Source organism: Pollachius pollachius (assembly GCF_949987615.1).
Source record: "Pollachius pollachius genome assembly, chromosome: 2".
NCBI lineage: Eukaryota > Metazoa > Chordata > Actinopteri > Gadiformes > Gadidae > Pollachius > Pollachius pollachius.
In genome coordinates, this window is record NC_136935.1 from 44,947,080 (window position 1) to 45,086,523 (window position 139,444).

The 139,444-nt window shown below is 48.1% G+C and overlaps 11 protein-coding genes across 21 annotated transcripts in view; 5 read left to right on the forward strand and 6 right to left on the reverse strand.

The window, feature by feature from the left end:
• Positions 1–5,739: 5,739 nt before the first annotated feature.
• Positions 5,740–28,457, forward strand: LOC307071760 (CSC1-like protein 2; the record flags this gene model as incomplete). 6 transcript variants are annotated; one of them, XM_079730833.1, is made up of 24 exons in its annotated part: positions 5,740–5,774; positions 12,236–12,457; positions 13,211–13,290; positions 14,363–14,401; positions 15,854–15,944; positions 16,377–16,414; positions 16,908–17,050; positions 19,231–19,282; positions 19,536–19,644; positions 19,996–20,066; positions 21,541–21,621; positions 21,958–22,081; positions 22,604–22,737; positions 23,900–24,037; positions 24,279–24,432; positions 25,249–25,355; positions 25,441–25,527; positions 25,811–25,876; positions 26,330–26,492; positions 26,712–26,817; positions 27,016–27,183; positions 27,574–27,689; positions 27,789–27,872; positions 28,290–28,457. In XM_079730833.1, exons 1-24 carry the CDS (start codon positions 5,763–5,765, stop codon positions 28,455–28,457), a joined length of 2,553 nt encoding a protein of 850 aa, XP_079586959.1. In that variant the 5' UTR covers positions 5,740–5,762. The 6 variants fall into 6 exon arrangements, with proteins under 6 accessions (XP_079586959.1, XP_079586960.1, XP_079586961.1 ...); XM_079730834.1 differs by having other exon boundaries at positions 28,293–28,457; XM_079730836.1 differs by lacking the exon at positions 5,740–5,774 and adding an exon at positions 9,966–10,213.
• A 4,261-nt stretch (positions 28,458–32,718) lies between these two features.
• rrbp1b (ribosome binding protein 1b) lies at positions 32,719–46,853 on the reverse strand. Of its 2 annotated transcripts, none has more exons than XM_079729457.1 (25): positions 46,779–46,853; positions 44,194–44,970; positions 43,735–43,844; positions 43,227–43,358; positions 42,373–42,483; positions 41,776–41,894; positions 41,265–41,427; positions 40,734–40,872; positions 40,493–40,560; positions 40,365–40,402; positions 39,969–40,055; positions 39,152–39,203; positions 38,747–38,857; positions 38,629–38,669; positions 38,363–38,450; positions 37,551–37,643; positions 37,008–37,100; positions 36,642–36,707; positions 36,443–36,511; positions 36,202–36,294; positions 35,970–36,038; positions 35,684–35,776; positions 35,356–35,439; positions 34,139–34,324; positions 32,719–33,067 (listed from the first exon to the last, which is right to left on the reverse strand). In XM_079729457.1, the coding sequence occupies exons 2-25, from the start codon at positions 44,879–44,881 to the stop codon at positions 33,029–33,031; spliced, it is 2,832 nt and encodes a 943-aa protein (XP_079585583.1). In that variant the 5' UTR covers positions 44,882–44,970; positions 46,779–46,853; the 3' UTR covers positions 32,719–33,028. The 2 variants fall into 2 exon arrangements, with proteins under 2 accessions (XP_079585583.1, XP_079585582.1); XM_079729456.1 differs by having other exon boundaries at positions 34,139–34,327.
• A 1,283-nt stretch (positions 46,854–48,136) lies between these two features.
• kat14 (lysine acetyltransferase 14) lies at positions 48,137–54,011 on the forward strand. 2 transcript variants are annotated; one of them, XM_079728819.1, is made up of 11 exons: positions 48,137–48,266; positions 48,619–48,889; positions 49,050–49,171; positions 49,305–49,426; positions 49,839–50,011; positions 50,475–50,891; positions 51,578–52,155; positions 52,458–52,591; positions 52,747–52,922; positions 53,031–53,221; positions 53,566–54,011. In XM_079728819.1, the coding sequence occupies exons 2-11, from the start codon at positions 48,634–48,636 to the stop codon at positions 53,737–53,739; spliced, it is 2,343 nt and encodes a 780-aa protein (XP_079584945.1). In that variant the 5' UTR covers positions 48,137–48,266; positions 48,619–48,633; the 3' UTR covers positions 53,740–54,011. The 2 variants fall into 2 exon arrangements, with proteins under 2 accessions (XP_079584945.1, XP_079584946.1); XM_079728820.1 differs by having other exon boundaries at positions 48,168–48,266; positions 48,598–48,889.
• An 891-nt stretch (positions 54,012–54,902) lies between these two features.
• On the reverse strand, positions 54,903–64,407 carry dzank1 (double zinc ribbon and ankyrin repeat domains 1; the record flags this gene model as incomplete). Its single annotated transcript, XM_079730359.1, has 20 exons — positions 54,903–55,095; positions 55,412–55,486; positions 56,105–56,232; positions 56,587–56,661; positions 56,749–56,807; positions 57,158–57,257; positions 57,340–57,429; positions 57,521–57,624; positions 57,785–58,028; positions 58,138–58,287; positions 58,861–58,968; positions 59,345–59,440; positions 59,768–59,881; positions 60,062–60,179; positions 60,748–60,815; positions 61,453–61,556; positions 62,037–62,127; positions 62,246–62,336; positions 62,791–62,944; positions 64,299–64,407. The coding sequence occupies 20 exons, from the start codon at positions 64,405–64,407 to the stop codon at positions 54,903–54,905; spliced, it is 2,271 nt and encodes a 756-aa protein (XP_079586485.1).
• Positions 64,408–65,460: 1,053 nt separating this feature from the next.
• Positions 65,461–71,259, forward strand: polr3f (polymerase (RNA) III (DNA directed) polypeptide F). The gene is made up of 9 exons (XM_079729931.1): positions 65,461–65,601; positions 65,951–66,068; positions 66,232–66,299; positions 66,977–67,044; positions 67,812–67,924; positions 69,016–69,159; positions 69,746–69,853; positions 70,805–70,996; positions 71,127–71,259. The coding sequence occupies exons 1-9, from the start codon at positions 65,540–65,542 to the stop codon at positions 71,202–71,204; spliced, it is 951 nt and encodes a 316-aa protein (XP_079586057.1). The 5' UTR covers positions 65,461–65,539; the 3' UTR covers positions 71,205–71,259.
• A 219-nt stretch (positions 71,260–71,478) lies between these two features.
• rbbp9 (retinoblastoma binding protein 9) lies at positions 71,479–73,676 on the reverse strand. The gene is made up of 5 exons (XM_079730759.1): positions 73,530–73,676; positions 73,214–73,256; positions 72,992–73,094; positions 72,307–72,392; positions 71,479–71,721 (listed from the first exon to the last, which is right to left on the reverse strand). The coding sequence occupies exons 1-5, from the start codon at positions 73,623–73,625 to the stop codon at positions 71,498–71,500; spliced, it is 552 nt and encodes a 183-aa protein (XP_079586885.1). The 5' UTR covers positions 73,626–73,676; the 3' UTR covers positions 71,479–71,497.
• A 12,836-nt stretch (positions 73,677–86,512) lies between these two features.
• LOC307070496 (signal-induced proliferation-associated 1-like protein 2) lies at positions 86,513–115,642 on the forward strand. 4 transcript variants are annotated; one of them, XR_013811564.1, is made up of 22 exons: positions 86,513–86,737; positions 89,903–91,248; positions 94,782–94,909; positions 95,646–95,834; positions 96,001–96,157; positions 96,389–96,492; positions 98,414–98,553; positions 98,644–99,193; positions 100,131–100,405; positions 101,046–101,267; positions 103,444–103,587; positions 105,022–105,107; positions 105,356–105,462; positions 106,148–106,503; positions 106,691–106,855; positions 110,709–110,802; positions 110,992–111,301; positions 111,752–111,853; positions 112,167–112,248; positions 112,666–112,747; positions 113,774–115,365; positions 115,449–115,642. XR_013811564.1 is itself a non-coding variant. In XM_079728996.1 (21 exons), the coding sequence occupies exons 2-21, from the start codon at positions 90,129–90,131 to the stop codon at positions 113,921–113,923; spliced, it is 4,563 nt and encodes a 1,520-aa protein (XP_079585122.1). In that variant the 5' UTR covers positions 86,513–86,747; positions 89,903–90,128; the 3' UTR covers positions 113,924–115,642. The 4 variants fall into 4 exon arrangements, 3 of the variants coding, with proteins under 3 accessions (XP_079585122.1, XP_079585121.1, XP_079585123.1); XM_079728996.1 differs by having other exon boundaries at positions 86,513–86,747; positions 113,774–115,642; XM_079728995.1 differs by having other exon boundaries at positions 113,774–115,642.
• Positions 115,643–121,628: 5,986 nt separating this feature from the next.
• Positions 121,629–126,506, reverse strand: opn6a (opsin 6, group member a; the record flags this gene model as incomplete). Its single annotated transcript, XM_079730638.1, has 6 exons — positions 121,629–122,069; positions 122,802–123,025; positions 123,833–123,937; positions 124,269–124,368; positions 124,450–124,655; positions 126,377–126,506. The coding sequence occupies 6 exons, from the start codon at positions 126,504–126,506 to the stop codon at positions 121,629–121,631; spliced, it is 1,206 nt and encodes a 401-aa protein (XP_079586764.1).
• A 1,240-nt stretch (positions 126,507–127,746) lies between these two features.
• On the reverse strand, positions 127,747–135,746 carry LOC307070636 (spastin-like). The gene is made up of 17 exons (XM_079729201.1): positions 135,196–135,746; positions 134,277–134,363; positions 133,543–133,626; positions 133,049–133,135; positions 132,259–132,434; positions 131,853–131,977; positions 131,639–131,732; positions 131,234–131,308; positions 131,039–131,110; positions 130,536–130,611; positions 130,320–130,411; positions 130,106–130,185; positions 129,531–129,573; positions 129,363–129,442; positions 129,194–129,264; positions 128,899–128,939; positions 127,747–128,580 (listed from the first exon to the last, which is right to left on the reverse strand). Exons 1-17 carry the CDS (start codon positions 135,554–135,556, stop codon positions 128,455–128,457), a joined length of 1,770 nt encoding a protein of 589 aa, XP_079585327.1. The 5' UTR covers positions 135,557–135,746; the 3' UTR covers positions 127,747–128,454.
• A 230-nt stretch (positions 135,747–135,976) lies between these two features.
• dpy30 (dpy-30 histone methyltransferase complex regulatory subunit) lies at positions 135,977–138,478 on the forward strand. Its single transcript, XM_079729879.1, has 5 exons — positions 135,977–135,991; positions 136,639–136,679; positions 136,852–136,899; positions 138,107–138,252; positions 138,329–138,478. The coding sequence occupies exons 1-5, from the start codon at positions 135,982–135,984 to the stop codon at positions 138,399–138,401; spliced, it is 318 nt and encodes a 105-aa protein (XP_079586005.1). The 5' UTR covers positions 135,977–135,981; the 3' UTR covers positions 138,402–138,478.
• A 371-nt stretch (positions 138,479–138,849) lies between these two features.
• The window catches only part of psen2 (presenilin 2), a 5,207-nt gene continuing 4,612 nt past the window's right edge, over positions 138,850–139,444 (reverse strand). Inside the window, exon 10 of the mRNA XM_079730047.1 lies at positions 138,850–139,444. This exon is cut by the window's right edge and continues 85 nt beyond it. Within this exon, the coding sequence (XP_079586173.1) occupies positions 139,374–139,444 (71 nt within the window). The 3' untranslated portion in view covers positions 138,850–139,373.

The window sequence follows — 139,444 nt, forward strand, 5'->3', positions numbered from 1 at the left end:
GCACCCTAACCTCCAGACCTGTCTGTCTATCAGCACCCTATACTCCAGACCTGTCTGTCTGTCATCACCAGAACCACCACACCTTTCTGTTTGTCATCGCCCTAACATCCAGACCTGTCTCTTTGTCATCATCACCCTAACCTCCAGACCTGTCTGTCTGTCATCACCCTAACCTCCAGACCTGTCTGTCTGTCATCACCCTAACCATCCAACCTGTCTGTCTGTCATAACCCTAACCTCCAGACCTGTCTGTTTGTCATCACCCTAACCTCCAGACCTGTCTTTCTGTCATAACCCTAACCTCCAGACCTGTCTGTCTGTCAGCACCCTAACCTCCAGACCTGTCTGTCTGTCAGCACCCTAACCTCCAGACCTGTCTGTCTATCAGCACCCTAACCTCCAGAACTGTCTGTCTGTCATCGCCCGTACAATCAGCCCTGTAGTAAGATTTAAGATCTGTTATTTGTACAATCACAGTCTGCAACACTTTGGGGTATCAGAGAGGGAGGGGTCGTTGTTTTGGTTGGTTTCAAAATCTTCCTCTCTTCTGCTCTCCTTTTATAACTCCATTTTCTTTTTTACAGCAGCTTTTAAACTCATTTAAAACAGAATGCAAACTACTTGAACATTAACGTTGTTGTAAACAGTGTTCACAGTGTTAACCACCACATCGTATTTGAAGTGGGGTCAGGGCATCATGTCAGTGTCGTCACTAGGGGCGACGAGGGATGAGTAATTGAATCTGAGCGCTGCTCCACCTAAATCTCCCTCAGCTTCTGGTGGCAAATGTCCAATTTTCTGCTTGCTTGGAGTTTGTAATTTAATTAAAAGCACAGGGAGATGCTCAGTCTCTTGTCATCCGATGAGCACAGTTGTCCATGTAGTGTTGTGGGATTACTTTAGTACTGTATTACTGTGGTGGTCATGTGGTAGGACTGTGGTACTGTGGCATTACTGAGGTAGTACTGTAGTACTGTGGTATTACTGGGGTAGTGTTGTGGGATTACTTTAGTACTGTATTACTGTGGTAGTCATGTGGTAGTACTGTAGTACTGTGGCATTACTGAGGTAGTACTGTGGTATTACTGGGGTAGTGTTGTGGGATTACTTTAGTACTGTATTACTGTGGTAGTCATGTGGTAGTACTGTAGTACTGTGGCATTACTGAGGTAGTACTGTAGTACTGTGGTATTACTGGGGTAGTGTTGTGGGATTACTTTAGTACTGTATTACTGTGGTAGTCATGTGGTAGTACTGTAGTACTGTGGCATTACTGAGGTAGTACTGTAGTATTACTGTGGTAGTGTTGTGGGATTACTTTAGTACAGTATTACTGTGATAGTTGTGTGGTAGTACTGTGGCATTACTGTGGTAGTACTGTGGTATTACTATAGTAGTACTGTGGTATCACTTTGGTAGTACTGTGGTAGTACTGTGGTATTACTTTAGTATTGCTGTTGTACTGTGGTATTACAGTGGAACTACCGTGGTATTACTATGGTAGTACTGTGGTAGTACTGTGTTTCTGTATTACTGTAGTACCTTGGTACTATGATACTTTGGTAACCTCTCTGTGTGGGTGAGTGTGTTTTTTGTGTGTGTGTGTGTGTGTGTGTGTGTGTGTGTGTGTGTGTGTGTGTGTGTGTGTGTGTGCCTAACCTAATGTTCTAACTGAATGGATTAGAACCCAATCTTATGTTGAACTGAATGGATTAGAACCTTAACTTTTAATGTTTAACAGAATAGGTTTTAACCAAACCTAATGTTCTTACTAAATGGGTTAGATAATGTTCTAAAAAGGTTAGAACCTAACCTAATGTTCTAACTAAACGGGTTACAACCTAACCTAATGTTCTAACTAAATGGGTTAGAACCTAACCTAATGTTCTAACTAAATGGGTTAGAACTAGTGCTGTCAAGCGATTAAAATATTTAATCGCGATTAATCGTATTAATGTCATAGTTAACTTGCGATTAATCATGATTAATCGCACATTTTTTTCTAGATCAGAGAGTGTTGAGAAGGACAGTAATAAAATATATTTGGTAAGATGGGTATAAGAAGAGAGACCCGCAGTGAATTCAACCCGGTCCACTCGACATCGGGTAGGTGCATGACAGTGGTAGGCCTACCGTAAAACTTCAATAGCCCAGGCTTTTCATTTGTTTCAATCACTGAACTTTCGAACAAAACTCTTGCTCAGCAAAGATGGGAAATACTATAACATTTATTATTTAAACCAGTAAGAATATTCCTACCGTACGTAGGCCTATACACATTACCAGGCTATCAATAACACCTACACACACACACACACGCACGCACGCACGCACACACACACACACACACACACACACACACACACACACACACACACACACACACACACACGGTGGCGGAGCGGTCATCGGGAGAGTCGGGAGAATTCCCGGTGGGCCGTTAACGGTTCGGGGCTGTCGGGCTGATTACTGCGGGATAACAATATTGCGTTTATAAAAGTTCCTTGCAGCGCCGTCCGGCAGCCTGAGCTGTGCGTCCGCATGACTCTCACAAACTGTCAACGTCGCAACCAAGTCAATTTTGTATAGAGGGGAGTAACTGAGCGGCTCCTCCCGAAGTGGTAAAGGCCAGGTGGGCCTTGAACTGCGATTGGTCAGAAAGACGTAACAGCTAATGACAACATTGAACTCTCGTGCAGGCTCGAACAGAGTGACACATAAACACACACACTTTTAAGGAGTTTTTCACCCGCTCCTATCCTTGCTTGCCCCAACAAGTTTGTGCGGCGTGCTTGTTGTTTTGTTTCTGGTGTAGCTAGATCCGGTATGATGTTGTAGTTTTTCTAACAACGTTTGCCAAGCCAAAAGCAAAAATTAACGGCGTTAAAATTGGTTTGCGTTAACGCCGTTAATAAAGCGTTAAACTGACAGCACTAGTTAGAACGTAACCTTATGTTGAACCAAATGTTCAGCCTAATCTTATGTTGAACCGCTGCTTGTTGTGTGATTAATGAACATATGTTCTAATGTCGTTGGTAATATTACGATGTAGAATGTTGGGGTAATGTAAAGAATGTGAGACTCAAGGGGGCAATTGCTCTGTCGCTAGTTTAGCCACTTTTTAGAGTTTAACATGGTTTTAAACTCAAGAAGTCACATGACGTCTTAAACTCCATTGCTGTGTCATATGCACTTGTGGTTTAACCTGCAGCTGCGTTTTACCTTGATCTCAATTGCTGTGTCTTCAGAGAAATTCACATCAGACACTAGAGGGCGTATTTTGTGCGTGTTAGTCTAACCTCGAAACTGACGTGGTTTTAGAGGAGACTAAACCAGTTTGCAGGATGAAACAAGGCTCCATCATAACCGACACACACACAGAATTAGTTTTATGAATTATTATTAGGTATGATACATTTACACTATTACACCAGATAGGCCTTCAGTACAATACAGGCTACAATATAGGAGTTGCTTAAAGTGCCCAACTAAAACTCTACAAAGAACAGATTATTTGTATTTAAAAAAATAAATGAACGAACAGAGGACCGTACCATTCAACGAAACATAAAAAGGTCAATGCTTAACTAAAATGGTTAGCAACAATGGCTTGGCGAAATGCACTTCCTGCTATATCAGCAGTATCGGGCCCAGCAGAGGTATTAAAGTCTGCAAGTTCAAGGCCTGTTGGCTGAGAGAAACAGGGCTCATCCCAGTCGATTGCTAAGTTGTGGAGGACTGCACAGGCGACTATTATGTTGCTTGCCCTTTGTGGTGTGGTCCGTAGGCCAAAGGACAGGCGACTCTTCCGCACGCCAAATGTTCTCTCAAGGCAGCAACGAGTCTTTTTGTGGCTTTCATCGAACCGGGCCTCTGCACGGGTCGCTGGCCTGCAAATGGGTGTGAGGAGGTACTGCCGCAGAGGATAGCCCCGATCTCCAAGAAGGACTCCACCGTAAACCCCCTCTTCAAATTGATCCTTGAGGTGGCTGCTGCTGAAAATGCGTGCATCATGCACACTGCCGGCCCATCTAGCTACAACATTGCGAATGTGCATGTTGTTATCGCAAACCATTTGTGTGTTTATCGAGCTGTATCTGCAATATCAGAAAGGGTGCACTTATTAGTATTACTGCAAAACGTCTACACCACTATCTGACATTAATATGCATTTCACTCAATTAAGCAGACCAAATATCAGGGGATGTTTGTTTCCTTACCCACGTCTATTCGTGTAGGCTGGATCGCGCATGGTGCCATGGAAAACGACTGGAATGTGGGTGCAGTCCACTATTCCAATCACCCCAGGAATACCGGCACGAACGTAAAACGCTGTGGAGATGTCTCTGCTCATCCTTATTTGCCATGGCTATATAGTTTGAGTGAAGGGCGGCGATGGCACACGCCACCCTATGCACCACACGGCAAACTGTGCTCTCATGGACATTTGTCATGTCACCACCGCAGCGGAGAAACGTCCCCGTGGCAAAGTACCATAGAGCCAGGAGAACTTTGTGCGCTACTGGCACGGGCATGTTCCCTCTACCTCTGGACCCAAGTTGATCTGCCAACAAGGCAATAAGGCGCCTCACCGCTCTTTTGGACAGACGGTACCGACGTCGGAATTGTTCAGCGTTGTATTTTCGAAAAGGGTCACGAAGTAGCCTGTAGCGTCTGCTTATAATGCGTGCTGCTTGCACTCTGCGCACCACCATCACAGTGTTGTTTAGGGCATCCATGACTGAGAGACTAGCACAATGACCACACCATTTAAAGGCCACACCCAAGGTGTTTGCAATCATCAGTCGGCCCAGAATTAATGGCAAGTGAAGTGATTTCAAACACAATTCTGCAAATTGGTGACCTCATTGATTGAATGGTCAATTACGACCAAAATTGGTAAAATGCATACTAGTGCGATAAAGTGAGACTGTTTTTAAGATGTAGGCTTGTTAGAGAGATAAGCATCAAGATTAAAAACCCCAGTTGACCATCTAGTGCTCTTACGCGTCAATTTCGTTTGATATTGTTCTTCAGCCTATATACGAATACAAGTTTGAATTATCCATATTGTCATATATTTGGTGCAGAAAATCAAGTCACTTCGTCATGGTATAGGACAGGGTTATAGTGTTAGGCTACACATCTCGCAGGCTAGCTTTTTACAGAGAAAAAGGAAGCTTTTTGCACACCTTTTTTGCGGCAGGTGCGTTGGAGATGACCAAAGGTCGTAAATTAGGAACTAAGAAGGAATCCCGCACACTGCCATTACGCAAGCAAATATTTATTAAAAATAATTACAACGTTTCGGTCATGGACCTTCAAGTAAATAAAAAGCACACACACACACACACAATCAATTGTCGCTAGAACTTGTGCTGCTGGTCAGTGGTTGTGAATCGCCATGCTGACGTAATTTAGCTCTATAATAGCGCATTTTTGCGCAATACGCTTTCTTCTTTGCTCGTAGAGCTCTCTTTCGTTCACCGTGCAGCTCCTCATCACGGCGTGCTTGGGCCCTGATAAGCTCCATCTTCAGCTCATGTTCCTCCCGGCTCATGTCAAGCATACGCTGCTCAAAGCGGGGCAATGCGCGTTGGCGCACAGCTCGGGCCATTCTCTCCGGAGCCGGCTGGCCTGCGTTGCTTCCCGAACTTTCCCCATACTCAGGCTCCCCAGTTGGTGGTGGTGTGGCCTGGGCTTCAGAACTTCATGCGCTGGTGGGTGACCGGTTTTGGTCTGGCTGAGCATCGGAAGCAGTGATGGTGCTGGAGGTAGGTGGGGGAGCTTGCCTGTGGATCTGGGTGGGAACACTGCTGGAGGACGCAGGTCTTGGTGGCCGCTCGCTTTGTCTTACCGAGAGACAAAGAGGCTCTAGAGATGGTGAGAGTGGAGTTGACTGACGCCCTGGAATTAAAAAAGAAAGATATCCGATATGCCATATCAGTAACCTAGCCTGCGCACTCACAGACCAAATAAGAGAAATTATAACAACTTACCTGATGGGTGTACCCGATGGACACTATCACTGTCGTGTACACCCTCTATTGCACTCATTATATTTGGCATGAGCAGTGATATTCCACGGCTCACGGGGCCCAGGTCTTGGTCGCGCTGCTCAGCTATAGCTTTACGCGCTTCTACTTTCAAGCGCTTCCATAGATTTTTGTGTGCCGGGCTGCTCGGTCTTCTGCTGGGAAATCTACAGTTGAATGTGTTTGACAGATTATCCCAAACAGCCTTTCTTCGGAGCTTGGTGGTGGTGTCTTTCCTTGGATTTTCCACCGTGTCCACAACACCTCGAATGCAGTGCAGCAAATATAATTTTTGCTCCTTGTTGTAGTTCTCTATCCGCGACATGTTCATCGACATGATCCTAACTCTCCTTCTCCGAGAATTGAAAGGCGTGACATTACCCTAATTACTCGCATAGGCCTATTAGTTCGTCTTCAATTAATTAAGTAATCACGTTTGCATACACACACACCAAGAGAAAACAATGACAAGTAATTGATTGACGTAGGTGAGGGCAGATTCCAGACTCAGATTTCGACAAAAAGTAGCCTAGATTATTTCATAACATATGTCAACATTATTAGCGTTTTTATTCATTATAGTTTTATTATATTAAAGTTCACTTTACATTCCCATTAAGTTTTTGTTGGTAATTATAGCACAAAATGCATCCACCATTAAGTTAAGACTGCATCTGCTGGGGTATACTAGAAATCAGAGTACTTCCGGTTTCCAAGCAGTTTAAACGAGTCAGCTAGGAATCAGCTGATCCTGTACGAGTCGTTACACAACAATCACGTTCAACCTCGTGCGCAGCTGCGTGTTAAACTCCAAAACCTCAGTTTTAAGGAGTACGGTTTTAAAGCGCAGCATTGCTAACTGACAGAGCAATTGGCCCAAGTTGTTTCAGGGTGTTTTGGTGAACTACAAAATAGTAGGGAGGGATAGTTATGTGAATAAAATTGATACAGAGCCACCAGTGGCATCACTGTAATTTGAAAGCTGGTGGGCAGCATGTCTTTGAAATGGACAACAAGGGCAGAAGGAAAGGATGCAAAGCCGATTAGTCAAATCAGGCCTACTCTTGATTTGTAAAAGTAAATAAAAGAATCTGGGCCTATTTTTGCCCTCAATGACTGAAGTTATTGGTTGTAATTTAGCTATGTTTATTTTCAGTTACAATTGTTTTAAGAAAAGACTCAAGACCAAAAGTGATGCCATTTAAAATGCATCATGCTCTGAATCATTCACCCTTTCCACAATATCAAACAGAACGGTCAGAGTAACAAACTAGTAAAAGAACGAGAACATTATTTGATCAAACAACCTGATCTATAGGCATGGTGCCTAGCAAGGAAAGTCGCATAGCAGCACCAACGTGAACTTGCCACTTGTCATGGCGTTTGGTTGCCCTATCAAGATTTTTCACATCAGTAAAACCATAAACAGCCCACATTGGAGATTTGCCATTATTCATTAGCAAACAGGGCCAGCAATACAGTCGATTGCTAGTAATGCTACCAGTAAGCCATGAGTACCTAGCAAACCATGTAGCACCCACAACACTGACGTTGCCATTACTTTTGGTGATCTCGATTTTGCGAAGTGGTCTACCTTTTTCTTTGGTCGCTAACTTAGCACTGTAACTCTGGAATGGAATGCTTTGTGTAATTAAACATGAACAATGTCCTCTGATTCCATTGTACACTTTATTCGCAAATGTTATAATCTCGTTATCCTTCAGATGATTTCACCTGCTTTGCGTCTCTTAGATTGACCGGCAATGCAGGCAGAGCGGATTTTTTATCGACGGCGTTGCCAGATTGGGCAGATTTCCCGCCCAATGATAATTTTTCCAGCTCAGATAATTTTTCCTCTCTCCCATTGAACCCCATGCTATTCACCGGCCGCCAGTACTTCGGGGAAATGAATGGGAGTCAACGGAGGCTGAGGAAGTAATTGTCAATAGGCGATAGGGGGTGCTAATGTCCCTTTACCCAGGGAAACGAACATTATATAATCAAAGGCATTATAGTAATCATATTGTGGCGACCACGGGTGTGGGCGCCATGTTCCGGGGCCGCGGGGATTCTGGGAATTGGGGTTGTCAGTTGACAAAAGGGGTTCTGTTAATTTATTCTGTTAGGTTAAGTGGGGTTAACGGGTTTGGGGTCTTTATTGGTTGTGTGTTAATTGTGTGTTGTTCCATTGTTGTGTGATCGGGACCATTAGTGAGAGTGTTGTGTGTGTTGGTCAGGTGTCCCGTGTTTCTCTTATGTTCGATGTTAATAAAGGCAGTCCGTAGTCGTGCGGTGTATGGGGCACGGAACTGCATAATTGTTCAACCTGGGCTCCCGTCTCGTCCTTCCCGTGCTGCTCGCCACAATATGTATCAGTGGAGGCTCCTCCACTATATATATATATATATATATATATATATATGCGTGTGTGTGTGTCTTTAAGAGAGTAGCGAGCCGGTGCGTCATTAAAAGTAGCTCAATAGAGTGGGGAAAAACCGCCCAATCTGGCAACGCTGCCTGAACGTCGTCCAAAAGCAAGTAGCGTCGTCCAATTATGTTTCGCGCGTCGGTCGTTGGAGAAAAACATGGACGTCACCGGGAAAGCTGTTGTCGCGGTAGCATTGGCAGAGTACCAGGCGCTCCAAAATAAGTATAGGCCATAGGCAGAGATACGGACGCAGTAAGGTATTGCAGTAATACGAGTGATTGAAATTGCCATTTAAACCACCAAAGAGGTCCAAACACAATGAAAACAGTTCATACTTACAAGTCACACCGGGCGCAGCCATCTTGAATTCTGTCTCGGAATCCTTGCTCGGTCTCCTCTGAGTTCAACCGAGGAAGCAAGTTCGCCGTCCGAGGAAAAGGGGCGTGTTCATCCGTGTCGCTAGGCAACGTCCTCGGACCTCCGAGACGGATGGATAATAAAACGCACCATATTCTCTAATGGCTGGTTCAGACTACACGATTCTCAGACATTCCTCCACGATTTCACATGTGCGATCGAGGGTGCGATGCTCTCTACTTTGTATCATTCATGTTTGCAAGATATTTAGAAAATCTAAAGTTTAGAACTAACATCAATGCTTTTTACATTTTTGTCATAAAGGTTCCAGTAGTTTTTATATCTGCTCAATGCAGCAATTCCTCACAGTAGTTGCGTTGCGCGTGACATGAACGATACAAATTAGACGCAACAACGTAGCCTAGCAACAAAGCGTCAACAATGGATCCCGAGTACCTAGCAATAGGCATTATGCTGGCGGTCCCCTGCACAGAAACGGAACAACGGTCGTCGCCGACCTTTCAAAATTGTGTACGATTCGCAAATTTGTCTGCCACGAAAGAATCGGGGCAAAATCGGGCTGAAATCGTGTAGTCTGAACCAGCCATTAAAGACACACACACACACACACACACACACACACACACACACACACACACACACACACACACACACACACACACACACACACACACACACACACACACAGTGCAGGGCAATACATTTGATGTTTCACTTCAGTTCAATTTATTTTACATTTCTGCATTTTTAGCAATGCGTTCTCATTCAGCAGTCGCTTTATTTGTTTCCAACCATTTACTTTTTTTTAAATGGTGTGCATGTTTACATTGTTTACTCCATTAAGACTTTTGAACTTTTGTTCAAATCCCTTCACTTGATTTAAGCCATTTAACGTTTCTTTATGTCTTAATCTATGTGGCTTTATTAAAAAATATTTTCAACCTCACTTTGTACTACAGCACTCACCGCATTTTCTGCAGGAAATGCATTTTCTAGTTAGGACTATTACTGTGAAAATCTTACGGAAGTGTCTCTGTGCGGCCCCCTAGCGGAGCTCCGGGGAAATACAGCACTATGGGCTTCAGCAGCCGAGCACCGGCCAGTCTATTCCCGGAGCGCTTTCCTCCATTTTCCCATTACCGCTAATTCACACACACCAAGGCGGACGCAGTAATCGGTTAATTCTCGGCAGGCTGTTCAGTCTCTCTAACCCCCTTTTTGACGAGCGCATGAATTGCTTTTGTCCGAAGCGTCCGATGGATTGGCATCCAGACTTTACCGGGGCGGTGGATTTGTGAGGATTTATCTATTTTGTGGATATTTCCTTTGCGGCAAGTGAAGACGAGAAGGGGAGATCCATAAGGGTTTTTAGGTAAATAGGGTACCGTGTGGGGTGTTGTGTAGCGGCGTGGATGCGTGTTCATGTTCCGCAGCGGGACGCAGGAGAAGCCGTATTGACACGGGCCTGTCACGCCTTGAGCTCCGCGCCTCCTAGCTCCGCCTAGCTCCTCCGAGCACCCTGCTCTCCATCCGCTGGCCTTCACCTTCACCAGCCAAATGCCCCAAACCCAACTCGTCTATATGGGCGCTGATCACTGGATGTTGTGATGATTGTAATGTGCAGTGAGTGTTCATCCTGAACGCAGCTGTTCACACATACAGCTTTGTTCATCCCAGCGGACCTCCTGGAGCACACTGGTGGTTAGTCCATCACCGGCCTCAGCCTTAATATTCTTCATGTTAATACGTTTTATGACTGGGTCTGCTCCTTATCCTTAATAATGATATGCCGGGCCCTCTCCGTAGCTTAAATAATATTAACGGAGTATGAATCATATTTCATTGGATTGGTGGGGCCTTGATGTTAGTCTGAAGAGTTTTGTAGAAACGATCACGTGACTGTTCTGGTCCTCGATAGATTCTCTAGACCTCTACCAGGTCCTCTATTTCTGTATCCATGATACAGGTCCTCTAGTCCTCTACGAGGTCCTCTAGTCCTCTGTAGATGACACAGGTCCTCCAGTCCTCTACCAGGTTCTCTACTCCACTGTAGATGACCATACAGGTCCTCTAGGTCCATCAATGCATAACTCTTCGCCTTTTCAGAACATTGTGATGAGGGATGTTGTTTTGGTCCATCCAAACCACCTACTAACTAACCCTGACCCAAGCGACACCTTCTATCACACATGGTCAGAGTTGACCACTTGTGGAGATAGACGGTTAAATGTTTCAATTCATTGAATGCAAGGCAGCAGAGATGTAGTCAGCTGTAGCCTGGATTTGAACAAAGGCCTGCCACAGTTTTTAGACATGTGACCACATTTTTTGTTTATAAAGACCAAAACATCTTATCTGTACTGAGTATCCCCTACCTGCTCCTTAATGACCTGTCTTTGTACTGTCTAACTCCTACCTGCTCCTTAATGACCTGTTTCTTTACTGTCTAACCCCTACCTGCTCCAAATGACCTTTCTATGTACTGTCTTACCACTACCTGTACATGTTCCTGTATTCACTGTCAAAGGCCTACCTGCTATTGACCAGACTTTGATAAAGTATAGATTATATACTCAGATTTGACACAAAAAGCGGCATGTTGACTGATCTCTGGGGTTGTTTGTAGTTGAAGATATGATGTTGTGTTGTTGGTATCTCTTCATTAGCATCTGGTTGCAAGAGATAAGAGCTAGTTGTGTTCTGATAGCCTGCTACTGGGAACCAGCCTATAGCAGGATGACACACTGCTTGAGAAAGTTCTGTATCTGCGGACAACACCCAACTGGCATTAGCCGTAGATAGCTTGAGTTAGCTCTAGTTATCTAATGACAACTAGTGTCAGCTTCGTTAGCCCAGACGTATCAATGTTCTATTTATTATCTCAGGATCTAACCATGTTTCTCCTTTCTTGTCGTATTGGCGACTTAGGGTTGTTTTGAGTTAAATAGCAGAGCACAGCACTGCCAGGGTGAGGGGTACAATTTCCCCTAGAGGAGCAAGGCATTAACAATGCCAGGGTGAGGGGTACAAATTCCACTAGAAGAGCAAGGCATTAACAAGGTCTGTGTAACCTGGCATAGCCTAGCATACACTTCATAACGTTGTTATAGCTTAGTTTACATTATGTAGTCCGTCCGCCCGTTTCAGCAGGTGGACAAAGATGAAGAGAGTAATGATGGAGGAAGTAAAGAGCTACATAGTTGGGGATGGAGGAAGGTGACTGGTTAGTTGGTAGAGGCTGTTGACAATCCTTATATGTAGTGGCTATGTACTATTGGCTGAGGAAACCATGGATTTGATTGGTTTAGGACGACTTCATGGTCTCCATCAGCAGATGGAAGAGATGTTTGCAATGTTTCGTTGACCTTCTCCTTACTCATCCTCCTCCATGCAGATCTTCCAGGAGGATGCGGATCTGAGGATGCTCAGAGTGCTGATCGTAACCATGGTGATGTTTGGGGCGGGGCAGGCGTGCAAGGCGGGTCAGGAAAACTGTTCTGTGAACAACGATGCCAAGGACTACTGTTACTCAGCCCGTATCCGCAGCACGGTCCTGCAGGGCCTGCCCTTCGGGGGCGTTCCCACCGTCCTGGCGCTGGACTTCATGTGCTTCCTGGTGAGTCCTCATTGGCTGGAGACAGAGATGGGTCCTCTCTCATTACTCACCAACTACTAATAACCTAACCACCATCACATGTCTGAGTCTAAAACGATATAACTACTATAACCTAACCACCACCACATGTCTGAGTCTAAAACTATATAACTACTATGACCTAACCACTATCACATGTCTGAGTCTAAAACTACTATTACTACTATAACCTACCTACCATTACATGTCTTATTCTACAACTATATAACTATTGAACTATAACCGCCATCACATTTCTGAGTCTAGAATATAACTATTATCACTATGGTGTTATAACAACTACACACTAACCATCTGACCTTCAAACAAATTAATTATGGTACTTTAACTACATTCCTCTACTTTATCACAGTTACAGTCTGTCCATCACAGCTACAGTCTGTCCTTCATCACAGCTACAGTCTGTCCTTCAACACAGCTACAGTCTGTCCATCACAGCTACAGTCTGTCCTTCATCACAGCTACAGTCTGTCCTTCATCACAGCTACAGTCTGTCCTTCATCACAGTCTGTAGGAGGTGGCTTGTGGGACTGTAGTTCCATCCCCTGTAGGTCAAACGGAGGCTGTTGTATGTAGTGGTTTGTAGTAAAGCTTAGGAAGGAGAGATCCATACAGGACACTTTCTGCACTAGTAAAAACTCCTTCTAGTTTAATTCCTTGCCTATGGGCAAGGCAGCTAGTGGTTTAAACCAGTGTTTATGTCTGTGTGTCCAGGTTCTCCTATTTGTCTTCTCCATCCTGCGGAAGGTTGCCTGGGACTATGGACGGCTGGCCCTGGTCACCGACGCAGACAGGTACACGCTAGGCTACGCTACGCTGCCCTAGGCGACATACGCTAGGCTACGTGGAACTATAATATAAATGCATCATATATGTTTTTAGCAGCTGTAATTGTTTGTTTATTTTTAGTTCAGGCCTCAGTTATACTGCGTGTGTGTGTGTGTGTATGCGTGTGTGTGTGTGTGCGCGTGTGTGTGCGCGTGCGGGGCTAGTCTCTCCCTGACGGTTGGCGTTAGCTAGCTGTTTCCGAGTGAACCACAGAGCTCACACCTCTGAGCCCAGCGCTGGCACTCCCCGGTGACAGCCAATGCCTTGCTGTTGCCAAGCAACCAAGAACATCCCATGAAAATGGCCTTATGGGGCTCATGCTAATGGATCTGTGCTGGTTCTGTGTGTTAGCTTGTAAACTGGAAACTGTGTAGCATCGGACAGGTGATTGGTTCAGTGTGTTAGCATCATACAGATACCTGGGTATGTGTGTTAGCATAGCACAGTTAGGTGGTTCTGTTTTTAGCATAAAAGAGCTAGATTGCTCTGTGTGTTAGCGTAATACAGCTAGCTGGTTCTGTGGGATACCGTCAGACTGCTAGGTGTGACTGTGTGTTACTGTAGCAATGCTAGCTGTTTCTGTGTTGTTGTAGCAACGCTAGCTGGTATTGCTGTCAGTATTACCTCAACTCAGTCGTCAGTACAGGACTCAGCCTGTCGACACAAAGCCTGGGAGCATTGAGACAAACCTGTTTTACACCATACAGTATTATACACTAGAGCAGTGGTTCTCACACAGTAGCGTATTTTGTATAGTATATGTTCATACAGGAAGGTATGCGTTTATACAGTAGAGTATGTGTTTTGTTCAGTAAAGTATGTGTTTTATACAGTATTGTATGTGTTTATACAGTAGTCTACGCAAGGTCTGTTAGCTTTAATCCGATTATTCTGTTGTTTGTATTTAATCATATATGAATTCGTCAATGTTTGTATTTATTAAATAATTAATGAATGAATGGGATTATTAATGGGTGAGTCTGTGTATTAATGAATGAATGTATTATTAATGAGTGAATTCATGTATTTATGTTGAAGATGGAAGAAGCGTTTCAGCGAACTACAAGATCAGGGCTAGTATGTCAGCTTTTATTTTGATTTCTGCTTCTAACAGACCTGCTGCAACTAACGCCGGCATCAAACCTGCGCATCAAATGCGTGTATGCATGGGTGTGTGTGCGGGCGCGCTTGTGTGTGGGTCTTGTGTGTTCTAATTCGGGCCGCTGGTTGCAGCGTTTGGTTTTGAAAGCTGGGTTTGTTTTTATGGCCTTGGTTTGGTTGTTAAACCTGTTGACCTGGTGAACCGCACAACTAACCGTCTCTGCTGAGTTCTTCCTCTGGTGACTAATGCTGCTGTAACTCTGTCCTTCCTCTGTGTATATATCTATATAGATATATAGATATATACCTATACATTTTTATTGTGTATATTATGTGATATTGAACATTCATCCTCATTCCAAACCCAGCCGGAGGAGAGACAGAGATGACTATGAGCCGGTGAAGAGGTAACGTGTGTCTAGCTGTGCAGCCCCTGGTGGTGATGTAAGGGGACCAAAAACATATTAGAGCAGCTTTTTCAGCCTGCGGCTCTACAGGGCAACAATAAACAAACTAACGATATCATAGGCATGTTTGGACGAAGTTAAGAACCCATGAGTAAGAAAAGCATGAAGGACGGAAGTGGAGAGATAGCTCTAAGTTTTAGCTTAGATGCAGTTAGCTTGGAGGGTTAGCTTGCAGAGAGCTAGCTTTGAAGGGATACACTGATATATCTGTGAATTGGAAAGATTCAGACGAGTAGTTTTATTCCAAAGTCAAATATCGACAGATATGTCGGTGTGACCTTTAAGTCTTAGCTTGATGAGGAGTGTGATTTTAACTTGAAGAGAATTCGCTTTGAGATAGTTTGTTTGGAGAGAGCTAGCTTCAATTATAAGCATTGACAGAGCTATCTTGGAAAGAGGTAGTTCCAAATAGAACCATGGACAAAGTTAGCTTGGAGAGAGCTAGCTTCAATTATAAGCATGGACAGAGTTAGCTTTTAGAGAGCTAGCTACAAATAGAACCATGGACAGTTAGCTTGGAGAGAGCTAGCTTGGAGAAAGCTAGCTACAAATAGAACCATGGACAGAGTTAGCTTGGAGAGAGCTATTTTCAATAAGAACAATGGACAGAGTTAGCTTGGAGGGAGCTAGCTGGGATTAGAGTTAGCCTTAAGTGTTCCCCTGTGTTGTGTCCTTGTCGTTAGTTAACACAGTGGAAGTGTGCCGTGACGTAGAACAACCTAGAGTATGTTTCGTGTTCGTGTTGTTAGACATTGATAACCACACGCCGCAACCAACGTCTGCTGCTGAGGATCCTGGGAAATGAAGTTTACAGGAAGTTGCTGGCATTTACCCTGAAATACATGTAGTCGTCTTTTACAGAACACACGCACGCACACACACACACACCCACACTCACTGCACACAGTACTAAAGGATGATTGGTCCTGATGCTGCGTGCCTCTCGTCTCATCCTCTCCAGTGTTGCCTCGGCGATGCACTCGGAGACACCGGACCGCTACGAACGGCTCACCTCCGTCTCCAGCTCAGTAGACTTCGACCAGCGAGACAATGTAATACACACGCGCACACACACACACACACACACACACACACACACACACACACACACACACACACACACACACACACACACACACACACACACACACACACACACACACACACACACTAATCCTATGCTAGTTTAGCCCCCTTGACCGAACCCCTCATCCTGTTAAACCCTTCTTCACTCCCCTCCCCCTGCACTATGTTACAGACAAAACATGTTACGGACATCACATGTTATAGACTTCACATGTGAACATGCTAGAAATAACGAGTAACAGACAACAAAATTTATCACACTGATATGTTACAGGCTCAAAATTTAACAGAATCAATATGTGACATAACATGTATCGGGCACAACATGTTACAAACCAATCATGTAACAGACAAAACATGTAACAGACACAACACGTAACAGTCATTATTTTTCACAGGGCTTCTGCTCCTGGCTGACGGCCATCTTCAGAATAAAGTAAGTTTGTCTCATCTTTAGGCACCCTGTACAACTCTGGAAAGTTTCATGAAAAGCGACAGCGGTTTTAGCTGTTTATGTGTTTTTTGCGAAATAATATTCTTAACACAACTAACTAACAAGAGGTTGCCTTGCACCTTGGCCCCCTAATAAAGCCATTAGTAGCGTTTGTCGGGGGCCAAGCCTAAAACCGACCATTCAGACCTTTTTTGTTTGTATATGGTTGACAACGCTGGAGTAGCCTCAGCTTGGGTCTGGTGATGTTGGTAAAAACTTAAGCGCTTCACTAGTTCAGGCCACTGTAGCGTCTCCTACGGTGGCCTGTACCGGCCCCTTACAGGCCTCCGTAGTGGTTCCTACTCCAGGTGCGTGGAGGGGAGGGGCCAGAGGTGTGTGAGGCCTGCTGACTGGATGATGGTTTTAAAAGGGCAGAGTTTGAGGTGCAACAACTTCCGGTACTCTTAAGTCATGTGTGATGTCACTTCCTGTGCAGGGACGAGGAGATCAGGGAGAAGTGTGGGGAGGACGCTGTGCACTACCTGTCCTTCCAGCGCCACATCATCGGCCTGCTGGTGGTGGTGGGAGTGCTGTCGGTGGGAATAGTACTACCAGTCAACTTCTCTGGAGACCTTTTGGGTGAGTCTGACCAGTAGAGACCGGTAAAGACCTGCTGGGTGAGTCTGACCAGTAGAGACCAGTAAAGACCTGCTGGGTGAGTCTGACCAGTAGAGACCAGTAAAGACCTGCTGGGTGAGTCTGACCAGTAGAGACCAATAAAGACCTGCTGGGTGAGTCTGACCAGTAGAGATCGGTAAAGACCTGCTAGGTAAGTCTTACCAATAGAGACCAGTAAAGACCTGCTGGGTGAGTCTGACCAGTAGAGACCTGCTGGGTGAGTCTACCAGTAGGGACCAGTAGAGACCTGCTGGGTGAGTCTTACCAATAGAGACCAGTAAAGACCTGCTGGGTGAGTCTGACCAGTAGAGACCTGCTGGGTGAGTCTACCAGTAGGGACCAGTAGAGACCTGCTGGGTGAGTCTGACCAGTAGGGGCCAGTTTAAGACAGAAGAGTGGAGATATCAGAGACTAGTAAAGCTCAGTAGAGACGAGTAGAGGCAGGTACTACTGTGTGGAGGAACAATTATGTCACAGGGCTCTTCCTTTCTCCCATTGGTCCTCTGTGTTCAGTCAGAATTATCACTAAAGAAGGATTCCTAATCGGAGGGGCGCCAAAAGCCCCGTCCAAGGAAGGTAACCAGACTAGACTAGAGCCCCTGTGTCTGTCTGTGTTTGACGGTAGCACCAGACTGTGGAGACCCACATTGAGGTTAGTGTTTACTGGTGTGTGTATACCCGACACCATCGACCGTGTATACACAGCCACTAAACTCAATGTGTTCAGGTCTCCTGTTTGGTGTGACGTGCTCCCTGTCACCAGATGTGTTGCCTTCCTAGTTTTAGTGAAGATCACCCAACCTGCTCTGGTTCATGGATTTGGTGACTCTGACCAGTAAAGACCTGCTGGGTGAGTCTGACCAGTAAAGACCAGTAGAGACCTGCTGGGTGAATCTGACCAGTAGAGACCAGTAAAGACCTGCTGGGTGAGTCTAACCAGTAAAGACCAGTAGAGACCTGCTGGGTGAGTCTGACCCGTAGAGACCAGTAAAGACCTGCTGGGTGAGTCTGACCCATAGAGACCAGTAAAGACCTGCTGGGTGAGTCTGACCCATAGAGACCAGTAAAGACCTGCTGGGTGAGTCTGACCACTAAAGACCAGTAGAGACCTGCTGGGTGATTCTGACCAGTAGAGACCAGTAGAGACCTGCTGGGTGAGTCTGACCAGTAGAGACCAGTAAAGACCTACTGGGTGAGTCTGACCAATAGAGACCAGTAAAGACCTGCTGGGTGAGTCTGACCAGTAAAGAACTGCCGGGTGAGTCTGACCAGTAGAGACCTGCTGGGTGAGTCTGACCAGTAGAGACCAGTAAAGACAGGCTGGGTGAGTCTGACCAGTAGAGACCTGCTGGGTGAGTCGGACCAGTGGGGGCCAGTAGAAGACAGAAGAGTGGAGATATTAGAGCTCAGTAGGTACAGACCAGAAAAGGACAGTAGAAATCGAGAGTCCAGAAGAGGTCGCTTCAGACCAGTGGATGTAAAAGGGACCAGTAGAGGCCAGTAGAGGTCATTAGAGACCATAAGTCGTCAGTACAGTAGAGGTAGCAGCCACCAGTGAAGGTCAGTTAAGGGAGGTGTAATGCTAGCTACACCCTCCATGTGTACCTAATGTATCCTAGGAGATGGTTAGAGGCTGGATCCTACGAAACGCCTTCCCGTCCTCTCCGGTGATGATCAGGGAAATCGTGTGTTGTGATTGGCTGTCCAGCCCGACTGTGTTGAGAAACAATGATGTCATAGGGCTCTTCCTTTCTCCCATTGGTCCTCTGTGTTCAGTCAGAATTATCACTAAAGAAGGATTCCTAATCGGAGGGGCGCCAAAAGCCCCGTCCAAGGAAGGTAACCAGACTAGACTAGAGCCCCTGTGTCTGTCTGTGTTTGACGGTAGCACCAGACTGTGGAGGCCCTAGGTTAGTGTTTACTGGTGTGTGTATACCCGACACCATCGACCGTGTATACACAGCCACTAAACTCAATGTGTTCAGGTCTCGTGTTTGGTGTGACGTGCTCCCTGTCACCAGATGTGTTGCCTTCCTAGTTTAAGTGAAGATCAGCCACCCTGCTCTGGTTCATGATGTGCTGAGGCAGCTTGTGTCCTGTTGATACCTTCTCCCCATTCATTCCCATTTGACTTCCAACAGAAAACAACGCCTACAGCTTTGGAAGGACCACGATCGCCAACCTGAAGTCTGGGTAAGCGCCTAAATATATATCTCTGTCTATTCTTCTCTATCGATCCATCTACCAGAACTTGCTGGTTTAGTAGTCTAATTCCTATCTGAAACACCAACCTTATAACAAGTTACTAGTTACTAACTAGTGCTTGATGTCTCCTTGGGACCAACCTTATTACTAGTTACTAGTTACTAAGTAGTGCTTGATGTCTCCTTAGGGCTGACCTTATTCCTAGTTACTAGTGACTAACTAGTGCTTGATGTCTCCTAAGGACTAACCTGCTGTGGCTCCACACGTCATTCGCCTTCATGTATCTGCTGCTGACCGTCTACAGCATGAGGAGACACACGTCCAAGATGCACTACAAAGAGGATGACCTGGTGGGTACTACTACAGTACCACAGTAGAGTACTACAGTACTCTAGAGACAGTACAGCAGAATACACAGAGCTACTAGTCAGCACACCGTACTAAAATAGATATGAATGTTAACTAGATATGAATGGGAACTGGATATGAATATGAACTGGGTATGAATATGAGCTGGATATAATTATGAACTGGAAATTAATATGAATATGAACTAGGATATGAATATGAACAAGATATGAATATGAACTCGATATGAATATATTAACCAGATGCATATTAACAGAACAGGCAGATATGATTATTAACTGGATATGATGAAATTCATGATTCATGATGACGTCATCTGATGTATCTTGCAGGTGAAACGCACTTTATTTATCAATGGGATATCCAAGTATGCAGAGGAGAGCCAGATCAAGCAGCACTTTGAGTGAGTGGGAATCTTCTGGAGGAGAAGTGTGGAACCAGGTCTTCTGAACTCTCTGTTGCTCATTTAGTTACATAATATACTTTAGAAAGGAACAATACACACCCAATATGCTAATACATATTATACAGTAATAACTAGTACAGAATTAGTAAGTAATACTACAGTCCTAAATGTTCAAAAGTTAAAGGGGACATATTATGAAAACAACACTTTTCCTGGGATTTGGGGCGTTGTTTTGGGTCTCTGGTGCTCCCACACGCATACAAACTTTGTAAAAAGTCTGTACATGATTTTTTTGAGTGAGATATGCATTTCTGAAAGTACCCTGCCTACAGTTACCAAACGAGCGAGTCAGTTTCGGCGCCCCCTCCTACGTAGGAAGGGGGCACAGTTGAATATTACCTCCCACTTCCCCACTCCCCTCCAATCAGAGCATAGCTAAGATTTTGTGGACCAGCGGTCGAGCAGCTCCGGCGGGAACTCGGCGCTAGCCCTGCAGCTAAGCTCCGGGGGTACAATCCCTTTCTCTGCCGGACTGCCGCCGAAGCTTCGGCGGCAGTCCGGAGAAGGAGACATGGGGGAGAAAGGGATTGTACTCCCGGAGCTGAGCTGCCGGACTACTGCCGTCGAAGCTGTCCAGCCGCCGCCGAAGCTTTGGCGGCAGGCCGGCAGCTCCGGCGGTGTACTCCGGGAGCTGAACTGCGGCCGAAACTGGCAGGTCCGGCAGGGACAGGTCTCGGCGGCAGTCCGGCAGCTCCGGCGCGGGGAGCTCGGCGGCAAGTCCGGCAGCTCGGCTGCTGGAGTACAATCCCTTTCTCCTCCATGTCGCGGTTCATGGACTCAGAGAGTCAAGGCCAAAGTTCCTTTCCCCCAATTCTTCTCAACCATGGCCGAGATATCCCCCACTACGAGTCTTTACTTGTTGTGGAAGTGCCAGAGACGTCAGACGCAGTCTTTATGATTCATAATATCATCCGAGGCGCACATAGCTTTTGGCCGTGATATTAGATATAATATTATATAAATACCCAAATATAATATTATCATTATATTATATTATATGATATAAATATAGAGCTCAGTCCGCAAACGGCAACAATCCCTTCTCCTCCATGCTGTGGTTCAGTCTGACAGCTCATTGGTCAATGGGCAGCAGCTCATTTGCATTAAAGCTACAGACACCAGAAACAGCATTCTGAAGGGACTGAAACAGAGGGGAATAGCAGTAGGCAAGATTTTTTTTTCCTAAAAGCTATTTCCAGCAAACAGCTTAAAAATCATGCTTTCTGGAACACAAATACTATGTTTACTTGTTGGGAAAACACCATAATATGTCTCCTTTAAACACTTTCTGAACCTGAAGTTTACCCAATCAACATATTTGCTATCTCCACGTAGAGTAGTGTTATTGTGTTGAGTAGTACGGTAGTAGTACCGCTGTCCCCAGGCTGACCCAGGTTCTGTTGGTTTCCAGACAAGCGTATGAGAACTGCACGGTTCTTGAGGCCCGGATCTGCTACAACGTGGCCAAACTCATGTCTCTCAATGCTGAACGGTACTACAACTCCCATCATGCATCTGGTCTTCAGCCATCACACGCATAGAGTCTGGGTACAGAGATGGATGATGGATGGATGATATATGATGTCGGGACAGATGATGGAGGATGGATGGATGGATGATATATGATGTTGGGTCAGATGATGGAGGAAGGATGGAGGATGGATGGATGAACACAGTAATTATAATTGATGAATGAAGAATGCATGCTCAAAGTGCCTGTGTAGTGGGTTGTTCAATGTGTGCGCTTGTGTCTGCGTGGTTGCGTGTCTGTGTGTGTGTGTGTGTGTGTGTGTGTGTGTGTGTGTGCGTGTGCGCGTGTGGTGTGTAGGAAGAAGACGGAGAGAAGTAAGAAGTTCTTCACAGACCTGATGGCCAAGGAGCACATGCCCACCATGATCAACCCCAAGCCCTGTGGACACCTGTGCTGCTGCGCCATCACGGGCTGTGAGGAGGTACACACACACACACACACGCCCATATATACACACACACACATTTTTACAGAAGAACACACATATATATACACACGCCCATATACACACACACACACACACACACACACACACACACACACACACACACACACACACACACACACACACACACACACACACTCACACACACACATTTTTACAGAAGAACACACATATACACGCTTACAAACACACCAATCAGGTGGGAGAGGGAAGGGAGGAGGGGGGAGTGTGTGTGTGTGTGTCCGTCAGGAGGAGGTATAAGTGTGTGTGTGTGTCCGTCAGGAGGAGGTATAAGTGTGTGTGTGTGTGTGTGTCCGTCAGGAGGAGGTATAAGTGTGTGTGTGTGTGTGTGTCCGTCAGGAGGAGGTATAAGTGTGTGTGTGTGTGTGTGTGCGTCAGGAGGAGGTATAAGTGTGTGTGTGCGTCAGGAGGAGGTATAAGTGTGTGTGTGTGTCCGTCAGGAGGAGGTATAAGTGTGTGTGTGTGTGTGTGCGTCAGGAGGAGGCGGTGAGCTACTACACCAAGAGGGAGTCTAAGCTGAAGGAGGAATACAGGAAGGAGAAGGAGAAGGTCAACACCAAGCCTCTGGGCATGGCCTTCGTCACGTTCCAGAACGAAGCCATGACCGCCATGTGAGTACCTGCTGTAACATGACATAACATGACCATAACATGACCCTAACATGACCATAACATGACCATAACATGACCGCCATGTGAGTACCCGCTATGACATGACCATAACATGACAGCCATGTGAGCACCTGCTATAATATGAACATAACATGACCATAACATGACCGCCATGTGAGTACCCGCTATAACATGACCATAACTTGACAGCCATGTGAGCACCTGCTATAATATGAACATAACATGACCATAACATGACCCCCATGTGAGTACCCGCTATTACATGACCATAACATGACCCCCATGTGAGTACCCGCTATAACATGACCATAAAATGACCCCCATGTGAGTACCCGCTATAACATGACCATAACATGACCCCCATGTGAGTACCCGCTATAACATGACCGCCATGTGAGTACCCACTATAACATGACCATAACGTGACCATAACATGACAGCCATGTGAGTACCTGCTATAATATGATCATAACATGACCCCCATGTGAGTACCCGCTATAACATGACCATAACATGACCGCCACGTGAGTACCCGCTATAATATGACCATAACATGACCGCCATGTGAGTACCCGCTATAACATGACCATAACATGACTGCCATGTGAGTACCCGCTATAACTTGACCATAACATGACTGCCATGTGAGTACCCGCTATAACATGACCATAACATGACCGCCACGTGAGTACCCGCTATAATATGACCATAACATGACCGCCATGTGAGTACCCGCTATAACATGACCATAACATGACTGCCATGTGAGTACCCGCTATAACTTGACCATATCATGACAACCATGTGAGTACCCGCTAGAACATGACCATAACATGACAATAACATGACCGCCATGTGAGTACCCACCATAACATGACCTCCATGTTAGTACTCCCCATAAATTGACCCCCATGTTAGTACTCCCAATAACCTTACCTCCATGTTAATACTCACCATAACCTGACCTCACTATCACCTGACCCCCATCTGAGTACTCACTATCACCTGACCCCCATGTTAGTCCTCACTATCACCTGACCCCCATGTTAGTCCTCAATATCACCTGACCCCCATGTTAGTCCTCAGTATCACCTGACCCCCATGTAGTCGTCACTATAACATGAGGGCCGTGTGTGTGCAGCATCCTGAAGGACTTCAACGCATGTCAGGTGCAGGGCTGTCACTGCCGCCAGGAGCCGCGCTCCTCCACCTCCAGCGAGAGCCTCCACGTGTACAACTGGAGCGTCAGCTACGCCCCGGACCCCCAGAACGTCCGCTGGTACGGCCCCCTCAGAATCACGTTATCAGTTCCTGGTTAATACTGTGTTCTACTGGTTAATACTGTGTTCTACTGGTTAACACTGTGTTCTACTGGTTAACACTGTGTTCTACTGGTTAATTCTTTGTTCCACCGGTTAATACTGTGTTCTACTGGTTAATTCTGTGTTCCACCGGTTAATACTGTGTTCTACTGGTTAATTCTTTGTTCCACCGGTTAATACTGTGTATGTGGTTTCCAGGGAACATCTGTCTCTAGGGGGGATCTCTTGGTGGATCCGCTGCTTCATCATAAACTGCATCCTCTTCCTCCTCCTCTTCTTCCTCACCACCCCCGCAATAATTATCTCCACCATGGACAAGTTCAACGTCACAAAACCAGTCGAGTACCTCAACGTAAGCTCCCCTCTAGCTGTCTAGCCCCTCGCCCTATAACCCCAGCCCTATAACCTAGCCCTACAACCCCAGCCCTATAACCTAGCCCAACAACCCTAGCTCTATAACCTAGCCTTACAACCCCAGCTCTATAACCTAGCCCTATAATCTAGCCCTATTGCCATAGCCATATAACCCTAGACCTATGACCTTTAGCCATATTGCCCTATAACCCTAGACCTATAGCATAGCCCTAGCCATATAACCCTAGACCTATAACCCTGGCCCTATAACCCTAGCCCTATGACCTCTAGCCATATAACCTTAGCCCTATAACCCTAGCCCTACAACCACAGCCCGATAACCCCATCCCTATAACCCTAGCCCTATGACCCCTATATTCATGTTATTATAATATTATTGGATGTAATGACTGTATTATTGTCATGGTATTCATGTTGTTATATTATTTTTGTTATTATAACAGTATAAGTGTCATGTTATTATCATGATATCCATGTTATTATAATATTGTTGGATGTTATAACATTATTAGTGTCATGTCATAATCATGATGTCCATGTTATAATATTGTTGGATGTTCCAACAGTGTTAGTGTGATGTTGTTATCCTGTTATTCATGTTATAATATTGTTGGATGTTCCAACAGTGTTATTGTAATGTTGTTATCCTGTTATTCATGTTATCATATTGTTGGATGTTCCAACAGTATTAGTGTAAATTTGTTATCCTGTTATTCATGTTATAATATTGTTGGATGTTCCAACAGTGTTAGTGTAATGTTATTCTCATGTTCTTCACGTTGTTCTGTTCCAGAACCCCATCGTGACCCAGTTCTTCCCCACCTTGCTCCTCTGGGCGTTCTCCGCCCTGCTCCCCACCATCGTCTACTACTCCGCCTTCTTCGAAGCCCATTGGACCAGGTACGGGCCAATCAGCTGCCAGACAGCCAGCAGGGGGCGGGTGCCCGGCGGTGACCCCAGAGTGACCCTGTGTTTCCTTCCTCAGGTCGGGGGAGAACAGAACCACCATGCACAAGTGTTACACCTTCCTCATCTTCATGGTCCTTCTACTGCCCTCCCTAGGGCTCAGCAGGTAGATGTTCTTCTATCCTCTCTCCTCCTCTCCTCTCTCCCTCTCTCCTTCTCTCCTCTCTCCTCCTCTTCTCTCCTCCCTTCTCTTCCTCTCTCCCCTCTCCTCCCCTCTCCTAACAATGTGTGTGTTCTCTCTCTTCACCATGTGTGTGTGTGCGTGTGTGTGTGTGTGTGTGTGTGTGTGTTTGTGTGTTCTATTCCTCTCCTCACCATGTGTGTTTGTGTGTTCTATCCTATCTGTGTGTGTGTGTGTGTGTGTGTGTGTTGTTCTCCTCTCTCCTCAGCCTGGATGTGTTTTTCCGCTGGCTGTTTGATAAGAAGTTCCTGGCCGATGCCACCGTCAGGTTTGAGTAAGTTCTGGAAACTCTTCACCTCAGACCATCATTACCAGACCCCACCTGCTGGGTCAGGACGACCCGTACCTAACGGTGACGTGTGTGTAGGGGTGTTGTGTGAAGTGTGTATCGATGTGTTGCCTGACGCGTGACGCGTGTGTTGCCTAACGCTTGACTTGTGTGTAGGTGTGTTGCCTGACATGTGACGCGTGTGTAGGGGTGTTGAATGACGTGTGTGTTGCCGGATATGTGACGTGTGTGTAGAGGGTGTTGAATGACATGTGTGTTGCCTGACATGTGACGTGCGTGTAGGGGTGTTGCCTGACATGTGACGTGTGTGTTGCCTAACGCTTGACCTTTGTGTTGGTGTGTTGGTATGTTGCCTGAAGCGGGACGTGTGTGTAAGTGTGTTGCCTGACGTGTGACACGTGTGTAGGTGTGTGGCCTAACGTGTGACGTGTTGTGTAGGTGTGTGTTCCTGCCTGACAACGGGGCGTTCTTCGTGAACTACGTGATTGCGTCTGCGTTCATCGGTAACGCCATGGACCTGCTGCGCATCCCGGGCCTCCTGATGTACATGATCCGCCTGCTGATGGCCCGCTCGGCCGCGGACCGCCGCAACGTCAAGAGAGTAGGGGGCTTGCTCTCTCTCTCCGTCTCCCTCTATCCCTTTCTCTCTCTTTCTCTTTCTACGTCTCTCTCTCTTTCTTTCTCTCTCTCCGTCTCTCTTTCTCTTTCTCCGCCTCTCTCTCTTTTGCTCCGCCTCTCTCTCTTCCGCTGTCTCTCTACTAATTCTCTATGTCTCTCTCTCACTCGCTCTCTGACCACCTCTCTATGTCTCTCTCCCCAGCACCAGGCCTATGAGTTTCAGTTTGGGGCAGCGTACGCCTGGATGATGAACGTCTTCACCGTGGTGATGGCCTACAGCATCACCTGCCCCATCATAGTCCCCTTCGGTAAGAGAGTACCTGTCACAGGACATATAACATGACGCATAACATGACATGGCAGTATAATACAGCAGTACTACAGTAAACAACAGTAGTGCAGCATTGCTATTCAGTAGTACTGTAGCAGAATAAAGCATTACTATAGTAGAACACAGCAGTACCACAGTATAATACAGTATACTACAGCAGTACTGCGTCCCTCAGGTCTCATGTACATGCTGCTGAAGCACCTGGTGGACCGCTACAACATGTACTACGCCTACCTGCCCTCCAAGCTGGACAAGAAGATCCACTCCAGCGCCGTCACCCAGGTGGTGGCCGCGCCCATCCTCTGCCTCTTCTGGCTGCTCTTCTTCTCCACCGTCCGCACAGGTAGGTCCTCCAGCTCTAGAGGTAGGTCCTACAGCTCTAGAGGTACGTCCTCCAGGTCTAGACGTCCTACTGGTCTAGAGGTAGGTCCTCCAGGTCTAGAGGTCCTCCAGGTCTAGAGGTAGGTCCTACAGGTGTAGAGGTAGGTCCTCAAGGGATCCAGGTTTAGAGGTAGGTCCTCCAGGTCTAGAGGTAGGCCCAGGGCCCTGGGTTTAGAGGTAGGTCCCCCAGGGCTCCAGGTCAAGAGGTAGGGCCCCCAGGGCTCCAGGTGCCTGGGTTTGGAGGTATACCCCGGGCCCTGGGTTTAGAGTCAGTCACCCGACACGATGTGAGGTTAGTTTTGAACTGCTGTATCGCCGTGGTCACACGCTAAGCTGCCGCTAACCTCTGCAGGTTTCGTGACGCCCACCTCCATGTTCACCCTGGTGGTCCTGATCGTCACCATCGTGGTCTGTCTGTCCCACGTCTGCTTCGGGCACTTCAAGTACCTCAGTGCCCACAACTACAAGGTAGCCCCCTGAGCGGCGCTGCACACACCGGCCTCCGTCAGTAAATGAATGAGAACAGGGGTCTAACTCTGCCTCTCCTCCCCCCCACCACCACCTCAGATCGACACGAAGGAGAGTGAAGTGGACGTGGTGGAGAACGGCCGTCCAGCGAGACCCACCTCGTCTCCATCCAGTAAAGCTCAGGTGAGGAACCGCCTCTGCCTGCACCCGGTCCACCTGTCCTCCCGCATTAACCAGGTCGCCTTGGAGGAGACCGGGTGAATCAGGAAGGACATGTCTCACCTGGTTTAACCCGGTCTTCCAAGTCTCACCTGCTCTCAACTGATCTCACCTGGTTTCACCTGATCTACCCGGTCTCACCTGGTCTCACCTGGTTGGCCTGGTGCCACCTGATCTACCAGGTCTCACCTGGTTGGCCTGGTGTCACCTGGTCTACCAAGTCTCACCTGGTCTTAGTCCTTCAAGTCCTGGTCTTTGGGTATTATTTAGAAAGGTTTCTAAAAGGTTGTCTGTTCTGCAAGTTGTCGTCCGACATCTCCGCATTTTGAGCTTAAACCCCTGGATGTGTGCGTGTGTGTGTGTGTGTTTGTGTGTGTGCAGCAGCAGATGTACATCGCCCACGTGCTGCAGGAGGAGGGAGGCGTGGGAGTAGCCGAGGAGGACCGCAGCTCCTCCCAGGATGAGGAGCTGATGAACGGGGGGAACATCAACGAGGCCGACTTCCTGTCCGGGGAGGACAGCCTCATCGCCAACGAGGTCCGCCAATAGCAGCAGCCACTGAGGACGAGGGGGCGGGGCCACCGGGAGAGAGAGAGGGGGGGGGGGGGGGGGAGAGAGAGAGAGAGAGAGGGGGGGGGGGGGGGGGAGAGAGAGAGAGAGACAGAGGGGGGAGTGAGAGAGGGGACGTGAAGCTCACTCTCTCATCTCTACATGACCTCCTCCGCGCTCCGTCGCCGTATCACAAACATTATATAGACACTACAGCACTGGTACACACACACACACTTTTACACACACACACACACACACACACACACACACACACACACACACACACACACACACACACACACCAAACACATACTTTCACACACACACACTCCTACACACACACTCTTACACACACACTTTTACACTCACACACACAGAAACACACACACACACACACACTTTTACCCGAATACACCCTTACACATCACAGACACACACTGTACATACACACACGCACACTCTTTTACTTACTGACACACACACACTATGCTACTTACCACACAAACACACTCTGTTACAGTCTCCCTCCAGTGCCCCACAGAACACACCCCTCTTCGGAAGCATTGTAACTCATTAGCATGATAGGCCCCTCCCCCTCAACACTGTACATAACCACGAGCCAGAGATTGTTTTGTTTGTTTTGCCCGGGGGTCGGAGGTCAGGGGTCAGGCTTGTTGCTTCATGCGTTGCCGGGTAAACGGAGGTCAGAACTTGTGATCCTAGAAGAGACTAAAACAAGCCCCTCCTCCTCCAGACACTTGCCCCTCCCACATCTCCCAGAAGGCATTGCATCCCATTGCATCCCGATTTGCTTCTTGGTCTCAAAAAGCCCCGCCCACACGCTTCCTGCTGAAGTCACTGTGGTTCAGTGGCCAATCAACCGGCTCCTCTCTGAGAGAGAGAGAGAGAGAGAGAGAGAGAGAGAGAGAGGGAAGGGAGAGCGAGAGAGATACCTCTTTGATCCTGGAGATGCTGTCCTGTGATTGGAGGAGCCCAGCCAATCCCATGTGTCTCTGTTCTCCGTGTGAAGGATCAACATGTCTTATATCGTTCACATTGACCTGTTAGAGCTCAAGACCTGTTGTTAGATGAACCAACCACTACACAGGGAATAAGTTCATTTATAAAAGGCTCACAACCTCTGAGAATCCTTAATCCTTAATCCACTCACTTCAGGCAACAACCGATCTGTCTGAAACTCCCCAGACCTCCAATTGGGAAACAAAGCTGGGAGGTGAGGTTAGCACGCTCCCACAGGAAGAATGTGACTACAGGACCTGGTCATGGCGGCCTTCATTCATTCACCCGGCGGCCATCTTGGTTCAAAGTGCTCTGGTAGTCCTCTGGGAATGAGACCCACAGGGTTTTAGTTCTCCTAGTAGAATCATAACACCTCTGGTTACACCTTGTTTGCACTCTTATTGTTTGAAAATGCTTACTCGAGTATAGAAAAGCCTTTTTTAGAAGGGCTATGTTCCACGTGTCCTCCCCTATAACTGCAGAGCAGAGAGCAGAACTCTGTTGGCAGGAATACTAAGAGCTGGGGCTTACCCTCTCTCTAAACTAGTCTTTAACACCTGGATCCACTTCTACACAAGATCCATCTTCATCTGAAGGTTTAAAAATCCAGAAGTTTGATCCTCTGGAGGTTTAGAGGTGAACCTCCAGATGTTTAGAGAACAACCTCTGGATGTTAAGAGGTGGACCTCCAGATGATTAGAGAGAAGAACCTCTGGATGTGAAGAGGTGGGACTCCAGCTGTTTAGAGATGAATCTCCAGATATTTAGAGGTTAACTTCCAGATGTTTAGAGGTTAACCTCCAGATGTTTAGAGGTGAACCACCAGATGTTTAGAGGTGAACCTCCAGATGTTTAGAGGTGAACCACCAGATGTTTAGAGGTGAACCTCCAGATGTTTAGAGGTGAACCTCCAGATGTTCAGAGGTGAACCTCCAGATGTTTAGAGGTGAACCTCCAGATGTATAAAGGTGAACTTCCAGATGTTCAGAGGTGAACCTCCAGATGTTTAGAGGTGAACCTCCAGATGTATAAAGGTGAACTTCCAGATGGTGAAACCCTTAATGTTTTGAGGAGAAACGCTGGGTCTGGGTGAACCAATGACATTGGTTCGGTGTAGTGATGTAGTGATGGTCGGTCATGGATGGGGGAGTGGTGTTGTTGGGTGGGGTCATGTAAATGAGCGGGGTGGGTTGTGAGCTGATCTTGGGTTTGCCATGGTAACTGCGTTCCTTAGTTTGAGCCCTTTCTTGGCTTCTCCTGCTGTAGTTACCATGGTAACACCTTTCTCCTCCTGAATGACTTGGCTACAGACGTAGTGGGGATGGGAGCCCGGGTGGGGTTATGTAAATTAGTGACTTACACTGAACAATGCAGATGAGATGCTAAATGTGAACGGCTGGTTTTTCAGATCATTGCAATAAAAACGCTTCTAGCAACTCATTCTCTTAGAGCAGCCGCCCCAGTCAGTCTCAGGTGTGTTTACATCACTTTGTTCTCAAGTCCGTCTGTAGCGTTTTGTCTTACGTGTGGCTGTTTGATACGGAGCTAGACTATGAAAGCTGTAGCCACGGCCCCACCACGGTCCAATATGTGTAATAGGGTGAAACTACGTTGGGGAGCGCTGGGAAACTGCTTCTGAGAAGCTTCCCTCCCGCAGAGCGTGGCTACACGCTGGAGAACGGAGCGTTCCTGTGTCAAACCTTTTCTATTCCACGTCGTCTGAAACCGCCTTGGCACACCGGTGCTGGTCTGGACCGGTCTAGTCTAGTTGCTGGGTGGTTGGTTAGAGGGTGTGGTCTAACTACTGGGCGGGCGGTACTATATATATTGGTGGGTTGCCCCCTGGAGGCGTAACGCAGTACTGCGTGAAGGGGCGTGGACATATTTTGTAAAGCTATGTTTGAACAGTGTTTGATACCGAACATGTGTTGATGAAATGTTGATAGCTGTTGTAACATGTAATATACTGACCGGTTTCTCTTAGTCCTTAACTTTTTTTTATTGTTGCTTAAGATATTTAATTTATGAACAGAATGTGAACTTAAAGATGAATTAGTGTGAAACATAATGGGATAGGGAACTATTGGCTTAAAGCTTGGGTTTGGATGTGAATAAAACACCATGTATATACAGCCATCAGACTGCACTGTTGCTCATACTAACATGTCCTAGAGATGTAGTCCATGTCTCCAACACTGGGGGCGCTGTGTATGAATATAGCGCCACCATAACCCTTTTGGCTTTCTACTCTACAGTCTGAGACTAACCCTTACCCTGACCCTAACCCTGATCCCACCCCAACCCTGATCCTAACCCTGACCCTGACCCCTGACCCCACCCCAACCCTGATCCTAACCCTGACCTACCCTGATCCCTGACCCCACCCCAACCCTGATCCTAACCCTGACCCCACCCCAACCCTGATCCTAACCCTGACCCTACCCTGAACCATGTCCCAAACCCCAACCCTGATCCTAACCCTGAACCCACCCCAACCCCAACCCTGAGCCTTACCCTGACCCCTGACCTAACCCTGACGCTGAACCCTGACTTCAACCCTGAACCATGACCCAAACCCTGACCCCTGACACCGACCCTGAACCCTGACCTAAATCTACATCCTGTTCATTATTGACTTGATCCTTTAGGGAGCACAGCGACACATCGTCAACATTTTCTTGATCAATAAAGTTGGCACTCATCCTTCAAAATGTTATTGAGTGTTTTGTTGGATCACAACTCAATGCTGTAAATCTGTAAGGATATTATATTAATATTAGATTACTATATGAGAAATCTATTCTCAACTAGATCACATCACTGTATAGCTATAACTACATAATATATTTACCTTTACCTATATTTACCTTATTCTACATCATGTATAAACCTTATTCTATAATATCACTACTCTATAAACCTTATAATATAATATGTAATGTATAAACCTTATTCTATCATTTATATATAAACCTTATTCTATATTATAATTAATGTATACATCTTATTCTATAATACAACTAATGTATAAACCTTATTCTATGATTCATAATGTATTCCACTTATTTTATAATAGTACTACATAACCTAAAAACCTAATTCCAGGATATAACTACATAACGTATAGACCTTATTCTATAAAATAACTAACTATTAAACGTGTAAACATTCTATAATAGGCCTATCAATATTTAAAGCATGACGGGCCGATGTGATTCTCAGAAACGAGGCAGAAAAGTGATGTTTTTACAAATTTTAATGTTTGAAATGTTCCTCCAAAGAGGCAGCAGACCTGTCCGGTTGCCACGGCGGGTTATCCCAGTTCCCCTTCCCTTTAACACTGAAGCAGAGAGTGTTCACCACAACGGCAGCGCGGGAACACCATCCAAAACCCAGACCCCTGGAGAGTGTGCCTGCTTCTACAGACAACAGACGTTCTGGTCCAGATGTTCTGGTCCAGACATTCTGGTGTCCAGACCTTCTGGTCCAGGGGACGGGTGTCCTGGAGAGACGAGGGCGGAGCGATGCCGTCGGGTGGGTGGTGTCGATCACACGGAGGTCCCGTCGTTGGAATAGCCGGCTTGCTCCTGAACAACGAGACGATAACGGGTTAATGGGAGGTCAGGGAGCAGACGCCTCACCCACAGCTCCTTCTACATGTCATTAAAGGTGACATAGTATACCCTCTTCTGACATCACAAGTGGGCGTGTCCACCTAGATGTATGACGGATAGATGAGCAACGTTTGCTACAGTCCACTGGGTAGACACTGGCTGGTAGACTGATCTATCCAGCACACATCTAGGTGGAGACACCCAGTTGTGATGCCAGAAGAGGCGATTTCCAAAACGGCTTGGTATACTATGTCACCTTTAAGGAACTCCCTCACCGCAAGACTCTCTTAAGGCCGATTCATACCTCCGGATCCGGACGAAACTCGTTCGTCCGTACCAAACGTTGTCTCCGGGACTACCCTTCATACCTCTGTCCGGTTTCAGCGTTAATATGGATGTTACGCAATACATCCTCTAGGGCAGTGACTGTCGTGTCACAAATTACCAGCATCGACAATCGCAAACATGGCATCTGTAGAGGAGATGATTTTGCTTTGTGTCACCCGAAATCGGCAAAAATAGGGGCAAAAAGTTTAGGCATACGTGGCGGTGGCATGTGACACCCCTCACCAACCCGCAGATTCTCCTCAAAATGTTGCGCCATTTTTAAATGACCAGTTATAACTCATTGCCAAAGCAGGTAAACAATAAAATAAAAAGGTCAGGTATATAGTTTAATATAAGTATAAAACGTTAAATACAATATATATACATCTCAGATATTATACTACACTCTATTTTCGCGAATGGTTGTACTTCTGACTCTATACTGCCGCCTCGATTTCCGTTGGTATTGCTCCAGTTCTCCCGGAGCACTCCGGATTCGTAAGCTCAGAGGCGACGGATCCGCTGACGGTCGAAACGACCTCTGGGACCAGACGAAAGGGTTCCTATCCGTATTTACCGTAGGGTGTGAATGGGCCTTTACACCCCGCCGGACCTGAAGCTCCATCCTAAACCACACCCACTAGAAGGCCCTTTCTCCATCACCTCCCCATCCCCACCACTGTGTGTCTGATAGAGGCCATGTACTAAGAGGCCTACCTCAGTGAGGAGCTGCTCCACGGGGGTCTGGGAGATCTGCTCCTGCTCCTGCGTCGCCTCCTCTTCCTGCTTCTCCTCCTCTTGTTGCGCCTTCTCCTGCTGCTCCTCCACCTCCTCCTGCTTCTCCACCTCCTGCACCTCCACCTCCTTCTGCTCCTCCTGCTTCTCCTCCTCCTCCTCCTGCTCCTCCTACACCAACACCACACCAGAATTAACAAGATGCTCCAAAACACAGGATAGACTAGTGTTAGACTGGTGTTAGACTGAGACTAGTGTTAGACTGGTGTTAGACTGAGACTAGTGTTAGACTGGTGTTAGACTGAGACTAGTGTTAGACTGGTGTTAGACTGAGACTAGTGTTAGACTGGTGTTAGACTGAGACTAGTGTTAGACTGGTGTTAGACTGAGACTAGTGTTAGACTGGTGTTAGACTGAGACTAGTGTTAGACTGGTGTTAGACTGAGACTAGTGTTAGACTGGTGTTAGACTGAGACTAGTGTTAGACTGGTGTTAGATTGAGACTAGTGTTAGACTGGGGTTAGACTGAGACTAGTGTTAGACTGGTGTTAGACTGAGACTAGTGTTAGACTGGGGTTAGACTGAGACTAGTGTTAGACTGGGGTTAGACTGAGACTAGTGTTAGACTGGTGTTAGACTGAGACTAGTGTTAGACTGGTGTTAGACTGAGACTAGTGTTAGACTGGGGTTAGACTGAGACTAGTGTTAGACCGGTGTTAGACTGAGACTAGTGTTAGAATGAGACTAGTGTTAGACTAGTGTTAGAATGAGACTAGTGTTAGACTGGGGTTAGACTGAGACTAGTGTTAGACTGAGACTAGTGTTAGAATGAGACTAGTGTTGGATTGAGACTAGTGTTAGAATGAGACTAGTGTTGGATTGAGACTAGTGTTAGAATGAGACTAGTGTGGGACTGAGACTAATGTTAGACTGGTGTAGGCAGTAGAAGGGAGCTAGCTGAGGGTTAGCAGGGAGCTAGCTGAGGGTTAGCAGGGAGCTGGCCGAGGGTTAGCAGGGAGTTGGCCGAGGGTTAGCAGGGAGTTGGCCGAGGGTTAGCAGGGAGTTGGCCGAGGGTTAGCAGGGGGCTAGCTGAGGGTTAGCAGGGAGCTGGCCGAGGGTTAGCAGGGAGCTGGCCGAGGGTTAGCAGGGGGCTAGCTGAGGGTTAGCAGGGAGCTGTCTGGGAACGAGCAAGAACATACCGTAGTGAGCTCCTCTGTCTGTGGCTGGGCTTCTGTCTGGGCAATCTCCAGCGGTCTATCAGACTCAGACGGGAACGACTGGAGCTACAACATACACCAAAGTTAGCCTTCTCCTCGCCTCCCCTTCCTGATATGCACCGCCTCCTGCTCCTCACTTCCTCCCAATTATAAAGACCTCATCCTGTTCCCGTTCATCACCTCCTTTTGCTTCTCAACTCCAACTCCTCTACCTTACTCCATATTAAGGGGTACCCCAGCCATCTCCTCTAACTCCTCCAAAGTAAGAGTACCCTAGCCACCTCCTCTAACTCCTCCACAGTAAGAGTACCTCGGCCACCTCCTGGGTGGAGGTCTCGGTGATGTAAGACGACTCCAGCTGCTTCTCTAACTGGGCCTCCAGCAACATCAGCTGTTCCCTGAGCTGACAGACAAGAGTTAGGAGTTAGACAAGAGTTAGGACAGACAAAAGACAAGAGTTAGGACAGACAGGCACACAAGAGTTAGGACAGACAGACTTGGGTAGCGACAGAGAGACACACAGACATACAGACTGAAACACAAGTGTTAGGCCAGACAGAGAGACATGTGTAGGGACAGACAGGCTGGTTCTCTACCTGTTTATTTTCACTTCCAGAGTTGACCAACTCCAGAGATTCTTCCAGAGCCGTGACCCTATCCAGAGCCTGAAGACATGACACACTCATGAACCATTGTCTCCTATTGGCTACCAGGTTACCATAAATACCACCAGGTCGTAGCCATAGTGAACAGTATGTCAGCATAGTGACCAGTAGGTGACCATAGTAACCAGTAAGTAACCATAGAGACCCGGAGCAGCCGTCCTACCTCCTGCCGTTGCTGGTCTGCCAGGGCCAGGCGATCCGTCCAGATCCTCTCCTGTTCTTCTGCTCTGCTCTGCACACTCAGCAGCTCCCCCTCCTGGAGGAAAACCACATCACAGCCTCAGACAACCAGCAGAACCCTGCCGCTGCATGGAGCTCCACGTGTATCAGCCTCTCACATAGTCAAGGTAAGGGTTTTAAAGATGGAGGCTGTTATCCGGAAGGGGAGAAGGGGATTGTCTCACCGCTTGGGCCAGAACGTTGCGGTTCATTTCACACTCCTTTTCCTTCTCCTGCAGTTTGGTTAGAACATCCTGGAGATCCAGAACATGGATTAGAGTGGTATGTTTACTCGATTGAACCACTGATGCATTCACAGGTAGTGTATGTATGTATGCTTGTGTGTGTGCGTGTGTGTGTGTGTGTGTGTGTGTGTGTGTGTACCTGAGATGTTTTTGTGTCTTGTTGAGTTTCCAGAGCTTTCTGTGTGATCAGCTCCAACCAATTACCCTGAAAAACGAGAATGGCAACCGGTCCAACACACAGATAAACATTAACACTTAATCATCCAACAGGTAAAATGAAGGAGGCCCCAGCTCTATACCTCCTTTATCTCTGACCCTATCCTATCAACAGACCGTTCCCACAATAAAGACTAACAGACTGGTTCTGAGGCTGTGGTACCAGACTACAGACTGGTTCTGAGGCTGTGGTACCAGACTACAGGCTAACAGACTGGTTCTGAGGCTGTGGTACCAGACTACAGGCTAACAGACATGAAAGGTGAGACATGCTGGTGTCCAGACCTACCTGCTGCAGTTCTACAGAAACTTCTGGAAACAGAACGTGAAGACACTTCTGGACCTCAGTCTGCAGATGGGAGGCAGAGTCCTCTGCTACCACCTTAACAAACATAAGACACACATGTAGATCAGATACAAAGAACACACACAAAGAACACATGTAGAAGACACACATAGAACAGACATGTAGAACACACGTAGAACAGACATGTAGAACACACACATAGAACACACATGTAGAATACAAGTGTTTACAACTTTGTTGTATACAGGGAATGGGTTAACCTAGTGATTGATATCACTCTGCACTTGGTTCTAGGAACATCCTTACTGTACCGACAGCGATTTATGGTTTCACCTGCTTCTGACAAATGTACTTATTCTAAGTCACTTTGGATAAAAGCGTCTGCCAAATGCCCTCAATATAAATGTAAAAGTGTTTCCCCTCACTCGTCTCTTAGATGTGCTACACTGCGCCATACTCAGGTGTTCATGATAGAAGTGCTGTCAGACTAAGTGACGGGTGTTGCGTTGTTGCAGAGCTACAGACCAGAGCTTGCTGGGCCTCAGTCAGTCTCTGGAGGTTCATGGTCTCTGCGGCCGACAGCGACTCCATGGCCGTCCTGTTCTGCTCCTCGAGCTCCTGAGAGGGGACCACAGTACTCAGTATAACCAGTATAGCTAGTACTTCCAATAAACCTGTTGAATCAGCAACAGCTCCCAGTATGACCAGTACTCAGCACCCGGCATAGGCAGTACTCCCAGTTTAACCAGTATAACTAGTACTCATAATACCACCAGTATAATCAAGACTGCCAGTATATCTAGTACTCCCAGTATAACCAGTAGTCCCAGTATAACAAATTATCCTAGTATAACCAGTAATACATTATAAAAGTTTAACCAGTACTCCAAGTAAAACCAGTACTCTCTGTATAACCAGTTCTCCCAGTATAACAAATACAACCAATAATCCAAATTTAACCAATTCAACCAGACCTCCCAGTAAACCCAGGATAACTTATACCTAGTACTCCCATTAGAACAAGAATAACCAGTAAAACCAGTACAACCAGTATAACCAACATAGCTACTACTCCAAATATAACCAGTGTGAACAGTATTGCCCATACTCCCAGTGTAACCTGGTTTACCAGATTTACCAGTACTCCCAGTATAACCTATTATCTCAGTATACCCAGTACTCACAGTATAACCAGTATTCCAAGTATAACTCGATTTACCAGTACAACTATTACTCCTAGTATAACCTGTATTCTCAGTATAACCTGTACTCCCAGTATAACCAGTATTACCTATACTCTCAGTATACCCAGTACTCCAAGTAAAACCATTGCTCACATTGTTTTTGTGTTTTGTCTGCACCAGGTCTTCTCTTGTGGCCACTAGTTCCTCCTCCAGAGCCAGCATCTGAGAGTCCTTCTCCAGGCTACAGCAATGATATCAATCATACATCAATATGTACTATATATAGGAAATACACCATACATACATTTCATACTATATAAACAACATGTACCATAATATACATCATCACAAGATAATGCCCACCTCCGAGTGGAGGTGGGCTGCAGAGGATTCTACTTTAATGTGAATCATGTTCTCACCTTTCAAAAGGCTGCTCTGATTCGGTCTCACTTCCTGAATCCTGCAAGACATCAGCATCATCACCATCCCATAATAACAACTGGAACAATGATGATTGTTTTGGATGTGGAGATTTACCTGGACTTTGCTTCTCAGAGTCTCCATCTCCTCCTTAAGCTTGTCCAGGTCCGTTTCCAACGTTACCACTCGCCTCTCTCTCTCCTCTAGAACGGCCTCCATCTCCGTCACCTGGAATATAGTACTGGAGCGTCAGTACATTGGTACTACTGTAGTACACCATGAGTACTACAATATCATAGAGAGTACCTTAGTACTGCTGCATTAGTACTACGGTACCACAGACAGTACCATAGTACTGCTACATTAATACTACCGTAATACACTTTATGTTTTTGTGATGATGTATAATGTGTGTGTGTGTGTGTGTGTGTGTAGTTTGGTGTGGTGTGTGTGTGTGTGTGTGTGTATAGTGTGTGCGTGTGTGTGTGTGTGTGTGTGTGTGTGTGTGTGTGTGTCTCTTACTCTTGTGTCTTCCTGTGTTTGGGAATTTGTTGTCTTTTCTCCAGACTTCATACTGGAAAATAACAATGAAAACAACCCTGGTTAGTGCTGTAAAGCTATTGTTGACTAGTATTGTCTAGTGTTAGATTGCTCGAGCTAGTATGAGTTAATCTCAGAAAGTGGTAGTTTTGGCATGTTTCATTAAAGGGGACATATTATGAAAACAACACTTTTCTTTTTGGACAAGGCCAAGTTCCTTTCCCCCAATTCTTCTCAACCATGGCCGAGATATCCCCAACTATAAGTCTATACTTGAAAGTGCCAGAGACGTCAGACGCAGTCTTTGTGATTCATAATATCATCCGAGGCGCACATAGCTTTTGGCCGTGATATTAGATATAATATTATATAAATACCCACATATAATATTAGTATTATTATATTACATTATATTATATTATATAGAGCTCCAGGGGACGGCAAACGGCAACAATCCCTTCTCCTCCATGCTGTGGTTCAGTCTGACAGCTCATTGGTCAATGTGCAGCAGCTCATTTGCATTAAAGCTACAGACACCAGAAACAGCGCATTCTGAAGGGACTGAAACAGAGGGGAATAGCGGTAGGCAAGATTTTTTTTCCTAAAAGCTATTTCCAGCAAACAGCTTCAAAAACATGTTTCCTGGAACTCAAATACTATGCTTACTTGTTGCGAAAACGCCATAATATGTCTCCTTTAAATGTACACTAGTGTAAGCCAGTGTTAGCTTGTTTTAGCTAGGGTTGGTTATTGTTAGCTAGCTTCAGCTAGTGTTAGTAGGGAACACGGGAGGGCGTACCCATTTGAAGTGATGGTCTCCAGGCTCTTCTTCAGATTCTGCACCTCCTCCTCCAAGGAGGTCACCTGCTGCTCCTTCTCCTGCAGACTGACAAACCAACAGACCAGAGGTTAGACGTTGGAGGTTATCGCTTAGAAGATAACAGGTGTTAGATGTAAGGGTTTAGAGGTCAGATGTTTAGGGCTCAGATGTTTAGAGGTCGTGCTTAGAGGACAGGTTCAATATGTTTAGAGGTTTGATTTTGAGAGGTTAGGGGCATAGAGGTTAGACGTTGATAGGTTTGATATTTAGAGGTTAGAGGTTAGATGTGTGGAGGTTAATGTTTAGAGGTTAGATGTTTGGAGGTTAATGTTTAGAGGTTACAGGTTAGAAGTCAGATGTTGGACAGGATCCTACCGAGTATTTAGCTCCTCCATCTTGGATGAGTCATCAACCTGTTGAGGGGGAAGATAATGACATCACTGTTACATATAACTATGAAAACCCTCGTCCACCCAGAGGTCATGTCCTGAGCGTGGTCATACCTGTGGTGGTGGGCAGGCCTTGAGAACCTGCAGCTCCTCCTGAGCAGAACCCAAGGTACCACGGAGCTCTGGAACACAAACCAGGTAGCAATTAGCATGCTAACATTTCACAAACACAGCTAGCGCTTAGCACAATGTCATGCTAACATGCTAGCACTTAGCACTATGTCATGCTAACATGCTAGCACTTAGGGTTCAGAAGCTCATTGGCTTGAGGTCTTGTGGGCGGAGCTTGACTGACCGGCAATCGTGACCTCATGCTGCTGGGCCTGAGTCAGGCGCTCCTGCAGGCTGGCAATGACATCACTGCACCTCCTCAGCTCCTCCTGCATCTCCTCCTGTCGCTGCTGATGGCCACGCTCCTTCGCCACATGGGTAAGCTGTTCCAAGGGCGGAGGAGAGAGAGAGATAGGGAGAGATAGAGGGAAAAGAAGAAAGAGAGAGGGGAGAGAGAGAGAGGGAAGAGAAGGCGGATATAGTGGGTACAGAGGTGAGAGAGAGAGAGAAAGGAGACGGGAGGAGACAGAGAGGAGACCGAAGGAAAAGGAGAAAGAAGGGAAAGTAGAGTTAAACGACTTTAGACAATAAAGTCAAAAGTATTCACAGACACTATAATTAAGAATACATATAAAAAATAATACTAACGATATATGATACAGATGCATCCCATGTCATTTTTAGTATATATACGTATATATACTGTATATATAGTTATATATATATATAAATAGCACTAGATATATAATCTTGTAGATGCAGAACAGGAGCCGACCTGGCTCTGGGCCAGCTGCTGCTCCATGGAGGACAGCTTGTTCTCCAGACTCCTCCTGCGCTCCTCACTGCCCTGCAGGGCCTCGTTCCTCCTGCTCAGCTCCGTCACCTCCCTGGCCCCGCGCAGCACCTCCTGCCGCAGACGGGCCAGCTCAGCATTCTGCCTGAGGGACGCAACACAACCAGAACCTTCCAGAACCTTCCAGAACCATACAGGAACCAGAGGGGTCAGAACCATGTGGAACAAGAGATGCCTGCCACAACCAGAACCATACAGAACCATGGATAACCACAGAGGCCTGGCAGAACTGATGGATAATAAGAACCATATAGCACATACAGAGAGACAGATAGACAGGTGGTCAGACAGACAGACAGGTTGTCAGACAGACATATGGTCAGACAGACAGGCAGGCGGTCAGACAGACCACCAGGCCGTCTGACAGGCGGTCGGTCAGACACACAGATAGACAGGCGGTCGGTCAGACAGACAGGCAGGCGGTCAGACAGACCTGCTCTCTGCCTGGCTGGTGGCCTGGTTCAAGGCGTCTCGGAGGATGGAGTTCTCCTGGGTCAGTCTGGTGAGCTGGCCACTTGGTCCGTTCTCCAGTTGCTCCTGGAGACTAGACACCTGTAGTCCACACAGTACACAGTACACACTAGTACCAGTATACAGTTATAAACATACGTAGTACACACAGTACACACTAGTACCAGTATACAGTTATAAACATACGTAGTACACACAGTAAACACTAGTTCCAGTATACAGTTATACACATATGAAGTCCACACAGTACATACTAGTACCAGTACATAGTAATACACAACAGTCGTACAGACTAGTACCAGTACACAGAATTACACGCCTGTAGTACACACAGTACCCAATAAGACCAGTATACAGTAATACACACCAATAACACTAACCAGTTAGCTGTATAGCCAGCTTAATTTTGACTACCGCACTACTGAACTTGTAAAACTTTAAGTGCCTCATTCTATAGCAGATAGTTAACAGAACAACTTAGCTAAAGTTATTTCAACTCCCTAAAAACACGTCTACCATGAAAGCACCACAGGTATGACATCACTGCAGTGATTCTGACCTTGAGCTGGAGCTGCTGGGTCAGAGTGGCTTGGGCGTGGCCACTGGCCAAGAGCTCCGCCCTCAGACCCGCCTCCAGGGCCTGCATCTTGGTTCGCTCAGCGCCGACTTCCTGTGGGACAGGAAGATGATAAGCTAGACATAGCTCCCAGGCTAGACATGATTGCTAACCATAGCCCCACAGGATGAAAATGATGAGCTAGCCGTAACCCCCAGGTTACGGCTAGCTCATCATTCCCATGATGCACCAGGATAACAATATGATATAGCATTTAGCTCCATTCAACCCCATGCATGCTCTTCCCTGTACAGTCAGAACTTCACTGCACTGTCGGATCTTTGCTGCACTGTCAGCTCTTCACTGAACTGTTGGTTCTTCACGTCGGCTCTTCGCTGCACTGTCAGCTCTTCACTCACTGTCAGCTCTTCACTGAACTGTTGGTTCTTCACGTCGGCTCTTCACTGCACTGTCTGCCCTTCCGTGCACTGCTGGCTCTTCGCTACACTGTCACCTCTTCGCTGCAGTCGGCTCTTCACTGTCGGCTCTTCCCTGTCGGCTCTTCGCTGTCGGGTCTTTGCTGCAATGTCAGCTATTCGCTGCAGTCGGCCCTTCACTGTCGGCTCTTCACTGCAGTCGGCTCTTCACTGTCGGCTCTTCGCTGCAGTCGGCTCTTCACTGTCGGCCCTTCGCTGCAGTCGGCTCTTCACTGTCGGCTCTTCGCTGCAGTCGGCTCTTCACTGTCGGCTCTTCGCTGCACTATCGGCACCTCACTGAGCTGCTGGCGCTTCACTGAGCTGTTAACTCTTCACTGCTCACTGTTTCAGCTCAATGTGGTCAGGGTGTAGCGGTCTTACCTTGGTCAGGTCTCGGAGGCGGGTCTTAGTGATAGTAGCGTCTTTCTTTTCGTTGCTCAGCTGCTTTTCCTTCTCCTCCAGCTTCTTCTTCAGGGCAGCAACAACATCTGCTTCTCCAGACGTCTGAGGACTCTGCAGCCGAGGACGAGGGGTTAGGTGGTGGTGTCGTAGTTAGGTGGTTGTGTGGGAGGTTAGGTGTATGTGTTGTGGTTAGGTCGTGTGTTGGGGTTAGGTGGGTGTGTTGGGTTGAGGTTGGGTTAGGGTCAGTGCCAGTGTTGCCGGTGTATTCCTATGGAGTTGAACGTTGAAGCCCAGCCTAGTTTTGGCTCAACCCTTTGGACGCTGACCTATTGCCGCATGTCCAATCAGATTACAGCTCTGTTTGATAGAATCCAAATTAACATTTCAATCATTCAGACACGGACAAACAACCGACTCTCTCTGGGGTTCTACATGGATTCTGGCTCCATGCTCCTTGGGAGCATGGAGGACCTCTTCAGAGACCCACCTTCTGTTGCAGGGCCTGGATCAGTTTCTGGACCTCCTTCTGGCTCAGCGTCGCCTCAGTGACAGTGGACATCAAAGTTTTGTAGGGCAGTGGGCCGGCCGGGTCTGTTTCTGCAACACAAACATCATCATCACATTAAAAGAATACTGACTCTATAGATTCACTATTCACAAAGAGACGAGTTAAATGCAAAGCTGTAGTTGACCCTCAAATAATTAGCAGAGCTAATCGTCTTCATCTGCTTCCATTGATTTCAGCTAACTCTGTCAAATGTTAACTCAGCCGAATGCTAACTCAGCCGAATGCTGACTTCATTGAACGCACTGGACTGATCAGTAGGGTGCTTCTTGTATTTCAATAAATCAACCATAGGGTCATAACAACCATGGCATAACGTGAGGATGGATGCTTAAATTGGGGCTAGCTACGTATGTAGCAGCAAATGCTAATGCTACCAACCAGGTTCAGCCTTGGCCTTCTTCTTCTTCGTGGGCGTGTCCATCTTTGGCTCCTCCCCAGTGGCAGAGACAGGATCGCTAGGTGCAGGGGCAGGATCGCTAGGTACAGAGCCCATGGCAAGGGTCTCCGTTGCGACCACTACAACCTCAGAAGCAACAACAACGGTTTCCTTAGCAACTGTTTCAGACGTCGAAACTTGCTCCAACTTCCCCGATTTCTTCTTCTTCTTTTTCTCCTTCGGAGAGGCAGCGGGGGGAGGGGCTTCAACAGAGGTAGTGGGTGGAGCTTCTACAGAGGTAGGGGGAGGGGCCTCAGGGGCGATGGGAGCCTCCTCAACCGGTTCTGGGACCACAGGCAAGCCGGGTCCAGCAGCAGAGGGGGAGGCTGCAGAGGCAGGTTCTGGGTCTGACTCAGGCTCGCTGGTCGAGGCCACGGCGGGTTCTAGGGCGTCCGGTTCCGGGACCTCTCTCCTCTTGGTTTTCCTCTTGTCCACTGGCTTCTCCTTCTTCCTGCGGTCGGACCGCTGGGGCTGGGTTCTGTTGTTCTGCCGCCGCTGCTGGTCCAGAGCGTCCTCGTAGGACGTCTCCCTCATGGAGACCAGTGACACCAGAGCCATGCCCACGGCCGACACCACCATGAACCCACCGAAAACCAGCAGGCCCAGGGTCTGGGGGTCCCACGCATCCATACTGGGATGACAAGGAGACTAGGGTTACTGGGAGTACTCGGGGTATTGGGATTATTGGGGGTACTGGGAGTACTCAGAGACCTGGGGGACTGGAAAAAAACACAAAACACGGTCAAAGACCACATACACACACACAAGCACACATCACAACAAACACAAACACACACACACACACACTCATACACACACACACACACACACACACACACACACACACACACACTCATACACGTACTGATTCCCTGCCCAGGGACCACAGATGCAAATTAGTTATTCAGCTTACTCTGGTATTGAACCTGTTCTGTACATGGTCCCTGTCAACTAAACCAATAAACTAAACACACACACACAGACACACAGACACACACACACACACACACACACGCACACACACACACACACACACACACACACACACACACACACACACACACACACACACACAAACATCTAATAAAAAACACAAACTAAAGATAGAGATAGAACATAAAGTTGTGAATCCTAGAAGTGAGCTGCCCCTGTAGTTTGCAGCAGGATATGAGAATTGTTAAGTATGGTTATAATATACTTAATGACATGGTTTCCTTAACATATGACATCGTACTTGAGCGATAAAGGCAGAGTTGATTTATTCAAGTGTTCTTTTTAAAAAATAAAGTGTAAGTGTGAGAACATAAACCAAAAGAGTTGAAAAGTCAGAAGAGAACAGTTTGTCCTCAGGTGAAAGCAAACAGTGGTCCACAGAGAGGACCCAGAGAGTAACGAGATAGACCTCAAAGGCAGTACAATCACTAGGATCAAGACTGAATACCGTACTTCAACTGACATGGATTATGCATACTTATAGACAGAAAGTCAAACAAAAAGCTAATATTGCGTGTTATGTAGAGGACGTAAAGTATAGTGCTGTTCAAAACTCAAACAATAGCAGACAAGACTGGCCAGTAGACCTCCTCATCAAACGGATCTTCTCCCTGTTATAGACTGGAGCAGCCCCCAGCCATCACTGCTCTCACTTAGCCGGGTCTGCATGTAAACCCTCTAAATGTAGACCCTCACAATGCAGGTCTGAATCTCGACCCATGGGGCAGAGAAGCTGAAGAGTCGACGTGTCTTAGCGGACAATTAACCCTTTCAGCCCCTCCTGCCTAAACTGACTGTGGATACCTGCATTCAGATTCTAGCCGACTCTGCAGTAATACTATCCGATAGTAACCTGATTTTTAGCTCTTTGAAGCAGATTATGATCTGAAAGAGATTCCGGTGAATGTGCTCACATGTTCTAAATACATAGCCAGCTATCTAACGCACAGATAAGGCATACGGCGGCTTCTTTGTAACTATTTAGATAAAGACAGTAATTAGTTCAGTAAGTAGAAGGTCTGATTGTTGTATTTTAGCCTACTGGACACCAGATGATGTGGTTGATTGGAAACATTAGAGATTCTGATTATCGGAGTTAGTTATTTGTTAGGCCTGTTAGGTTATTTCAGCTTAAATTGCATAACTTCGGTTTCAATTGCATAACTGTCTAATGCAGCCCATACTTAAAAAGTCACAATTGATTATTGATCATGCTACGGTCAATGTTTAAACGGTTAAATAAAAGAAACGCACAAGAATTGGAACCCGAAAACTATAAAGAAGACCAGTAATAATATAAAACCAGTAATAAAATCCGAGTAAAGTTAAAATAGTTACTAGACCGATTCGTGTTTAATAATATATTTATTAACTGTTATCAAATACGCTTTTACACTTATTTGCGATATTTTGAAGGAGGATGTATTGAGAAATGCCACTGGCATGAAGGTATAGTGATGACGACTTGCAGTCAAAATCTGAGTTCTAAAGGCAAACTATAAGGAGAGTCTGATGAAAAAAGTATGTTTCTTACCTGAGCTGTTGAGATGAAGGAAAGTTTACAGAAAAGCCGCAGTTTGTGGAGTCGTGGCACTTTCCCTGGTCAGAGAGAAGAGGCGGGATATCGGCCGGTCATTGGGCAAAGTGTCTGTCACTCAGGGACAAATAAACCAACCACGTCATCGTAACGATGCAGCTGCAGAGAAGACAGAAGCCTCATACAGATGATCGTGCAGACAAGCTGGTTCGAGGGCAAGCATGGATGTCTTGATACTTTTCATTCATTGTTTACGTTTTTTAATCATGACCCAAACAACTTTATATCATAGTAGTTTCAGACGGAAAACAAAGAGCTGACAATCACAACATGAGTCAGGGTTGATTTGGTAAACATTGGTTTTATTTACATAGCACTCATATGAAGGACTCTACAAGTGCTTGAATACGCGTTTCGTTCATCTGGAGTGGGCGCGACTTTGCCCTGAAGCGGGGCGCTATTGGCCGATCCTCATGTCCTTCTCTTGCGATGGAATGTTTCGTCTATCCGACGAACGGACTGACAGATGGACTGCCAGCAGGCCGGCACAGAGCAAACGAACAAAAGAAACGCTTCGATTCGAAATAAAGAGGATACAATCTATTTGTAAAACAACACGGTGGCTACCAGCAGAGGGCGGTGTCTCCTAGTTTAATCACAGTGCTTTATTGGCATGGGGCACACACCGTCACCGACATCATGGGGAAAGCAAAAAGTCATACAATAGGATACAAACATGTGGTACCAAATAAATAGCTAAAACAACAACCAACACTAGTATCTTTCTCTGAACAGACTGGAGTCGCATCCGACTCGACTGCTCAGGACTTGGTTGTGAACTCGACATTGAGCTGCTAATCCTGTCCTAGCACCAGGGGTGCATAACGTCAAGTAGGCTAGCCTGTCTAGTTTAGCTCTTAGCTATGTCTACAACCTCTAAAGTTGTACTGGGAGTTTCTGTGATACTGACGCTGAGCACCGTGGCCGGTGTGCACATTAAGCAGAGGTTGGACCAAGAGGTAAATAACCACTTACAATAGCTTAGCATTAGCAAAAGCATTTACAATGAACCTAGCATGGTGCTAACTAGCCCGTTGTCTTCAACGCCCTCCAGCTGACTCGTCAGGGATGAAACAGTATTCGTCATGTTGACCCTCTGCACAGAGATTGGCATTTATCAAGCAACCACTGAACGTGTAATTGTTGATTATTATAAATCACCGTTACTTGGCTTTAAAATAACAGCTCATAATTCTACTTCCGTTTGGCGTATGGAAGTAAAAGTCCCTTAAATAGTTGCTTAAACGTCGGCTCTGATATTTCTCCGTGGTTCTAGCGGCTGCATCAGGGGGTTGTGCGGGACCTGGAGCGCTTAGAGCGAAAGAGAGAGAACCTTCGAGTCCTGGACCAGCAGAGGGTCCTGACCCAACAACTGGAGGCCCAGAGGACCCAGAGGGAGGCCGAGCAAGCCCACCACTAACCCAGGTACCACAGACACCTCCGCACCCAGTCTGCTACTGGTTGGACTGGAAGCTGCCCTTTGATCTTATTAAGACCACAATTTTATGCTGGTGCTCTACTGCTCTACTGGGAGCTGCCTCGAATCCTACTCTTATTCTGATTTAATGGGTAGCTGCCCAGTACAACCACAGTTTTGACTCTGTGTGTGTTTGTGTGTGTGTGTGTGTGTGTGTGTGTGTGTGTGTGTGTGATACCTGTGCAGAAGTGTTAACTCTCCAGGTGTGTGTTACCTGTACAGCTGTGTGTGTAAAGCAGGCGTGTGTGTGTTACCTGTCCATGTGTGTGCGTTCACCAGTTTTGTGTGCCTCCTGTCCAGGTGTGGGGCTGAAGCATGGAGAGCAGCAGCGACCAGCTGGTGGGGGAGAACGACGAGTTGTGCACGTCAGCCTCGGAGGGTCTGGAGGAAGGGGAGGTGGAGGGCGAGACGGTGCTGATGGTGCAGTCGGAGGACCAGGGCTCGGTGGACCTGTCCCATGAGCAGAGCGGGGACTCCCTCACCAGTGACGTCGGGGAGGAGGGCGAGGGAAGCTGGGCGTGCGAGGACATGGCGTTCTACTGCGACCGGTGTCACAAGTGGATACCCTCCGGTAGGACCCCTTAACAGCCCGCATGTTCACCTTCCCTTTGCGAGGTTCATCCGTCCGCCGCAAGGTTCACCTGTCCACCTTTCTACTTGTACACGTGTCTCGCGGGTCTCACCTGTGTACCTGTCTCACCTTCCACCTGTCTGCCTGTGTGATCCACCAGGCCAGCTGAGAGGGGAGCAGCCCAGCTACCTGAAGGGAGACAACTTCTTCAAGTTCATCTGCTGCAGCTGCTCCGAGGACGGCAAGGAGAGCTTTGAGAGGATGAGACTCACCTGGCAGCAGGTAACCATAGCAACAGGATGAGACTCACCTGGCAGCAGGTAGCCATAGAAACAGGAGAGAGGTGAGAACCATAGCCACACTAGAAGTTGTGTGGTACGTGGTGGTGTAAGGGGCGGCGTGTCTTGTGTTCTAGGTGGTGATGTTGGCCATGTACAACCTATCGCTCGAGGGAACCGGTCGTCAAGGTTACTTCAGATGGAAGGAGGACATCTGCGCGTTCATAGGCCGCCACTGGACCTTCCTGCTGGGCAGTAGGTGAGGAACCACCACCACTACACGCACACTGGTACACACATTCTGGACCCACACTGCTTATGAAGTCTATTACAGTACTGAGGTATAACTGTAGTACTGAGGTACCACTGTGTAGTGGTGGCAGTATGAGTGAGGTACTACCGTGTAGTACTGGGGAATAAGTAAGGTACTACCTTGTTGTACTGGTCTATGTGATGTAATACCTTGTAGTACTGAGGTATACAGTATCAGTGAGGTACTACTGTGTAGTACTGAGGTATAAGTAAGGTACTACCTTGTTGTTCTGGTCTATAAGTGATGTAATACCTTGTAGTACTGAGGTATACAGTATCAGTGAGGTACTACTGTGTAGTACTGAGGAATAAGTATGATGTAGAAGTGAGCACTTATAAGTGAGCGCTGGTCCCTGCAGGAAGAAGACCATCACATGGTGGAGCACGGTGGCCGGCTGCCTGTCCGTCGGCAGTCCCACCTTCTTCCGCTCCGGTGCTCAGGAGTTCGGAGAACCAGGCTGGTGGAAGCTAGTCCAGAACCGACCCCCCACCCTGCGGCCCGACCTGGACAAAACCACCACCAAGGCCAAAGGTAGCCCTGCACTTTAACCTGTCTACCAGCGTCCTGCTAGGGCTGCCCTTTTGGGGAGCTCATTCATGTGTTTGTTGTTGTATAGGTGTGGTTTACATGTTGTTTACTCGTTTTTTCAATGTAGCATAAATGTTGTTTACTTTTATTTTAAATGGTTTCCACTTGAAGATGACCTGGGGTTTGACTGTGGTTTACTTGTAGTTTACCTGTTGTTTACTTGTAATTTGACTGTTGTTTACTTGTAGTTTGACTGTCGTTTACTTGTAGTTTGACTGTCGTTTACTTGTAGTTCACCTGTTGTTTACTTGTAGTTTGACTGTTGTTTACTTGTAGTTTGACTGTCGTTTACTTGTAGTTTGACTGTCGTTTGCTTGTAGTTCACCTGTTGTTTACTTGTAGTTTGACTCTTGTTTACTTGTAGTTTGACTGTTGTTGTTTATCCATTGTTGTTGATTCCCTGTAGTGTCGAAGCCCACCCTGGAGCCCAGCATCACCGTGGAGGGCCTGAGGAAGCGTGGGGCCCGGAACCCTGTGGAGAGCGCCATGCAGCTGAAGGAGAAGCGCTCGCGCACCCAGGAGGCCAAGGAGATCCGGAGGGCCCAGAAGGAGGCCAGCTACACGGACCGCTCCTCCTCCTCCACCCCCGTAAAGATGGGGGCGAGGGGGGGCCGGCGCCCCGACCTCCTCCTGGAGAAGGGGGAGGTGGTGGACTTCTCCTCGCTGAGTTCCTCGGACCGAACGCCACTCACAAGCCCCTCCCCTTCTCCTTCGCCCGACTTCTCCGCCCCCGGAACCCCCGCCTCCCACTCGGCCACGCCCTCCCTGCTGTCAGAGGCCGACCTCATCCCTGACATCATGCCCCCCATGGCCCTTTTCCACGGTGAGATTTAACACTTGCCTCTAACCAGACCAGTGTTTAGCTGGCAGCTGAACACCCCTCCTTTAACCTTTGTTAGCTGGAAGCTAAACACCTCTCCTTTAACCTTGGTAAGCTAGCAGTTAAACATGTGCTGTGTTCCATTATCCATACTATCATGAGTACACTTAAACATAGGACACTATCCGCACTCACTAAGTGTGCAGATTTTCAGATGCCAGTGTGGTTCCAAATCGAATACTTCGTGGTGCACTAACCGGAAATTACGATCGCGACTGCCGCCGCGGCTCCACCCTCACAATAAACATCACGCTTTGAACAGTGAACTCTTTACGCCTAGCAGCTATAAAAGCTTTAAACACTACCAAATGACTCCATTAATGCAGGCTATGTGGAAAATGCGCCGACGTTGGCTCAGCCTGGCGCCGCCTCTTCCGCTACTTAGCTAAGATGGCTGCCGTTGAGTACAAAAAATCGATCCACACGCCGAGGTTTGGCCGTTTTGAGTACACCTTCCGGGTCCTTTCAGTACACTTCTTTTGGCGCCGATCTTAATTGGAACGCCCTACGCACTCAAACTAAGTACAGTGAGTACGGATAGTATGGATGTTGGAACACGGCAATGCTCTTTTCAACCTCGCGTAGCTAGCAGTCGATGAATATTGAATCCCCGAGCGTTCCCTCTGCAGATGACGAGGAGCTGGAGGGGGAGGGGATGATCGACCCCGGCATGGAGTACGTCCCGCCCCCCAGTGCTGGCCACGCCCACCCCGGCCTGCCCCCCCGCCCGCCGCCACCACGCATCAAGCGGGAGGCGGACAGCGAGGGGGAGGAGGGGCCCCCGCGCGCCGAAGACTTTGACGGGCCGCTGGCCCGCTGCGACGACCCCGCCCTCTCCGCTGAGGGGGGGCGCGGCGCGGTGGGCGGGGCCTCGGAGAGGAGGCGTGTCCACGCTGAGAAGAAGGGGGAGGGGCCCGGGGCCCCGAGCGGGCCCCGCTACACGGCGCTCAGCCTGTACGAGGAGCGCATGTTGCTGCGGCGCCTGGAGGCGTGTCCGCTGGCGCTCGCCGTGACCCCCCAGGCGGCGCGGCTGCGCAGGAAGCTGGCGGTCCGGCAGGCCAAGCGGCAGAGAGCGCTCCCCCTGCTGGACGTGGACCGCTCCGTCTCCACCGCCCTCAGCCTGGTGGGGGCGCTGTACAGCCCCGGGCCGCTGCTGGGGCGCTTCTGCACCAGCAGCCAGGACCTCCGCATACTGGACCGCTTCCAGGTACCCCCCACACTGGGGCTACGGCGCTACACCAGTGCTAACTTACTACTACACCCCCCTACATTAGTACTACACTAGTGCTGCACTAGTACTACACTAGTACTACAGTACTACACTAGTGCTAACTTGGTACTACACTAGTGCTACACCCCCCTACATTAGTGCTGCACTAGCACTAGTGTTCTACCAAACGTGTTTTTTCCTGTGTGTGTGTGTGTGTGTGTGTGTGTGTGTGTGTGTGTGTGTGTGTGTGTGTGTGTGTGTGTGTGTGTGTGTGTGTGTGTGTGTGTGTGTGTGTGCAGACTCCCCTGGCCTCCAGGAGGGGGCTCCATCACCCGTCGGCCTCCTTCTGGCACCGCCTCATGGGCTCCGACGGGGGCCTGGACCCGGCCGTCAGGAGCCCCTACACCTCACGCTGCCTCAAGCCCTTCATCAGGTACACACCCACCCACCTGAGGCCCCGTGTTTATTAACCTGTTGTTTATAGGGGCCCCATTGTTTATGAACGGGTTGTTGTTAGGGGCCCCTGTGTCTTTTAACCTGGTTGTTGTTATTGACGGGCCCCTGTGTGTATGTGTGTGTGTCCTGTAGGAGGGACTATGAGAACAGGCCCCTGAAGATGAAGCTGCTGGCAGAGATCCGTGCGTACCCCCACAGGAAGGACCCCACTTGGGTCCCGGAACCCGAGGCCCCCATAGACTACTGCTACGTCCGGCCCAACCACATCCCCTCTGTAAACGCCATGTGTCACGACAGCTTCTGGCCAGGTAACCCCTCTCTGTGTGTGTGTCTGGCTGGATTGGCTTCAGAGCTTAAATGAACAGTATTCCAAAGCGGTGTAGCAGCCCGCTGAGCAGCCTGCTCTCTGTCCCCAGGTGTAGACCTGTCTGAGTGCCTGCAGTACCCAGACTTCAGCGTGGTGGCGCTCTATAAGAAGGTGGTGGTGGGGTTTGGCTTCATGGTGCCGGATGTTAAGTACAACGAGGCCTACATCTCCTTCCTGTTGGTGCATCCCGATTGGAGGAGAGCTGGCATCGCCACCTTCATGATCTACCACCTCATCCAGGTAGGATAACCTTGCCTGGGGGGGGGCTTATTACTTGAGATGGGGTCAAAGTGCAAGTGTACACAAAAGGCCTCCGGTTACTGGTAGGGTGCCAACCCAGTCGTCTGTACCACTCATCACTAGAGCAGGGGGCTAACCCCTGTGTCTGTATCACTCACCACTGAGTAAGGGGCTAACCCCAGGGTGACTCTGATGCTGTGGCCCTGATGGTGTCCGTTGGGAGGGTCCTCAATGTGTCTGTGTGTCTGTGTGTGTGTGTGTGTGTGTGTGTGTGTGTGTGTGTGTGTGTGTGTGTGTGTGTGTGTGTGTGTGTGTGTGTGTGTGTGTGTGTGTCTGTGTCTCAGACGTGCATGGGTAAGGACGTGACTCTGCACGTGTCAGCCAGCAACGCGGCCATGCTGCTGTACCAGAAGTTTGGCTTCAAGACGGAGGAGTACATCCTGGACTTCTACGACAAGTACTATCCAGCCGACAGCACCGAGTGCCGCCACGCCTTCTCCCTGCGGCTCAGACGCTGACGACTCACGCTGACCACTGTGATGTCACTGGCGATGTCACACGCTGACCACGGTGACGACACACGCTGACCACGGTGATGTGACACACTGACCATGGGGATGTCACACGCTGACCACGGTGATGTCGCTCACTGACGCAGTGAAGTCACACGCAGATCAGTGGTCACATGCTCACAGTGGCCTTCAGAGCGTGTTTTCTGCGTCATTCCCTTCCTTATAATCGAGGCGATGGCTCCACCCTTCTGTCTTGTGTCATTTTCTGTTAATAAAGACTTCACCATGCTTGTACCTACTGCTCACATTTGATTGGTCATTGGCGTCCTTGGGTAACCTATACAGACTGGTAGTGTTGGGTTACAGATGGTTGGGGTCAGGTGAGTCTGATGGTCAGCGTAATAGTCTGGTGTTTGTGTGATATTAATATGATAGTCTGGTGTCCAGGGTGACTCCCAGATAAGAGTGTTCGATCCTGATGTCCTCAGTCTTCCTGTAACCATCCTAGACCAAGATGCCCCCTAACCACTGATCTGCTCCTTATGATATGAATCTGAATCCACTGAGTTTCTTTGGATGAAGTGCCTACTTCATGGCTAAATAGTAGATGAGAGAGGGTTAAGGGTTATGTTCATGATGTGTGATGTGTAATGATGACCTCATATCCTGTGTGTCAGACTGTGCTGCGGTCTGAGGTCACTATGATAGAAGTTATATGTATTTTAATATTTCTAACAAACATCTGTCCAACAAGAGAAATAATAAGTAACAAACATTACATATGTAGAGAGGGGTTCATTTCAGTTGTAACGCAACACTTTGACATTCTTAAGTCAGCAGAAGTTAACCACCAACAGCTTTCTTCATTTCTAAACGTCAGTACCCTTTGAGTTCAAAGTGCTGCGCTCCATCAGTCGCCTGGATTCTGAAGGCCAAACCCAGCGTCATCATGTGTTCAGAGTTATCTGACTGTTGATACATGCTTCGGTTTCCATGGTGCGGGTGATGTCACCGATAGTGGCACACACACTTCCGTAGAACCCACCCTATCACAGCTGTCCTTCAGCCTGGTTCACCCTGCTGTCCGACCGGCCTTCGCTATGATGTCATCGTGCGGTCCTCTGGGCAGCAGTTTATCTCTGACCGTCGATCGGTCCTGCCGGTGAGGGTCAGCCGCTGCTGCTGCTGCTGGCGGTGGCTGTGGGCTCCAGGCTGATCCTGGCCGGGTTCGGCAGCAGCGTGCCCAGCAGGGTGTGTCCCAGCTGGGCCCCGAGAAGCTGCACCATGGGGGGGCAGCCGCAGGTCAGGGAGAGGTCGTACGGCGTGTCACCCTGAGCGTTCCTCTTCATCCGGGCTCTGCACCTGTAATAGGAAGTATCCCGTCAGACAGGAAGTACACCGCGTCAGGCAGGAAGTACACCGCGTCAAACAGGAAGTCCACCGCGTCAGGCAGGAAGTACACCCCGTCAGACAGGAAGTATTGCCTGTCAGACAGGAAGCATCCCTAGGCATAAAGGAAGTACACCTAGCCAGAGAGGAAGAATGTCTGTCACACAGGAAGTAAACTCCTCACACAGAAAGTACATCCAGTCCAACAGGAAGTACACACCGTCACACACGATGTACACCTTGTCACCAGGAGTACATTTCAAAGACAAAACAAAGGTGTGTGTGTTACCCCAGCAGGACTTTAGCAGACTGCAGGCCTCCAGAGCCCTGTGATGCTGCCTCGTGGAGAGCAGTGTTCTTGAACCTGCAACACAAACGGTGCTGCAGCTTAGAGTCAAGTGTTCTAAAGAGAGGGAGAGCGACTAACTACTAAACAACCAAAACAACATCCCCTCCCTCTCTACGTTTCTTCGCCGTCGAGTAGTGTTGAATTACACACACCTGTGATTGACACAAGATGGATTCCCTGACTCAATCAGGGACAAGTTGCCCTGATTATTCATAATGAGCTTCTAAAATGGAAATGGTCTCATACAGAGTCAGGTGCAGTCAACTAGGAACAGAGATTATCACAGATCATGAATCTCACTAAAAGCTGATGTTGCTTGTTGCTTGTGCCATTTGTATAACAGATTACATTTACACAAGTATATATTAAATCTTAAGTTTACGCTAGGTACAGAGCACCATTAATAATACTAGTTTATATATTATCCTTACCTACAGCACCTTTAATACTACTAGTGAATCATACCTACAGCACCTCTAACAGTACTAGTTTATATATTAAATCGTATCCACACCAGCAGGTAAAAAGTATCAAAAACACCTTTGGAGGCAGGTATGTGTATGTGTGTATCACTGTGTGTGTGTGTGTGTGTGTGTGTGTGTGTGTGTGTGGTGTGTGTGTGTGTCCTCTTACCGTCCAGACTGTTGGTTGACATCGGCTCCTCTCTGCACCAGGACAGGGATGATGTCGGGGCGTCCGTTCACTACGGCAACCACCAGGACAGAATGCCCCTCACTGTCCTGACACATCGGGTCTGCCCCCTGTCAATCATTATAGGTCAAGTGTTAAAGGCGGGGTCTCACCTTAAAGGTGAGGTCTCACTTAAAGCTTGGTTCTTTCTTAAAGGGGAAGTTGGTCTCTGTCTTATAGGTTTGGTCCCACTTAAAGGTGTAGTCCTTAAAAAGTACATTTAAAAGTACATTTATTTATTTTATTTATTGGTGACGTATTTAGTTATATGTTACGTATGTGCATAAAGGTGGGGTCTCTTCCTATAGGTAGAGTTTGTCCTTAAAGGTGGGGTCTCTCCCTACCGGTAATGTTTGTGCTTAAAGTTTGGGTCTCTCCTTAAAGGTAAAGTTAGTCCTTAAAGGGGCGGACAGGGTGTTAGTCACCTGGTCTAGGAGTTGCTGCACCACAGCTACGCCGCCCTGCCCCCCCGGGCCTACCTCCTCCAGCAGCAGGCCGTCCTGCAGAACAAATCAGATGCTCTATGAAAGACTCTTTCTATGGTGTTGAAGAAGGACTGTTGTTGCTGGGCAACAGCCGTCACCTACCAGGGGCTTCTGGGTAGTCTGCAAGCGGGGCTTGGGCCGGGGTGCTGGTTGCTTCTTTACTGCCAATCAGAACATCAGAATACACTGTTAGAGCTACGTGTAGAGCTACAGGTAGAGATACAGGTAGAGATACAGGTAGAGCTACAGGTAGACAGGTAGAGCTACAGCTGGAGATACATGTAGAGCTACAGGTAGAGCTATAGATAGGGCTACAGCTAGAGATATATGAAGAGCTACACGTAGAGAAACAGACAAACAGTTAGGGCTACAGATAGACAGGTAGAGCTACAGGTAGACAGGTAGAGCTAGTTAGAGATACAGGTAAACAGTTAGAGCTACAGGTAGACAGAGCTACTGGTAGAGCTACAGGTAGATCTACAGGTAGTCTGGTAAGCGATGGTATCCTCACCCAGACTGGTAGGGTTGGAGCCAGGGTTCTGTCCCTCTGTAACGCTGCTCAGGGTCTGGGTTTGGTCCGGGCTCACCCCAGCACGCTTCTCTCTGCTAGCCTACACAACCAAGAAGACAGTCTTCAGCCCGACCAGGACCCCTACCAGGACCTCTACCAGGACCCCTTCCAGAGGGACTCACCTGGGTCCCCTGGGGCTCTGGTCCCCCCAGCAGGAAGCTGAGCCTCAGACTCACTTCGAAGTCGTCCTCCTTGATCACAACTGTCGCCATCTGGGAGAAGCAGAGTGAGCCTGTGAGTGTGTGTGTGTCTGTGTGTGTGTGTGTGCGTGTGTTGTGCGTGTGTGTGTGTGTGTGGCCTCACCCGCCCCATCCGAGGCTCCCCCAGCAGCGTTCTGAAGTGGGGGTTGTTCTGGGCGTAGGCGCGCAGGTGAGCACACACATGATCCACCTGCTGCCTCCAGTACCCTGAAACACATCAGCATCCTTCAATCAATTATATTGTATTTATTGTTAAATATAGTATCATTTATTATTAAGTATTACTTATCTAATTTAGGTTGAGTTCATTATATTGATCATTTTTATATAGTATATATTTATACGAAGACATAAATGTATCGTCCACCTCTTCCCGGGCTGACAGCAGTGAGTAGTGGCCTGCGAGGCGCTGCCTGCTCCGCCAGCTCCCTCTGCTGGTGAGTCTTCTGTAGTTCAGCGCCGGACGGGTAGAACAGACCCACTGTCTGGGTTTGCCGGTCTGCGGTGGGCGGGGCTCTGGCCCGTGCGGGCGTGGCCTGTGAGGTGCTGTGGGAGGAGTTTGGGGAGAGCAGGGACCGCCAGGTGACTCCATTGGCGGTCGACCGTGAGCCCTGGGAACATGAACGCGTTAATCTTTAAAGGTAATACTCCACACAATGACTCTGAGTATTACTAGTTGCAGTACTAGCAGTCGTGTCGGCTGTAGCGTGTATAACAGACCTGTGGGGGTTCCCCCCGTGCAGGGACAGAGGAGGCGTGGCTTCGCGGGGGGGCGACCAATCGGAGGCCGCATGTGGAGCAGTAGGAGGCGTAGGGGTGGCTGCTGGCACCACAGCCCCCACACAACACACTGCTCAGAGGGTGGGAGGGCTTCACACACACACACACACACACACACGGCGGTTAGAGGGGATTGGTTGACTAGTCTGAGTCTGTAGAAGGTCGACACGTTGTTACATGATTGCTGGTTGAATGTTAGGTTGTGAGTAAAACGGTAGTCGTGTGGTAGTTAGTTAGAGTTAGGGAGTAGTGGTGGGTGGTAGGTAGAGGTGGTTGGTGGTAGTTAGAGGTAGTTTTCCAGCTAGTTAGAGGCAGTTAGAGGGATGTAGTGGTAGTTGGGGGTAGTAGCAGGTAGTTAGAGGTAGTTCCAGCTAGTTAGAGGTAGTCGGTGGTAGTAGCAGGTAGTTAAAGGTAGTTCCAGTTAGTTAAGTGTTTGGTGGTAGTTAAAGGTAGTTCCAGGTAGTTAGAGGTAGTCGGTGGTAGTTAAAGGTAGTTCCAGCTAGTTAGAGGTAGTTGGTGGTAGTAGCAGGTAGTTAAAGGTAGTTCCAGTTAGTTAAGTGGTTGGTGGTAGTTAAAGGTAGTTCCAGGTAGTTAGAGGTAGTCGGTGGTAGTTAAAGGTAGTTCCAGCTAGTTAGTGGTAGTTAGAGGTGGTTAAGGAGGTACCTTGGCGCCGCACCAGTCGCAGAACCTAGCATCCTGGTTGTTGGTGCGCTGACACTGGGAGCAGGCCAGCCTCTGGTCGCCTGCAGGGGGCAGAGGAGGGGCCACCGTCTGGGGCCGCACAACACACTGTGACCTCACAACACACTGTAACAACACACTGTAACCTCACAACACACTGTAACGCCCCACTGTAACCTCACAACACACTGTAACCTCACAACACACTGTAACAACACACTGTAACCTCACAACACACTGTATCCTCACAACACACTGTAACCTCACAACACACTGTAACAACACACTGTAACCTCACAACACACTGTAACGCCCCACTGTAACCTCACAACGCACTGTATCCTCACAACACACTGTAACCTCACAACGCACTGTAACAACACACTGTAACCTCACAACACTGTAACCTCACAACACATTGGAAAACAGTTAGCATGGTTGTGTGGGGTCGGAGGTCAGGCCTTACCCAGGCAGGAGTGGGGACGAGTCGGTTCTCACAGGTCACACAGTGGGAGATATGACCTGGGTTCACACTGCCACACACCACACACAAGACTTTGTCCTGCAATCACACACAACCACACACACACACACACACACACACACACACAAACACACACATGTACATACACAAACACACGCACGCACACATACACACAGACCACACATACTCACACACACACACACACACACAAACGCACACATGTACATACACAAACGAACGCACGCACACATACACACAGACCACACATACTCACACACACACACACACACACACACACACACACACGCATGCACGTAGACCAACAAACAGGTAGGAAATAGGCAGATTATTAAACCACGTTACACTGGTACCTCCAGCTACATGCTCCTGGCTGAGGTCAGGTACCTTTAACTTGATGCGGGCTTGGGGGCGTAGTTGAGGTGGGATTGCCGCCTCACAGATCAGACAGGAGGGCGTGTTGACAGGCACCAGTGTGTTACAGACAAAACACACCCCCATCTGAAACACACAACACATATGACAACTCCTATAAAGAACCTCATCTACCTGCACATGGCCCAAGCATATCCAGCAGCTTTGTTGCCTAAATGCTATCAGGTGAAGTGCTTTTTAGGTGTTCAGTGTGTGTAAGCTGTGTGTAAGCTGTGTGGGAGGTATGTGCTGTATGAGGTGCAGTACCTGTCCTGCCTCAGTAGGGGGCAGTCTTTGTCCCGGGACGGGAGGAAGTGAAGCGCCACAGTGGATACAGAACCGCGAGAATGGATCAGACGGACGATCACAAAAACATCTGGTACACCTGGACAGATATAATACACCTGGTACACCTGGACAGATAAAGTACTACTGGACAGATATAGTACACCTGGTACACCTGGACAGATATTGTACACCTGGAGAGATATAATACACCTGGTACACCTGGATAGATATAGTACACCTGGACAAATATAATACACCTGGACAGATATAGTACACCTGGACAAATATAATACACCTGGTACACCTGGACAGATATAGTAAACCTGGACAAATATAATACACCTGGTACCCATGGACATATATAACACACCTGGTACACCTTGACAGATATAGTACACCTGGACAAATATAATACACCTGGTACACCTGGACAGATATAGTACACCTGGAGAGATATAAAACACAGCTGGTACACCTGGAAAGATAGAGACGACAGACAGACTACAGGCAGAGTAGACAGACAGACTGTGGTCAGGCAGACTTCAGACAGAGTCGACAGACATACTACAGACAGACAGACTACAGACAGAGCAGACAGACAGACTGTGAACAGACAGACTACAGACAGAATAGGCAGACCGACTGCAGACAGACAGGCTCGTTACCTGAGGAAGTCCGCTTCTCGTTGGACCCTAGTGCTCTGGGAGTGGCTTGTTGTAGCCTGCAGTGACTTCTGGGAAGGTTACAGGAGGTTAGGAGGACTGAGGGCTGCCAGGGGACTGCATGTAGTGATGTCATGTAGTGATGTCATGTGTTGATGTCATGTAGTGATGTCATGTGTTGAGGTCATGTAGTGACGTCATGTGTTGAGGTCATGTAGTGATGTCATGTGTTGATGTCATGTAGTGATGTCATGTGTTGAGGTCATGTAGTGATGTCATGTGTTGATGTCATGTAGTTATTGACGCAGTTGTCATGTAGTTGGTGATGTAGTTATGTCATGTAGTTATGTCATGTAGTTAGTGATGTAGTTACGTCATGTTGTTAGTGATGTTGTTACGTCATGTAGTTAGTGATGTAGTTATGTCATCTAGTTACGTCATGTAGTTAGTCATGTAGTTATGTCATGTAGTTATGTCATCTAGTTAGTGATCTAGTTATGCCATTTCTTAAGTGATGTAGTTATGTCACGTAGTTAGTGATGTGGTGATGTCACGTAGTTAGTGATGTGGTGATGTCACGTAGTTAGTGATGTGGTGATGTCACGTAGTTAGTGATGTGGTGATGTCATGTAGTTAGTGATGTGGTGATGTCATGTAGTTAGTGATGTGGTGATGTCATGTAGTTAGTGATGTGGTGAGGGGGGGTACCGGTCTTGGGGGTTCTGTGGGTGGAGAGCTCTTCTGGGTCTGGGGGTCTTGGGGTCCCAGACGACCACAGAGGAACCGAGCGCCTCCAGATGATCTTAGAACATCTGAAACACACAGAACACACACAGAACAAGGAGGGTCAGGGGTCACAGAACATAAAGGGTCAGGGGTCACAGAACACACAGGGTCAGGGGTCACAGAACCCACAGGGTCAGGGGTCACAGGACACACAGGGTCAGGGGTCACAGAACCCACAGGGTCAGGGGTCACAGAACCCACAGGGTCAGGGGTCACAGGACACACAGGGTCAGGGGTCACAGAACACACAGGGTCAGGGGTCACAGGACACACAGGGTCAGGGGTCACAGAACACACAGGGTCAGGGGTCACAGAACCCACAGGGTCAGGGGTCACAGGACACACAGGGTCAGGGGTCACAGGACACACAGGGGCATGGGTCACAGGACACACAGGGTCAGGGGTCACAGGACACACAGGGGCAGGGGTCACAGAACACACAGGGTCAGGGGTCACAGGACACACAGGGTCAGGGGTCACAGAACACACAGGATGTGATGTAGTACAGGATGCAACTCCCACACCTGCAGGACTTTGCAGCAGAGAGCGGCTGGGGGTACCCCTTCCTGTCCACTGCAGTGTCTCCTGGCCAAATTCCTGTGAGGTCAGAGGTCGGTCAAAGGTTCTCTGTGTGTGGTAGTACTATCTATGGTATCTGCCGTAATAATAGTAGTGCAGTGTATAAGTCTTTAGTAGGACATTAGAGCTGTAGAACCTTGTCTTGGAGGTCTTCCTGGCCTCTGAGCGACGATACATTTGCCGACACCAAGAACACTTTGGTCATGGTAGAACTCTGCCTGCCATCCCTGGAGAGGGTGGGGGGGGGGCAAGGATTATTTTCATAATTATAATTTTTATTCATCAATTCAACTGGTGATTGCTGGGTTAATGAGTTAATGGAGGCCTCACCTGGTGACAGCTAGGTTAATTGGTTAATGAAGGCCTCACCTGGTTACAGCTGAGTTAATGAGTTAATGAAGGCCTCACCTTGTTACAGCTGGGTTAATGAGTAAATTAAAACCTCACCTGGTGATCACTGGGTTAATGAGTAAATTAAAGCTTCACCTGGTGACAGCTGGATTAATTGGTTAATGAAGTCCTCACCTGGTGACGGCTGCGATAAGGAGTTAATGGAGGCCTCAATTTGTGACTGCTGGGTTAATTGGTTAATGAAGGCCTCACCTGGTTACAGCTGGGTTAATTGGTTAATGAAGGCCTTACCTGGTGACAGCTGGGTTAATTGGTTAGTAAAGGCCTCACCTGGTGACAGCCACAGCCCTGACGGAGACCTTCCCTGGGGGGAGGAGGAGGGCTCCGCTGTACCTCATGGTGGAGTTTTCCCCCCCTCGCACTGTCCGCCACGCCTCGGGACTACTACCATCCAGAGTGTAGAAGATCTGCACATCTGTAGAGTCTACACACACACACACACACACACACACACACACACACACACGCAGGCAGTCAGGAGCACTGTCTGTGTGTGTTACTGGTGCTGTGTCCTGTGGAGTTTGGGGAGGTAGGAGGAGCAGCTGGGGGCGGTAGGAGGAGCAGGCTGGGGGTAGGAGTAGCAGCTGGGGGAGGTAGGAGGAGCAGGCTGGGGGAGGTAGGAGGAGCAGCTGGGGGAGGTAAGAGGAGCAGGCTGGGGGAGGTAGGAGGAGCAGCTGGGGGAGGTAGGAGGAGCAGGCTGGAAGTAGGAGGAGCAGGCTGGGGGAGGTAGGAGGAGCAGCTGGGGGAGGTAGGAGGAGCAGCTGGGGGAGGTAGGAGGAGCAGGCTGGGGGAGGTAGGAGGAGCAGCTGGGGGAGGTAGGAGGAGCAGGCTGGGGGAGGTAGGAGGAGCAGGCTGGAGGTAGGAGGAGCAGGCTGGGGGAGGTAGGAGGAGCAGGCTGGGGGAGGTAGGAGGAGCAGGCTGGGGGAGGTAGGAGGAGCAGCTGGGGGAGGTAGGAGGAGCAGCTGGGGGAGGTAGGAGGAGCAGACTGGGGGAGGTAGGAGGAGCAGCTGGGGGAGGTAGGAGGAGCAGCTGGGGGAGGTAGGAGGAGCAGACTGGGGGAGGTAGGAGGAGCAGGCTAGGGGAGGTAGGAGGAGCAGGCTGGGGGAGGTAGGAGGAGCAGGCTGGAGGTAGGAGTAGCAGCTGGGGGAGGTAGGAGGAGCAGGCTGGGGGAGGTAGGAGGAGCAGCTGGGGGAGGTAGGAGGAGCAGGCTGGGGGAGGTAGGAGGAGCAGGCTGGGGGAGGTAGGAGGAGCAGGCTGGGGGAGGTAGGAGGAGCAGGCTGGAGGAGGTAGGAGGAGCAGGCTGGGGGAGGTAGGAGGAGCAGGCTGGGGGAGGTAGGAGGAGCAGGCTGGGGGAGGTAGGAGGAGCAGGCTGGAGGAGGTAGGAGGGGAGCAGGCTGGAGGTAGGAGGGGGAGCAGGCTGGGGGAGGTAGGAGGAGCAGGCTGGGGGAGGTAGGAGGAGCAGGCTGGAGGTAGGAGGAGCGGTTGATGTGACCCATCATAACGTGTTTCTTCTCATAAACTCAGTGTTCTGAATGAGAGGACTCATGACAGATAAACGCTTGGACGATGGGTGAATGCCTGACACCAGCGGGGAAAGATTGGACCATTAACAGACAGAAATTGTCAGCGTTATTTGCTAATGCCATTGCTTGGCTGGTCGATTTTCCCATCCTGCTGACACAAACACAAAATAAAGATAGTTTTGGAAGAAAATAAAACAGTGAAGAAAGAAGTATTTGAAGAAGTCAAGAACGTAGTAAAGAAGGATTTGTGTGTACCTGATTTCATCTCAACAGGTGTTGCGGTGTCCACCTCATGCCCTGCCCTTCCGTGACCCGGCGCGCGGAGGGGTATGAGGCGCGGAGCTGCGACCGAACCCGCTGCCATGGTTACAGGTACCGACCCATCATGTAGAGACCACTCGCTCTACTTTAATATCGAACGTTACTCATATCAATGAGTCCGCTTCTTTAGATAAAGAGCTTGTTTAGGTTTTCACTGTCCCACCGCCTCACTCGTCGCCTGGCAACGCAGCATGCTACCTCAAACAACTCCGTAGCAACGGGTGTTCGTTAGTTTTGTCAAGACCAGACGCGGCGGAGTTTGTACCAAAAGAAGCACCAACATGTGGAGCTCCGCTCACCCGTACTGCGCTTTACATTACGAACGATAACTAGAAAGTGAAAAAGCAAGAGAAAGTTTGACGTCTGGTTGGTTTTTATAGCGATCCTAAAAGGATTTCTGTAAAAAAAGATATGTAAAATATTTTTTAAGCGAATTTGAAGTGTTTTAAGTATTGTCATTAAAGTAGAAGTTTTTTGTTTTTTTTAAATACAACCAAATCTTAATACCGGTATGTGTGTATGTTGTTCGTTTGTAATTGGTTACGTGTGACAATCAGTTACTGAGAAAAGCTCACACTGTTCCAATAACAGACGGACAAACTACAGATGTTTTCCCCCCTTCTAATACACTGGTGTGGCTTGGCTCGAGTCGACGCAGTAGCCCAGCGCGGCTGGGATTTGCATCTCCATTACCACAGGTTTACCTGCATGAAGGTGTGCTCTAAATTGCTATCGTTTTGAGTCGATGAAAAAACAACACAAACACTGTTATTGTGTTAAGTTGTATACTATAGCCTGTCGTCAAATGTTATTGGATCTTTTAGAGACATTCAATATCTGTGGTTTTGTGAATAATATCAATTCAAGCTGTTGAGAACTATAGCCAAACTGCGTGCATGGCGATGCGCATCTGACACAATAAATATTATGCAATTATAGTGCATGTTACAAGTGAAATGGTTTGTTTTTGTGCTGAAGAAGGAACATTAATAAATGGCAACAATATAATAACGGCCTGCGCGTTATGATCAGGCACTTTTTCGGACTGCTCATTTAAGCCCCCTCATCTTCCACTCTGACGTAGCAGTGTTGATATTGCACATGCTTTACAACTAAAAGCTGTTCACAACTGAAGACCTTCATCACTCCATACGGACAGTAACGAACACAGTACAATGGCCGACGTCAAAGTAAAGAAGGAGTGTGACCCTGCTGATGCTGCGGTGATTGAAAACAGGTCAGTCATTCATTTAACTACTTATGCTAACCGTAGCTTCATGGTGCTACACTGCTCTATTGATGGAGGTTTAGTCTGACTGCCATAACAAATCTACTTTATTATGGACTGTTCTTTGTGTAATTCCATATCGTTTAACGTAAAAGGCTAGCCTAGTTATACCCGATATAAAAATGAAACCGTTTTTATACCTCATCTATTTAAATAGCACATATTGTGTACGGTTCAGTATCTACACTGAAAATGTATTTGACACTTCAGTGCTTAAAGGGTTAATGGTGCTGTTAGGTATGGTGTAATTCTACTGAGCAGGGCAGCAACTTGTAGCTGTCTCTCTCTCTCTCTGAAGGATCAAGGAGCTCTGTATACAGTTCCCTCAGGGGATCACGGACCAGGTGATCCAGAACGACATGCCCCACCTGGAGCCCACGCAGCGGGCCATGGTCATCAACAAGCTGCTGTCTGTGGTAAGAACAACCGGGACCACTGGGGACTGGGAGGAAGACTGGGATCTGGGAGGAAGGTTCTGGGAGGAATACTAGGGTCGGGGAGGAAGACTAGGGTCTGGGAGGAAGTGTCTTGGAGGAAGTCTAGGGTCTGAGTACTGAATGCAATGTTTCTGTTGTGTAGGGTCAGTTGGACTTGCTGAGGAACAGCTCTGGTCTCCTGTATCGTATGAAGGACGCTCAGTCTGCCAGGTAAACCCCAAACGCCTTTGTACTGGCACTAACGCTGCTTTACCCTTGACCCTGCCCACACGCGTTTCCATGCCAATATTTATCTGGGATGATAACCGATTGGCTTAAACTGATCATACTAGTCATGCAAACAAGCTCTGCTTTCTACTGCGCCACCCAAAGTCATGGAGCTGCGGATGTGGACACAGCTCCTGGTGTTCTGAACACAGTTCCAGCTGTCACTGCACCTAGGGAAGGTGCTAGAGTTTAGGATTGTGTTATTGCAGTACCAGTACTACAGTATGATTACTGCAGTATCGAATGCTGTATTATGTTTAGTGCAGTACCAGTATTATAGTAGGGTTACTGAAGAACCAGAAGTGTAGCAGTTCTACAGTATGAGTACAAGTATTGAAGTACCAGGACTACAGTATGATTACTACAGTATTGTTGGAACTACAGTAGCAGTACTACAGTATAACTATAGTATCTGTATTGTTGCAGTAGTGTAGCAGTACTTCAGTACAACTATAGTAGCTGTATTGTTGCAGCACTACAGTAGCAGAAGTGTTGCCGTACTACAGTATAACTACAGTAGCAGTAGTGTAGAAGTACTGCAGTACAAACTGCAGTACTACAGTATAAACTACAGTAGCAGTAGTGTAGCAGCTGACGTGTTATTGGTGCTGTCTCCCCAGTAAGATGAAAGGCTCTGACAACCAGGAGAAGCTGGTCTACCAGATCATCGAGGACGCAGGCAACAAAGGTGAGACCTTGAGATCTTTAACCTTCTTCTTTTTCGGTTTGTACAGACTTGCACAATTCACATGCGGCGACAATAAATGAGGCTTATCACCCTGCGTCCCTCTGAAGGCTGAACACTGGGTATCTTTAAAAAAAAAAATACAATTATCCTCTGTGTCTAGTCTGAACGGATATGCGATAACATAAAAAAACACCAAAGCAGTGTTCTGGGTCTCAAGGGGATAATGTTTTAGAACTACCTACTGTAGGTCTCTAGATGTTAATGAAGCTATGGTTGTCCTACTGCAGGTCTCTAGATGTTAGTGAAGCTTTGGTTGTCCTACTGTAGGTCTTTAGATGTTAGTGAAGCTGTGGTTCTCCTACTGTAGTTCTCGACATGTTAGTGAAGCTGTGGTTGTCCTACTGTAGGACTCTACATGTTAGTGAAGCTTTGGTTGTCCTACTGTAGGACTCTACATGTTAGTGAAGCTTTGGTTGTCCTACTGTAGGTCTCTACATGTTAGTGAAGCTGTGGTTGTCCTACTGTAGGTCTCTACATGTTAGTGAAGCTGTGGTTGTCCTACTGTAGGTCTCTACATGTTAGTGAAGCTTTGGTTGTCCTACTGTAGGATTCTACATGTTAGTGAAGCTTTGGTTGTCCTACTGTAGGACTCTACATGTTAGTGAAGCTTTGGTTGGCCTACTGTAGAACTCTACATGTTAGTGAAGCTTTGGTTGTCCTACTGTAGGTCTCTACATGTTAGTGAAGCTTTGGTTGTCCTACTGTAGGTATCTGGACAAGAGACATGCGCTTCAAGAGCAACCTGCCCCTGACTGAGGTCAACAAGATTCTGAAGAACCTGGAGAGCAAGAAGCTGATCAAGGCCGTCAAGTCGGTCGCTGTGAGTTCAGTATATGTGTGTGTGTGATATTCCTCTAAGAGGAACGTGTGTGTGTGTGTGTGTGTGTGTGTGTGTGTGTGTGTGTGTGTGTGTGTGTGTGTGTGTGTGTGTGTGTGTGTGTGTGTGTGTGTGTGTGTGTGTGTGTGTGTGTGTGTGTGTGTTGGTAGGTAGGCAGGCAGGCATGCCTCTAAGAATAAGGTGTACATGCTGTAATGTGTGTGTGTGTGTGTGTTGGTAGGTAGGCCTCTAAGAATAAGGTGTACATGCTGTAATGCAGGGGTCGGCAACCCTAGGCACACGTGCCACATCTGGCACGGGGCAGCATAATCATTGGCACACTTGAAGAAAAAAAAATATTTTTTTTGCCCTTTATTCAGTTTTGGGCATTTCCTCCCAGTGCAAATATGTTTAAATTAGTTACATGTTGCAAATATGTTTTTGAATGAGTTTCTGAAAGTGGTGTTTTAAGGTGGGACATATGTTATTTATAATTTGTAAGCCCATGTTGCAAACATAACAACCAAAAAAACATTAAAATGTTAATGCATGATTGTGGACTATATGGAAATAGTACAATTCCAGGTCTTCTGGAAATGTTTTTGGTCATAATTCAGCTTAATTTTAAATATATTGTTGCTTAAGGCACACTCATTAACGAGAAAATGTCAAACTGGCACTGCATGTTGAAAAGGTTGCGGAGCCCTGCTGTAATGTGTGTGTAGTAGGCCTCTAAGAAGAAGCTGTACATGCTGTAATGTGTGTGTGTGTGGTAGGCCTCTAAGAAGAAGCTGTACATGCTGTAATGTGTGTGTGTGTGTGGTAGGCCTCTAAGAAGAAGGTGGAGATGCTTTAATGTGTGTGTGTGTGTGTGGTAGGCCTCTAAGAAGAAGCTGTACATGCTGTAATGTGTGTGTGTGTGTGTGTGGGGTAGGCCTCTAAGAAGAAGGTGTACATGCTGTAATGTGTGTGTGTGTGTGTGTGTGTGTGTGTGTGTGTGTGTGTGTGTGTGTGTGTGTGTGTGTGGGGTAGGCCTCTAAGAAGAAGCTGTACATGCTGTAATGTGTGTGTGTGTGTGTGTGTGTGTGGGGTAGGCCTCTAAGAAGAAGGTGTACATGCTGTACAACGTGCAGCCGGACCGCTCGGTGACGGGCGGGGCCTGGTACAGCGACCAGGACTTTGAGTCGGAGTTCGTGGAAGTCCTCAACCAGCAGTGCTTCAAGTTCCTGCAGAGTAAGGTGAGTCATCCTCAGACAGGTTAACTACTTAATGTAGTTAAAGGTCCAGCGTGTAGAATTGAGTGCCATCTAGTGGTGAGGTGGCAGATTGAAACCAACTGTCTCCCCCCCACCCCCCTCCCTCTCCCCCCCTCCCTCTCCAATGACTACGGTGGCTTGTACTGGCCAGAATTGTGTACTGTGGTACTTGCAAAACTATGTCAACGTCTATGACAGCATCAAGTAGCCGAGGTCGAGTGAGTTGGTTCCTGGATAGATTAGATCGATTCATTAAAGAGTCGGTGAACCAAATCGTTATTTTTATTTTTTTTCCGTGGTAATGTCTTATATGATTATCAACTTAGTAATCTATGATATTGAATCACTTTGATCCCTAACCCTATTATTGAAATAAGACTCAAATTGAGAGAAAACGAGAGAAAAAAATGGAGCGGTCTGCCAGATGAGGAGCTACTTATGTTCAGAAGGGAGGGCTCATTAAGTACTGAACCAACCAGGGGTTAGGTGGTGGGCTGAACCAAGGTTCAGTGGCGGGTTAGGTGGTGGATTAAACCAGGGTTAAGTGGTGTGTGTGTGTGTGTTGCAGGCGGAGGTGGCCAGGGACAGTAAGCAGAGTCCGATGATCCAGAGGAACAGCTCCTTTGCCACGTCTCACGAGGTCTGGAAATACATCTGTGAGCTGGGCATTAGTAAGGTGAGTCTACCTGTCTCAGTAAGATGGGTGCCTGTCTAACTCTCAGTAAGGTGAGTCTGCCTGTCTCACTCTCTCAGTAAGGTGGGTGCCTGTCTCACTCACTGTGAGGTGAGTCTGCCTGTCGCACTCGATAATGATAGCTATATTAAATATTAGCATCTATATTAAGAATATGGGTTAAGCAGTCAAATTTAAGTTTTTTAGCAGCTATATTAAAGCTAAGTATATTAAATCTAGAGGTATACAGCTCGGTTAAAGCTAGCTATATTAAAGCTAGGGGTATTTGCAGCTATATTAAAGCTAGCTATATTAAAGCTAGGGGTATTTGCAGCTATATTAAAGCTAGGGGTATATGCAGCTATATTAAAGCTAGCTATATTAAAGCTAAGGGTATTTGCAGCTATATTAAAGCTAGGGGTATATGCAGCTATATTAAAGCTAGCTATATTAAATCTAGGGGTATTTGCAGCTATATTAAAGCTAGGGTTATATGCAGCTATATTAAAGCTAGCTATATTAAAGCTAGGGGTATTTGCAGCTATATTAAATCTAGGGGTTTATGCAGCTATATTAAAGCTAGCTATATTAAAGCTAGGGGTATTTGCAGCTATATTAAAGCTAGGGTTATATGCAGCTATATTAAAGCTAGCTATATTAAAGCTAGGGGTATTTGCAGCTATATTAAATCTAGGGGTTTATGCAGCTATATTAAAGCTAGCTATATTAAAGGTAAGGGTATTTGCAGCTATATTAAATCTAGGGTTATATGCAGCTATATTAAAGCTAGCTATATTAAAGCTAGGGTTATATACAGCTATATTAAAGCTAGCTATATCAAAGCTAGGGGTATTTGCAGCTATATTAAATCTAGGGGTATATGCAGCTATATTAAAGCTAGCTATATTAAAGCTAGGGGTATGCAGCTATAGTAAACCTTCTGCTTCCCGTCAGGTGGATCTGTCCATGGAGGACATTGAGACGATCCTCAACACGCTGATCTACGACGGCAAGGTGGAGATGACCATCATCGCGGCCAAGGAGGGGACGGTGGGGAGTGTGGACGGTCAGATGAAGCTGTTCCGTGGGGTCAACCCCGTCATCCAGCCCACTGGCCTCGTCAAAACCCCCTGCGGACTCTGCCCGGTACGCACTTCCTGTTCCTCCGCCCGCCCACTTCCTGAACACGCCCCAACCCCTGCCTGTACATACCCACCTGTATAGCCACACATTGTGCTAGTTCTCCAGGTGTCTGAGTGTTCTGCTGTCCCCCAAGGTGTTCGACGAGTGCCACGAGGGCGGGGAGATCTCGCCGTCTCGCTGCATCTACATGACCGAGTGGCTGAACTTCTAGCGCTCTGACCTGGCCGCCATATTATTTTCTCTGTGAGGAAAAGCTTGTAAATCTGTTGTATGTATTTTTGGATTCTTAGGAATAAAAACCAAAACAAAAGGTTTCAGACGTGTACAACTTTATTCGGATCGATTTGTTATTTTAGAAAAGGCTCGAGTCATTCAGCTGAAGTGCAGCTGCTCCCTCTCCTCACATGGCCCCTCCCCCTCCACACAAGGCCCCTCCCCCTCCACACAAGGCCCCTCCCCCTCCACACAAGGCTCGTCCTGGAGCCGTTGCCCCGGGCGACCGCATCATGCCGCTGCCTTGAGCTTGTTGACGGCAGCGATGAGCTCCGGGAACGCGGTGTTCTGGAAGTGCCCGCGGTCGGAGTAGCGGTGGAGCTCTGTCTTGAGGTTGTCCGCCACCTCCTGCTGCTCCTCCCAGGGCAGGAAGGGGTCGTCCGAGGAGCCGAACTGGACCAGGTGACCCGCGTTGCTCGAGATGCTTGACCAATCCCACGGACGATTGAAGTATCCTTAGAGACGATAACACCTTCGTTACACTATCTAACCCCTACATGCGCCTTAATGACTTCTAATGGCTAACCCCTACCTGCTCTTAAATGCCCTCTGTAATGTCTTACCCCCTACCTGCTCTTTAATTACCTTTCTCTGCTGTCCAACCCCAAACTGCTTCTTAATGGCCTGTCTACTGTCTAACCCCTACCAGCTCTTTAATGACCTGTTTCTGTACTGTCTAACCCCATCCTGCCCCCTAATGACCCGTCTCTGTACTGTCTAACCCCTACCTGCTCCTTAATGACCCGTCTCTGTACTGTCTAACTCCTATCTGCTCCTTAATGACCCATCTCTGTAATGTCTAACCCCTACCTGCTCCTTAATGACCCGTCTCTGTACTGTCTAACCCTTATCTGCTCCTTAATGACCCATCTCTGTACTGTCTAACCCCTACCTGCTCCTTAATGACCCGTCTTTGTACTGTATAACCCCTACCTGCTCCTTAATGACCTGTCTCTGTAATGTCTAACCCCTACCTGCTCCTTAATGACCCGTCTCTGTACTGTCCAACCCCTCCCTTTATGTCTCGTGGGTTCTCTTACCGCTGGCTCGCTCCGTCTCGTCTCCCAGGTCAGAGACGTACGCTCCCACTAGGATGATCCCAAACAACTTGTGGCTCTCTGCATACCTGAACACCACATTATTAGTATTAGTAGGATCTAATCGGAACAGTTTCACCTCCATCTCTTATCTCAGCCTTCATGATCAATTAGTCTACATCATGAGTTTTGAGTTACATAAGTTATGTTGATATAACATGCATGTTGTGTTTCTAATCATCTCAGCAGTATGATGTCTAAAATGTATGTAAATCATCACTAATATGAAGTCTCTCACAGTGCAAGTGTTTTTTACTATTCACATGTGCAGCTTAATTCTGGAACATTTCTATGTACTATATATGAAGAAGTGATATACAAGTTCAATATAATAAGTGATATTACATATGTAATAATAAGTGATAGTATGTTGTTTTTGTTGTAGTTATGGTATATATGTTATAAGTGATGTGTTCTATATAATAAGTGATGTTAAGTATGTTCCATTTAGATGTTATATACGTTCTGTTAGTGATGTTATATATCATATGTTATGCAAGTGATATAATATATGTTGTAATATGGGATGTTATGTTATATAAGTGATGTTATAGATATTATATAGGTGATGTTTACTGTATAATAAGTGATATGTTGTACAGGTGATGTACAGATTTTGGCTCCTCACCTCAGGGCAGCAGCGGCTCCAGAGCTGTGACCGATGATAACCGTCTCCTCATCACATCCCATCTCCTCCATGAAGGGCAGCCACACACTCTCCCTGGCAGTCACTAACACACACACACACACACACGACATTTATTATGCACACTCTACACAGTCACTAACAGTGTACACACACAACAGTATCTAAACACACTTAAAAAGGATGCGTTCTCGTTTAACTTACCGGGGTCAGGCATATTTTTCAGGATACAGGTCATATCCGGAATCTAAGAATATACAAACGATTCGAAATTATTTGGCTATTAGTAATTTGGTTATCCCGCAGCACATGTTTCCCAACAACGGGGTTCCCGGATTTGCTGTAATGTTGTCCTGGCTAGAGAGATCAATTATGAACTGAACACTATTCAAAACTATAATCAGGGAAGAATAGAAGGTCACCGTTTCGATATTTCTGATTGACATCGCGCTGCTGTACAGTTGATATTGCTGTCACTCTGTTGCTTTATTTTGACATGCTTCACCCAGTGTGTGTTTACCTTGTCGATCTGTTTGCGGGCCCATCCGTACCAGTTAGACCGCTCCACGTCTCCAGATCCGTTCCCCGGGACAATCACGGCTTTCCTTAGAGGCATTTCTTATTTCTGAATGAAACCACGACCGTAGTAAATCTAGTGAACTTCTCATTCAGTCGCAGTTAAAAGTGGAGCACGAAGGTGTCACGTGGAATAATGTAAGCCAATCACAACCGTCATTCTGTGCAGCCAATCACGTTTGTTATATTATGCCGGTTACGGTTGGAACTAAAGTTATTCTGATTGACGTTGATAATGAATGATGGTATTTAAGAGCAGCTCTGGTGCGTCACAAGTGAAAAAGTGCCCGTAATGATTTTTACGTGGGTTACAATTTGATTTGAAAGCGAAACTATCTGTCATTATTTGTCTTTATTTGTTTTTGGAGGCCAAATGCCCTTAATTTCTCGTTTTTGTTTTTATTGTTCAGCTAGCTTTTAAACAGAAAATGTAATGTGCTGATCACTAATGTGATCAGGCCATGAATGAAAAAAGCTGTATGTACATAGCCTATTTCGGTTTTGAATACGTTTTTTCTAATGAAGAAAGAGAGAAACCTCTCCGCCTCTCTTCCTCCCAGCCTTCCCTTTGTGTCCTCCCAGCTTCCCATCTATCTCCTCTCAGCCTCATCTTAGCTGCCAATAGTCCATAAACAGGATGTGCGTAGAACTCTCGCCTCCACCACCTGCACCTGTCCAGCCTCCTCCCCTGAACCTATGCAGCCTCCACCACGTTAAACTCTCCAGCTGCCACCCACCTCTCCAGCCTCCACCCATTAACCTCTCAAGCCTCGAACCCTTAACCTCGCCAGCCTCGACCACCCATTTCCAAAATGCTTGAGCAAGATGCTGTATAAGGCAGTTTTAGGATTTCAATCACACACACACAAAACACATGCATTACACACACACACGCAAAACACAACACTTATGTTTCATAAAAAGCTGGCTAAAGTGAGATACACCCACAGAGGAGGAGGGAGAGAGAGGGTGAGAGAGGTGATAATGGGTGTTTTTCTTGTTAAAAGAATGACATCACTTGGCAACCCTGATAGAGAGAGAGAGAGAGAGAGAGAGAGAGAGGGAGGGAGGAAGAGAAGAACATTCTGTAGCTTAACTCCAAACCCCGCCCCTCTGACAGGAAAAGATGACATCATATTTCCCCTCTGGTGTTCTGACAGAGCAACAAGGACTCTCTACCTCTCTACCTCTCTCTCTCTCTCTCTCTCTCTCTCTCTCTCTCCCCAGATGTTGCCCACGTGCAGTAGAGCAAGGCAGCAGCTGTGGTCATGTCTCCTCCAGTGGTGGTTCTGTTCTGAGCCCAGCGACACAGAGCCGGGCCTGGGGTCGCGACCCCGCCATGTCAGAGGGGGGATGGGTGCGTAGGATCCAGCCGTTTGTCATCGGGACCAGGCTGTCCGCCCCGCCAGACCCCCAGGACCAAGGAGAACCCAGCTGGTCTCCCTGTCCCACTGGACGCGCTGCATCAGACCGGACCTGCTCCACCGGGCTGGAGGAAGAGGAGGAAGAGGAGGAGGGCTCCCTGTCTCCGGCCTACTCCTCCTCACGCTCTATCAGGAAGATAGCCATATGCAGGGGGGGCCAGCCTGGACCTCCAGACCCGAGAGAGGCAGATCCTGGAACTCCAGGCCTTAGAGAGACAAGCCCTGGACCTCTAGACCCTAAAGACACAAGTCCTCCAGACCCTGGACCTCTAGACCCTAGAGAGACAAGACCTCTGGACCCTGGACCTCTAGACCCTAGAGAGACAAGACCTCTGGACCCTGGACCTCTAGACCCTAGAGAGACAAGACCTCTGGACCCTGGACCTCTAGACCCTAGAGAGACAAGACCTCTGGACCCTGGACCTCTAGACCCTAGAGAGACAAGACCTCTGGACCCTGGACCTCTAGACCCTAGAGAGACAAGACCTCTGGACCCTGGACCTCTAGACCCTAGAGAGACAAGACCTCTGGACCCTGGACCTCTAGACCCTAGAGAGACAAGACCTCTGGACCCTGGACCTCTAGACCCTAGAGAGGCAATACCTCTGGACCCTGGACCTCTAGACCCTAGAGAGACAAGACCTCTGGACCCTGGACCTCTAGACCCTAGAGAGACAGACCCTGGACCTCTCGACCCTAGAGAGCCAGGCCCTGGACCCCTTGACCCTAGAGAGACAGACCCTGGACCTCTCGACCCTAGAGAGCCAGGCCCTGGAGGGCCAAGGGGTGTCCAGGCATCATGGGAGGATCAGCCCAGAGGAGCGCGGAGGTCCCTGGTCTCAGCAGTGGAGGAGAAGCTCTGTCCCCCTGAGGTAAACATCAGCTGGTCCAAAACATTCAGAATGATGCAACACTTATCAATAATCATACAGCACTCATACAGGCATGATGAATATATGATTCTACTACAATACTAATACAGACATGATGAATAGAGGATACTCAAACAATACTTATACAATACTCATAATAACATGACTACATGATACTCATACAATATTAATACAATACTAATACTAACATTACTATATGATACTCATACATTACTCATACAGACATGATGAATATATGATTCTACTACTATACCAATACAGACATGATGAATATATGATATTCAAACAATACTCATACTAATTTGACTATATGATACTCATACAATAATAATACTAGCATGGTGACTTTATGATACTAATACAATACTTATACTAACATGATGAATATATGATGCTCAAACAATACTAATACAATACCCATACTAACATGATGAATATATGATACTCATACAATACAATACTGTACAGACATGATGAATATATGATACTCATACAATTCTAATATTAACATGATAACTTTATGCTACTAATACAATACTAATGCTAGCTTGATTGTATGATACTCATACAATACTTATACTGACCATTTGTTTCCTCCTTTGATTTGCTCTCCATCAGATTTTTTCAGAAAGGTCTTTATGTTCAGTAAAATGATTGATAGATCGATGATTCTTGATTGGTTTCATATTGAATACACATGCTAATGTTCCCCATTTGGAAACCGTTGGGATGCCTCGCTAAATGATTATGATTGATGCGTTAATTATGTAATATGACAAAAAAAACAAAAACAAACAGTGTCCAATAGCAGCTCTAGACTGTCAGGTAGAGCCAATCAGCAACTTCCCAATCCTGACCAGTGTTAGTAGCTGTTGGGATGCCCGGACATTCCCTCTCATTGGTCCACACAGGACGTTCCCTCCTATTGGTCCACACAGGAATTCCTCATTACAGACAGACAGGGCTAGCTGAAAGCCTCCGATCCAAAATGTCTGCGCCCAATCCATCCTTCTGTAAACCTTCTGTGGTGATGTCGTTTGATGTGAGCTGTTTCCTGCTTGCTAGGAGCCAAGCCCCCTAGTGGCGGGGTCAGGTGTAGAGGAGGAGGAGCCACAGAGGGAGACAACCTCAGATCACCTGTACGGCAGACTCACTTCTACACTTAATGCATTATCAGTGTTCACATTTTATTAAATTTGTGTGAGGGAATATATGTCTGTGTGTAGAATGTTTGTTGCATATATAAAGTGTTATATATATATATATATATATATATATAAAAATAATTTGAGTGTGTGTTTGTGTTGTGTGTAGATTATCTTCTGTGTTAGGTAACAACCAACTTGACGTGAAGCTAGCTCTGGATGTCTCCTCCTTCTACCAAACAGCCGACGGTCTCCTAGCAACCATGGACAGTAAGGTAACCTTGTAACCATGGACAGTAAGGCAACCATCGACTCCATGCTGTGAATGCTCTTTGGTACTTAGCTCTCAAGATGTTTCCTGAATAAATATTTTTTCATCACCTAGCAACCATAAACAGTAAGATAACTTTGCCCTACACTTTGCATATGGTGTTGTCTTGAAAGCTGTTAAATGAAAGGAGGGAGTAATTGGTGTAATGTGATTGTCTACAGTAAGGCAAGTGGCTCAGGTGCATGCTGGGTAATGGCTGGTTTGTTTTACAGCATGTTGCAGAGCTGACCAACAAAGAAGAGCTGGAGGAGCTGACCTTGAAGATAACAGTGTGTCGCTTCATTATTTCAATCATCATCATCGTCATCATCATCATCGTCGTCATATATTCATGTCTGTCTCTCTGTCCAGATGTTAGACCAGAGGGTGATCTGCCTTTCTGCGGTCCACCCCACCCTGGCGTCCAGACTAACCCAGAAGCAGACAGAGGTTCGGGACCGCTGGCACCGCCTGCTGGAGCGGAGGAGGTACTTCCCCTCCTAACCTGAACAGCATGATGCAGCTTCCTATTATTACCACTAGAACTATCTGGTGGTTTAGTAGAGAGATTGTGGATACAGTGCTCTAAAAGGTCTCAAGGCAGACTGGGACATTGGGTGTGGAACCCAGATCCTTCACCAGTATGTACACCTTAACAGTAGACCTTCCTCCCTCCCCTTCCATCATGGCTGTGGCCTCATTGAATGTGGCAACAGCCTCCACATTCAGCACCATCTCAGGTTCTGTTCAGTTTGAGTTGATCGGAGATCTCTGGACACCACCCTCGCTACACTGAGAGCTCCACAGGAGTTTAATTTAGTCCAGAACCTCACAAAGCAAACACAACAAGATGGCACGGCCGAGACATGACTTCATAACAAAGAGTTGGTCCAAAACGGTGACATCATTATCTGCCCTGAAGTCATGGAAACTGAGCGCTCAGTTTATGGAGACGGAGGAGGGGGTTGTACTGCTTAAGTTGTATAAAAACAACACGGCCGCCTTATCTTAAAGAGCTGGAGGGGGTTAAACTGCTAACGTTGGATAAAAACAACATGGCTGCCTTATCCTTCTTCTGGCATTGCTGATCTTTATGTATACATAAAATCACTCACTCAGCCTGCCAACCGTTACCACGGTAAGAAATAACCTGACGTCATCCAGCATGTTAGAGAGGGTGAGTCATGTTCTTAATAAAAAGGGATCAAATGAAATACCTGTCTGTCTGTCTGTCTGTCTCTCTCTCTCTCTCTCTCTCTCTCTCTCTCTCTCTCTCTCTCTCTCTCTCACACTAGTGTGGAGGGTGCCTCCTGTTTAAAGCCTGGTTATGGAGCAGACCAATCAGGGCTTGACGTTGAGTATCCAGCTTTCACTGTTAAGGTAGCAATTCGTTTCCACTGGGTTTACCCGTTGCACCTCCCTAGCACTTCCTTACTACTACTCAAACCTCCCTAGCACCTCCTCACACCTCCCTTGGACCTCCTAGCACCATCTCACACAGCCCCTTGCACCTCCTAGCACCTCCTCACTCCTCCTCACGCCTCCGTAGCACCTCCTAGCACCCCCTCAAACCTCCCTAGCACCTCCTCACACCTCCCTAGAACCAGCACCTCCTTACACCTGCCTAGCACCTCCTCAAAACTCCCTGGCACCTCCTCACACCTCTTAGCACTTCCTCACACCTCCCTAGCACCTCCCCACACCTCCCTGGCAGCTCTACACCTTCTCACACCTCCCTTGCACCTCCTCACACCTCCCTTACACCTCGTAGCACCTCCTGACACCTCCATAGCACCTCCTCTCACCTCCCTAGCACTTCCTCACACCTCCCTAGCACCTCCTCACACCTTCCTTGGACATCCTAGCACCATCTCACACGGCCCCTTGCACCTCCTAGCACCTCCTCACTCCTCCTCACACCTCCGTAGCACCTCCTAGCACCCCCTCAAACCTCCCTAGCACCTCCTCACACCTCCCTAGAACCAGCACCTCCTTACACCTGCCTAGCACCTCCTCAAAACTCCCTGGCACCTCCTCACACCTCTTAGCACCTCCTAGCACCCCCTCAAACCTCCCTAGCACCTCCTCACACCTCCCTAGAACCAGCACTTCCTTACACCTCCCTTGCACCTCCTCACACCTCCCTTACACCTCGTAGCACCTCCTGACACCTCCATAGCACCTCCTCTCACCTCCCTAGCACTTCCTCACACCTCCCTAGCACCTCCTCACACCTCCCTAGCACCTCCCCACACCTCCCTAGCACCTCCTCACACCTCCCTAGCACCTCCTCTCACCTCCCTAGCACCTCCTCTCACCTCCCTAGAACCAGCACTTCCTTACACCTCCCTTGCACCTCCTCACACCTCCCTTACACCTCGTAGCACCTCCTGACACCTCCCTAGCACCTCCTCACACCTCCCTAGCACCTCCTCTCACCTCCCTAGCACCTCCTCCCACCTCCTGCAGACCCCCCTGACACCTCCCCAGCACCAGTCTGTGTGCCATGGCGGGGTCTGGTTTAACAGAGGAGCCGAACGTGTTTATGGGATGCAGGCCCTCTGCTGCCACCGTCAGGCTAACCCTGAAAGTGAAGGAGTCGATCTTGGTTTTCTTGTGGTGGGCATGATGTGTTTAATCAGTGTCTCCATGGTAACGGAGCTAGCGTTCCTGTTTCTCACCAGACACTGCGGTGGTTGGAGGACAGCTCTTCATTAGCAACAGCCGGTCGCCAGGGTGGAGTCAGGACAAAGAGACCCTTTAGGAAGGTATCATACTATCATAATACTACCCTACTACTACCATCCATCATACATACTCAGTTATATAGGGAATATATAGATCCTGTTATTATACTATTAATAATTAATGATAACAACAATAATATCACCAAATTAATTATTGCTTATATTATAAATGTATTTAGCCATAATATAAAACTAATCGAAAGGTGCTGTAGGTAGGATGCAGAGCTGTAAAGTAAGAGCAGAAAGACAATTTGGAAACAATAAACAAAACAACCCCCCCCCCCCCCTTCCCTTTCTGCTCTCTCCCTACCCTTCTCCTCCATTGAGCAGTGTTGCATTTCATGCACCTGTGAACAACCAGAGCAGATATTATCACAGTGCATTTCACTCACTAATACCTAACAGATGGCTAGGCCATTCATACCAAATTGCGCTCAAGTAACAGCTTTAATATCCTTAAATCCCTTCCACTCTACCTTCCTCTCACCTCCTCTCCTCGCCTCTCTCTCCTCTCCCTCTCCTCCCTTCTTCTCTCCTCTTTCATCTCCTCTCCTGTCCTTTCCTCTCCTCTCCTCTCCTCCCCTCCCCACTCCTCCACTCTCCTCCCCTCTCTCCTCCCTCCCCTCTCCTCTCCTCTCCTCTCCTCTCTCCTCCCTCCCTTTCCTCTCCTCTCCTCTACTCCCCTCCCCACTCCTCTGCTCTCCTCCCCTATCCCCTCTCCTCTCCTCTCTCCTCCCCCTCCTCTCCTCTTCTCTCCCCTCTCCTCTCCCCTCCCCTCTCCTCTCTCCCCTCTCACCTCCCCTCTCCTCTCTCCTCCCTCCCATCTACTCTCCTCTCCTCTCTCCTCCCTCCCTTTCCTTTCCTCTCCTCTCCTCTCCTCTCCTCCCCTCTCCTCTCCTCTCCTCCCCTCTCCCCTCACCTCTCCTCTCTCCCCTCCTCCCTCATCTCCTCTCCTCTCTCCCCTGCTCTCTTCTCTCTCCCCTCTCCTCTCTCTCCTCAGAGACGCCCCCTGAGGAGGAGGATCTACCAGTTGCTGTCTCGCTGTGCAGAGCTCTGCATGGACATCCTGGAGGCCCAGGACCTCATGGTGCTGAGGTGTGAGCCTCACAGCCCCATGATGGACACCTTCACACAGCAGCAGAACACCCTGGAGGTTCGGCCTCCTTTTCTCCTCTTTTCACCTCCTCTTTCCCTACCTCTCTCCTCTCTCTCCTCTCCTCTCCTCTCCTCTCCTCTCCTCTCCTCTCCTCTCCTCTCCTCTCCTTTACCCTCCCTTCCTTTCCCCTCAGTCTGTCTGATTGTCTGTCTGTCTGTCTGTCTGTCTGTCTGTCTGTCTGTCGGCCTGTTAGCTGGAACAGGAAGTGATGCGGCCAGACGTGGAGGAGCTGGAGCATGTGACCTCTAACCCCCAGTGTCAGGATATGGGGGCATGTCGACAGGCCTGGGAGGAGGTGACCCGCGGCTTGGCAGAGAACAACATGTGTCTCCAACACGTGGAGAATATCCAAAAGTTCCTGAGGGACTACCTGGACATCATGTGAGGACATCTAGGGGTTAACTATTGATCTTCTAATAGCTCTTCTCATTCTGGAGGAACCTCAAGCCTTTTGAAACCGGTTTACATACTGGTTTAAGGCCCATGGTTTTTGTCATCTCCCAGGATGGGTGGTGTTGAGCATCCCTGGTCTGGACATATGTTTGCATGATGCTGAGACTCATGTTGATAAGTAGAATTTCCCTTGGGGGTCAATAAAGTGTTATGTTATCTTTAGTCTAGTCTGGTATACGCTTCCTCATCTGTCCCCTGCAGATCCTGGGCTGAGGAGACCAGAACCGCTCTGTTGTCTAAGGGATCTCCACAGTCCTCCGTTGGTCTGGACCACCCAGGTCCCCACCTAGAACCACCTCTAGACCCTCCTCTAGAACCACCTCTAGACCCCCCTCTAGACCCCACTCTAGACCCCTCTCTAGACCCCCCTCTACACCACCTTCCAGAACCTCCTCTACACCACTCTCCAGCCCCTGTAGACCACCAGGACCCTGTAGAGCACCTGGTACCTCTGAACCACCAGGACCCTGTACACCACATGGACCCTGTACACCGCCAGGACCCTGTACACCACAGAGTCCAGCAGAAGCTGAAGGACCTGTCTGTCCTGGAAGCAGAAGGACGTCTGCTATTCCCAGAGTCCTCCCATCTCGCACCAACCGTAAGATCAACCAATCAAAGGCTTAAGTTCCCTACATCCAACCAATCCCACCCACCGTTGAATTAACAATCAACCAATCACTAGCCTGAGCTGCAAGCCTGCAGTGGACCCTTGTGTCTGCTATTTAACTTTGTTATTGTTGGTAGTAGGACACTATGGACTCCATATACTCTGAAATATCCAAATATGATATGCTTCTATAAGGAAGATGTTGTCTCTAAAAGGCCGGATAAGAGATTTAAATCTTTGTTCACAGATCAAGGAAAGGATGGAGGAGCTGCAAGGCATGCTGGGATGGATTCAGCTAAACAGCAGGGACCGGAGGAGCCCTGGTTACCATAGTAACCAGCTTGGGGGATTGGATATGGGTCGCCAAGACGGCCGTTCCCCATCCTCGGAGGTAAGCACAGATATGCAGAAGATCTGTTCTCATTCAGGAGCTTTTGAATGAACTTAATTCAAACGTGTGGTTATGGATGTTTATCAGTGGAAGTTCTCAGGACTTTGGTATCTGGTCAGGTAGCCACCCTGAGCAGATACGACTCGCTAGGTGACGTCATGGTTCTGCTCTTTAGGCTCTGCTGCCTCCACATGAGAACCTACAGACTCAGTCCCCAGCGGAGCCCAGCCTGGATCCGAGCCAGGTCCCCCAGTGTCTGGTCACCATGCTATCTGCTGGGGGGGATGGGATCAGCTTGGTGCTGACCTTTGACCCAGAGTCACCGGACAAAGGTCATGACCCGATGACCCCAGAACCAAGCCACCGGGTTGGTACCTGCTAACATCCTGCTTAAAGAAACCACCGCATCGTAGACCTGACACAATCTGCCATCTCAACCAGTAGCAGATTGGTGTGTGTGGTTGTACTGGGTAGCTCCCAGTAGAACCAGCAGCAGACTGCAGTTGTAGAGAGCACATCCCAGTAGAACCAGTAGCAGACTGTGGTTGTACTTGGCAGCTCCCAGTAGAACCAGTAGCAGGCTGTAGCTGTGCTGGGCAGCTTCCAGTAGAACCAGTAGAACACTGTGTTTCTTCTCCAACTACATATGGTTCTCCTCCCCTTCAGGTCAGCAGGTTTCTTCAGGTCTCAGACATGAGTAGAGGAGCCCCTTTTCCAAACATCTCCTCCTCCACCACCCCCTCCTCCTCCACTACCACCTTCACCCACTCCTCCATCACCAGCTCCGCTTCCTCCACCACTACAACCTCCACCCCATCCTCCAGCACCACCACCACCTCCTCCACCACCACCTCCGCCACCTCCTCCTCCAGCACCACCTCCTCCACCACCTCCTCCACCACCTCCTCCACCACCCCCTCCGCCACCACCACCTCCTCCACCACCTTCCTTCCAAAGGTGAGCACTGTGGTCCTGCCTGCGAGCCCCGCCCTCACCTCCGTCGCCTCCCTGAAGGTGCACACCAAAGGTCGGCGGAGGAGATCCACCGCCCGGCGTTCGCCCTCTGGTCCTCCCCAGGCAGAGCCTCCGGCCCCCACCCCGACCCCCCACAGAGCCAACACCTGGCCCCTTGACCACCAGACCTCAGACGGCCCCGCCGTCACCCCCAGGCCCAGGAACCCCAGCCTGCAGCTCTACATGAAGCAGGACTCTGGGGGGAGGACCAGCGGGGGTCCAGATCAGGTGGAGGTCAGAGGTCACGGGGAGGGTCGGTACACCATCCCTTTGGGGTCCACCCTCAGGCTGGACCTGCCCAGGAGCCGGGACAAACTCGCCAAACTGACCTCTGAGGGTTACAGTCTAGCCAGGACCTCTCCTCCGCTGGTCAGATCAGGCTGTCTAAAAACATGCCTGAGTGGTTCTGCCCCAGGACCCAGCACCACCCAACCCACATCCAGGGTCACCTGTGGGACGCGTCCGGAGGGAGAGATGTCTGAACATGTCAGAGCGCCGTCTAACTCCCCTCTTTGCTGCCACCTGGTGGACACACCTCACAGCTCCCAGTCCACAGAGGAGCCCAGGTCACCTCCCCCTCAGGCTGAGGGTGCCAGCACACCCAGGTGGGTTCCAGGTGTGTCTGTCACCTCAGACCAGGCTCCACGTCCATCAAGCCGGGCTGTTGCTCCAGAACCTCCGGAACCTCCAGGACCTCTAGAGCTCCTCAGACACCACATCTGTCCGTCTGTTCACACTAAGATCTCTGACCTGGAGGGTCACATGTATTACCACCCCAAGCACCCAGCACCCCTCCGACTCCACCCAGACCAGACCGGCTCTGTGAGCCCTCGGCCCTGCAGGTTTGGTCGGGTGGTGGTCTGCTCAGAGGAGGAGCAGACCTGCTGGTTCTGTTCTGGACCCGACCAGAGAGGAGACCCCCAGCCCCAGACCTCAGGGGGTCTCCCTCCAGAGCGCTGGCAGTTTGAGGAGGTGGAGGGAGAGCTGGAAGACATCTGGAACTCAGTGACTAAAGAGAGAGCACCGTGACCTGCTAAACCACCACCTGCCCTGCTAAACCATCCCCACCTTGACATGTTAAACCGCCTCATCCCTGACCTGCTAAACCACCACCTGACCTGCTAAACCATCCCCACCTTGACCTGTTAAACCGCCTCATCCCTGACATGCTTAACCACCACCCTGACCTGCTAAACCATCCCCACCTTGACCTGTTAAACCGCCTCATCCCTGACCACCACCCTGACCTGCTAAACCATCCCCACCTTGACCTGTTAAACCGGCTCATCCCTGACCACCACCCTGACCTGCTAAGCCATCCCCACCTTGACCTGTTAAACCGCCTCATCCCTGACATGCTTAACCACAACCCTGACCTGCTAAACCATGACCGGTTTGGTCACCAGACAGGAATGTTACATATCAAGAGAAAATGTCTTTCATAAATGTATTTTATGTTCTTTAATTTGCTTACATGATATTTTTATATTTGCTCTTTTTCCATGTTATTTTAAGAATAACATAGATTTATATTCTGTTTTGAAACTAAAGATATATCTTATTACTTATAACATTTCCTTCAATAAAACATGATGATTCTGTATAATCAGCACATGATATGTTTTCTAGTAGTTGAGTTCCCATAGTCTAACCTGCTTTTTATTTCTGCTTTATGTGTGTCTAACGGTGTCCAACAAGCGTCTCTTTGTTATAATAACCATCTTAGTGGTTTTGATTTAATTTCCTCTCATTTAAACGCCTTATTATCTAACAGCTGTATCAGCAGATTCACACATTATTCTGTCACCTTGTATGTTTTATACATATATTTGAGTATTCAAATACTACACTCGACTTTACTTCATTGTATGTGTCTATAATAATAATAATAATAATAATAATGGATCTATATAGCATAAACATATGCTATATTCTGCCTTAAGTGTCATTATATCCTCAATAACTCTGCCGCTAGAGGTCAGTATATCATATAGGAACTGGCTCCGTAAAGCAGACTGAATGAATCCACATATCAATTTGCCTCATAAATAATTAATAATACTTAACCTCCACAAACAAAGCCTCATCTAAATGCAGATTTAAAAAGAAGTAAGAACACTGTGTCCCATCTGAAGAAAATCACATTTACCAAGCAGAGTATTTTGATTCATATATCCGTGGATTCAATAATGTTGAATATTTTTATTTTTGCATGGATAAAATAATCGACCACATAATTTCATAATGTCCGATAATTTCATACTATGCTCTGCAACTGACAAACTAGTTTAAAACAGCATTGTTAACATAATTAACTGAAATATTGGAGTTAAGGAGATATCGGTTTTCCTAAATTAAGCGCTAATGTTTTGGCTTCTTTTGTTACTTTTTTAAGTGGATTTTATTTTGCATTCATAACTTTATTTTGTACATTTATTTTTATTTTGTCTTATTTTTTTGGTTGCGCAGGCATTAATTCACCAATTAATTCACACAATAAACACATACTAATAACACTACCTACAAAATTAATAAATACACACTCATGAACACAACAAAATTAATAAGAATCAAATAATAAAATACCAAAAAAATGCAATTATACTCAGGATTTCCATTTATTTTAATGTTTCGTAGATACTCTTGCAAACCTTGTAGCAAGGATGACGGTTTATATTTCTCAGGCCTCAGTGCTGAGAGGGAGGGGCGGGGTTCCGCCGGCACAGCCTGTCATCCAAACCAACAATTCCTAAACGAGCCATTCCAGCCTGTGTTCCAAGCCGAGCCATTCCAGTGGGTGTTCCAAGCCGAGCCATTCCAGTGGGTGTTCCAAGCCAAGCCATACCAGGACCAGGCGGCTGGGAACGAAGAGTCTATCGGTGTGGAGGAGCCCAACCCGGACTTAGTTTTCAACAGGAATGTACCGGAGGCAGGAAAGTTTACGGAGCGGAGACGGAGTGTGTCGAGGTGGCTTCGCGTTGATTCACAACTCTATCGTTCTGTAGGAAGGTAGGACACAGTGCGTAAATCCTTTTCTAGTTAAATGTTTTGTCGACGTTAACGTCGCACACTGTGATCGCTGAGTCGATGCTAGGAGTAACTTCTGGTTTCCCAGCCGGTGTTTAACTCTTCTCGACGGGACTGAATTTAAAATCGCTAATCTCTATAAACACACAACAAAGCGGGTACAAATCGACAGTAATTCCCGATCAAACCAGATTAAGAGCGGCCATGCGGGGCCAAATCCTGCGGTGTTTAACGGCTTTAGTCTGAAACAACACAACACCATTTGGTTGGTTGAACTCCCGAACCCCGCTGCTCAGACAAACGGTCCTCACACTACAACAAGCGTCCGCCCAACGTTACTGGAAAGTTAGCACGTCCTGGTTATCGTCGTGTTTTACTCTACTTCATGTTCCTATGTGGGATATTGGCGGCTTGCCTGAGAGTTTGAGAGGTTTTGAATAAGTTTTGGAGGCGACCGTTCCAGCAAATGTCTGTTTTGTTTGGAGGAGCTGAAAGGGTCTTTCAGCGGGCAGGCCTTTCCCTCACCCCCGCTGGGAGCTCCCCGACCCCCGCTGCGCGGTAGGAGGTGGCTGGCTCATCTAGTTGGTCTAGTGTTAGTGTGTGTACCTCGTGTTCATTGGGTTGCTAAAGTTATTTAAATTAATGAAGATGACATAACAGCAGGTTGTCGATAGGGAGTGTGAGTGTGTGTGTGTGTGTGTGTGGTACCATGGTAGGAAGCGGGTCAGGGGGGGAGACGGACGATATGGTTGCCACGGTAACGCATCATGGAAGAGGCCCAGGGCTGACCTCCGGCTGGGCCGGATGGATCAGCGGTGAAATCATCGACCTGAAGTCCATCTCATGACGACCTTGAGGTCACATGGTTCCTGTCGCTCTCTTGCTTTCACTTTTCCTCTCTCTGTATCTTTCTCTCTATGAGTAAAAAAGTCAAAGTCAGCTTGACTTTGCCTAGGTTAGTTGGTTTGGTTTAGGGTTAGTTAGTTGCTGTGTGTCGTGTGTACTGTCTCTCTGCTGACCTGTTTCTCTTCACTGACCTGTTTAAGTTTGAAACAGCAGTTGGGACTGCAGATTGTGTTTCAAACGTTCGGGGCAGGAGTGTAGCGCCGAGTCAGGCCGGTCGTCCCAGCATCTCCCTGCTCAGGGGGGCTGGCTCACTGACCGGCCGTTGGTCCTGTGGTCTGCCTGCTGCCGTTAGAGCCCTATCTAAATCCCAGTATAGACCATAGACATAAAGGGATGCCTTCTGTTGTAGTTGGATCAGACCCATATGCTCTCCTCCCAGGTGTTTCTACATCTGAACCCTTTAAGCATGTCCCAGAGGGCCTCAGCCTGATTCATCCAGCCCCTAGAAGAAGCAGAAATCCCCTCAAATGAAAGTGCCTGAATGAAGAAGTGTCTGGGTGGAGTTAGGTGGTGTCTGGGTGGAGGGGAGGTGGTGTCTGGGTGGAGTTAGGTGGTGTCTGGGTGGAGTTAGGTGGTGTGTGGTCGGAGGGAGGTGGTGTTCCTACCAGTTCAGCCCTGAGGAGTAATGAGTCACATGGGTTTTATAAGACATCTGTTACACACGCACAAGCATGCACACACACACACACACACACACACACACACACACACACACACACACACACACACACACACACACACACACACACACACACACACACACACACACACACACACACACACGAAGGAACTGTGCTTCATGGCATCCTGGAGGTATCAGACCCCTCTCCCAAGTAGAACCGTCTATCGAGGGATTGCTCTTCAACATGTAATGCTAGTTTGCTCATAGGGCATGGCAGCCCAATTTGAAAGTCAACATGTCAGACTTGTCATGTCAGGTCAGAGGTCACAGCTGATCTTCTTACAGGTTGTTGACGGGGCCTGTCGCCACTCCATGACCTCTGACTTATGGACACCACCTTCTAATTACATCAAATAGAGTTCAGATCCGCTTGAGCATGGCACCAACACTGCAGGGTTAGGGGTTCTATTCCCTGTGTAGTTCAGTGGGTGGAGGAGCTGTAGAAGGTGTTTTGGAGCAGGGCGGGGTTAGCCTTGTATACCTGGCTCTGAGGAGGGCAAAACAAACACGCCCCATGCGTCACAGCCCGCCAAACAGGAAGAGCCACGCCAGCCTTCCTGTCTTTTAGAAATAACAACAACAACCACTGGCAAGTTGTCTAGACAGTTAGTCAGTCACCAAGTACCAACACATACTGTATATGCACTGCCTACACATACACACAGTACTAACCTATACACTGTACATACACACATGACATATACCTACGCTGTACAGTGTTGTGATGAGGCTGTGTTGTGATAAGGCAGGCTGTGTTGTGTTGTGATGACGCAGGCTGTGTTGTGATGAGGCTGTGTTGTGTTCGGGCTGTGATGACGCAGGCTGTGTTGTGTTGAGGCTGTGTTGTGATAAGGCAGGCTGTGTTGTGTTGTGATGACGCAGGCTGTGTTGTGTTGAGGCTGTGTTGTGTTGAGGCTGTGATGAGGCAGGCTGTGTTGTGTTGAGGCTGTGTGTGTCATACACCATAGCAGTAGCACTACAACCTCCATCATTCGTCATAGCAGTAGCACTTTAACCCCCATCATACACCATAAAGGTAGGACCACTAAGAGTGTGGTTCTAGGGATACTTCAGATAAAATTTTGAGAATATATTTTATCTCAGTTTCAATATGAAGATAATAAAAAATAAGGGAATGTAAGATATTTATCACCTTCAATGACACAGTGGGGTATGTCCGGCCATAGCCTCTAGGGGAAGACTAAAGTGAATATGAGATACTTGCATCCTCCTTTTCCTTTAGTGTGTGAACAGCCTTCCAGTCGGGCTTGTCCTGTTGTATTTGTTACCTCTGGTTGGAGCCCGCAAGCCTAGGTGCCGTTACAGGAGATGTGTGATAGAACCATGTGATCCATATCATTAGTGGCTGAAACAAAATGAAGGATAAAGGTCTACATTGCGGTTCCTATTCATCAGCTGTGGTTTCTCCTAAAGCCTCGTCATTTCCCAACACTCAGAAGGAAGTGTCTAGTTTACAACCGTCACCAGGCGTCATCGTCAACTCTTATCTCACTAGTCACTATTTTATCTTTCACAATATCTTCGTCTTTCTCTTTCAGATCCTCCGGAAGGAACCATCCTAGAGATCAGCCTGATCGCTGGGATCATGAAATCACAGCCTAGCAGGCTTCGTCACTAAGGACATGAGCAGACTCACTAAGGCTCCTCACTAAGGCTCCTCACTAAGGACATGAGCAGAGTCACTAAGGAACCTCACTAAGGACATGAGCAGACCTTCCTCCAGACGCCGTGGAGTGTTGAGGTTGTAGCTGAGTGTGGGCCTGTATGCAGAACCCGGTCCCCCAGAACCCGGTCATCCAGAAGAGCAACAGTCTTCAGACCATGGGGCCGCCCCCCACCAGCGCCCCGCCCTGCAACCCCATGCCCAAGATGGGCGTCCGGGCCAGGGTGTCTGAATGGCCTCAGCGTAAGGACGTCTGGGAAGCCAGACCCCCGCCACGGTACGACAGCCTGCTGCCCAGCATGCCGGACCACCTGCTGGGCCAGGACGCCCTCCTGGGGCGGGCCGCCCCCCACCCGCTGAGCGAGATGCTCAGCCATGGCCCCATGCGCAGCCTGGCCCGCATCAAGAGGAGCAACAGCGAGGTCACCCTCAGTGACCTGGGGGCCGACGAGGACCAGGACTACTGCGGGGCCACGCTGCGCCGCGAGTACGGGAGCACCTCCTCGCTGGGGGGCCACTCCTCTCAGGACGTCCTCGGGCCCCTGGTGGCCCTCGGGCCGGACAGGGAGGTGCGGCAGGAGCAGCCCAGCGCCCCTCCCGGCGGCTTCCCTCCGTTGCTGTCGCCCAGCCTCCTCACCGCCGCCCAGATCGCGCGGGGCGACTACGTGGACCCCTCGCTGCTCATCTGCGCCCAGCGGGACCGCCCCGCCATGCAGCGGGGCAAGCAGGAGAAGGCGGAGACGTCCATCTTCAAACGCCTCAAGAGTGTGAAGCCCGAAGCGCCGCCGGCGTCCCGGGAGGCCCCGGGGCCCCGCCACCTGACGGCCCCCACGTGTTTCTCCCACCACGACGTCCAGAGCCTGCTCTTCAGCCCCAGCCAGGCTGGGGGGAGCCGCGGTAACGGGAGGAGGAACAGCGGACCGGGGGACGCTGTGGCGTCCCGGGGCCTCGGTGCGGCGCCAGGGGGCGTGGCCGACCCCGCAGAGGGGAGGAGCAGTCAGCTGGTGTCCTGCTGGCCGGCGTATCGCCGGGAGACAGGGGAAGAGCGAGAGGGGGAGGGCGCTGTCATGGACTCTAGCGCCAGCGTCCCCAACGCGGCCGTGTCGGTGCTGGAGGTGCCCAGGGGCCGGCCGGTGTTCCCCGGGGACCTGGAGAGCGGCTTTACCGTGGAGCACCTGGACCAAGGGGCTTTCTACTACAAAAAGTACTTCTACAACAGAGGTAGGAACACCTGGACTCCACCTCGCAGCCCTGTCTCCTCGCTGTCTCCTCTCTGTCTCCTCGCTGTCTCCTCTCTGTCTCCTCTCTGTCTCCTCCCTGTCTCCTCCCTGTCTCCTCGCTGTCTCCTCGCTGTCTCCTCTCCTCTCTGTCTCCTCGCTGTCTCCTCTCCTCTCTGTCTCCTCGCTGTCTCCTCTCTGTCTCCTCGCTGTCTCCTCTCAGCTTTGTCTCCTCTCTGTCTCCTCTCCTCTCTGTCTCCTCTCCTCTCTGTCTCCTCTCTGTCTCCTCCCTGTCTCCTCCCTGTCTCCTCTCTGTCTCCTCTGTCTCCTCGCTGTCTCCTCGCTGTCTCCTCTCCTCTCTGTCTCCTCTCTGTCTCCTCGCTGTCTCCTCGCTGTCTCCTCTCTGTCTCCTCGCTGTCTCCTCTCAGCTTTGTCTCCTCTCTGTCTTCTCTCCTCTCTGTCTCCTCTCTGTCTCCTCTCCTCTCTGTCTCCTCCCTGTCTCCTCGCTGTCTCCTCTCTTTCTCCTCTCTGTCTCCTCTCCTCTCTGTCTCCTCCCTGTCTCCTCTCTTTCTCCTCTCTGTCTCCTCCCTGTCTCCTTTTTGTCTCCTCCCTTCTCCTCTTAGTCTCCTCTCCTCTCTGTCTCCTCCCTGTCTCCTCCCTGTCTCCTCCCTGCCTCCTCCCTGTCTCCTCTCTGTCTCCTCCCTGTCTCCTTTTTGTCTCCTCCCTTCTCCTCTTAGTCTCCTCTCAGCTCTGTCTCCTCTCTGTCTCCTCTCTGTCTCTCCTCTCTTAAGGGCTGATTATGGTCCCACGTTCCCGCATCGGACCCGTTACATCCTTGCGGGCCCTCCTTGCGTCCACCGAAAGGGCCGGACGTGCGCCTCCCAAAAATGTTAACCTTCCGTCGAGGCGACGCAGCAGCAAGGGCTGTGATTGGTCCGCTCACTAAAACCCGACGCAGAACCAAAACAGGTTCACGAATGTGTCGAAGCGTCTGCGTGGTCCTTGCGTTGCGTGACGTGGGATCATAATCAGCCCTTTGGTCTCTCAGTCTCCTCCAGCCCTGTCTCCTCTCTGTCTCCTCCAGCCCTTTCTCCTCTCAGCCTTGTCCTATCTCAGTCTCCTCTCAACCCTGACCTATCTAACTCTCTTCTCAGGCTGATTTAAGGCTGGGAGATTTTTTTCGATTTGATGGATTGATTAATATTTATACTTTCCTATGGTTTGTGAAATGTCTTAACCGCAACACCGCATCTAGACTGCAGATTTGTTTTGCTCTGTCTCTGCAATAGATCCGCTGTTTCAGCTTGGATCGAACGCTGTTTAAAAATTGGGCTTTGTGCAGAGAGTTCTGGGAAGGCGGGGGCGTCAACTTTGTGATACTTTTTTAGTAACGTTGTAAATAGCTTTATAATGACCGGCGTTGTGTATGAAATGCGCCACACACCGTGGCGTTCAACTTAGTAGCTTATCCCTCACTTGGACGCAGACATCAGAATAAACTGCTGCTCAGACAGAGCTCCACAGAGCCACACACACCGTGGCGTTATGCTATACGTGCCCGGGAAGCCTAACCTGCTGTCGGACACCGCAGTGTTCGACCGCTACCCGGACCGAGCGCTACATGTGCACACACAACTCACCTCCGATGACCCATGGTTATGATGTTGAAGAGTATACCTACAGACATTTCGGCGTCACAGAAAGACGTTGACCTGCGTTCGAGTGGAGCGCTGACATAGTATTTTGGCGCGTAGCAAAAAAAAAAGTAATGTAATCCTGTTCTCTTAAGGACTTCTTTGAGTAACAGTGATAAAATGGCATAGATTACTATTTTGACGATCATATAAGACATGCTGTATTGCCATATAACCACATTGTGTATGTTGCACCAAGAGATGCAGAGGCCAGCTCAAGCCACAGGCAGCAGCATTTTCAACAGTTATTCCTTATGACAAGAAAGAGCCCCGAGGCAGGCCACCACAGATGCAGTGACATATTACATTGCAAAATATATGGTCCCCATTTAAACAGTAGAATGAGAGGGTTCATTAAGAGGCTGCAAATGATGGACCATATATTTCGGTCTGTTTAGTTTAAGAGAAAGAGAAAATCTAAGTTTAAGTTGAAACTTGTCCTTCAGTTAGAATTTTTTTTTTTTTTTTTAAACCAGCCATTACCACACACACTCAGGGAGATCTCCTACATGGCAGCATGAATCACCATCTTCATGTATCATTTTCTTCAAACTCTACAACAAACCGGATTTCAACATCACCAGCCTGCGTTCTTGTTCTGGAGGAGCTACTGGTAGGAGTAACTAGCTACATGTACTGGTAGGAGTAACTAGCTACATGTACTGGTAGGAGTAACTAGCTACATGTACTGGTAGGAGTAACTAGCTACATGTACTGGTTGGAGTAACTAGCTACATGTACTGGTTGGAGTAACTAGCTACATGTTCTGGTAGGAGTAACTAGCTACATGTACTGGTTGGAGTAACTAGCTACATGTACTGGTAGGAGTAACTAGCTACATGTACTGGTTGGAGTAACTAGCTACATGTTCTGGTAGGAGTACCCAGCTACGTGTTCTGGTAGGATTAGCTAGCTATGTGAAAAAGTAGGAGTAGCTAGCTACATGTACATCATCAGCAATATAGTGCTTACTTTCTGCTCTTCTTGAAAGTGGGCTGGATGTTGTGGGGAGCAGCAGTAGGGCATCCTGCTACCACAGAAGAAGAGCTGCACTCCGAGCCGCCAATGTCAATCTGTCCACTCCATCTGTCAGATGGCTTCTGACTCATCTGAATCCTGAGAGCGTGAACTCGGGTTTCCATGTGTCAGAGCACGATGTTGAGATGTATACCGTTTGACCTTTGGGCCATACTAATTCATCGCCATGAGCAACGACGCAGCAATCCGATGTATTAGTTAGGATTCGCTTGACATCTCAAACATGCATCCATATCAGCATTATACCACGCATCACAGAGCAGACAAACCTTGACTCGGATGCATATATATAATGTACAGCATAGTCTAGACTGGTACCAATACAAAACAGATAAACATTTAATCAGATGCATATAATTGACTGCATAGTCCAGGCTGGTACCAATACAAAGCAACCAAACTTAACTCAGACGCATATCTAAAATGTACTGCATAGTCCAGACTGGTACCAACACATAGCAGCCAAACCTTGACTCAGATGCATATCTAAAATGTACTGCATAGTCCAGACATGTACCAACACAGAGCTGCAGGCGGTTGGTAGACGTGCAAACCACAAACCAGGTGTCACCCTGGGAAGGCAGAAGCCGGTTTGCTCCCTGCCGTGTAAACGGGTCAGTACGTTAATGAAAATGTTGGCCTGTCAAGTGACCACAGTCTTGATTCCCCCTGCAGTCCTGAGCTGTCATTCCCTCTCCCTAACTCCCTTCTTTTCACTGTTAAGGAGTCTGCTGATGACAAAGCAGAGAAGTATAGACCCCAAACAACCCCACACTTTTAACTCCTGGTCTCTTTCCTGGGTTAGAGCACCAGAACTTCCTGGGGACGGACCAGTTCCTGGGGCCGGTGTCTCTCAGCGTGCGGAGGGAGAAGCTGGAGGATGATAGAGATGGACCTCAGTACAACTACCGGATCATCCTGAGGACCAGCCAGGTAGGACGCCCCTCTAACGGCCCTTTATTACAGATGACATCATGATGGAGAACCAGGAATCTGTCCTTTATCACAGATCATGATGAAGTAGGCTATCCCAAACCAGGAATATCTTCTTTTATCAAAGATCATGCTGAAGTTGGCCACCCCAACCAGGAATCTGTCCTTTATCATAGGTTATGATGAAGTAGGCTATCCCAAACCAGGAATCTGTCCTTTATCACAGATTATGATTAAGTAGGCTATCTCAAACCAGGAACCTCTCCTTATATCAAAGATCATGATGAAGTTGCCCATCCCAATCCAGTAATAGGCCGTTTATCATAAATCATGATGAAGTAGGCTGTCTCAAACTAGGAATCTGTTTCGGTCTGTTGGCTCAAGGAAGAAAAGCTAAATGATACATTAAGAATGTAAAGAATATAGGTCAAGCTGAGCGTGTTGCCTGAGTTCTGTTGTGCAATGTCCCGTGTGTAACGTAAACCTCTGATACGTGGACCGTTCACATCATCGGTTCAGCAAGATAACAGCATGGCTGTTCGCTTTCATTTAAAAATATATAACCCATAATGTGGAGAGTGGATCTAAATCACGCCTTCATCTCATCCTCATGTATTCGGTGCCTCATGTTCTGGGTGCTGGTTCCCTAATGTCAACATCTACGTCCTAATGTTGTCTCTCTCTCTCTCTCTCCCTGTCTTTGTCTCTCTGTCTCTGTCTGTCATCCCCCCCCCAGCCCAGTACCTTAAGAGGGTCCATCCTGGAGGACTCTGTCCCCTCCTCCTCTAAACACGGGGGTCCCCGGGGACTCCCCCTGAAGGAGGTGCTGGATTACGTCCTCCCGGAGCTCAGCACTTCCTGTCTGCGTGTGGCTAGCTCCGCCCCCGCCGTCCCGGAGCTCCTCCTCCAACTGGACCAGCAGGGGGTGAGCCCCCTGACCCTCATACTATTCTATACTATTAACCCTGACTCCTCATAATACTACTACTACTATACTACACACCCTGACTCCTCATAATACTACAATACTACTGCTTAACACTATGCTAATGGTGTGTGTGTGTGTGTGTGTGTGTGTGTGTGTGTTTTAGGTTAGTCTACAGCACCAGGTCGGGGTGCTGCTCTGTAGGGGCATCCCGGGCGGCAGCCAGACGGGGGACAGTGATTGGTCCAGTCCCGCTCTGAATAACTTCCTGGATCTCCTGGGTCAGAAGATTCCCCAGAACCCAGCCCAGCTGAACGCCGATGGTACCTGACCCCTAGGCCTGACCCTAACCCCACACCCTTACCCCTTACCCCTCCCCCAGAACATAGCCCTGACCCAGACCCTAACCCTCCCCCAGACCCTAGCCCTCCCCCTATTTTTGTAGTATTTTATCTATTTTTTATATCTTGAGCAGAGCATTTGCCTAACCATATCAATTTTGGATCAAAAACCCTAATTGTGGTGTATCTCTGACCTCACTTCCTTTCTCCTAGCGGGCTTGGCAGGAAGTCACTGTGTGTATGCTACCTACAAAGACCACGAGGTCATGTTCCATATCTCAACGCCGACGTCCAGCATAGCCAGTGACCCTCAGCAGGTGAACACCCTCATGCTTATCCTCTACCCCTGACCCGCTATCCCTAGCACCGATCCCTTATCCCTAACCCTCAAACACTAACTCTGATCCTCTATCCCTAACCCCCAAACCCTAACACCGATCCTCTATCCCTAACCCTCAAACCCTAACACTGATCCTCTATCTCTAACCCTCAAACCCTAACACTGATCCTCTAACCCTAGCCCTCTAAACCAAACACGATCCTCTATCCCTAACCCTCAAACCCTAACACTGATCCTCTAACCCTAGCCCTCTAAACCAAACACCGATCCTCTATCCCTAACCCTCAAACCCTAACACTGATCCTCTATCCCTAACCCTCAAACCCTAACACTGATCCTCTATCCCTAACCCTCAAACCCTTACACTGATCCTCTATCCCTAGCCCTCTAAACCTAACACTGATCCTCTATCCCTAACCCTCAAACCATAACACTGATCCTCTATCCCTCGCCGTCTAACCCTAACACTGATCCTCTATCCCTAAACCTGATGCTCTGGAGGTTTGAACATCTCCAACCGCCTTGTTCAGATGTCTGAAGGGTCCTCTGATTGAACTACACTCTGGCTGACCAGAAACACTAACCCGTAACTTAACCCCTTTACTTATTATTTAACCTAATAGCAAAACAAAGACCTCCAACCTAATGCCTAAACAAGCCATCTCTCACCTAATACCTAACCTAAACACCCTTTAACCTAATACCTAAACTTAACCACCTTTAATTGTACCTAATACCTAACCTAACCACCTCTAACCTAGCGACCAAAACTTAACCAACTCCTAATCTAATACCTAACCAAATTTAAACCTAATACCTAAACTTAACCATCTCTAACTTAATTCCTAAAGTAACCATTGCTCACTAAACCAAACGAACCACTAACATCGCGGTCTGTCTATTTGCAGACGGTACATGTGTTTTTAATGTGGCTCTTCTTGATAAATCTTCCGATGTTCTTGAGATGGAGGTGAGTGGATATGATGGCGGACCAACTCCCTACCCCTTCTCCTTGTTTACCGAGATGTTATCGAGGCTGTGCTTTGCAATTATTCGGTGTGAACGAGGTTGTAGATTTTTAATTGGAAATAAACCAGAATTGACACCCTCCCCTCTCCTCCCACACGGGGGGAGGCTTCTCACCCGCTAACGAATGCTCTTTACACACACGTGATAATTGGAATCGCTGTTGCTGGAATCGTTGCTGTAGCAACGATTCAATGTGCAGCTTTGTGTGTGTGAGGGTGTGGGTGGGTTTGGGGTGGGTGTTGGCAGCTGGAGAAACTTAATGTTGTTTAATTCAAATTCAGCTTAAGACTGTGTTTTGACCGCGTGTAGGATCATAGTCTGGTTGGATCAGACTGCTGGATCATAGTTTCAGGCCTGGTAGGATCAGACTGTGTTGGATCATAGTCTCAGGTCTGGTCCAATATGATCAGACTGTGTTGGATCATAGTCTCAGGTCTTGTCCAATAGGATCACACTGTGTTGGATCATAGTCTCAGGTCTGGTCCAATAGGATCAGACTGTGTTGGATCATAGTCTCAGGTCTTGTCCAATAGGATCACACTGTGTTGGATCATAGTCTCAGGTCTGGTCCAATAGGATCACACTGTGTTGGATCATAGTCTCAGGTCTGGTCCAATAGGATCACACTGTGTTGGATCATAGTCTCAGGTCTGGTCCAATAGGATCACACTGTGTTGGATCATAGTCTCAGGGCTGGTCCAATAGGATCAGACTGTGTTGGATCATAGTCTCAGGTCTGGTCCAATAGGATCAGACTGTGTTGGATCATAGTCTCAGGTCTGGTCCAATAGGATCACACTGTGTTGGATAGTAGGTCCGCTGAAGGATCAGTTGTTCATTGGAGTATTAATTATGTTCTCTGCTTCCAGCTGCTGAGGAACCAGCAGGGGGTGCAGCTCGTCTTCCAGGAGCCTGGGGCCCCTCCCTTCACCCCCATCGGACCCTCCCCCCAGGGGGTCTACCTGGTGGTCCGCGTTCACGGGCTCGGTACCGCCGAACTCTGCTACAGGTCAGTGGCCCCCTTCATGTGAAGCTCTCCCACTGAGCCAGTAGAGAGGGCGCGTGTGTGAAGGAGCTGTTCCTCTTCTTTGTTGTTCAGCGTTGCCGTGACGAGACCCAGAGACGTTCCCGCCTTCGGGCCGCCCCTCCCCCCAGGCGCCACCTTCCCCCACGGCCCCGCCCTCGGGGACTTCCTGCTCGCCAAGATCATCAACGGGCAGAACGCCGTGCGCAAGGCGGCCAGCTCCGCCCCCGCCGCCGCCCAGGAGCGTCACCTGGCCCTGCGCCAGCTGGTGGCCACCTGGCAGTCGGCCACGCCCCTCGACGGCCCCGCCCCCCGCTTCAGCTTCATCACGCTGGGCGGGAAGAAGAAGGAGCGCTCCAGGCCCCCCGGCCAGGCCAACCTGCACGCCGCCGGGGGCGTGGCCTGGCCCGCCGCGGTGGCGGGCGTCGCCTGTCTCCTCGCCGTGTCCCAGGAGACGGTGGTGCTGGTGGGGGAGGACACGGGGGAGGTGGTGTTCAACTGCTCCTGCCGCGACGTGATTGGCTGGAGTGTGGCGCGCGGCGAGGGGAAGATCTACTACCAGAGAGGAGAGCGCGTGACGTTCAGCCTGCAGGACGAAGGGAGGGACCTCAGCCAGCGCCTCCAGGTCACTTCCTGTTCCAGCGCCCCCCCCTCTTGTGGGAGGGAGATAGATTGGACAATCTCTGATTGTATTAATGTGTGTTTCTGTGTGTGTTCATGTGTGTTAATGTGTGTTTGTGTGTGTGTATTAATGTATATGTGTGTGTATTAATGTATATGTGTGTGTATTACTGGTGTGTGTGTATGTGTGTGTATTATTGTGTGTGTTTGCCTTAATGTATGTGTGTGTATTATTGTGTGTGTGTGTGTGTCTTAATGTGTGTGTGTGTGTGTGTCTTAATGTTTGTGTGTGTCTTAATGTATGTGTGTATTATTGTGTGTCTTGATGTGTGTGTGTGTGTGTGTGTGTGTGTGTGTATTACTGGTGTGTGTGTGTGTGTGTGTGTATATTAATGTGTGTGTGTGTGTATTACTGGTGTGTGTGTGTGTGTGTGTGTATATTAATGTGTGTGTGTGTGTGTGTATATTAATGTGTGTGTGTATATTAATGTGTGTGTGTGTGTGTATTAATGTGTGTGTATATTAATGTGTGTGTGTGTGTGTATTACTGGTGTGTTTGTGTGTGTGTGTGTATATTAATGTGTGTATATTAATGTGTGTGTGTCTATTACTGGTGTGTGTGTGTGTGTATATTAATGTGTGTGTGTCTTAATGTATGTGTGTATTATTGTGTGTCTTGATGTGTGTGTGTGTGTGTGTGTACGTGTATTACTGGTGTGTGTGTGTGTGTGTGTGTGTGTGTGTGTGTGTGTGTGTGTGTGTGTGTATGTGTATTACTGGTGTGTGTGTGTGTGTGTGTGTATATTAATGTGTGTGTGTGTGTGTGTGTGTGTATATTAATGTGTGTGTGTGTGTGTGTGTGTGTATATTAATGTGTGTGTGTATATTAATGTGTGTGTGTGTGTGTGTATATTAATGTGTGTGTGTCTTGATGTGTGCAGCTGGTGACGCGGGGCTGCATGGCGGTGGAGGCGGTGCTGAGGAGGAACTCCCTGGGCCAGCTGGGTTTCCACGTCAACGCCGAGGGCGTGGTGGCGGACCTGGAGCCCTACGGCTTCGCCTGGCAGACGGGGCTGCGGCCCGGCTGCCGCCTGGTGGAGATCTGCAAGGTCGCCGTGGCAACGCTGGCCCACCAGCAGATGATCGAGCTGCTGAGGACCCCGGGGCCCGTGGCCGTGGTCGTCATAGCGCCGCACGAGGACGGCTCCCCGCGCAGGTACGTCCTCTTCCTCCTCTTCCTCCTGCAGACTAGACCTGGATGCTCTAGGGGTTCGTACCCGCAACCCCTGATGTAGTTAGTGCCCACACAGTGACTACAGCAGGGGGAGGTACTGGGATGGTCCCAGTCGGACCACTAGCGTATCAACAGCCCTGAGAACATGTGGTCCATGAGGCAACAACCATTAGTGTGTTTGAGACAGCAGCCAGCCTCTAAACAAGGTGGTGTTTCTGAGGGTGGTGTTTCTGAGGGTGGGGTGTTTCTCAGGGTGGTGTGTTTCTGAGGTTGGAGTGTTTCTGAAGGTGGTGTTTCTGAGGGTGGGGTGTTTCTGAGGGTGGGGTGTTTCTGAGGGTGGGGTGTTTCTGAAGGTGGTGTGTTTCTGAAGGTGGTGTGTTTCTGAGGGTGGTGTGTTTCTGAGGGTGTTGTGTTTCTGAGGGTGGGGTGTTTCTGAGGGTGGTGTTTCTGCTGGTGGGGTGTTTCTGAGGGTGGGGTGTTTCTGAGGGTGGGGTGTTTCTGAGGGTGGGGTGTTTCTGAAGGTGGTGTGTTTCTGAGGGTGGTGTGTTTCTGAGGGTGGTGTTTCCCAGGGTAAAGTGATTCGGAGGGTGGTGTCTACATCAGTGTGTTTGTGTTTTTATAGGAGTTTTACAGAGATGTACCCGGGTCACTTCAGAACGGCTGCCCAGCCCTGGCACTCTGGCATACCCGGGGCCCCGCCCCTCTCCAGGGCCTCGCCCAATCAGGGCCCTAGCCCCCGGGCCTCGCCCAGTCAGGGCCCCAGCCCATCCCAGAAGATGTTCCACTATGCTCCTGCAGGCTCCATCTCGCGGAGCAGCTCCTTCGACCGGCCAGAGAACAGCAGGTAGGACCTTAGTTACTATGGGTACCGACCCTCGTTACTATGGGTACAGACCCTAGTTACCTCGGTTACATACCCTTGTTACCATGGTCACAGACCCATTTTAACATGGTAACAGAGCAGTTTCAGAGCATGGTAACAGACCTAGTTCCCATGGTTACAGACCCTAGTTACCATGGTGACAGAGCAATAGGACTAGGCATTGTGCGGTCAAATCATTTCTGATCCACAACGAGTTTAATACAAATGTTGGTATATTTTTGTCAACATTTTTGAGGTTTAGAGCACATTTCTAAGTGCTCTAAACATCTCATGCAATCAATTCTGTGTCAAATCGGGATCGCGAGAACTCCATTCCCCCTCCTTGGTGCCACCTTTGGTGAAAAAGAGCACTTCCGCGCTACGCATTCGAGGGAGATGTAGCGTTGACTCTGCCTCCTCTCTGGCGGGACCCCCGCTGCAGGGGAGGGAACGTGCCCGGTCGCTCACTGGGTACCGCTTGGGATCTGAATGCATGGTGGGAATGTCGCCACAGACGCCAGCTGGTAACATTCCTAACACTGCGTTCATCAGCGCCACGGTGTTCCCCAGTCCGGAGAGAAGGGACTGTCGTTGCCTTTGGACTTCTTGGAGATACTTTAACATACTCTATTATTTATATTTTTAATTCCTGTTTAAGCACGATATATCGTCTTTTGTCAGTTCTTCATCCTTGAATCCTGTTCCTACTTTTCTGGGAGAGTCCAGCGACAAAATATTAATGTGAACCTCTGGACTTCACACACACTGACCTGTGTGTGGGCCGCACACACTGCAGAGGACCATCGCACTACTTCCCTGTAAAACGATCCAGAGGAGCAGGCGATTCATGTATTAATAAGTTGATGTGTTCATTAATTCATGTATTTATAAGTTGTGTTCACATGGGTGTGAACAATGTTTCTGCGCTCCAAGCGACCATGTGGTTTCTGGTAGAAGACGAAGAGAACGATCGCTTGAGTGAGCCTAACACGCTAATACTCACTGGGCCTTTTAACCACACTACACTAGCTCTTAGCTCTAAGCTTTAGCGAGCCTAACACGCTCAGTGGGCCTTGTAAGCACACTGTGCTAGCTCTTAGCTTTAGCGAGCCTAACATGCTTACCGGGCCTTTTAATCACACTACGTCAGCTCATAGCTTTAGCGAGCCTGAACACGCTCACTGGGCCTTTCTAACCACACTGAGCTAGTACAGTTCTGCTTCATGTTCTGTTATAACAGTACTGCTTCATGTTCTGTTATAACAGCACTGCTTCATGTTCTGTTATAACAGCACTGCTTCATGTTATGTTATAACAGCACTGCTTCATGTTATGTTATAACAGCACTGCTTCATGTTCTGTTATAACAGTACTGCTTCATGTTCTGTTATAACAGTACTGCTTCATGTTCTGTTATAACAGTACTGCTTCATGTTCTGTTATAACAGCACTGCTTCATGTTATGTTATAACAGTACTGCTTCATGTTCTATTATAACAGCACTGCTTCATGTTCTGTTATAACAGTACTGCTAAATGTTCTATTATAACAGCTTAGCTCAGGAGGTAGTCTTGTAGGTTGTCTTGTAACCGAAAGGTTGCTAGTTTGATCCCCAGCTCCTCCTAGCTGAGTGTTGATGTCTCCCTGAGCAAGACACTTAACCCTAACTGCTCCTGACGAGCTATCGCCTTCCTTGGTTGACTCTGCCGTCGGTGTGTCAATGTGTGTATTAACCGATGTAAGTCGCTTAGGATAAAAGCGTCTGCTAAATGCCCTAATTTAAATTGTAATAACAGTACTGCTTCATGTTCTGTTATAACAGTAATGCTTCCAGTTTTATTATAACAGTAATGCTTCATGTTCTATTATAACAGTAATGCTTCATGTTCTATTATAACAGTACTGCTTCATGTTCTGTTATAACAGTAATGCTTCATGTTCTGTTATAACAGTACTGATTCATGTTCTATTATAACAGTACTGCTTCATGTTCTGTTATAACAGTACTGATTCATGTTCTCTTATAACAGTACTGCTTCATGTTCTATTATAACAGTATCTAGATAATAGCAGAGTGTGTGATTCCCCTTTTAACAAGGTGACTTTGATCTTGACGCCCTACTAACCGCCACTGGCTTGGGTTGTTTTAATTTCCCAGGATGCAACTGGGCTATGCCGTGTCCCCGAGCGGATCTCAGAGTCGGGGGGAGGGACTTGTCTTCTGCAGCTCGCCCAGCAACCAATCAACCACCAGCGATCCAGGTCCGAACGGCACTTGGTCCCAGTGCAGCACCTATCGCAGGTAAGACGCTGCAGACTCCTCGTTGTTGGTTAGGCTCCCAGCAGGAGACGTAGCTGTACTGTTGGTTGTGGGTTAGATATTCAGCAGGAGATGTAGCTGTACTGCTGGTTGTGGGTTTGATTCCCAGCAGGAGATGTAGCTTTACTGTTGGTTGTGGGTTAGATTCCCAGCAGCAGATGTAGCTCTACTGCTGTTGTGGGTTAGATTCCCAGCAGGAGTTGTAGTTATACTGCTGGTTGTGGTTTTTGATTCCCAGCAGGAGATGTAGCTGTACTGCTTCCAGTCAATAAACTTTATTGACTCGAAATCTTTATTTATTTTTACCTAGGCCTAGCTAACGATAGCATTTGTTAGCATTAACATTTTTTTTATAGCATTAGACAGTATGTTAGCTGTTGCCAGTTTGTTAGAATTAGCCAGTATGTTAGCTGTTGCCAGTTTGTTAGCTGTTGCCAGTTTGTTAGAATTAGCCAGTATGTAAGCTGTTGACAGTTTGTAAGCATTAGCCAGTTTTTAGCTGTTGCCAGTTTGTAAGCATTAGCCAGTTTGTTAGCTGTCGCCAGTTTGTAAGCATTAGCCAGTTTGTAAGCATAAGCCAGTTTGTTAGATGTTGCTAACAAACTTGTTGTTAGGCAGACCGTCCTTACGTTAGACTTTTAGAACCTAACCCTGATCCCCAGAACCTAGCCCTGACCCCGAGACCCTGACCCCTAGACCCTGACCACACACACACACGTACACACAGAGAGCTCCACCTGCTAGAAGTCTCAACACAAACACACGCACTCCGTCAACCACACATTCCACAGATCTCGGCCTCACTCCTGTCTGGTGGCTCCTCGCTCGCCTGCTGCTCCTGGCTTAGGTTTCCTCAAGCTTCCACATCCGCTGCTGGGAATGTTGGTGTGGCAGCCGGAATACCGGAGTACCACCAGATCTAGTTACATCAGAACATTCTGGAAATAGACTGCAAGGTTTAGTTCTGGACAGTCCGTCCACTTGGGACTGAAGCCCAGCGCTGTACACATCTTGCCTCAAATACGTCTTCTATACTACCTTGGATACTGCCTCAAATACTACCTCAATACTGGCTCAAATAATGACCAAAATCTTTACCGACCCTAATACTTCCTCTATACCGCCTCAAATACCATCTCTTTAGTGCCCCTAATACTTACTCTATACCGCCTCAAATACCATCTCTATTCTACATAAAATACATTCTCTATACTGCCTCAAATAGCTATACTGCTGCTAATGCTGATTCCATACTCCACCTCCTTACCCGTCAAATACTACCCCAATTACATCTCAAATACTACCCATATGCTCTCTCAAATACTCCCATGTCCTGACCCATCAAACTGACTCAAACGAGGCTGGGACGATAAACACACCTATATCATACTATGAACTCTCTCTCTCTCTCTCTAGCAGTCCTTCTCCTACCTTGGTCGCCCATCCAGCTGGAGATGAAGGAAGAGACCAGTCAAAACCGGACCAGAGAACCAGACCCTCAGGTGGTGCACGACAGATGATTCCAGACCTGTTATCATCCATCCATCACTAGAACACATTACCTTACATTAGTCAAATACAGCTTATCTGGTAAAAAATAATAATAATCTGTCACAACCCATATTAGGACGTTCCTTGTTTTCTGAAGGTCTCTTAATAAAGAGCCCTGCATCATCATATTTGAAGAGAACCTATGTGGTCTGAGTGTGGGGTGATCACATGACTAACCCTGACCCTCAAACCCCTCCAGATGCCCAGGTACGCCGCCCCTCCGCCAAGCTCCACAAGCTGCGTGAGCGGCCCCCAGTCAGGCCGGGAGCCCAGCCCGGAGCCAGGCTGGCCAGCAGCCGGACCACGGTGGGTCCCCTTTACCCAGTAGGGCCTTTAGCTAGCAGACGGCTAACAAAGTTATGGTTCTGCTAGCTCAGGTTAACCGTGTATGTCCTTCCCCAGCAGGGCTAGCTCCTAAATTTAGTTGCTGCATTTCTGCATCTTGCCACTTTAGATCAAGGTCAAAAATTCTGTCAGACTTTGAGCAATGACAATGTGACATGAATACATGTTACATTGTATTTATGTACAATACAATGTACACTTGCATACCGAGGTGTGTGGTATGCCCTACCAGGGCTAGCTCCTACCATGCTAACGTGTTCTGCCCCAGTAGGGCTAGTTCCTAGCAGGCTTAAGGTGTGCTGTATGCCCCACTAGGGCTAGCTCCTAGGATGCTAACAGTGTTCTGCCCCAGCAGGGCTAGCTCCTAGCATGCTAACAGTGTTCTGCCCCAGCAAGGCTAGTTGCTAGCAGACTAACAGTGTGTTCCACACCAGCAAGGCTAGTTGCTAGCAGGCTAACGGTGTGTTCCAGCCCAGTGAGGCTAGTTGCTAGCAGGCTAACAGTGTGTTCCAAACCAGCAAGGCTAGTTGCTAGCAGGCTAACAGTGTGTTCCAGCCCAGCGAGGCTAGTTGCTAGCAGGCTAACAGTGTGTTCCAGCCCAGCGAGGCTAGTTGCTAGCAGGCTAACGGTGTGTTCTGCCCAGCAGGCAGTGAGGGGCAGCTCCAGTGTGTCCAGTACCAACACCATGTCCAGCACGACCTCCAGTGCCTCCAGCGGTGCGGACCGGCCCTTCGGCTCCTCCGACCCGATGGACCCCCAGGAGCTAGGCCTCACCTACATCCAGGGGGCGTCGACCGACAGCGGCATCGACACCCCCCCAGTGGCCACGCCCCCCACCCCGCAACTCTCCGCGGGTGTGGAAGAGGGGCGGTGCTTGGAAGGGTACTGCAAGGTGGCGGCTCCAGACAGGGTCGTTGCTCAGGGTGTTGCCCAGGCAACCGCCTCCGGACACCCTAGAGAAGGCAGCCTGGGGAACCTGAGTGAGAGCTCCTCCCAGTCCAGGTAGAATACACTCTGTCATTTCTCTAGGGCTGGCTGGCTCGGTCCTGATGTTATATTAAATTTTTCTTCAGTTTTGTAGTAATATCTTTTTCTATCTGCATACTAACTGACAACTGTCAGATAGCCAGTGTGTAGAAGTCATGCAAATATTTAATAAAATAAAACCTCTCTGTCTCTTTCTCTCTAGTGGTTCTCGGTGCTCCAAGAACTTCAGAGGGATGAGAGAAAGCCCCATCCCCTCCGCCACTGACGTGACCTCTCCTCTGAGCCAAGGGGCGGGGCCAACCACGCAGGACCATCTGATTGGATGGAAGAAGGTGGAGGGCTGCTCCGGCCCTGAGCGTCCTGACAGGTGAGTGACATGTTCTTGAGCCAATCAGAGAGAGATTCATAATGAGCGCATTTTGTCATTTTAAAGAGAGTCACAAGTGAGCAGCACAGGACCAGATAGTAGAGCAGCACAGGACCAGATAGTAGAGCAGCTTAGGACCAGAGTATAGAGCTCCATAGGACCAGAGTGTAGAGCAACATAGGACCAGAGTATAGAGCAACATAGGACCAGAGTGTAGAGCAACATAGGACCAGAGTATAGAGCAACATAGGACCAGAGTGTAGAGTTCCATAGGACCAGAGTGTAGAGCAACATAGGACCAGAGTGTAGAGCAACATAGGACCAGAGTGTAGCGCTCCATAGGACCAGAGTGTAGAGCAACATAGGACCAGAGCGTAGAGCAACATAGGACCAGAGGGGAGAGCAGTATAGGACTAGAGGGGAGAGCAGTATAGGACCAGAGGGGAGAGCAGTATAGGACTAGAGGGGAGAGCAGTATAGGACCAGAGGGGAGAGCAGTATAGGACTAGAGGGGAGAGCAGTATAGGACTAGAGGGGAGAGCAGTATAGGACCAGAGGGGAGAGCAGTATAGGACCAGAGGGGAGAGTAGTATAGGACTAGAGGGGACAGCAGTATAGGACTAGAGGGGAGAGCAGTATAGGACTAGAGGGGAGAGCAGTATAGGACCAGAGGGGAGAGCAGTATAGGACCAGAGGGGAGAGCAGTATAGGACTAGAGGGGAGAGCAGTATAGGACTAGAGGGGAGAGCAGTATAGGACTAGAGGGGAGAGCAGTATAGGACTAGAGGGGAGAGCAGCACCGTAACAAACCATCACACTCGGAACAAGCAGGCCGTGTTACGTCCAGAGGACTACTCGACTCATCAGTTCTTGAAGTTCTTTCAGTCATTAAAGCTGTTTCAACCACTCAGAGGACCCGTGTTCCATTTTGGACCCTTGACTTCTTGCTTCTAACATGCAGCAGTTTAACCATAAGCACTGTCGTAATAGTACCATGCCAGCGAAGTGCCTTGAGTTTAATTTACATTAAACCTCTTCAGTCCAGAAGAAATTAGTACCGTTTTATAAGCAGAATTTACAGGCGGTAGGGAGAGCATATGAGCACTCCATCCTCCATGTATAGCTTCCCTCTTGAGTTTGGTTTAGCAATCCTAAAACTTAGCCCGGTCAAAGGTGAGAGGGTTCGGAAATTTGGCTGAACTTCCACTGAGGTTGTCTGGTACCACGGCCAGTCTCCATCCAAGAGGATGGAGCTTCAGAACTCCGCCAACACAGAAGGAACTAATGGTGGTGTATGTGGTGGTGGAGCGATCTCAGGGTGGTGGAGCGGTATCAGGGTGGTGTATGTGGTGGTGGAGCGGTATCAGGGTGGTGTATGTGGTGGTGGAGCGGTATCAGGGTGGTGTATGTGGTGGTGGAGCGGTATCAGGGTGGTGGAGCGGTATCAGGGTGGTGGAGCGGTATCAGGGTGGTGTATGTGGTGGTGGAGCGCTATCAGGGTGGTGTATGTGGTGGTGGAGCGGTATCAGGGTGGTGTATGTGGTGGTGGAGCGCTATCAGGGTGGTGTATGTGGTGGTGGAGCGCTATCAGGGTGGTGTATGTGGTGGTGGAGCGCTATCACGCAGGTGTATGTGGTGGTGGAGCGGTATCAGGGTGGTGTATGTGGTGGTGGAGCGCTATCAGGGTGGTGTATGTGGTGGTGTCATCATGGTGAAACTGAACTTGGTTCCTCTTGTCTTGGTCCTTCAGTGGAGCCGACGCCCTCCTCTACTTGCTTAACAGCCTCAGTCTGAGGTCCAGGTAGACTCCTGTCTCCTAGCCTGTCTCCTAGCTCCCCCTAAGCATGTCTAGTATAGGACCAGAGGGGAGAGCAGTATAGGACTAGAGGGGAGAGCAGTATAGGACCAGAGGGGAGAGCAGTATAGGACTAGAGGGGAGAGCAGTATAGGACTAGAGGGGAGAGCAGTATAGGACCAGAGGGGAGAGCAGTATAGGACCAGAGGGGAGAGTAGTATAGGACTAGAGGGGACAGCAGTATAGGACTAGAGGGGAGAGCAGTATAGGACTAGAGGGGAGAGCAGTATAGGACTAGAGGGGAGAGCAGTATAGGACTAGAGGGGAGAGCAGTATAGGACTAGAGGGGAGAGCAGTATAGGACTAGAGGGGAGAGCAGTATAGGACCAGAGGGGAGAGCAGTATAGGACCAGAGGGGAGAGTAGTATAGGACTAGAGGGGACAGCAGTATAGGACTAGAGGGGAGAGCAGTATAGGACTAGAGGGGAGAGCAGTATAGGACCAGAGGGGAGAGCAGTATAGGACCAGAGGGGAGAGCAGTATAGGACTAGAGGGGAGAGCAGTATAGGACTAGAGGGGAGAGCAGTATAGGACTAGAGGGGAGAGCAGTATAGGACTAGAGGGGAGAGCAGCACCGTAACAAACCATCACACTCGGAACAAGCAGGCCGTGTTACGTCCAGAGGACTACTCGACTCATCAGTTCTTGAAGTTCTTTCAGTCATTAAAGCTGTTTCAACCACTCAGAGGACCCGTGTTCCATTTTGGACCCTTGACTTCTTGCTTCTAACATGCAGCAGTTTAACCATAAGCACTGTCGTAATAGTACCATGCCAGCGAAGTGCCTTGAGTTTAATTTACATTAAACCTCTTCAGTCCAGAAGAAATTAGTACCGTTTTATAAGCAGAATTTACAGGCGGTAGGGAGAGCATATGAGCACTCCATCCTCCATGTATAGCTTCCCTCTTGAGTTTGGTTTAGCAATCCTAAAACTTAGCCCGGTCAAAGGTGAGAGGGTTCGGAAATTTGGCTGAACTTCCACTGAGGTTGTCTGGTACCACGGCCAGTCTCCATCCAAGAGGATGGAGCTTCAGAACTCCGCCAACACAGAAGGAACTAATGGTGGTGTATGTGGTGGTGGAGCGATCTCAGGGTGGTGGAGCGGTATCAGGGTGGTGGAGCGGTATCAGGGTGGTGTATGTGGTGGTGGAGCGGTATCAGGGTGGTGTATGTGGTGGTGGAGCGGTATCAGGGTGGTGGAGCGGTATCAGGGTGGTGGAGCGGTATCAGGGTGGTGTATGTGGTGGTGGAGCGCTATCAGGGTGGTGTATGTGGTGGTGGAGCGGTATCACGGAGGTGTATGTGGTGGTGGAGCGGTATCAGGGTGGTGTATGTGGTGGTGGAGCGCTATCAGGGTGGTGTATGTGGTGGTGTCATCATGGTGAAACTGAACTTGGTTCCTCTTGTCTTGGTCCTTCAGTGGAGCCGACGCCCTCCTCTACTTGCTTAACAGCCTCAGTCTGAGGTCCAGGTAGACTCCTGTCTCCTAGTCTGTCTCCTAGCTCCCCCTAAGCATGTCTCCTAGCCTGTCTCCTAGCTCCCCCTAAGCATGTGTCCTAGGCTGTCACCTGTCTGTACCCTAGCCTGTCTCCTAGCCTGACTCATAAGCTCTCCCTTAGCATGTGTCCTAGGCTGTCTCCTTGCTGTGTCCTATGCTGTGTCCTGCCTGTCTTCTAGCCTGTCTCCTAGCCTGTAGCCTGTCTCCTAGCTCTCCCTTAGCATGTGTCATAGCCTGTCTCCTAGCTGTCTCCTAGCATGTCTCCTAGCTTGTCTCCTAGCATATATTCTAGCATATATCCTAGCCTGTCACTTAGTGTCCAGATTCTTTCATAAATCACACTAACAGTGGATTTGTATGTGCTTTTAGGTCAGGGTCCACTCACTTACTCACGCACTCACTCACTCACTCACTCACTCACTCACTCACTCACTTACTCACCTACTCACTCACTCACTCTGGTTATTTAAACCTACCCTTGTTTCTCCCTGGGCCTAAAGCCTGCAGCTCCAGTTGCAGCCCTACCCAGCCAGGGAGGCCTTCCTTCGGATGATAACGTCCAACTCCTGCCCCGTTCCTGAAGACGAAGATCAGGTGACTGCAGAAAACCAATCAAAGGCCTCCAAACACCAGCAGCATGATGTAAAGACAAGGAACGAAATGTGATAGAAAAATAACTCCTGCTTCCATCTTCTCCTCTCCTCTCTTAATCTCGCTCCTTCACCTCACTTCTCCTCTCTCTTTCTCCTCCTCTTCTATCTCCTCCTTTACTCGTCTCCTCAGTCTCTACTCTCAGCTCCGCCCCTGTTCCCAGCATCTCCATGGCGACCCCTCCAGCGCTCCATGTCGGAGGAGAGCCTCTGGAGCCACCAGAGGAGTATGTCTCTGATCAGCTCCCGTAGCTCGCTTATGGAGGCCAGCACCCCTGCGGACACCAGCACCCTGCCCTACGGCAGCACCCTGCCCTGCGGCAGCACCCTACCCTACGGCAGCACCCTGCCGTACCGCTGCACCCTACCCTATGGAAGCACCCTGCCGTACCGCAGCACCCTACCCTATGACAGCACCCTGGCCTGGGTCTCCCTGCGCAAGAGTGAGTCTCTGAGGGGGGATGGGGATGCTGGGGGAAAGAGGTGGTGCCCTATTGCCATGGTTACATGCTCATTAAAGGGGTACCCCTTGGTGGCTGGCTGTTTCCAGACCCCCCACGGGGGCCTTGTTTACTGAGCCCCCCGCTGAGCCTGGGTCACCAGCAGCATCACCATGACGATAGGAACTAGGAGAGCCAGATGATGTTGGCAGTAGTTGCTGTATACAACAGCAAGTGATGATAAGATCTACAAAAAAATGTATCAACAACAAAGTAGATGACAGGAAGTGATGATGCTTACATGAAGTGGTTCTGCTAACAGGAAGTGATGATGCTTCAATGACGTGGTTCTGCTAACAGGAAGTGATGATGCTAAAAGGAAGTGATTATGCTAACAGGAAGTGGTGCCTGTAACAGGAAGTGATGATGATATCCGGGGTCATTTATTTTCAGCGCGGCTGAGCTGCTCCGACGGAGCGCTGGCGGAGCGGACCAAGCTGGCGGAGGTGGGGAGGGCCTGGTCCCAGCTGGTGACCGCAGCACAGAGCTCACCAGGTAACCCACCTGGACCCGCCCCCGGGCTGCTCTGATTGGACAGAGCTCACTCAAAGTTCTCTCTGCTCTGCAGTCCTTCTGTGGACTGAGGGAGAACCTTCAGAAGTAAAATACACATTGGGGCTGCTCCAGCTGTTCAGTGTATTGTTGGTGGGCAGTAGGTAGAGGAGGTGGACCGTTTGAACATAGCGGATTATGAACTGGGAACCAATGCAGTCAGTTCTAGTGGGAGGCCTGTTGCATGTGTGTGTTTTTATAAAGTTCTGTGTGGATTATATTAATGTGTGTGTGTGTGTGTTATGTGTGGCTCTAGCGGACCAGTTTGGTGGGAGCTCCATGTGTGACCTGGATCAGGACCAGAAGCTGGGCCACCGGGTGGACACCCTGCAGGACAGGTAAGGTACTGCAGCACCAACACTGTACATTACAGTACAGCAGTACTACTACAGTATTAAAAGTACTAGTACGGTACTATAGTCTGCAGCACTATTACATTTATATTACATTTCTACTGTAGTACTTAACTTCACACAGTTCTACACTATTATCATACTACTGCAGTATCAACACAGCAATACAGTAGTAGTAGTAGTAGTACTACAGAACGATTACATTGTCAGCAACATCCTCAGATCAGTTTCACTGCTACTATGGAGAATAATTCATTCTGTTGAATCTTTAGACGTCCTGATTAATGAACAAACCTCTCTCCTTTCCTCCCTCCTCTGCTCTGTCCATCTCTACTCCTGTCCTCCTCTCCATCTCTCCTCTTCCTCTCCACTTTCCCCTCCACTTTCCCCTCCTCTCTCCAGTGACAAGTCTGCTGCCTTGCTCTCAGGTAAAGTCAACCAATTGGAGGAGGCTCTTCATCAGCTGCAGCTGGACCTGAGGAAGGTAGCTTACCCATAATTCATTGCTAAACTCGCATTTCATAATGTTGCATGTGGTAACTGTTTCTGTTTCCCAGACACACTTGGAATACAACCCTTTATCATGTTGACCTTTAGGGCACCCATTTATTGTCAATAGTAGTTTTGTTATGAAGACAATTTTAAGAGAAAAGTCAGCGTGGTAAGGTTGTTGTGATTAGGGCTGCTAATAACTATTATTATTTTACGTTTAATGTTTTTGATTAATCTGTAGATAATTGCGTCAGTAAAATTGTATAAATAATACCAAATGCCATCATAATCCAGTCCAAAGTGATGTAAACACTCTCTTTATCTAAAACAAACAAATATGATCCATGAACCCAATTGATCTGCAACAATAAGCAGCAAATGTTTGGTTATTCCTTTATCAAGTAAAAATAACATTGATCGGTTAACAAAATAGATTTAGATAAATCTTCTGTCTATCCACTTGCTGATTCATCGACTAATTGTCCCTCCTTCACTTCAAAACACCCCAGGTTAACTGGTAGTCCCTCATGAAACAATTACTGAACCATCTCTCCTCTCCCCTCTCTCCTCTCTCCTCTCTAACTCTCTCCTCTCTCCTCTCCCCTCTCCCCTCTCTCCTCTCTCCTCTCTCCTCTATAACTCTCTCCTCTCTCCTCTCCCCTCTCCCCTCTCTCCTCTCTCCTCTATAACTCTCTCCTCTATAACTCTCTCCTCTCTAACTCTCTCCTCTCTCCTCTCTAACTCTCCCCTCTCTCCTCTCTAACTCTCCCCTCTCTCCTCTCTCCTCTCTAACTCTCTAACTCTCTCCTCTCTAACTCTCTCCTCTCTCCTCTCTAACTCTCTCCTCTCTAACTCTCTCCTCTCTCCTCTCTCCTCTCTAACTCTCTCCTCTCTAACTCTCTCCTCTCTCCTCTCTCCTCTCTCCTCTCTAACTCTCTCCTCTCTAACTCTCTCCTCTCTCCTCTCTAACTCTCTCCTCTCTCCTCTCTAACTCTGTCCTCCCCCCCACACACACTAGGAGCAGGAGGACAAGCTGCTCCTGCAGCAGGAGGTGCAGCTCCTCCGTCACGACAACATGCGCCTCCACCAGGAGAGTTTGAGTACTGCAGCTCAGTTCAGCAGATACACACACTGGCTACTGCAGCCCCCCCAGCCCCCCCACCAATAACACACACACACACACACACACACACACACACACACACACACACACACACACACACACACACACACACACACACACACACTGGCTCCCCCAGCCCCCCCCACCAATAACACACACACACACACACACACACACACACACACACACACACACACACACACACACACACACACACACACACACACACACACACACACACACACACACACACACACACATAGGCTCCTTCAGCCCCCAAGCCCCCCCACCAATAACACACACAAGTACGCACACATTGTTAAATATGCACACAGATACCGGTATGCACCTTGTGTGCTTGGGCACACACACACACACACACATGTTGGGGCCAGGCTATGAGGCTTCATAAAGACTGGCTGGCACACAGAGGCTAGCACGACAACGCTAACATGCAGAGGCTGGCACACAGAGGCCTCTGATATGAGAAGCTGTTAGGCTAGCAGGGATGCTAGCTGTGACACTAACACATAGCGTGTTAAATCTGTTGTCTCGACACTGTCCGGACCCATTAGCCTGTGCTATGTAGACACAGGCCATCTATAACCACTGGATCCTACAGCGCTCCAAACAGCCAATCACACGCCCGCTCGCATGGAGCTGGCCCCGCCCCCGCTGCTCGCTACGTCAGAGACGCTCACGTCCAAAAAGTGTACCTCCTTTTCGTCGCTAAGCAGACAAATAATGTACAACTCTTTTTATGCTCGCTAAACCTCCGGCGCCCTGTCTTCTGTTAGGTCCTCATATTGGACACGCATGTATTGAACAAACCAATCCTTCGCCGCCTCTGCCACGATGATGCCTACTGTAAATAGTTCCTTATTACCCCGAGATGTATTTAATGTCTCTGTTTTCTACACTGATGTGTTCTACTGTTGTTGGAACGGGCTGTGAGGAAGATTTAGTTTAAAAAACAAAACTCTCTTTCTACAAAAAAGTTTGACTATTTAAAGCCGTTGCTTGGACGAGATGCTGGATCTTTTGTGGTCTGAGCTCCAAGCACTGACCCGAATATCTCGTGGGGGGGGGGGGGTAATAGCAGTATTACCAGGTACATTAGAAGTACTACCAGGTACAGTAGGAGTACTAACAGGTATATTAGTAGTACTGCCAGGTACATAAGTAGTACTGCCAGGTGTAGTAGTACTACCATGGTACAATAGTATTACTACAGACCAGAAGCATGTTGCCAAGATTTTCTTCATTGACCTAGAACCCAGCGTTTCCATGGTAGCATGCCCGCTGACCTTCGTGAGTCATTTGCTTATAATGATGAGGATGATGTTCATAGCCCCCCTGAAATACTGAAGAGCCCCTAGCTGTTGGACTACCGCTGTCTTTACTGGTGTAGTTCTGGTGTAGTCGGGTCCCTGCTGGACCAGTAAGTTCCTGGTCTAGTCTTATCCTGGTCCCTGCTGGACCAGTAAGTTCCTGGTCTAGTCTTATCCTGGTCCCTGCTGGACCAGTAGGCTCCTGGCCTGGTCTATCCTGGTCTCTACTGGACCAGTAGGTTCCTGGCCTGGTCTATCCTGGTCTCTACTGGACCAGTAGGCTCCTGGCCTGGTCTATCCTGGTCTCTACTGGACCAGTTGGTTTCTGTTCTAGTCTGGTTTAGATTCCCATCTGAATTCCAAGGTTTTGGTGTCAAATGTTTTGACCTGTTTTATCTGCCCGTTTAAATAAATGTTTTGTGTGAATAAGTGAGATGGAGTCACGTATTTATTTAACCTTCAAAACGTACAGTTCAGCTGACTGATCAATGATGCCATGGCAATTAGGATGACAAAAGGAAAAAGAGACAGAATGATAGAAGACACAGAATGATGGAGGGATGATAGAGGAGAGACAGCATGATGGAGAGATGAGAGGAGAGACAGAATGATGGAGGGATGAGAGGAGAGACAGAATGATGGAGGGTTAAGAGGAGAGACAGAATGATGGAGATGAGAGGAGAGACAGAATGATGGAGGGATAAGAGGAGACAGAATAATGGAGGGATAAGAGGAGAGACAGAATGATGGAGAGATGAGAGGAGAGACAGAATGATGGAGGGATGAGAGGAGAGACAGAATGATGGAGGGATAAGAGGAGAGACAGAATGATGGAGAGATGAGAGGAGAGACAGAATGATGGGGGGTTGAGAGGAGAGACAGAATAATGGAGGGATGATAGAGGAGAGCATGGAGGGATGAGAGAGAATGATGGAGGGATGAGAGGAGAGACAGAATGATGGAGGGATGATAGAAGGATGGAGGAGTGACTGAATGGAGGGGGGGGTGAAGGCTTAATTTGTTCATGTTGACGTGTTGATTCATTGTGAATGAGTTGAAGCTCTAGCGAAGTTGAGCACGTTCCTCTCTGAGGGAGGGGAAGAGAGCCAGCGCTCACCTGGAGATCAGAGGGCTCCGGTTGGCCCAGATCCCTAATGGATGCCCCATTTACCCATGATGCACCTGCAGCATGCTCCAGCCATACAAGCGTACCCGACCTACAACACAAGGAACAGCGAGGCCGCAGCTGCACTTTGTGCTTTGCTTTAATAATTCAACTGATGGCCTGCTTCTAAAAACCACAACGCAAGATGACCTGCTTCAATACCAGGTCTGTTTTTCATTTCTGAATCTTAATCGCATCTAGAGTCTGAAATGTATCTCAGTTAGTCTGTCTTTATCACAGCTACAGTCTGTCCTCCTCACAGCTACAGTCGGTCCTTTATAATGGTTGCATTCTTCATATATCACTTATTCTGTCTTTATCACAGCCAGAGTCTGTTTTATCACATCTAAAGTCGGTCCTTTATCTAGGGGAGAGACCGTGAGATGGGACACAAGAGGACCATCCTTCCAGAGACGCAAGGAGGGCGATCAGAGTGGATTGTAGAGATGACTTGAGGGTAAGACTTCTGACCAGTTTGTGTCCCACAACGAGATCTACTCTGTCATGGTCAGATTAGTGAGACATGAGCTGTCCTGGTCAGAGCAGAAATAAAAGATGGTTTATGGTCTAGGTTCCAGGGTTTACAATCTGAACTGTAAGGGAAGAGTACTTTTAGGTCTAAGTAACATGAACTTTTCTGTCCTAAACTTCCAAAGTTCAGGTTGACCAGAAAGGTCAAAAGGTCATTCCACATCTACATACTTTTCAGAATCGCATAAGGGGTCGGATTGAGTTCATGATGCATTCTGCAAATTTCACAACATGCATTAAAGCAGTGTTAAAAATAGCACAGCATGACGGTTCCCCTTTTTTATAATTACTCAACTTGATAGCAGCTAGCCGCCAGATAGCAGCCAGCCGCCAGCTAGCAGTTAGTTGGCGGCTCTTCCCAGTCATGTGGAAACATTGCCCTGGTAATCCAGCGGTGCCTGCAGACGCATAGCGACGCTAACCAGGGTGGGCGGGATGCTCCTCTAGCCACAGCACCATGAAAACACACCAGCCCTGAAAAAACCCTGACCTCTCAGCACAGCAAGGGACCTCCAGAGCTGGGGTTTCAATCCCCCTCTCAGTGCAAGGCGCAATTTAAAAATAAAATGTATAAAACCTTTATTTTACCAGCTAACTCCAATTGAGATGGCAAGTTCTCTTTTTGATAGGAGCCCTGGCCAAGATAGCAGCAACACAGTTTCATACATCATACAACAAACATTAAAAGTACGCAAGGAAAACATTTAGTTGTAAGTCTCAGAATCATGTACCTAACAGACTTCTGGAGGCAGGTCTAGCTTGGGAAGCAATTACAAATTCCAATTGGATTTGCCTCCAAACCCTTCACGACATTTTTGTATACTTCAATATGGATGAGGTCCTCCGCTGCAGATCTGTCTGAAAGATGTTCCGGGCTGCAAGGCTGAAACTTAAAGGCTGAAAATTCAGTGCTAACCCTAGGGATGGATAGAACAAGAAATGCTAGTCCTTTTTGCGATATACCCACAAAAGGTAAGAACGGAGCGGACCAAGGATTGACTGAATAAACATGTGCCAAAGAGTGAGTCTGCGTAAGGCCAATGAAGGCCACTGAACTTTGGCACATAGGGTGCAGTGCTGAGAGAGAGCTGTGACAAACCTCAGAGCGCTGTGGTACACTGTCACGCATGAAGAATAATATTTATAATAGACGTAGTAGCACAGCGGCTGACCCCTTGGGGTCTACACCATGAGGCATCCATCACTGTAACACTACATTACCCACAATCCCTCTGGCTACTCTCATTCCCCAGCACACACTATATGTACTATGATCGCGTGTGTGTGTATGTAGTGTGCATAATGTGTGTGTATTTATAGTAGGTCCATTACCAGGGGCCAGATATCACGGGTCCACAACACGCTAATTAAACAAACGTGTGTTTCTGTTATGACAGCAACTACCTCTCTCTCGCTCTTTACCTCTCTCTCGCTCTTTCTATCTCTTGTCTTGCCCTACCTCTCTCTGTCTCTCGATTTATGACTCAAAGTGCTTTTATTGGCCATGAAAATTACTACAATATTATTTAATGAGGTTATGGTCCGGAAAGAGTTTCTCTCTCTTACCATCTATCTCCCATATATATATAAATAGTAGGTAGTCATGCCGCTAGCTAGCTGCCTCATTCGGAATTCAAAAACATATACATACTGTGGCAAGAAAAACCTTGGCCTTCAGAAAATAATGTTTTCCAAAGGCCAAGTCTGCCTCCGACCGGGTGGGAGAGGCACGTTCTTTCCCAACCTGTCAAAGAGCAAAGAGGTGTCCGTGAAGACCACCACGTAGGTGTCACTCTGCCTAGGGGAACCCCCTTGAGAAGTAAAGGGGGGCTTCCCCAACATTCCAGGTCAGGCAACACCGAGCGGGGTACGGAGAGCCCACTGAGCCTGTGTCCCCTGGGGTCCAACCTCTGGGCAGCCAGCGCTGTAGTCTGCACAAAAATAGCAGACCTAAGGGGCCCCTCTGGGGGGGCCACTGCCATCAGCCCAAACAGGTGCGTGATAGACGGCCACACCTTGAGATCTAGGGGTGTGGTCCAAGCGCCCGCTCCCACACAGAATTTCTGCGGAACAACTGATTTCTTGAAAACGCAAAAGATCCAGAAAGGGCTCGACTCCCAAGAGACGAGCCACCTCCGCTGCTAAATTCGTGCCCGCAACGGGGTCCTGCAACCTCCAATAGTCTCCACCAACCCCATAAAGGTTGGGGGACGGTTCCCGAACTGAATGGGATGTTATGTGTGTGTTATCCAACCATGTTGGTAAACACGCCGCTCTCGCCAACACGCATAGCGCTCGGAGAGAAGGCGAGCCGACAGCAGAGAGAAAGATGTCTGGCCCCTCCCATCCTCACACCGTCTATGACTTGCTCGTCTGCAAGCGGAGAATACTGCTGCAGAGCGTGCCTAATCAAGCGGGCCAAGAGCATAACAGATCCATCAGCTCTGCCTTCTCCTCACAGCCAACAGAATGCAGAGAGAGAGCGGGGAAGATCTGTGTCTAGGAGCTGGTACACAAAGCCGTATAGTTGGCCAAGTGTAATGAGTGGCCAGCCCGCTCATGAATCATACAGGAATGCCACACAGATGCCGAAGAATCCTAGCTGTACTACGCTGCTGCCCCACAACCACTTTGCTGAAGGCAGGGTTAGTGTCTTCATGCCATGTGTCGTAGAGTTGCTCGTGTGCAAGCAGAGAGACCACTGCAGGGCAGGCCTAAGTGACAGAGGACTGTGCAATGAGTGTAACTGGCAGCTCTGCCTTCTCCTTACAGCCAAAAGACTGTAGGGAGAAAGCGGGGGAAAAGTCATGGTCTAGGAGACTGGTATACAAGGCTGTACATACGGTCTCATGCGACGAGTGCGGGGTGCTGGAAATCTCATCACTGCTTTGTGCAGATGATGTGGTCCTGATGGCATCATCGGCCAGTGACCTGCAGCACTCACTGGATAGGCTCACACTCACAGAGTGTGAAGCGGCTGGGATGAGGATCAGCCCCGCTACATCTGAGGCCATGACTCTCAGCAGGAAACCGGTGGATTGTCTACTACAGGTAGGACATTAGTCCTTAGCCCAAGTGAAGGAGTTCAAGTACCTCGGGGTCTTGTTCGCAAGTGAGGGGACAATGGAAAATGAGAGCAGCTGGAGAATCTGAGCAGCGGGGGCGGTATTGAATTCGCTTTACCGCACCGCTCTAACGAAAAGAGAGCTAAGCAGGAAGGCAAAGCTCTCAATCTAACGGTTGATCTTCGTTCCTACCCTCACCTATGGTCATGAAGGATGGGGGATGACCGAAAGGACGAGATCGCGTGCACAAGCGGCCGACATGAGTTTTCTCAGGAAGGTGGCTGGCGTCTCCCTTAGGGATAGGGTGAGAAGCTCAGCCAGCTGTGGGGAACTCGGATTCAAGCAGCTGCTCCTCTGCTTAGAAAGGAGTGAGTTGAGGTGATTGGGCATCTAAAAAGGATGCCCACTGGGAACACCTCCCTAGGTGTTTCAGGCACGTCCAGTGGGGAAGAGACCTCAGGGAAGACCCAGGACTAGATGGAGGGATTATATTGCGACACTGGCCTGGGAAAGCCTCGGGATCGGCCCCCCGTCAGGGCAATGTGGCCCGGGAAAGCTGCTGCCACCGTGACCCGACCCCGGATAAGCGGTAGAAGCTGAGGAGGATGAGTACAATAGAGTAAAATATATTTTCCCTAAAGCTTTATTTGTTTGATTAGATATAACGTTCAATTCAAATTAATTGACGTGACGTCCGAAATGGTTAGCTTTTGGGTTAGCCACCTTTTGCTAGAGCGGGTGGAATTCTCACGCTGTAGCCGTGACGGGAGGCAATGAGATCAACTGAAAATATACAAAGCAGGTTTAAATTAAACTGTGGATTTGTTCAAAATCTGTTTAGAAATATTTGAAGATTAAAGTGTGTTGATTTGTCAAATGTTTAAACAAAGGTTAACAGTTAAGAATTGACCAAGTTGCGAAGTTTGAAGTGATTGAAGAGTCAGAGTGTCAGAGAATATTATAAATATTTTAAAAAGTTAAAAGTTTATAATATAAAAAAATGTTGAATTTGCAATTACCCCCAAAAATGACAATTTTTAAGTGGAATGAATCTCTAGGTGAAAAATTGTGGAAGGAGTAGGGTCGCATAATTTGTAGAGAATAGTAAATCAAGAAACAATAAAGCCTAAGAATAACCATAGTTGAGCGCTGCTTGCATCACTCAACTAATTATAGTTTTGGATCAGAGAGCATGATCGAATCAGACTCAATGCATTATATTTTGAAGAGTAAGGAGACATTAATTTAGATCATCACTAGGGTTGTATGTTACTTTAATGGGCTACTCTGGAAGCCATGGCTATTTACAGCAGGAAAGATGAGATGAAACGTACAAAATACGGGTAATACGCTTTTAGAATTGCAACGAAAGTCGTGAACTCGTTCGTTCGGGAACCAGATAGCTTTTAACCCTTTTAAAACACCTTCATGTAGGAGGCATTGCTGAAAGACCCAAATATGAATTTAAAGTAAATATAATCAAAGTAAAAATGGAACATTTTAAAGTAAATATGAAACATTGTAAGGTGAATATTTAACACATAAAGTAAATATTTAACATTTCAAGAAAAATAGGATTTATTTTAGGTGAATATGAACCCTTACTGGTTCCAGCTGCGCTAAGGGTTTCCCTATGACGGAGTTGATCTAAAACCGTTTCAAAGTCTGACGCATATCGACTCTCCGTTGGTCTGCGAGGGCGGGTCAGCGGGGGGTGGGGGGCTGCCCAGGCCTGAGTCCAGGGGCAGGCTTGGGGGCACGCAGGGCCCTCTCGGGGCGTCCGGCTCCCCGGCCGCGTACTTCCTCTCCCTGGCGTTGAGGTGGGCCCTGGCCGCAGGCTGGGGGCTGGGCCTGAAGCGTTTAAGGCGCACGGCGTCGCGGGCGCGCGGCGTGCAGGGCAGCAGCACGGCCACGTCGCTGCGGAACTTGGAGCTCAGGCCGAAGTAGATGAGCGGGTTGTAGAAGCTGGCCGACTTGGCAAAGAGGCGCGTGAAGATGCTGGTGAGCACCGGCACCTGGAAGCCCCAGGCGGACCACATGGACACCACGGCGTACGGAGACCAGGCCAGGATGAAGGCCGTGCAGATCACGATGGACACCTGTGGGGATCGCAGGCCGGGTTACCTGACCTGTGGCTCTGGGCTGCAGCTGGCGCGGTGGTACGGTCCGTTGGAGGATTGGTTTACATGAGCTACTGGTTATGACAGGACCTCTCCAGTGTCACACAAACAATACATGTTACACATATACCCTTGTTACATACATTTCATACTGATTAATTATTCATAGAATTATAATAATTATTATTGTTATTATTATTACAGACGTTTATGGTTTGTACAGACCATGGTGCTGAAGCTAGTATCCAGACCTTAATACCAGACCATGGTGCTGATGACCTTAATACCAGACCATGGTGCTGATGACCTTAATACCAGACCATGGTGCTGATGACCTTAATACCAGACCATGGTGCTGATAACCGGACCTTAATACCAGACCATTGTGCTGATGACCTTAATACCAGACCATGCTGCTGATGACCTTAATACCAGACCATAGTGCTGATGACCGGACCTTAATACCAGACCATGGTGCTGATGACTGGACCTTAATACCAGACCATGGTGCTGATGACCGGACCTTAATACCAGACCATGGTGCTGATGACCGGACCTTAATACCAGACCATGGTGCTGATGACCTTAATACCAGACCATGGTGCTGATGGCCTTAATACCAGACCATAGTGCTGATGACCGGACCTTAATACCACAGATGTTGGCTGTAGCCAGGAGGAGAGTGTTAGCTAGGGAGTGTGTGTGTTTTACTATGGTGACGTCTCTTTCTATCTTGCGCTGGCGTTCGCTGATGTCTCCGTCGGCGGTGAGGGCGTTCCCTCGCTTCACGGTGTTGATGATGGACACGTAGGAGAACAGCATGACGGCCACGGGCAGCAGGAAGCAGCACACCAGGATGGAGATGATGTAGGACTTGTAGACGCTGGAGTAGCTGGCTTTAGCCCAGTCTACCTCGCAGGTCCCGTAGCCGCGGTCTAGACAAACAACACACCTTGGCTTCATGCTGGTCCAAAGCACACTTTGAGCGGGTCAGATTGAAGGCATTCTCGTAGGAAGTCAGAGGAACTTAAACTACTGAGTGCTGAAGCACCTCGCTTCTAACCCAGTGGCTCGAGGGATCAGAACATAAGTACTAATAGTTTGTTATTAGTGATTACCATGTGCTTTAGACATGAACGCCTTAACAAGGATGTAAAAGAGATGTTCTAGAAACAATTGGTAGTGTTGTCAGCTAACAAAAGATACTAATAAAAATGCAGCTCATTTTAACGGGTTTGGAATAATTGAACTACTTGCCACGGGTTATATTGGTTTTGAATCGCTTCAATGGGTTTAGGCATGTTTTAACTGGTTCAAATGGTTTGGAATTTGAGTCCTCATAAAATGTGCTCCATGATTAACTCACTATGACCTTGTTCAACTGGTCTCCACGGGTTTGAACTTATATTAACTGGTTTCAACATGTCTTATCTCGTCTCAAACTGTTTTAAACAGTGCAAATTAGTTTGAAGTAGTGTGAAGCAATCTGATATGGTTTGAAGTGGTTTAATGCCGTGTGAACTGGTTAGAACTGGTGTTAAGTGGTTTGAGGTGCTGTGAAGTGATTGTAATTGGTGTGAAGTAGTTTTAAACTGTGTGAACTGGTGTTAGGTAGATCTAGGCGATTGGAGGCGATGTTAACCGGTTTGAGGCTGTGTGAAGTGGTTTGAGGCGATGTTAACCGGATTGAGGCTGTGTGAAGTGGTTTGGAGTGGTTTAAACCAGTGCGAACAGGTTCCTACCTGTGTAGCTCCCCCAGCCCACCAGGGGTGCTCCAGACCAGAAGGCAGCGCTGGCCCAGATGCAGACCAGACACACAAGGATGGTGGTGTTGTTGATGAGGTGAGCTGAGGACAACCAGAGTACACGTTATAGATATTACATGATAATCAATAAATCACATGTAGTACAGTATACAGTATACCATCACAATATATGATACTGCAGTTTATATATGTTTATGATAGTCTAGTGGAGTGTTGTATGAGTATGTAAGTATTAGTATATATTAGTATGTAGTAGTATGTGTCAGTATGTATTAATATATATTAGTATGTGTGAGTATGTAGTAGTATGTGTGGGTACCTCGGTTGGGGTGACAGCCCCTGACGTAGCGTGTCATGCTATATTACAGTATATTATAGTCTAGTATTAGTATGTAGTAGTATGTGTGGGTACCTCGGGTGGGGTGACAGCCCCTGACGTAGCGTGTCATGCTGATGACGGTGAGGGTGTTGATGCTGCTCAGCCCAAACACCAGCGTGAAGAATCCATCCACCTGCAACACACCCATCACCATGACGACACCACTGTTACGGTCGGGGTGGGTGAGGGCTGGGCAGGCAGGCCGCCTCCTCACCTGGCAGGTCCAGATGGAGGAGACCAGGTAGCCGTTGTCCTTGAAGACGTTGAAGATCTCGATGATTCCTCGGGAGTAGCCGAACACGGAGATGCTGGCGTCGGAGAAGGCCAGGTTAAGGGTTAGATAGTCCGTGGGCTGGAGCGTGGCGCGCTGCTTGTACAACACAAACAGAACGATGCTGTTCCCAAACCAGGACAGCCAGCCTGCGGGACAACACACGTCGACGCACGGCCGTTAACGCGCAGACGTCGACGCCGCGCACGACATTAACACACACCGTAAAGGGCTGATAATGGTTCCACATCGACGCAATGCAAGGGGGTTTACAGACCCATTACGTCCTTGTGGACCCTCCTTGCGTCCACCGCAAGGGGCTGACGTGCGCCTCCCAAAAATTGTAACCTTGCGTCGAGGCGCAGCAGCACGGGCCGGGATTGGTCCGCTCACCTAAACTCTACGCAAAACCGAAACAGGTTCACGGCTGCTGCGAAGTGTCTTTGTGGTCCTTGCGTTGCGTCTACGTGGAACCATAATCAGCCCTTCGCCCTACACCCAAGGGCCGCTCCGGATGAGTGAAGGACACAGTGGTAGAAAAGGGCTGTTCCTTTGGGACGGTATGACTGCTTTCTGCTATGTCTCAGATGCATCGTTTCCAGAAGAGGTGGGGGGACATCTCCCCACCAAAGTAAAAAAAAAAACAGTCCGTTTTCAACATTTATTTATAGAGAGATTAGTGGAGTGTTGACTGAATGCTTGTTTCTACTAATGTGATGGACACTCATGGGGATCCTGTCCTGGGACTTGAACTGACTAATCAAACCCTAAAACCAAACTCATGGGGAAACCCCTTAAAATAACCCCAAAACTTAAAATAACCCCCTAAAACACTGCAATAGAAACCCTTTACCCTCAAATCTAGAGCTGAAAACCAAACCCTAAAATACAATGATATGGAAACCTCTCACCCTATCCCCCAACCCTAGAATTGAAAACGAAAAACCCTAAGACCCAGTCAATTGAAACCCCAACCCTAGAACTTAAACTTTCACCTTAGAACTAGAAATCAAACCCAAAAACCTAACCCAGAGAAACAACTGACACTAGAACCGACAACCAACAATCTAAACCCCCTCATAATGACCCCTTACCCTAACCATAAAAAAAAAAACTAAAACCAAACCCTTCCATTCAACCCCCGACTAAAGAAAGCCAGTTAACTGGTATGAAGGCAGTGACGTGGGCTGTGGCGGTTGGTGAATAATTGGATTATCTGGGAGTTAACCCGGAGACTGTTGCTAGTACTACACCTTCAAGGCTGAAAACCACCTGTCTCCCTATCTGTCTCTCTGTTTGCCTGGCGGTCAGCATCATTGCTAGAGCCGTAGTATCAACATGAGTATTTATAGTAGGATAATTGATAAATGAATGGTAAGTGAAGGTTCATCTCTGAACCCTCTCATTCCTGATCTCCTCACCGCTATAATCCAGATAAACCACAACGGAAACCAGACATCAAAATACTCCTACCAATATATATCCTTACATCCTACTTAGTAAATACCACTACATAGAAGTACTAAATAAGTACCACTACATCTAAATACTTATACTTATAAATACCTTTACATTTAAATACCTCAACCAATAAATACCCTTACATCCTACTTAGTAAATGCCACTACATCTAAATACTTAATAAATATCCTTGCATTCTACCAATAATTACCCTAACATCTTAATACTTCTACCACTAAATACCCCTACATCAAAAACCTTCTACCAATAAATACTCTTACATCTACATACTTATAGGCGTACCAAAAGAAATCCCTCTACTCAGTAGTTACTTCTGGCCGTAAGACAGTTAGTATTTCCGTCTAAAAGTTCTTTAAGAAGTATAAACACACAACGTGTTGATACCGACCAAGAACCAGCAGGTAGACCCCGATGATGGTCTCCCCCTGGTCGGACAGAGGGGGGTCCCGGGCGGGCAGGGTGTAGTTGTTGTTTCTCCAGAGGGTGCTGGCCCTCTGGAAGCCGATAACCGCCGACATCGTCTCTCCCCCGGCCGCAGACGAGCCGTCCACCCGCCTCACACCAACTCGTCTGGAGGAACTATCTGTCCGCCGGTAAATCCGGTCTAATTATACTAGCGCTCCTCGGAGGGGGTGTCGTCGTGATCTCTCTAAATCTCCCGGGTCTTTCTGAACACTTTGTGCTTTGTTTTCCAATCTATTAAACTAAATGGTGGGATCAGTCCCTAAAACAGAGCCCATGTCTCCCAACAACGCGTCACAAACATGAATACATGAATCCGTTTGCAGAACTTTTACATCCTTATCGGAATTTGTCGATGAGAATAAGCAGCGGTCTTCTTCTCATTCAATAAAGTCAAGTTTTCCGTAGTAATCCCCTTAATACTGAAATATGAGGTGGTATACAGAACAAATAAGAGTTAGCATTAGACTCATAGCGTTGTAGCTCTCGGGATCCGGCCATAAACGTACGTTCTGGCTGGATTCTAATTCATTCAACGTTAAGTTCACTTAGGGTCAAATTTAGTTGAGCCCCTACAGATAAACATTAGGTGGACAGAATAATGTAGGCCGACCACTACAGACACTAAGAAGGACCCCCCAAAGAAAAAACCTAAAAGCAGGAGAAAGAAAAACAAAAGGTTTCATTAACCCACCGTACACATTTTGATGTTAAAATAAACCAATCTCGAAATCTTTTGCATCTCATGGGAGAAGGTCCATATATAAATAGCTTCTCATCGGAGTATGTCCTCATGAAGGACTAACTGTTTTGACTTTCAGCCTCATTGACCATATTTAAATTCATTTCTATTTAAAGGGATCTTTCTGAGTATTTCCCCCAGTGCTCAACCCTCGTGACCTTGCCGTTCAAACCCTTTTAAATGAACCGTGAACCAGACCCTTCACAGGACTCTTCAGGATGAGGTCCTTCTGGGCCCGCTCCCTCTGAACACCCTCAGCGAACCTTCATCAGGACAGGTGCCAGGTAACCGTCAGCCAATCAGAGGTGAGGCATGCAGCAGCACATGTCGTTTCTCTGAAGACCTCTGGGAGGACCCCAAATATAATATTTTCCAAAACTATTTCAATCACTTAGAAATAACCAAGAAATCTTGATTAATAGTTTCTTATGAAAAATGATACTATTATGCTTTCAATGATAAATTAACTACTTAACCACTTCAATAATGAAATACCAATTTCACAAATAATGACACAATAAAAGAGCCATAACAAGAATCATTTGTGCATTTTTTATTTGAAGTTAAAACCAATGGAGACTTACTTTGAGAAGCTACAGTAGAGTAAAAGTGACTTTAACCCCAAAACAGAGCAACCGGACCGGACCCCAACACAGAGCAACCGGACCGGACCCCAACACAGAGCAACCGGACCAGACCCCAACACAGAGCAACCGAACTGGACTCCAACACAGAGCAACCGAACTGGACCCCAACACAGAGCAACCGGACCGGACCCCAACACAGAGCAACCGGACCGGACCCCAACACAGAGCAACCGGACCGGACCCCAACACAGAGCAACCGGACCGGACCCCAACACAGAGCAACCGGACTGGACCCCAACACAGAGTGGTCTCTTCTCGTCTCTTTCGGCAGTTATGAGCTCTGCAACCTGAGGAAGTCCTGAGGGCAAAGGTCACCAGCTACAAGTGGTGTCCAGTATGTTATCCAGGGAGGCCAGCAGAGGGCAGCACCATCAGCTTGTAAGGCACACTGCTTCCTGTTGTCCACCTGACTGGGGTCGCAGGTCAATATGCAGGTCTCCTCGTGAATTGTTTGTAGAAACAGTCTTGTTCTTATCAGAAAGGTGTGTGTGTGTGTGTGTGTGTGTGTGTGTGTGTGTGTGTGTGTGTGTGTGTGTGTGTGTGTGTGTGTGTGTGTGTGTGTGTGTGTGTGTGTGTGTGTGTGTGTGTGTGTGTGTGTGTGTGTGTGTGTGTGTGTTAGCAGCTGGAGGTGTCTCCGTGCTCTGCGTTCCAGCGAGCGTACATCTCCAGAGTCTGAGCAGCCACGCTGCTCCGGATCTTCTTCAGGGACTCCAGGAAGTCCTCACAACGCATGTTCCTCACCTCGAGACAAAACACACACACACCTGAACACATGACACACACAGCCTTAGCCCAAGCCTACCCTAGACCTAGGCTCTCCCCTTGTGTGACGTGGATCAAAAGGAAAGACAAATATTTAAAGCGATGGACAACAGAAACCTGTTATGTAGTTCTAATGGTATTATCAAGGTGTGCATTAAGCATGTACTAAAAGTGTTATTAAGGGTTATCAAGCTATTATTGATTACTCTTAAGTTATTGTTAGTTTACGTTTTGCAAATCCTGCTGGGAGGAAACGACATCATCATACTTCCCCTTCTGGAGGGAATGTGGACTCACCTCGCGGGCGGCCATGTTCCTCACCTGGTCCGGTCTCAACTCTGTCAACACATACATAGAACCATAGAGAACACAGCCAAAAAGAACATCACATAACTCTATAGAACCACACAGAACATCCTACAATTAGATAGAACCATATAGAACACAGTCACACAGAACTACAACGATCATCACAGCAGATCATAGAACCACATTCAACCATACAGAACATCATAGAACTACATAGAAGCATATAGAAGACACAACCATATTTCAAAGACAGACAGCCAGAGGATTGAGGGATGGAGCTCACCCCTGATTGGTCCCAGCGAGGCATCTTTAGCCAATGCGGTGAGGTCACTACCTGAGTATCCCAAGGTGAGTCTGAAACACACCGAAAGTAAACACATTTCCTGTTTGTGATTGATGAACAGGATCATCCTGTACGGGCAGTGCATGTGACTGAGGAGGGGTGTGCCTACCTGGCCAGGTGTTTCAACTCCTTCTGACTCAGTGGATTGCCATGGCTACCCAGCAGCGTCTTCAGGAGTAAGAAGCGAGTCTAAAAATACACAAAGTCACACACACACACAGCTCATCGTCATGTTATCTCAAGACGACTGAGTAAAGGCTGTGTGGAGTTCTCCTACCTGCTCAGTAGGGGGCGCCACATACACACGCTTGGCAAAACGCCTGCAGAGAAAAACAAGAAACACCCACTGTTGCAGCTGATCTCAACAAGATAGCCCTCTAGTCATCCCTGCTCGCACCAGCTAGCCCACTAGCCAGCCCCACTAGCCGCCCCGGCTACACACCAGCTAGCCCACTAGCCATCTTGCTACACCACATTAGGAACTAACGACAACTGCTGCCTGGACTTTGCTGCCATGGAATAACGGACAATTCAACTCATTTTTCAAATATTACATATAACAACGTAATCTTCACAATGTTCTTGCTATGCTTTATGCTATCACTATATAATAAGTCTATCCATTTATTTGAGAAGCATAATAAGAAGCATGATAATTGGCTATAATTGGACGGCTTATCTGGTCTGTCTACCCTAACCGGCTTCCTCCGAGCAGTCTGCCTGTGCACTGTCAGCCTGCCCTAGCATTATGGTTAGAAGGTATACAATGTTGGCCTGTGAAACTGGAACCGCGGAAGGACACACGCAACGACAGTACCCCCCAGTGGTAGAGATGGAGAACGGCAGGCTGACCTGAGCACCGCTTCGTCCAGCTCCTGAGGCCGGTTAGTAGCCCCCATCACCAGGAGCCGCTCATCCTGACCAGACTGGACCTACACACGCACACGTGAACACACACACAGCATGTGTTACACATACACACACACACACCAAAACATCTGCTGACAAGTCTAGCTGACACAGCTTAGCTGAGATGATAGCTGACTAAACTAGAGGAAGACGTCACCCCATCAAATTCCAGCAGGAACTCTGTCTTCAGCCGTCGGCTGGCGTCATGTTCGCCCTCCCTCCTCTCACACAGCAGGCTGTCCACCTCATCTACACACAGACAGGGAGGGAGACAGACACAGATGTTGTTTTAGGTCACATCATCACTTCGATTGAATTGATCTGAATCATTAATTCAAATGAATGGAAACAAGAGTAGTTGAGTGATCCAGACCGATGAAGATGACGGAGGGCTGGAGTTCTCTGGCCACGGCGAACATGGCTCTGACAAGCTTCTCTCCCTCGCCAACCTGGAACCACAGGGATACTGCTCTAGAACTGCAGCAGGTACTACTAGTAGTAGTACTAATTAACTGATTTTGTGCACTGTATTTAGCCTAATTTTGAGGATATATCAGTGAATGCTACGCTGTATTTAGCCAGGTTTGGAGGTTATAACAGTGCATGCTTGTGTTGTATTTAGCCAGGTTTGGAGGTTATAACAGTGTATGCTCGTGTTGTATTTAGCCAGGTTTGGAGGTTATAGCAGTGTATGCTCGTGTTGTATTTAGCCAGGTTTGGAGGTTATAACAGTGTATGCTTGTGTTGTATTTAGCCAGGTTTGGAGGTTATAACAGTGTATGCTTGTGTTGTATTTAGCCAGGTTTGGAGGTTATAACAGTGGAATGCTAGTGCTGTATTTAGCCTAGTTTGGAGGTTATAACAGTGTTATCTCACATATTTGGATGTTAAGCTTGCGGCGCTGATATTGAAGAAGGTAGCATTGGACTCCATGGCAACGGCTTTAGCCTGGAAGACAAAACTTTTCTGCTCACAGAACCATCGAAAGGTCAACTGTCAAGCGGATACAGCTTTACTTTGAAAATCAAACAGTTGTTGCCATGACAAAATAGCTACGGGACCCCCCCTCACCAGCATGGTTTTGCCGTTCCCCGGGGGTCCGAACAGCAGGAGGCCCCTGGCCGGGGACCGGAGCCCCGTAAACAACTGGGGGAGAACAGCTGGAGTCAGTCACCATGGTTACAACATCTACACACACACACACACACACACACACACCAAAGGAGGAGGAGGAGGAGAAACAGAGAGGAAGAGGAGGAGGAGCAGGAGAAAGCAGAGGAGGAGCAGAGCGGAAGAGGAAGAGGAGGAGATGATGAGGAGGAGAAGAGGAGGAGGAGAAGAAAGCAGAGGAGGAGGAGGAGGAGAAGAGAGGAGGAGAGGAGGAGGAAGAGGAGAGGAGAGGGGGAGGACAGGCGTGGGCGGAGGAGAAAGGAGAAGAGGAAGAGCAGAGGAGGAGAGGAAGAGGAGTCTCCTCACCTCGGGCCGGAGGGCAGGGAGGATCACGATCTCCTGCAGTGCCTGTTTAGCTACTTCCTGTCCAGCGATGTCATCAAACCGCACAGACACGCCACTACACACATACACACACACACACACACAATATTAATACTGCACAACACAACTTACTAAATAAGACACACTATACTATATAAACACACACATACACACACACACACACAATGGAAGTTACCTGTGGACGACCTCGTTGAGGATGAGGTCGGCCATCTTGGGGTCTACATTCCTCAGGTTCCTCACGTCTCTCTTCGGGGGCGGGGCCTTCAGGATGCCCGCTTTACGACCACTTCCTGCTTTCACCTGCAGACAGACCCAACCCCCGGTTGCCCTTGTTATCATTATTATAATGTTATGATGATTAAATTATAACACCATGATTATAATAATCCCGTCATAATCCCGTAATTATGATCACATTTTTAGAACACTGTTATTCTGATCATGTTATTATGATCACGTTATTATAACACTAATCATAATCATGAGAACGTGATCATGATCACGTTATTATGTTGGTGTTGTTATGATCATAACAACACGATTATGATGCATCATCAGAACTTGCTTATCCGGTCTCCCACCTTATTGCTGTGGTTGTTTGGGGGGGCCCGGTCCCCCACCTTATTGCTGTGCTGTGCGGGGGCTCGGTGGGCAGCTGAAGGGGCCGTGGGGCCCCCGGAGGTCTTGGAGGTGGGCTTGGGTCGGGTCAAGGGCTGGCTTGAGGGAGCCACAGTCTTCTTGGGTGCGGCGCTGTTAACTAACACACACACACACACACATACACACACACACACACACACACACACACACACGATTAAACATCCAAACAAGATCAGACACTCAAACACAGCTGTATTTCTCAAACTCCAGGGTTATGGTGAGCGGGGTTAGGGCCTACCTGGGCGCAGGTGAGGGTTATGGTGTGCCGGGTAAGAGCCTACCTGGGCGCAGGTGAGGGTTATGGTGGGCGAGCTTGGGGCCTACCTGGGCGCAGGTGAGGGTTATGGTGGGCGGGGTAAGAGCCTACCTGGGCGCAGGTGAGGGTTATAGTGGGCGGGGTTAGGGCCTACCTGGGCGCAGGTGAGTGTTATGGTGGGCGGGATTAGGGCCTACCTGAGCACAGGTGAGGGTTATGGTGGGCGGGGTAAGAGCCTACCTGGGCGCAGGTGAGGGTTATGGTGGGCGAGCTTGGGGCCTACCTGGGCGCAGGTGAGGGTTATGGTGGGCGGGGTAAGAGCCTACCTGGGCGCAGGTGAGGGTTATAGTGGGCGGGGTTAGGGCCTACCTGGGCGCAGGTGAGTGTTATGGTGGGCGGGATTAGGGCCTACCTGAGCACAGGTGAGGGTTATGGTGGGCGGGGTAAGAGCCTACCTGGGCGCAGGTGAGGGTTATGGTGGGCGGGATTAGTCCTGGTGGTGTAAGTATCTCTTTGAGGTGAAGACCCTGAGACCACCTTGGCTAAAAGAAAAGCAAAGAGAGAGAACAAATAAAGAGAGATTAGATAATCGACGGATGGGTTGGAGAGCAAGTTCATTCATAAAAGTGGCATAAATTAGCTTGGGTCCAAAAATCGAGGGAGTTCAGCTGTAACATGCAGTGTTGGGCATGTTTTCGAGAAGCCATCTAGCTAGCATGTTGTTTTTACATGTTCTCTACAATATATCAGGCTAGCATGCTAAGAAGCAGTTTTAAACATGTTAACCTGCCGCCAACCGCTTAGCATACTGTTTTTCAGCGGTGGTGTACTTGCTGTACATGTTGACAAGCAGTTAACATGCTAACTTGACCAGTGGTGGTGTACTTTACACACAACATGTAAATGTTGACACGAAGCTAATCGGCTAATTAGTGGTGGTGTACTTTACCCAGCAGCTCCAGTCTGTCGTTAGCCATGATGAGGTTGGTGGCCATTTTGGACTGTAGCCGTTTGTCTCGTTCTGTCGTCTCCCCTGCAGGAAACATTAACACCCCACAAGAGAATCGACTCATCACTTCATCAACAGTTTAACAAAACACTTTATCTGGCATGTTCTTTTACTTTTTAGATTTATTTTACAGTTCGAGATTTTAAGTAAGGATCAGAACAATTTAAGAGAAAGGGAAATATCCCCTGTGAGACCTAGTGTATTAGAGTACAGTATATTACCTGTGTGGCCTAGTATATTAGAGTTTAATACACTAGGTCACACAGGAAAAATACTGTACTCTAATCTAATTATTAGAGTTATATATTAGAGTACAGTTTATATGGAAACTGTATGATGTAGTGTAAAAGTGTACAGTATATCCTGTGTGACCTATTGTAAGAGTACGTATATATCCTGTGTGACCTAGTTTATTAGAGTATGGTATTTATCCTGTGTGACCTAGGTCGTAGTGTATTAGAGTACGGTATATATCCTGTGTGATCTAGTCAGCCACTAGAGAGCAGAGCGTATACTAGAAGACCCGGTCGGTTGTGTATCCGTCTACTATCTATCCTGTCTCATGATTGGTCAAACCAATATCCTCTGGAGTAAGTCAGAAGGGTAATTATGACTCTTGATTGGCTGAACTGTGCAGTAGTAAACAGGAATTCCCTCCCCCAGGCGTATCTCACCTGTTCCTGGACCGAGGTCGACGGAGATGCCTCTCTCAAGCTCAGCAATGCCCCGCTTGTACCACTCTACGGCCTGCAGCTTGGGGCCTGAAACACACTATACTGATCAAACGAAATATCCTAACCAAACGTGAGCCACGACAGCCTGAATAGAGGCTACATGTTAGACTGAGTACAGTACCCCAGTACTGCATCCACATCATGTACACAATCAACACATTCCACATGGATCACATGATTGATCCCCCAGGGCATGGTTATGTGGAAACCCAGTCTAAGTCGATTCATAGCAATCAATGCGTACTGTGATCGATACATACTGACCCAATTGGCACATATTATATTCAGAGATTTGTCCTGGAGTCCTTTAGAAAGTTTGGATCAAACCTCCATTACAGAACAGAAGCCGCGATCAATAGACTTCATAGAAAGGTCTTCACAAAACCTCTATTGACCCCAGTAATATGACCGCGTGACCCAGGACCCCTGGGGCAGTCTGTTGCTGGTCTTCTGTTCTGGTACAGGCTGGTCTAGCTCTGCTGTCCTGGTCCAGGCTGGTCTAGCTCTGCTGTCCTGACCCATGTTGTTCTAGGTCTACAGCCCTAGAAGCTCTTTATAGAAGTATGACTGGATTTTGTAACAAATATAACACATAGAGCTTCCGTCCTAGAAGATACGGCCAGCTCTGCGTTAGAACTCAAAGGATCTGCCAATTTGAAAATGAAATAAACACATCGCTGCATCGTTATTTAGAGAGCACAATGCTCACGTGGAAGCTTTATGATCAAGCCGTTGGTCGCTGTTCGTGACATTCGTCTAATAACGTGCAAATTAATGGCACACAATTGAATATATTTGAAAAAATATCACAACAAAGCACCAATAAGACATTACACTAGCCAACTAAATATTCACTCACCACCTTTCTCCTCTTCGTCGATCCTGAGGGCCACCGAGATGTACTCGAAGGCTTGCTTGTGGTGGTTCCAGACCCTGTCGCTGTCTTGGACCTGCTGGCTGTCGCCTCGCTGGTCGCTCACGTGCCCGGCTGTTCTCCCTGTGAGCACGGCAGGGACCAGTCGGCCGTACAGCCACAGCAGGATGGCGCTGAGCTGCACGACCAACAGCCGGAGCAGCGACAGCACCGCCAGCAGCGGGTAAGTTCCATAGTGGAGACTCCGCTGGAGGAGCGACGTCTGGTCGCAGGGGTCGCGATCCGACGGTGCCGCACCAGGCAACCGCTTTTTCCTGCCTCTCCCTCCCCAGCCTGCGGAGCTCATCTCTCCGACTCTACCAGGTCCATGTCACTGGGACTTGCTGTCGGTCTGGCAGGGCTGGGGTCTCCACCACACCAGGCTCCCCACCCGGTTATAATAATCCAGATCAGGAGATTTAGGTCGCAAGTAAACCTTCGAGGCGAGGATGTTGCACCAGTGTGTGCCTTTGATGTCGGTCTGTCTGGCCGCTGTCTCTCCATCCAGCAAACACACACTTCCGGTGTACATTCAAATAATTGTAAAGGTTTGTATTACAGATTCCGTAATGCGGAAACTTTAGAAACTTTCGTTTTTTAAAACATTTTTAACTTAATATTTGTTCTGTTAGATGTAAAGCATTTACAACCGTTTTCAACCGTTTTCCTTATCAACGACGTAAAATGCGTAAGTGCTACGCAACGTATCTTGCGTAACATCTAACAACAAACATGGCGGACGGTGAGTCAATTGTTGTCCGGGTTCACGGTCTTCTTCTTCTTCTAGTCATAGTTTCCCTGTTCCTTTACTTCCAGTTTAACTGCATGCGTGTTGGAAAGCATTGGCGAAAATACTTATCTGAAAATGCATTTATAAATGGGTGTTCCTGTGAAGTTATAGCCTCTATATACGATGCTTGGTTGGTATCTTACCGCTCTTCCAACGTTTCGGTCCATAGAGCCGCCTGGCTTGCGGGCCAATGCTAAAGAAGATGAGTTTAGTTCATGATTTGTTTAGTTCATGATTAGGACATGGTTATTTAAGTTGATTCCTTTAGTTCAGTTAGGAGAAATAAGGCCGACGATGTTTGGGCAGCTTCCAGGATGACAGCATTACGCCGTCTCTTTCATCCCTTGCAAATATATCCGCGGGTTCTCTCAGAAAGGTATATCTAATGGTTCAGGTTTAAAACCCTGGATAAACCATCACACCGCTGATTATTCATGCACTTCTCAATGTATTGCGCTATTTTTTTCTGTCAGTGCATTGCGGCTATGTTGCTAGCCAAGCTAATAGTGTAGCGGGGTGACTTGCATTAGTGAGTCTAACGGATCAGTTGTATCACTTGGTGGGAATACTTTCCTTAACTTGCCAATCAACTTCAACAGATCACGCAGACGCAGACCAGTCCATGGAGGGACACACCCCGGTAAGATATATGATCTGTAACCTGTGTGTGGTATCTTCATTAGTTAAACATATAATCTGTAGACTGTGTAGTGCATTGATTAGTTATAAATATTTGTAACCTGTGTAATAGTATATTCATTAGTTTGATATCTAAATAAGCAATGTGTGAACCGTATTTGTTTCCTTTTCAGGTGACGGAAAACCCGCATGCTGAATATGGCCTCACAGACAATATCCAGGTAACATCAACATATATCGGTAACATCCAGGCTTATAACACCTAACGGTAACCTGTATACCACACATTGGCGGCTCCTGAAAAATATCTCAGGGGGGGCAATTTTTCAGATAATCATTAAGGCGACCCATTCAATAGGTGCATTAAGCAAGACAGCATAATTTGTAGTTAGATGATTCACCCATACAGAGATCCTTCTTGTGTCCACTAGATGGCAACTCCATAAACAAAAATGGTGTAGCTCCACAATTAATTATTTACATCAATCTGATGTAAACTAGTTAAACAAGACACAAGATATGTCCAGCAACAACATAAAGACAGGGGCAGCATATTAAGTCAAGTATTTATTGACTGACCTTGAAAGTATTGGCTTACAAAAGCAAAATAAGTTATCACAGTGGTACATAGAAATACAATAATTTCACATTCCTCAACATTGCACAAACAGTCTATTTTCATACCCAAATGAAAAACATAATCAGCTGAAAATACAGCATCTTTGTATTCCTTCAGATTGTAGGATCAAGAACTTTCACAAACTTAACAACATTTCAAAGGTAGTGCAGTCAAATTATCTTGGGAGTTGTTGGAGTTGAGTGGCAATGTTCACCCTCCGAATAGCCACAAATCTCAAGCATCCATCCATGTGGATCTTGGACAGCTCAAGCTTCTTTATTTTCTCAAGACAGATTGTGCATATCTGTCCCACCAGTCGATACCCAAGCAGTGCTGCCTGCCGTGCCGCCGTCAGGGTGGAAGAGTAGGCCGGGGTAGCAGAAGACTGCGTTTGCTTCTTCACAGCCTGCTAGCCAGTTTTTTCTCTCGTACCAATTTATTGAAAATTCCCGGGTGTATGACTTCCCCACCCCTTTGAAGAAACCGGTTTCATTATTAAATTTGGTCTTGGAGGTCCAGATTTTTTTTTAATGCCAATTTGTCTGAATTTGATCTCCGATTAAAAGGAAATTTCAAAGAAACAACAGAATTGCACTGTACACTCGCCATTGAAGGTATTCAGTGACTTGATCAAAGATGCCACCTCCCTCTCTTTGCTCAGTTACGTATGACGCAAGCGAGTAAGTGCAAGCCCCACGGAACCCATAGAGATTGCATTCAAAGCTATTTTTTTGTGTGTATGTCGGTACCTGTATGTCGGTGAGTGTTTACTCTGTGCTGACGGTCTCCTGTTCGTTGACCATTCCTAGAGAATAGTGGAGAATGAGAAGGGTAGTGCAGCAGAGAAGAGCTCCAAGCAGAAGGTGGATCTGCAGGCCCTCCCAACGCGAGCCTACCTGGACCAGACGGTCGTGCCCATCCTCCTGCAGGGCCTGTCGGTGCTGGCTAAGGACAGGTGAGCTGCAGACCCAAACTAGGTGGTAGTCAGTCCTCTCTTGCTACAGCACTGACCTTTGACCTCTTTGTTCCAGACCACCCAACCCCATCGAGTACCTAGCGGCGTTCCTCTTGAAAAACAAAGGCCAGTTTGAGGAGAGAAACTAGCTCCCAACTGAAACCAGTTAGTCTGTTGTGTACTGTACTTTTCTTTTTTTTATCATAATAAAGGCATTGAGAGATGAGTTGCTGTTATGATTCTGTTGACATGCAGGCTCTCTGTAGTCTGAAAGGGGTAGGCCCACTGTTACGGACCAGCTGGTCCAGCAGGACCAGATGATCTATGGTTTAGATACTTCTACACCTAGTCTCGTAGCAAATGTAAAGATTCTATGACAATGACTGGGTTCAGCCTGTTCTTGTAGATTAGTGAGACTATCCTGATTTCACATTCCGTTTCTCTGCAGACCATAATATTCATTGTGAAACACATTTGAATATCTGGATGGTCTCACAACGGCAACTATTATAAACCATTAATAAAAGAACGAAACGTTCAGTTATTACCACTAGCCAAGTAGCTGAAAGCTAAGTAACATATGGACTCAAGTCGAAGTTAGGTGTCAGGACTCTACTTTATTAACAACTCAGTGGGAAAACTTCACCAGCACCTTATGTCTGTTTTATAAAATACACCTGGATAGAGATCTCCTAACCCCAGACGACGTCTTCAACCCCAGACCAGGGGGAAGATCTGCAGGTACCCGACGCCAGGTACCAAACAAGCTATGAGAAGCTAAACAGTTAGCCTGGTACCAACTAACTGAGATTCTAAACACTTGTGGTCAGAGGAGACCAGCCTCGCTAGCAACGTAACCATACATCAAATCAATATTAGTCTGAAATAGTTCATTATGTTAAGGGTTAAATAAGTGATGAGCCTACTTCAAAGAGGAAAGAAGAGGTTCAGGTTGTTTGATTTCAACAGCCTTCCAGAAAGAAGAAACCAGGACGTTAAAGACATTCCAGCAGGTTTTAGTTAGGAAAAAATAGATTCTTCACATCCGTCCGGCCCCCCGACGAAAAACAAGAGTTGCTCCGATCAAAAACATTTAGTTAGTTTTAGCAGCCAATCAGAGGTCAGATGTAGTACTGGTTTGTGGCCAGGTTGTCCATGAAGGGCTGGACCAGGTAGTCTGTGGAGAAGTAGA

What these genes read in the sequence shown, in the direction of transcription:
- dpy30 (XM_079729879.1), top strand. An exon ending in GCCTCACAGACAATATCCAG is followed by an intron (nt 136,900 to 138,106) that starts GTAACATCAACA and finishes GACCATTCCTAG; the next exon opens with AGAATAGTGGAGAATGAGAA. An exon ending in TCGGTGCTGGCTAAGGACAG is followed by an intron (nt 138,253 to 138,328) that starts GTGAGCTGCAGA and finishes TCTTTGTTCCAG; the next exon opens with ACCACCCAACCCCATCGAGT.
- rrbp1b (XM_079729456.1), bottom strand. Translation starts at nt 44,881, where the DNA reads ATGGATGCGTGGGACCCCCAGACCCTGGGCCTGCTGGTTTTCGGTGGG. An exon ending in GCATGAGGTCACGATTGCCG is followed by an intron (nt 40,561 to 40,733) that starts GTCAGTCAAGCT and finishes TTTGTGTTCCAG; the next exon opens with AGCTCCGTGGTACCTTGGGT. An exon ending in GAGACCATCACTTCAAATGG is followed by an intron (nt 39,204 to 39,968) that starts GTACGCCCTCCC and finishes GTTATTTTCCAG; the next exon opens with TATGAAGTCTGGAGAAAAGA.
- LOC307070636 (XM_079729201.1), bottom strand. Translation starts at nt 135,556, where the DNA reads ATGAGCTCCGCAGGCTGGGGAGGGAGAGGCAGGAAAAAGCGGTTGCCT. An exon ending in TAACCCTCACCTGCGCCCAG is followed by an intron (nt 132,435 to 133,048) that starts GTAGGCTCTTAC and finishes TGTGTGTGTTAG; the next exon opens with TTAACAGCGCCGCACCCAAG. An exon ending in TGGCGCCCCCTACTGAGCAG is followed by an intron (nt 129,443 to 129,530) that starts GTAGGAGAACTC and finishes GTGTATTTTTAG; the next exon opens with ACTCGCTTCTTACTCCTGAA.
- LOC307070496 (XM_079728996.1), top strand. Translation starts at nt 90,129, where the DNA reads ATGCAGAACCCGGTCCCCCAGAACCCGGTCATCCAGAAGAGCAACAGT. An exon ending in CAGTGCAGCACCTATCGCAG is followed by an intron (nt 103,588 to 105,021) that starts GTAAGACGCTGC and finishes CTCTCTCTCTAG; the next exon opens with CAGTCCTTCTCCTACCTTGG. An exon ending in CGCAGCACAGAGCTCACCAG is followed by an intron (nt 111,854 to 112,166) that starts GTAACCCACCTG and finishes GTGTGGCTCTAG; the next exon opens with CGGACCAGTTTGGTGGGAGC.
- polr3f (XM_079729931.1), top strand. Translation starts at nt 65,540, where the DNA reads ATGGCCGACGTCAAAGTAAAGAAGGAGTGTGACCCTGCTGATGCTGCG. An exon ending in CGAGGACGCAGGCAACAAAG is followed by an intron (nt 67,045 to 67,811) that starts GTGAGACCTTGA and finishes GTCCTACTGTAG; the next exon opens with GTATCTGGACAAGAGACATG. An exon ending in CCCCCTGCGGACTCTGCCCG is followed by an intron (nt 70,997 to 71,126) that starts GTACGCACTTCC and finishes CTGTCCCCCAAG; the next exon opens with GTGTTCGACGAGTGCCACGA.
- kat14 (XM_079728819.1), top strand. Translation starts at nt 48,634, where the DNA reads ATGGAGAGCAGCAGCGACCAGCTGGTGGGGGAGAACGACGAGTTGTGC. An exon ending in GCATACTGGACCGCTTCCAG is followed by an intron (nt 52,156 to 52,457) that starts GTACCCCCCACA and finishes GTGTGTGTGCAG; the next exon opens with ACTCCCCTGGCCTCCAGGAG. An exon ending in TCACGACAGCTTCTGGCCAG is followed by an intron (nt 52,923 to 53,030) that starts GTAACCCCTCTC and finishes CTCTGTCCCCAG; the next exon opens with GTGTAGACCTGTCTGAGTGC.
- rbbp9 (XM_079730759.1), bottom strand. Translation starts at nt 73,625, where the DNA reads ATGCCTCTAAGGAAAGCCGTGATTGTCCCGGGGAACGGATCTGGAGAC. An exon ending in CCCGCAAACAGATCGACAAG is followed by an intron (nt 73,257 to 73,529) that starts GTAAACACACAC and finishes GTATATTCTTAG; the next exon opens with ATTCCGGATATGACCTGTAT. An exon ending in GGAGCCGCTGCTGCCCTGAG is followed by an intron (nt 72,393 to 72,991) that starts GTGAGGAGCCAA and finishes TGTGGTGTTCAG; the next exon opens with GTATGCAGAGAGCCACAAGT.